We start from the raw sequence: 107,968 nt of genomic DNA on the forward strand, positions 1-107,968 counted from the left end.
ATACACGTTTGACTTCTGCTTGACTACAATGTAGGAAATATTTTCACCCAGCAACCAGAACAAGCCGTCAGCGTGTTCACTCTGACCCTTGGTGGAGGCCATGTTTTCCGACATCTTCACTGTAAAGTTACTTTCTCCATCATGTCACTAATGAGCATTTTGTGGACAGGTTCTTGAGAATGTAAACATCACATCCCTCCTCAGTTTTCCATGTATTAACTTGTGTAAGTACGGACCCCTGGGCCCCAGCTTTGTTCACTGGGTTGTAGTCCAGCACTGTTACTGTTTCCATGACCAGATTGTCCCGCTTCAGCTGGTTGGTGCTCCCTCCACACGGCCTCGTCATTCTCGACATATGTCTTCCTTTCTGACGCTCTCTGACACGGTTCCTGGCTCAGCTTCCCCAGGACTCCAGCTTCCCCCTGGGGGAGAACAGACTTGGAAACCCAGGCCTGGCGCTGGCAATGCCGCTGTGGGGCAGTGCCGCTCCCCGCCCCGTCCCGTCCTGTCCAGGCTGGGGACACACACGCTCATTCACATCTGTACAGTGTATCCTGAAAATGATCCATTCACACAGACACGGTCAGTTCCAATCCTCACTCGGATCTGGTTTTCTCTTTGTCCAAAATCTGTAACTCCCTTTCTTTGACATTAAGAAACTCAGCTTCTGTCATCCTCAATAGACTTACATATGTGATCCGCCCCCTCTTAGGTAACTGGTCTCCTATTTACTGCCTCCCCTGCCCCTCACCCCCAGGACACTCTCTTCGTCTTGCTTGGGCTCTGACAGGTCACCCTGTGTGGACGCCCCTCACCCTGCTTGGGCCAGGCAAGCCCATTTTCTCCACCCCCATCAGCCTACACCTCACCTCTACACCTCAGCCTCCAATTCTAAGTTAAGGGGTCTTCACCTGCAGGGGCAAGGTCACCTGGGACACAGGTAAGTGGGAAGAAAAGGGATCTGGCAAGGGCAAAGGTCTAGGGGCCCCTCTGATGCCCAAGGAGGTGGAGGGGGCTCTGTGAGGTGCACATCCTGTTGCAGATGCTGGGATTTGCAGGTAATATTACTGGGCATGCTTTCCCCATCCCATGGCCGCATTCCAAACAAAGACCAAAACACCTGATAAAGAACCAATTAAACTGCATTTCTTCATCTGCTTTTATTTTATGTGACAGGGAGAACCTAATCCCATGAAGGGACAGGCAGGCCCCTTATCTTCCCAGCATGGGGAAAAGGGCAACCCCTTCCCAGCAAAGACTTTGAACTCCAGGAGGGAGAGAGTCAGCTGCAAGGAAGGCCTGCTGGCCAGAATCAAAGGAAGGAAGGAACTAGCAGCTTATCTGGAGATGGATGACAGGGTCACGGGCTGCCCAGGACAAGGCCAGGCTTACGTTCAGCAAAGGGAAGGCAGTGGGGAGGTTGTGGGCAGAGCAGGCTCAGCTTTGGGACGAGGCAGCCGGAGGGAGGTGGGGCAGTTCCCTGCATTGACAAGGTCACCGCAGGTGGGGAAGCCCACAGTGGATATTTGGAGCCTGTTAGGAGCCTGGCATCCCACACCCAGCATGTGGGCACAAGGGTCTGGCCCATGTGCCTTTGTACTGGTGGCCTGGCTCATGGGCACCGTCCATTCCTGGACACTCATCAGCTGGGGCCAGGGACCAGAGCCCCTGCCCCCTGGAACAGCACTGGGATCCCCGCGGCCAGCTGGGGTCCCTTCCTCAGCACGCTGTGGACCCTCGTGGCCTTTTCCTCTGTCCGGGGTAAGCACACCATTTCGGTGGAGGGTTTGCACTCTTGTTCTTGAAACAAGCCTCCAGAAGCAGGTGCTCTGGTTCCATCAACAGAGTTTTTCTGGTTTTGTTTTGTGATTCCTTGAGCCTTGGAGATATTCTCAAGAGGGCACTCTGCTTCCAGAAAAGCAAACAGCCTCCAAGACCCCTGGTGAGCCGCTGATAAGCACTGGTCACTCAGCGTCCCCCGCCGCGTGCTCTGAGACTCTGACGCGCTCTCACCCCGTACCTGGCCAGTGGGACAAGGAGGGAGGGAGGCCAAGGCCCGGAGTCTGTTGGGCTTTCAAAGGCCCGCGTGTGGTGGAATGGCCCATCTGAGCACCAAAGACACTCTCTTGGTCGGGGCTATCCGCCTGGTGGAGCCCCTCGTGCTGGCGCCCACATGGCTGGCCCTGTGTGTTTGTGCACAAATGTGCACAGAGAGGGTTGTTGTTCTTGGCACAGTGGCTCAATGTCCCCTTGCAACTCTTGGTACATTCATTTTGCTTGTTTCATACTGAGTATGAAAAGATTAACATCAAATGCCCCATGTTTTCACACATTTCAAATTGGCAGAGTCTGAATTTGTGAGTGTTTATTCCTTAGAAAGCATGTAGGCTCTCGGTAAAATTGCACAGAGCGAATAATTCAGCTCTAATGGTAAATTGAATTTTGGGAATATAGTATCAAATTGAATTAAAAACTGACCATCCAGCATGTGATCAGATTAAGAAAGACATAGAGTGTATTCAATTATGTGTGATTCCAATGACCTCTTTACAAAGAAAATTGATTTGGCCAGAAAATTCCTGAGGACACCTCTGTCTGCACTTAGGACTGGCTGGCCACAGGTGTGTGCTGTGTGCGAGGCTCTGGTCCCAGCCCTGCCTGGCCACTGACGACCACGTCTCCTTCCTAAATGGTAGAACTGGCTGACCCTCAGGTAGTGTCCCCCCGAGTGCACGGGCCAGCCAGAAAATGAAGGTTCCAAGCTCACAGGGCCTGTCGACAGACCAAAGGTCATCGCCACCTGGCTTGGGGTGCCGCCAGTTCCCCCGTGACAGACAACCCCCATGTAAGCGTGCACATGAGCAACATCCCTCTGCTGTGGCAGAAGGAACCTGGTCCTTGGGATTTCAGTGAAAGCCTGGAAAGGGCAGGAGTTGTGGGGCCAGGGACTGGGGGAGCCTAGGTTTATGTGCCGAATGCAGACTCAGCGGGGAGCACAGCCCAGGACACCCGGCATCTCCATCCAACACTGGCCACGTGCTCTTGCGTGTGGGGTCATTTCATCCACTTCATCCATTTCATCTTACCGGCCTTTATGAAATCCAGACAGCACTGAATACCCCAAGTTTTTCTCAAGTTTCGTGCAAAATCTGGCTTGAACTCTATCTAGTCTTTATTTCTCACTTACTGTGAGCATCCACCAGTGTGTTTGATTTTGGGGTGCTGTCCAGAGCCCACTGGGGTATCACCTAACATATGGAAAGTATTTGCACCATACTCAATTTCTAAGACCTGAAGAGGTCTGCATCCCAAAGACATCTGCCCCAAGGGCATCACACAAGAAGAGTGCATATGGTTTCATGTTCCGAAGCAGTGAACTCTGAATTAATGGGGTTTCTCAGCATCCTTCAGAAAGATTCATTGGTCGAGCAGCAGAGGGAACTCTCCCTTGTAGTTGAGGAGCTTAATTACTTAAATGCAAATGCAGTTTCATGGGTGGCTCTGGGGCTTTAGAGAAGCAGGAGGCTGTGCGTGAGCTCTGGAGCTCTCCGCAGTGGGCTCCCCAGAATTCCCTAAGGTAGCAAAACTCAGGTTTTGACATCTGAGGATATATTTGGGTGTGGCAGATTTTTCCTCCTCTTGCGGTGTGAACCGGCAAACTCCCAGGAGCTCAGAGAAGCCCGTGAAACAGGCTGGGGGACATCAAAGGGGATGAAGAGGCCCATGGAGGCAGGGGGCCTAGGGAGGTCTAGACAACCAGGCTCCCCACCGCTGCTAGGGGAGCAATGGGGCTGGGGCTCCGGCCCCAGCTGCCCGTGGCTCAGCCTGAGTGGGCTAGTGTTGAGGCATGGCCACCGATGTGGACCTACCCACAGGAGCAGACCAGACAGGAGAGGCACTGCCACCAGTCCGAGGCTCTGGTGGGATCTGTCAGCAGCTGACGGGAGAATGGACTCCAGGCAGGGCACTGTGACCCGGCACAGACCAGGCTGGGGGTCTTCCAGGGACGGCTGAGGGGGGCAGGCCTGGGAAGCTGCCCTGACTCGGTGACACAGGCCAGCCAGGGCACCGACCAACCTCGCCTTCTGTGTGCTGTGGGGGAACCACAAGCCAGGCCTTGGAGGGGGCACAGGGTGTGCCTGGTGTGGGGTCTGGCCAAAGGGAAGGTTTCCTTCTAGGGTAGGAGGGATACAGAGCCGGTCTGTGTGCTGATAGGGATCATCAAGCACAGAGGGAGGAAGGGCGTCAGCCCGGGGCCCAAGCTGGGTGACGCTGTGTGGGCAGGTGCAGCCTGTGGGTGGCAGGAAGAAGGAAGTAGGCAGCACCAGGGCACAGGGTCCATTTACGCACTGCAGTCGTTTGCCAAGGGGGACCAAGTTGATGATGCAGAGAAATGGGAGGAAGCACAGGTGGGCCTGGTACAGAGAGATGAGGTCCAGGCCCGGAGGAGGTGAGGCCCCGAGGGCAGGCAGGGAAGGCAGTGAGTCTGTCGTTCCAGGGGCAGAGCTGGGGTGCAGGGGTGACACCCAGGAATCTCCACGAGGCTTTCCCACCTCCAGGGGCTGCCCCCCGCTGACCACAGCCCCAGGCAGCGTGCAGGCTCAGGGCACACACTGCGCCAACGGAGGGCACGAGCTCAGGCCCTGGTGCACCAGGCATCAGGGCAGCTCGAGTCCCCAGGGGCCCTCCACCTCTTCTGGGAAGCACATGGGTGGCGGGACCCCTGGCTGGCCGAACCAGCCACCTTCTTCGCAAGCCCTGTGCCTTGGGAGCCCCAAGCCTGGAGCCAGTCAGGGGTAGCTTAGTGTACTTTCATTTGCAACCCTCAAAATTGTGGAAAACAATGCTCTCATCTTGAGGTGGGTTCATCTCGTTACTTAGGATGCCCCTGGCCCAACTCTGCCCCAGACTCAAGGGGTGTCTACACAGCAGGAGCTTTGTGTCTTGTCTCTCCCTAATTGTATCAGGGACAGAGAAGACCCTCCCTGTATCACACCATGTCCACCCCTTCGGGAAAAACTGCTCCATCAGAGAGGTGGCACAGTGCTGTTTCCCTGCCTGTAAAATAGCATGATAATGTCACCTACCTCATTGGGTGTGATGAAGATGAGCACATATACCGTGTTTAGAACCATGCCTGGCATGTGATACCCTCCCCATAGTGTTGGCTGTCATTGTTATTTCCCTAAGGGGAAGATGCAGGGACACCCTGAGCAGTATGTATGGTTCGTGCAGTGTGAGAGGTTTGTACAGAGAGGGAGGTCTGTGCAGGGAGGTTGGTCTGTGCAGGGAGGGAGGTCTGTGCAGTGGTGTGAGGTCTGTGCAGGGAGTTTGGTCTGTGCAGGGAGGGAGGTCTGTGCAAGGAGGGAGGTCTGACCAGTGTAGGAGGTCCATGCAGGGGGGCTGGCCCCCAGCAGGGTGGATGGTGCCGGCAATGGGGCCGAGGTGAAGCTGACCATAGAGACTTCAATGTCCCTTTCCTCTGGTGGTTCAGTGGAGCATGGTCTCAATACCTTAGCATCTCAGCCAGGCCCGAAGCACTGTGAATAGTCCAAAACCCACCGCTCCTCCTGCCCGCCTTGACCATGACCAGCTGAGGCTCAGGGAAGCTGTGGTTCTCCAGCAGGTGGCAGGCCAGCCGCTCCCTCGAGGGGCCACCAGCCACAGAGGCCCCTCCTTTGCTTGCTCCTTCTCTGCTCATTTTCAGCTCCACAGCACAGTAGGACCTTGCTGACCTGATCACTTTCGTTTATCTTGGAAATGTATACATTCATTTTGTCTATTCTAAAAGCGTCTTTTTTTCCCCCTTAATCAGAATTAGGGGTACTCTAATCCAGGGAGCAGAGCTGAGAGAACGCCCTAGAGAGGGTGGCCCCTGGGAGCCAGTGGGAACACCGGGGAGGGGACCAGGCTAGGGGAGCCCTGAAGGTCCCTGTGGCATAGCCTGGCAGAGGCACAGGGCCTGGAGCCCCACCACTGAGGTCAGCAGATGCAGGTTGCTCTCCCTGCATGGGCGCGGCCAGGCTGCCCTCCTCAAGGCAGCGGCGGTTCCTAGGGGGCCTCATCTGGGAAGGGTCAGCTGGGGAGTAGGGGCTGTGGTTCTTCTGGGGAGGGGATGTGGGCAGCCGCCCCTGCGTGCAGCACCCACCGGCCCTAGTAGCTCAAACGGGCTCTTCACAGGACAGCCTTGTGAGGAAGGCAGCACTCCCCCAGCTGTGGGAGAAAGCTGAACTTCATACAAGTTCAGCAACCCCCGCCCGGCCACACCAAGAGGAAGCTGTGTAACCTCTGAGCTCAAGTCCGCGCTTATCTGCAGGACCGTCCCAGGCACCCGGCAACCTCAGGCTCGCGCTCTCTGTTTGTTTTCTATTTATGGTAGTTTTATTCCGTGTTCAGCATAATCTTATAAGCTGCCCGAAATTCCTTTGGGAAGCAGATAGGGGTGTAATAATAAATAAATCGGAGTGGTTTGGTGAAAGGTAATGGCTGGTTTATTTCCCTCGCCATAAACATACCATGAGAGTGCTGAGTGCAAACTTGACGAGGGGCAGTTTTGCACAGAGGTGCCCGCTGGGTTCTCCGCACTGACTTCAGGGCTTTCTTGCAAGGAAATGCTGAGCGATCTGCACCCAAGACTCCAGGCTAGGGAAGAAACCACTAGAAATAACAGAACTAGATGTCACTCCCCCATTTGGATGTGTGTGGCCGGTAGGCAGAGCTCCGTCTGTAAAGCAGTGCCTGGTAAAGGGGTTGAGCAAGGAATCCCTCACCAGAAAAAGATGCCTGTTGGGAAAGATGGGGCTGTACACAGGGCTTTCGCTGTTCTCGGGCACCCGTGGTCGGAAGCATTTCTCACACACCCTCCACGTTTCTCCACCTCTGAAGGTAGGGCCTGCTTTCTGGGAGAGTCCAGCGCCTCCCCCACGCCCCACCCAGGCAGCCCTCACCCCCTGCTCACACCTGGGTCCCGGTTCCGCTTGTCACGAGGAAGACCTAAAGATGTCTGCACTTGGCTCCAGACCAGGAGCAATCATGTGCTGTGCTGAGGCAACCAGCTGGAGGCCGCCCAGAACTGAGTATCACCTGAATGTAGAGGTAATTTTTATCAGAACGCAGTAAAATTTCTCACTGATCCACTTTTTATTTAGCAGCTTTATTGAGGTACAACTGACACAGAATAAACGGTACACAGTGTCCCCTTGATGCATTTGACATGTGTCTACACTCGTAACGCCACCACAAACAAGATAAGGAACGCCTTCATTGCCCCAAAGATTCCCCGTGCCCCTTTGTGATCTGTCTCTCCCACACCTCCCTAGCCACATCCCCTGGGCTCCAGGCAGCCTCTGACCTGCCTTCTGTCACCGCTGATTAGTAGGCATTTTCTACAACTTTCCTAGAAATGTACTAATACAGTATTTACTTTTTTTGGTCTGGCTTATTTCACTCCGAATAGTTATGTTGAGATTCACCTATGTTTATGTGTGGCAAGATTTCACTTCCTTTTATATTTGAGGAGTGTCCCTCTGTAGGGATTTACCACAAAGCTGTATCCATTACCGTCCATGCACATCTGAATTGTTTCTACTTTGGTATTAATTTAGTCACTCCAGGCTTCTTTGGTTAGGGTTGGCATTCTGGAACCTTTCCAGTCTTTAATTTTTAGCATACTTGTCTTTATATTTAAAGTGGGCTTCCTGGGGCGCCTGGGTGGCTCAGTCAGTGAAGCATCTGCCTTCAGCTCAGGTCATGATCTCAGGATCCTGAGATCGAGCCCTGCATCAGCCTCCCTGCTTGTGGGGAGTCTGATTTTTCCTCTCCCTCTCCCCCCCATTTGTGCTCTCTCTCTCTCTCTCTCAAATAAATAAATAAAATCTTTATTAAAAAAATAAAGTGGGTTTCCTATAGGGAGCATATAGTTTCTCAGTTTTTCTTTTCTTTTTTTTCCACTCTGACCATGTTTGCTTTTTAATTGGGGTATTTAGACCATTTATATTTAATGTGATTAGTGATAAAGCTTGGTACATCTACCATTTTTCTATTTGTCCCCTCTATTTTTTGTTCCATTTTTCCTGTTTTCTTTAAGATTGTGTTATTTTTTGTTGTTGTTGTTTGCATTTAATGTCCTTTGTAGGGTTTTTGGCTATTGTTCATTGTTGTGTTCCATGGTTGCTTTACGGTTTATGATATACATCTTTATCACACGCTGTCTTCAAGTGATATTATGCCAAGTAAGACTTTACAACAGCATACTGCTATGTGCTACTTCTAAGATACATTTAGTTCAATGCATTATAAATCCTGTGATACATTGTTAATTTGTTTCCCATATCTCATAGATCACTCTTCTATGTTGTCTGATGTCCAGTGTCTTGAAACTCTTTGTTTCTATATTATTTCTGTGCTTGTATTTGTTTTCGGCAGGTGGTAAATCTGGTCCCGGTTAACCCACCTTTGCTGGTAGGGGAAGTCAACCCACTTTTAAAAATAACATTTGTAAGCCTTGTAAGTTAATAAACTAACACCCATCCTGAATCCCACTCGCTGGAGCACTGTTAAGACCTGTGTCCCCCCACCCTGCCCGGTACTTCCTCTGTGCATATCCGTGTGTGACAGTCCCCTCTTTGGTAATTACGAGCACAGTGTAGACACGTGGATCCCAATCTTTTTCCCCTAACATCACATAGTGAACATTTTCTCACATCATTAGAGTTCTTTGACCTTTTAGAGGAAACACAGCACCCATTATGTGAATACACAGTAATTTTTGTAATGAGTCCCTTTGTTCCCGTGATTTCCATGATTTTGTTTGTAAAATGCATTTTAAGGACCCAAGTGAGTCTTGATGATTCATAGTTTCCTCCAGGCCGGTCCCTAAAAGTGACATGCCTAGATTAAAGGAGCACAAGCCTTAACATAAAAAGAAAAGTGTGTGTGAGCGTGTGTATCTGTGTGTGTGCATGTGGCAATCCCACGTCATGATGGTCAGGGTGCAGGAGCCCCAAGTTGTCTCCCGAATGCAGATAGTGGATGGACCACCTCTAGACAAAGTGACGGGTCTCGTAGTTCCCAGGGCTGCTCAAAGTGGCATTAGTGATTCAAGGCTGTTTGCTGGGTCCGGGTAGCCAGATCTGAACTCACTAGAACTGTTAGAGGGAATCCTAACTGTAACACCGTGTCTCGTAGAAACTGTGCCCCGAAGACAAGATTATCCTGTGGCAGCACTAGAGTTGGCATAAAAGGGATATTTATTCTTTGGGAAAATGGAAAACGATTCACTTGCACTCGCTGTTAAGGCCCCTGTGAGTTGGCACAGAATCAGGAGAGGCCACTATGCACAGCGCTCCCGGGGACATGAGGCCTGTTGGGGCAGAGAGCTGGGCTCACCTGCCTGCCTGGGCAGACTTGGTCTAGGCCCATTGAGCACAGTGGCTGAGGGGCTAGTGCCTGGCCCCCAGAGCGGGTGTGAGCAGAGCTAGGGCTTCCTCCACCTGCTGGCTGAGCCTCAGGTGAACAAAGAAAGAACGGTTTCTCCTGAGTCAGCAGCACTGTGCAGGCAGGTGGTCCCGAGGGCAGAGGCAGGCCAGCCGGGCAAGCACCAGCCTGACCGCACTGTGAGCCAGGCTACCCTGGGCCAAGCTGTCTGTGGGAGGGGCAGTGGGGACACTGCTGAGCCCGCCTCACAGCACGGGTACCGCACCGTGGGCACCCCCAGGCATCCCGGGACAACCTGCACCCCGCAGGTTTCCATGAAGGTCTGGAGGCAGGGCGGGCCCAGGGCTGCCCTCGCCTGCCTCGCCGGCCCTTCTCCCAGCCAGGCCCCTTCCACAAGCCACTGACCACCAGTGTTTCTGGATTCAGACCCCTGTGGGCTGCACTTAGCCTCGGGGCTGCAGCGGCTGTTTCAAGGTAGGTCTGACACTCAGGACCACTTGGCTGGACACCCAGCAGCCCAGTGTTGACGCCTTTGCTGATGATGCCAGGTTTGAGCAGCCTTGGCCCTGAGCCCCTGACTGCACCCAGAGTAAGAGCCTGATCCCTTTCCAGACCAACAGCTGTGTGAGATGCTGGACTGGATGGTCTGGCCAGCACCCCTTGACCACCAAGGCCACAAAGAGTACTGATGAGAAAGAGGGGCTCCTGCTTCTGCTATTTTCCATACAGAGGGTCCCTCTCCAGTGGTTCTAATGTCTGACCCATGAGACATTCAAAACTCTACTTGAAGGTGCAGCTTCCCCTCCCCTGGCTTGGCAGGTCCTGGGGGCCTGGGACGGGGTAGGCCCTGGGGAGCAGTGGCTCATGGTACTAACCCCAGTCCATCTCCAGGCTGCTCACTCTTCCAGGACCCGATTCGGCCGGAGGGAGACCCCTCATCTGGTGAGGTTCTCATGGCTCCTTGGAGGCCCCACCCTTAATTCTCCCTCTGCCTGGGGGTCTTAGGCCTTCAGGGGCCCCTTGCCCCTCCAGGATGGGCCCATGAGCTTTCAACCTGAGCGGGCAGGAGGCAGCAGTGGCTGGGAGCTGTGTTCCTGACCACTGGGAGCCCCCAAGGCCAGTGCTGAGCTATGGAGACACCTCTCTTGCCTTGGTTATCAGGAAGCAGGAAGTCAGCATGGCAGGTCTGAGCGGCAGAAATAATCAGATGTCACAAAGTCCAAGCCTGTAACTCTGTGAACTTTATTGGCAGGAGGAGTCATCTCCCTGTCCCACTTCCCCCTATTCTAAAAGCAGTTTTGGCACCAAGCAAGTGGTGTCTCAGCCCAGAGTAAGGCCGTTCAGGGCACAAGACATCCAAGCTCGGCCTCCAGTGAGGCAAAGGGCAGAGGACAGTGGAAGGGGGCCAGGCCCTGAGGGGCAGGGGCTGCTGGTGCTGGGGCCACAGCCTGGGAAGGCTAGCTCATTGCTGGGTAGCCCCATGGCCACACAAAACCCCAGTGTCAGTGTTTTGAGGTCACACAATGACAGGGCTCAACCAAGAGGTGCAATTTCCTCCTGATAAGCCCCTGGCAACTGCTGCAGGTCTTGGTCAGGACAGACAAAGTCACTTTCCTCCACCTCTTTCTAGGTACCTTCCCGAAGCTAAGTGGAGGCTGAGCCTGCTGGGAACCAGCAGGTAAACTACGGGGTTGTGGAAACGTCCTGACCTTGCATATGCTCAGGGTCCAGGCCCACTTCTGCTGGACGGGGATTCTCACAGGCTCGAGAAGGTGGGGAGGCAGCAGCGCCCTAGGGCCCCCTGTCTTCAGGACTGAGACAAGGTGAAGGGTGGGCAGTCATATGCTAGAACAAGGCTGACAGGCCAGCCCCAGTGCTGGGAAGAGGGGATGCAAGAGCACCTTGCAAAGGAGGTCACCAGCACATCTTGAACAGGGTCTGCTGTGGACAACACGTTCTTTTTTTTTCTTTTAAAGATTTTATTTATTTATTTGCTACAGAGAGAGACAGAATGAACACAAGCAGGGGGAGCGGCAGAGGGAGAAGCAGGCTCCCTGCCGAGCAGGAAGCTGATGCAGGACTCCATCCCAGGACCCCAGGATCACGACCTGAGCTGAAGGCAGACGCTTCACCGACGGAGCCACCCAGGCGCCCCCAAGACAGCAGGTTCTCGAGAAGCACCCCAGGTGCAGCTCGTTTGCACACACGTCCGGATGCCTGGCTCCTGGGAGCCCCTCCCCGCTCAAGGAGACAGGGAGGAGACAGAGCTGTTTCAGCAGAAAGCTGACCTCTGCCCCTGCCTGGGCGCAGTGCACAGAGCTGGGTCTGCGGCCACAGCAACCACCCACACCCAGGGTGGCCTGCACGCCCCAGCGGTCACACACCGGGCTCTTACCAGTGGGCCCGGGGGACCCACATCACCCTGAGGTTGCCCACAGCCTGCAATGTATGACCCCCAGGCTCTGTCCACCCACATGTCCAGTCACACAGCGGTCCAGCAGCACCCAGTGGGAAGGGGTTTCTAACTAGGAGGTTTGGGTGGGAAAGTCCAAGTACTAGTTAGTACTCCCCACTAATCCTCGGCAGATCACCTGCTCACACTCTGAACCTAGCAAGACCCCCTTCTGTGGTTGTGCTGGACGATAAGGCGGGCCACCAGGGGCGGAGGCTACCCTTTACAAACACAAGCCCTGTGCATTCCTTGCTGATGGGTTTGGAAAATTTTGACCAGCAGAGAAGCTCGGGGAAATGTGTGGGGAACTTCTTTGCTTGGGAGCAAGGGCAAGAGAAGGGGCCGGGTGGCGAGCACAGCTGTCTGCATCTGGCTCGGCCCTCCAGTGGTGGCCCCTGAGGGATCAGGCCTGCTGGGAGGCTGCACTCCCCAGGCTCACGCCAGGCTAGACGGGCCCCACGAGCACCAGGGAGGAGCCCCTGGGTGGCCACAGCTAGCCCCAGTCTTCCTGAGGAGCGGCCCACATGCCACCCATGGCTCCTGTCTGCAGGGAAAGAGCCACAGTGCACGGCCACTGTTTGCTCACTTTCCAGGGGGTGGGTGTGCCAGGCTCTGCATTCTGGAACCCCAGTATCTGATCGTGGTCGGGCTGGCGCCACCTGCCCCCGATACTGCACTCACACACTTGAGAGCACATAAAACTAAGCCATTAGGGAAGCAGAAGTCACGGAGTCCCGGCCCCGGCTCAGCTCTCCATGCTTACTTCCCCACACCAGCCCTTCGCCTTCCCAAGAGCCAGGCTAGCTGAAGGTGATGTGATCAGAAAGTGGCGTTGGGTCCTAGGGTCTGCGGCAGGAGCCCTGATGGTGAGACTAGAGTCCTGCTTGTCGGCGAGGTCTCACCACGGCCGCTTTTTCTTTGTTCAAATGTCACCACACCCAGTTTCGTTAATTGTTCTTGACACGTTCCTTTCCTTTGCTGATTAGGATGGGGTAAGCCACAGGAGGCCAACTACTGGACCTGCTCTAGGTCCTGGGTGGGGGGCTTTGCTCCCCAGGTCTTGTGCCCTTCTCTGTGGGCATGCACTGGTCCTTGCCACCATCAGACGGCAGGCCGAGGGTGGTCAGCGGTCCTGGTGGGCCGAGGACCTGAGCAGGGCCCTGCCTGTGGGGCGTGTGGGGCCCCTGGAGGATGGGGTGGGGGGCTGGGTTGGTGGTGAATGACTGGCCCCGAGAAGGTGGCCCAGACAGCCTTAGAGAAGCCTTGGATTCTCTGCTCCCATGGAGGGCCCACCTGGCTTCTCTGTCCGCCCTGGGGCCCCTGCCTCCACCTTGCATCCAGCACCCCATCGAGACTGAGACTCCAGAAACCACAAAGACCGTCTCCACCCTGTGTTATCTGAGTGGCTAGTGGAGTGTCTTCCTAATAAACAAAAACTGAAGCATCCCTAAATATTACTTCCATAACTTTATGGCAAAGGAGAACCACAACGCAGACTGATTAGCAGTGTGGGGCCTGGAGCTGGGCCTTCCTGGCACACTGCGGCCCTGGCACCCCGGTCTGCTGGGGACCCCTGGGCACCATTCTTTCTTCCTTGCTTGTTTGTCCTGCAGCATGCAGGGACCCTTCCAGGCACCAGGGGATCAGCACTGAACCACACAGAGAAACCCTGTCACACGGAGCCCCGAGCGAGCAGGGAGACAGAAGTACACAAACAGAAGGGAGAACAGGTACCACCCCCGTGAGGCAGGTGGGGGGGGGCATCTCCATGGGTGGAGGTCGTCAGGATAGGCTTGGAGGGAGGGTGGCTCCCACAGAGGCCAGAATGGAGTCAGAGGTAGGGGTGCAGGACCAGGTCTCCAGGGGGTCAGCAACAGGAGGCTGGTGCCCAGCCACCTTTAAAAGGACCACTTGGCTTCCCAAGGGCACAAAGAGCCTGGACCGGACCAGGGAGGTGGCCCGGAAACAGGGGCAACTAAGTACCATGTTCCTGCCTGTCTTCTTCCAATGGCCACGCTCTTGGACGGCCTAACACCCATAGCCAAGTTCTGCTCCTCCTTGGGGATCAACTAAACTCCATTATCCCATCCAAAGATACTTTTTCTTGTCTTTTCCTATTTTTTTCAAGACTTATTTTTTCTAGAGCAGTTTTAGGTTCACCCAAAATTTCGAGGAAGGTACAAGGATTTCCCATATACCTCCCGTGCCCCTAAAATGCACAGCCATCCCCATTGTCAACATCCCCCGCCAGAGTGGTGCCTTTGTTGTCATTGATGAGCCCTCATGAACACATCATAACCACCCAGAGTCCATAGTGACATTAGGCTCACTCTTGCTGGTGTGCATTCTGTGGGTTTGGACAAATGTACAGTGACATGTATCTGCCGTTAGGTATCAGAGCCCTTCCACTGCCCTAAAGGCCTTCCTGCTCCTCCTGTTCATCTGCCCCAACGCTGCCGCAACCTGGCAACCGCGGGTCTTGCGACCATCTCCATAGTTTTGCCCCTCCAGAGGTAGCCTGTTGAGATAGGTTTCTGTCAGTAACATGCTTCTCGTAGGATTATCTGCCATCTGTACATCTTCTTGGTGAAGTGTCTGCTAAGGTCTTGGGTCCATTTTTTTAATAGTGTTGTGTTCTTATTGTTGAGTCTTAAGAGTTCTTTACATGTTTTGATAATAGTCCTTCATCATATGTGTCTTTTGCAAATATTTTCTCTCAGTCTGTGGCTTGTCCTCTCGTTCTCTTGTCACTGTCTTTCAGAGAGCAGAAGGTTTTATGTTTAGCGAGGTCCATTTCTCTGTTCCTTCTTTCATGGATCGTGCCTTCACTGGAGCATCTAACACGTCACCACCAAACCCGGGTCACCCAGGTCTCCCCTTACTCTATCTTCTAGGAGATTTCTAGCTTTGCATTTTACACTGAGGTCTGTGATGCATGTTGAGTGCGTTATTGTGAAGGCTGTGTGGTCTGTGTCTAGATCCATATTCTGCCTGTGCACGCCCAGCCGTTCCAGCATCCCTTGCGGAAGGAAGGGTCTTTGCTCCTTTGTCAAAGATCAGCGACTGTACTTCTGTGGGTCTGTCTCTGCACACTGTTCTGTCGCACTCCTCTGTTCGTCTGTCCTGTCACCAACACCACGCTGACTCGATCACAAGTCTTGAGGTTGGGAAGTGTGAGTCCTGGACTTTGTTCTCCTTTGATGCTGTGTTGGCTGTTCTGGGTCTTTTGCCTCTCCATATAAACTTTAGAATTAGTTTATCCCAATCCATAAATAGATTGCACATTTGGATGTTAGTACCTATTGCCACCCCCCCACCCCCACCCCCACCCCCACCCCCACCCCCACCCCCGCCCAGGGCAGCAGCACACTTGCCACTCCCCTGCAGAGGGTGGAGTCAGGAAATCAAGTCCATCTGAACATTCCTAGCAGGGATTTCTCAGGGAATGAATACAAATTTTGCTTTGAGGTCAAACATACCTTGGATCCTCCTAACCCCACATGGGGTCAGCGGATGAGCCCGACACTGCAGGGGGAGGTCTTGGCCTGGAGTGGGGCCTGTGTCTGGAACAAGGGTCAGTCTCCCCAGTAGCATCTGCAACACTGTTGCAGGCAGGACTCTTGGGCACAGCCATTCCCTCTGGCCTACCCTAGCCACAGCGTCCTGAGGAGCTGAATGTGCCTTGGGGGGTCTGGAGGCACTCCAGCCTTAGGCCTGAGACCACCAGGTTTCTAACTTCCTTATTGGAAAGCCCGTTACTATCCCCAGGGAAGGTGACCCAGGTCTCAGGTCCACCAGCCACAGCAAACTTCAATGGGACCCTGGCTGGAGCCCGCACCGCCTGGCCCCACCTCCCAGGAGAACCTGCAGCAGGAAGGAGGGCCACTGAGGCGGGAGTGCAGGCCTGCTGGAGGGAGGTGGTGCTCCCAGGGGGGGACCCAAGAGGCCTGTCCATGGTGAGACTAATGTCGACATTTCAAGGATCACAGCCCGGTGGGTGCTGACCTAGCCTGCGCTGCACCTGCTGGGACCTGTCTTCGGGGACCTGGCCTGGGGCATCCAGTCTGGAGAGTGATGGACAGATTTAAGGTTCCCGGGGGTGACGTGCACTAGCAACCCGCCTGCTCCTGGAATCTTGGGGTCAGTCTTGGTCAGCCGCCCCTCCTGCAACCCGAGTGATACCAGGGCTGGTGTCCCAGACCCACACTGAGGTCCCTGCTGCCCCTTTCACTGCGAACCCCAAATAAAACGTGGCCGCATGGACTCCGCCCATGCAGTGAGACAGAACAATGCATCATGACCGCTTGCAATTTACCCCAATGTCTCCGATATGGTGCCTGACAGGCTTGGCCCAGGCTTGGCCCAGACTCTGCCCCCAAAGACCCCAAAGCCACCTAACCCCCGGCCCCGCCCCCAAGGCCTCATTTTCCCTAGCCCCATCCCCAAGGTCCGCACAGGCCCCGCCCTCACTGGCCCTCACAAGCTCCGCCCCAAGGTCGTCACAGGCTCCACCCTCACGCCCCCCCCCCCCCCGGGGCTCTAATGGAGAGGAGGAGTTGGAGGGGGAGCAGGGCGCTGAGACCTGGAGAGAGACCTAGAAACCTGTTCTGGCTCGGCAGAAGGAAGGGCAAAGGGCCAAGAGGCAGTGAAACGTCCCGCTGGGGTCAGACGCTGAATGGGGCGTGCGAGTCAGCGCCTGGCACAGTTTGAGGGCGTTTGTGCACCCCCACCCCGCCAGCCCTGAAACCCACCCTGGACACCCCGCTTGTGATAGCGGTGCTCCAGATGCTCTCTTGTCTCAGACTTGAGATGATTCTCAGTCAGGGACACCCTCCAACCAGACCCTCCTCCAGCCCCCACCTTTCCTCCCCCTCCAACTGCCAATCCCCCATTTGCTCCTGCCCTAACCCCTACAGCCCCCCTCACCGCCGCCCCCTCCCCAGCACCCTAACCCTTCATCCATGGCCCTCCAGCCCCAGCAGGCCTCCTTACCTGACCTCCTCCTGCAACCCCCTCAAGCCCCACCACAAGAGGGTTTCTGCTGAGGCAGGAGGCACACCAGGCTCTGGGTCACCGCTGGGTGCCTTTGCCCTGCTTTTGTTCTGCACAATGTCCCTTACTCCTCAGCTCCTCCCAGGCTCCCAGCACAGCCTCCAGAGCCATCCGTGGGCGCATTCCCCAAGCTCGGGGTGCCCCTGGCCTTGACACTGCTTGGGACAGCCATCTAGGAACAGAGCGCTCCTCTGAGCAGACCCTCCCCGCAGCGAGGCTGGCGCCTCTGCAGAGGCCAGGGTCAACTCTTTTCAGGATGAGATGCTCTTGGGACGCCTCGGCCCACTGCTCACCACCCCTGTCTGGTCACCGTTGTTGTTAGGGTAATTTTTATTACCGTGGATGAAATGACAGTGTGTCTGGGATGGCTTCAAAACAGTTGGGGAGGCAGGGAGGGAGGAGGGGGCTCTGGCAAAGCTGGTTCAGGAGCAGAAGGCCAAGGAGAATTTGGGAAATACAGAAGTCAGGGCTGGGCTCTGGAGACCCTGCATGGAGGGAGGAAGGGAGGGACACAGAGGGAGGACCTAGAGCCCAGACATGGGCTAGAGCTGAGATGGACCTTTGGGGCAGCAAGCAAAGATAGGCCCACAGAGGGCCCCCCAATTGCCCCTGCTGCTTTCAGAAGGGAGGCCCAAGAAGTGTCTGGAACAACTGTCTGACGGGGGGGATGGGGACTCAGATGGGCAGCAGAGCGGAGGGCGCGGCCAGCCTGGGGGCCCAGGGGTTGAGACTGCCCTGGCCAGTCCAGCCCCGGGGCCTGAGTCTGGCATGCCTTGCAGCTGCCTTTGCACATAAGTTGCCACAGCGGCTGGGAAAGGTGGTCCAAGGCACACTCTGCCGTAAACTGCTGCAGAATTAGCAGAGGTTAATATGTAATTCTGCACCCCATGGGGATCTCGCCAGCACCAGAGCTATTGTTTGATAAGGATTTAATGAGAAGAAGGAGGGTAACACCGATAAGAGCCTTCTCTCGTTGTGAATGGTGTCAAGGTCAGGGTGGGAGCCCGCCCCCCAGTGCTGCCCCAGGCCCCGGGGCTCCTCTCATGCCCGCATCCCCCCGGTCCGGCTCTCTGGGGCACTGTCTCAGCACACGGCCTTATTGACAGTTTCGGGGGTGATTTTATTCTTACTATTTTGTATTTGCATCTATCGCAGGCTACAGCCTTGAGGAAGGGCTTGTCCATATAGGTCACCACAGGAGCCCAGGCCTTCCCGTCTTCGTGTGCTTTTCCCTCTGGGCTCACAGACAGCCATCCTGGGAGGCAAGGTCGGGGAGTGAGTGAGTGGGTACAGAAGATTCCCTTCCTGCAAACACGTTAACGTGGCACAAGCATTTGGGGTTTGAGGAGAGAATAGGGTATGTCATAAAGAGGGCTTACCTCCCAGCCTGTCCCAAGTTCGGGGGATGTGGCATGCTGCCCGTTCATGGGCTTGGCTGTCAGCGGGAAGTAGGGGTGGTGACTCAGTGCTGACACCTGCTCTTCCCCAGAATCATTCGGCCAGGGTGGGGTAGGGCATGGCAGGTGGGGCCCCAGCCTTCCAAGTAAGTGGGAGAGGAATCATTCAGGGACCCCTCTCCCCAACCCCGCCCTCCCCCTCTGGTCACTCCATCCGCACAGTGACTCTGAGCCAAAGCCAGGAGTCCTCTGCTGCCTCAAGGCCACAGCTCCACCCTCGTCCCTCCGGGCGACAGGTGGAGCTCCCCCAAGCCTCTGGGCCCAGCCCCCCGCAGATGAGCTGATACAGGAAGGAAAGGTGGAAAGTTACCCGTGAACACACAAGTCTATCAGAGAACAGTTCATGTGGACTACTCCATGGGTGAAGCCCCAGCCAAGGGCCCTGCTCAAAGATGCAGAGGCACAGAGCTCCACGTCCCCAGGCTCGGGGCACACAGATGCACCAGCTTTGTTTCAGACATCTGGTCCCAGTCGCCAGGACAGCTTTCCAGACAAATGTGCTTAGTGAGTCAGTCCCCTACCCTGCCTGCTTTGTCTCTTGGGCTCCGGCAGGTGGAGGGCACTGACTCTGCAGGCAAGTTTGGGGCCTGGCATGGGGGCAGTGTGGGGGTGGTGGGAGCTGGGCATGAGGAAAACCCTGAAGAAAGACCCCAGGAGAAAACCTGCAAGTATGCGCATAGCAGAGCCATCACGCGCGTCAGATTGCGCCTCTGGGACATCGTGGCATTAACAAAAAGCAACTGTTGATGTCAACAGACATGTAAATAATCAGGTGGCCAGCCCACACTTGGTACCAAGTCAGGAAGCCCTCTCCCCCAGTGAAGCCAATCCCCTACCCACGCACCTCTAGGTGAGGCAGGGCGGGGGGAGCTTGGGGCACTCTGTGCCATGGGAGTCGTGGGGCATCTGGAGCTAACCGTCCACAGACAGGGGCAAGGGTAAGGCTGAGCATCGTCCAGCTCTCGTTCTCTGTCTCTGGAAACCTGCCGCGTGATGGGCTTTAGCCGCTGGTCAAGGACCCTTTGGGGTTCCTGCCCCCCCCCCCACTGCTGCCTCCCCAAGCCAGGCCTCTTATGCCTTTGCTTCTCCCCTCAGGGCTCCAGGTTTTGGAAACGAGGATGCCCCTGGTGCAGCAGTGCTGTTGAGTTGGGGCCTGCAGGCATGGTGCCCCAGAGAAGGGGTGAGGCGGTGCATGCTGCCCGCTTGCAGAATGCCCACTACCAGGGCCGTCTGGGCAAGCTAGCCAGCCAGCATACTGTTGGCACCACCACTCTCCTTGGACTAAACCAGCCACCCTAGGCTGCCAACCAGCTGAGCATCCAGTGCGGGGAAATTCACTGTGGCCAAGCTCTGCTCTCACCTCACCCCCGGGCAGTGGCTTCACCGGGACCATCACAGCGGCCTCTGTCCAGACGGACAGTCACCCGCATCTGCACATTCACTCATCCTGGACGCTGGACACTCACATGCAGCCGGCAGGCTGAGTGCCATCACTCTGTCTGACAGATGAGGCCCAGAGAGGTTCAGGAAGCCCCCAGAGACCACACGGCTGGCCGGTGGTAGGGGCAGGATTCCCCCAGGCTCTCTCTCCACACGAGCTGCCTCTGAGGGAGAACATCTGTGTGCAGGGCCACGGAGGGGGCCCTGGCTCTGCAGGCGTCTGATTTGTGGGGGATCGTGGAAGCCTTCAGCTTCCTTGCTCTAAAATGGGATTAGGAGGTGTAGCCGGCGGATGTCAGGCCAGCCTGCGCATGGGGTTCCCATGGGTATCAAATGAAAGCAGGGTGGGGCGAAGGCAGGGGGTGGGCTGCAGCCAGACCTATGGTTATTTTTCTGTGTATTTAATACCCGATCTCCAAATAGGGAAGTGGGGAGCAGAACAATGGGCATATTCACTCACAGATGGAGCTGGCCAAGTCCTAAGTCCGGAGCCCAATGGCCCCCCGCGCTGCCTGAAAGTAGTGAGCCCCGTGTCTCTGCCCAGTGCAGAACCACGCACATTTGAGAGTGGCGTATATCGTTTCTTGGGAGGTTTGTGTGAATATCAAAGGCTGTTAAATAAAAGAAAACTTGGTCCTAACGCAAACAGAAAAACTGGCAGACTCTAATGAACCCCCAGGGCAGCAGTTTGTGCAGGTGACTTGGTGCCGGCCACAAGCAGAGCCTTATGCATTTGATATGGCGTCGGAATCCAGAATTACTGAAATAAAACTCATAGGCATTTTGATGCTAGGGAGGCAATGAGCAAGCCTCCTCTCATCTCATTTCTGGGGCTTGTTACATCTGTAGCCGCAGCCAGGTGAGCCTCTGCCAGGCTGAGCCTGCGGGGCCCCGGGCACGGCTTTCCCGCAGGACTACCCCACGCACATATCCAAGGAAAACACCCTTGTTCCCACAAGCAGACACAGCAAAAGCAGGAGAGATTGATTTTTGAAAATATTATTCCTGAAATCCAAACCTGTGGCTGGCGTTTGCTGGCAGGTGGCTGTGTGGGTATCTTGGGTTTGGGACATCAGCGTCCACCCTGGGGTTTGGGGGAAGCCGGTCAAGGAAGTACATTTGAACCGGGAGGTAAAACCTGAGTTTCTGTATTGTCTTCCACCCCAAATCTGAACAGCCACCGGCAGGGGCCTTCATGCCCTGCCCCGGGGGGGCAGGGCGGCTCCTGTGCCTCTCACCCCTTCCCTACCCTCTCCTGGGCCACGAAACCGCAACTCAGGTGCTGTGGATTCCCAGTTCTTCCTCAGGATTACACTCAATAAAGCCGGCAACTTCTGTCTCTGGAAAGAAGTCCTGGGTCCTATCCAATATTGCTACATCCCCTTTATGGTACAAGTGGCCTCGGCCCAGCCAGGGCCGGCCCAGGACAGCCTGTAGCTGCAGGTGCCCTTGCTGTGTGGCCCTGGCTGTGGGTTTGAGGCCAGGCTGTGGGCTCTGCCCCACAAGGTCCTGGGAGGGGTGTGGAAACACGGGCTCCAGGGGCAGATCCAGGATGGCAGGGCAGAAGTAGAGCCCACAAGGGGGCACAGCTGGACTCCGAAGGGGCCCCTGGGCTCCAGTCTGAGCCTCCTGAACCTGTGGGGGCCAAGAACCCCCCAACCCAGTGCCCCAAATGGTCCTCGGGCTGGTGGACTCAGCATGCCTCTCCCTCACCTCCTCAAGCTGGGCCCTGGCACATGAGAGTCCCAACCCAGCTGGTGTTGGCTCTTAGACACCGGGGACGTCGAGGTCCCCCTTGCACTGGACAGGGCAAGAAAGAGCAATGAGGGCCAGCAGTCACCTGCTATCTCTCTGTGCCTCTGTTTCCCCATCTGCGAAAAGGGAGGTGCAGTTCCTGGTTTCAGCTTCCCTCATTTTACAGACGGGAAGACTAAGGCAGAGAAAAACCACATACCCAAGCGTACCCATGAACCCCCATGAAAGCCTGTGCCACGGTGAGCAGGTGCAGTGAGCACCCAGCACATCTTGGTGCCAGGGACAGAGCAGCTGTGCTTCCAGAGCCGTGGTGATGTCCCTGCAAAGGGCGCAGACTCACACTCACTGCCTTTGGGGATAAGCCCAGGGTTGCTGCTCTCTGGATGTGGGGCCGGCGAGGCCTGCACACATCTCAGCCTGGAGGAGCCGTCCGTGGAGAGACCCTGGCAAGGGCCATGATGGACGGGGTGTTGAAATTGTGTGGGAGTGGCCCCCCCAGGGGACAGGCAGATGTGGAGTATCCATGCCTGCAAGAGGCTGGCTGGGGTCCCCAGCCATGGCCGACTGCACCCTTGCCACCTGTCGGCCCTGGTTCAGAACAGTCCTGTGGGACATGCATTCTGAGCCGCCCCTGGGGACCTGGCTTATTCCCATCCCTGGCTTCCATGTCCTCTGGAATCCAACACATATCCCAAGAGGGTAGGGTCCCTATCAGGGCCAAGGCCGGGGAGTCTGGGGGCCTGGAAATGAGCATTTGGACAACTAAGGTCTGCCCCTCCCTCTGGCTCTGCCTCGACCTCTGACCCTTCCTTAAGGAGGCCAGAGGGTCAGTACATGTTCCCCAACCTCTCCTGGCCCCGTGGCCCTCGGTAAAATGCCTGGGTCTTTAGGGACCAGACAGCCTCTCTTGGGTCCTCTTCTTCCAGTGGGGCTGGGCTTCTCCAGAGTGCTTATTTCTGTTCTGGAGGTGTTTCTCACAAGCCCGGGCAAGTCTGGACCAACACAGGATGGCCCCCTGGATGGGGGTGCCGCACATGTCAGCAGGACCAGGTTACAGGGACCAGTCCGGGAAGGGAGTCCCCCTACCATCCCGAGACAGGGTGAGATGCTCCGGCCCACTCAGGGCCAGGAGGCTCTAAAGGGTCTCAGGGGCCTGGGGGGTCCCAGTGAGTAGCAGTGGAGTAGACTGGTGGGACAGAGGCACGCCCAGGGCTGGGGGCCACCTCCTGCCTGGGCGCCGTCGAGTCGCCCAAGCTGCCCCAGCCCCCGCCTGTGGGCCGGGTTAAGGACTGGACCAGAAACATGTGGGCAGTGGGCGCAGGGCTCTCTCTGTCACTGAGCCCAGCTGAGCTGAGCATAAAAGCAAGTCCTTTTTTCCTAAAAGGCCCAGCAGGAGCGCCAAGCAGAGGAGTACAGGCGCTCGTGCGCAGCCCCCGGCCACCCTCAAGGGAGGGAGCGGGCCGGTCCTCCTCTGCCCTTCTGATGAAGGAGGGCCAGCTTCTCTGGGGTCAGGAGGAGCCGGGCGTGTGTGCTGGGACCTTGACTCCGTGCCCCAGGACACCGAGTACCCCAGAAGCTGTTCTGAGCCAGCCAGGTCTTGCATGAACGGCATTCCCATCTGAAAGGCTAATTTGTGTAAATGCTCTCCTCAGGAATGTGCCTTCCCCACCACACACACCGCACACATTCCTCTCTGTGAAAACTTTCCACTGTCAGGTGAGGGCTGCTGGGCCCAGGGGGCGGAAACCTCATGGTCATTCTCTGGGGGAGCCCTGCTCCCACACTTCTGCTGTCTTTGGGTTGAGGTAACACCCGAGGTCGTCAGAGCCCTTGGTGAGGAGGTCAGGGACAGAACTCCCCGAGCACAGGGCCTGGGGTCACCCAGCCAGAGGGCGCTTGGTCTGATGCTCTAAGGCCTGGCAAAGCAGCCGGGGCGAGGGGGCTGCAGGCTCGTCGTAATCAGTGGGTTTCTGAGCTTAGACTCCGGTCACTGGAGCCTCAGTCCGCACCTGAGTCCCCATGGGGCCCTGACTTGGGCTTACTGTGAACCCCCCAAGGACAGGGCCCCACAGTGGGGGGCCGATGATGCTGGTGACACGCTTCCCATGTGGCGGGTCCCATTGGCCAGTGACAGGTCTCCAGGGGCAGCAGTGACAAACCAGCCACCCTACCCACCCACTTGCCAAGGACGGCTCCCTGGGCTGTTGGCTGACCAGACTCGGGGTCTGCTGTCACTGTTCCGGGCAGTCCACGGTGGAGGCAAATTGGGTGGAAATGAGACATGAGTGGGGCCATGGGACACATGGCCACCTGCGCTGCCCCTCTGCACACCGGCCCCTGCCTGAGCCCTGGACAGGGGCAGCTCGGGGCCCGGCCCTGCTGCCCAGGGCCTGCCTCTCCATGGGCACCCACGCCTCCCACAGCTTTTCCAGCAGGTTCTCCAACAGCAGAGGGGGGCAGTCTCATGATCCCCAGCCCACTGCGAGGACATATCTCCACTTGGCTCCTCTGTCTCCAGGCCCCCCGGGTCCCCCCGGCGCCTTCTGGGGTGCTTGAGCTCACTTGGAGACCTCCAGTTCTTCCTAGATCTGGAGCTTGCCAACCAGACCTTAGCCTTTGCTTGCACTTAAGAATGTGAGTCAAAGGACAAATGCATGAAAATGTTAATGGCCAGTTTTCAGAGCATGCTAGTAGGAATTCTACAGTTATTCCCATCAGCAAAACTGCCCTTCTTTGTAGAAATCTCCCTGGGTTCCTTTTAGAAGAAATGCTATCAGGAGTGAATAAGTTAATACAACTGCGTCCAACCCTGTGAATAGGGGTTCATCCCAAGAGCACCCAGAGCCCTTGGCTCTGCTATAAATGGCAGTCTCTCCAGGAACACAATGTGCATTGTGCTTCTCCTGGGCGGGCAGCACCCAGGCTCAGAGGCCCCGAGAGCCTCCTAAATCCTCAGCACACACTGTATCAGCCCTAAGACAAAGCCCAGCTGCCCCACTCACCCCTGTCTGGCTATTGTCACCAGCCTTTCAGGCTGTGTGTTTGCTCTGGGCCTGGCCTGATACTATTGATTGCCAGGTGAGGTGGGGCTCTGGGCTGGGCAGGGAGGGCATGGCTTTCAGGTTCCCAGGAACCTGGCCCACCTCCAGCAGCCTCAGTGGGAGCTCTGCAGACTTCTCATGCTGACATGTTGGCTGTGTGTTGCCCCTATTTGGCAGGTCTGAGGAGCGGGGAACAGGTTGGCACACCTGCCCCGGGGTTAGTACCAGTTTCAGGGACAGGGGCCCACTGTGGTGCATAGCACAGGGTGCAGATGGGTCCGGCTTGGAGCCCTGCCCACTTCTGGGTGCTCTGGGGGGTGGCTGCCTAGCGGAAACTGAGGCTTGTCGATATAAACAAGATCTCACCCAAGGCAGGCAGGGGTCTGGGCCAGGTGGGGTCCCATATCAGGCTCCTGACCAGAGATACCTGGGGGCTTCCAGGCTCTTCTGGTCCAAGTGGAAAGTGGAGGGTGGGAACATCTGAGCTATAGGAGGCGGTAAGCAATGACCTGATAATCCATTTCCTCCTTCTTCAGTAACATCTACAGAGCCAGAGTGCAGAGGTCTTACAGGGCAGCCCTGATGGTGACAGGGCCCAGGTCCTGCTTCCCGCAGCGCAGGGCGAGAATTCAGGTGGGCGCACAGCAGCAAGAGGAAGGTTGCAGTCAGCCCCGCTGCATGCCTGCTCCGAGCACAGGCCAGCCTTCAGAGCACAGCCCTGCTCAGCCCTAAAACCCTGGATGCATTTTCCTTATCCTACCAGAGGGCCTCCGTGCACAGAGAGAGTGGGCCGCTCCCACACTGCCACCCGTTCCGGCGTCTGCTCCCAGCTGCTCTGCTGGGGTGGGCTCCAAGGTCCTCAGCCAGCTCTCAGCCTCGGACTCTAGCTGGAAGGACTCTGCTGCATGTCTTTAGGGGTGACTTCTCCCTCCCAGAGGGTGGGCTTGCAGGACCAGAAAGGGAGCCAGGAGCAAGTGTCCTAGAAAATGGGCAAATCCACAGATGAGGCAGATCCAAAGGCTCTGTGTTCTGCCAGGACAGAGCCCCAGGGGGCCACTGGGCCTGGGGGCGAAGCCCAAGGAGAAGAGCAACATGATCACCCGAGTGTGAGAAGCTCCAGGGACACCGTCAGCTGGATTCTGTGTGAACAAGGACTTGGAACCAGGTAGTGTGGGGAGGTGGGCCGGCCCGGGGCCCGGGAGGGACCGTGAGATCCACATGGCGACGGCCCCCTCCGGAGCTCCCCGCGTCTGCAGGCTCACAACTCGTCTTCTGACACTTACAGATGGGGGTCCCCTCCCCACATGTGGACTGAGCAGGCGGAGGGCAAGCACCCCAGTCCCAGCAAGTCTTGGCTGGAGGGAAGTGAATCCAAAAGGAACACACGGAGAAACTAACAACACCCAAAAGGCAGAGGAAAACTTTCGAGGACATTGGGACAGAGTGAGCTTGTTTTCCTTTGAGCTCAGGCTGAGTAGGCATGAACACACCGGAGCTGCGTCCCTGGCGGGGCCTTGCACCTGGCCTCCTGTGGGGTCCAGGCCTGCGTGCCGCGGGGCCACTGCGGGTGTGGAGCTAGTTAAGAATGGACGCCCCAGGACCAGCCCTGTCAGGCCTGATGAGAAAACAGAAACTGCACTTTAAACAGAAAGACGAATAGATTGAAGGCAAAAGAATGGGAAACGATACACCTTGCATGTATTAACCAAGAGAAAACCGGGGTAGCCGTATGAATATCAGAGCGGACTTTAGGCAAGCGTCTCCGAGATAGAAGGACATTCCACACGATAACGAGCCAGTTCACCCTGAAGACAGAACAATCCTGTTAACATAGCTTAAATCACAGAGAACAAAAGCTAACAAGCCTAGAATGACACAGCCACCAGCAGAGAATACGATGTTAACGCGTCTCTTTACTACAGAAATTAGTATGAACGTAGAAGATTTGAACAACACAACGAAACAGTTTGACCAAAAGGACAAACATGGAACCCCAGTTCCGACAACTGCAGAACACACATTCCTACCAAGAGCACAGGGAATATTTACCATAATAGCCCAGATGCTAAATCACAAAGCAAGTTGTCACAGATGCAGGAGGCCTGACGTCATCCGCGGCGGAATTCTGTCAGGGACAGGGACAGGGACAGTCCAGAAGGGTCTGGAAGTGAAGCAACGCGCTCCCGAGTGACCCACGTCAAAGAGGAAATCACAATAGAAATCAGAGACTATTTTGACGTGAAGAAGGAAAACCCAGTACATTAAAACCACTGGAAGCACCAAAGTAGTTGTCAAAGGGGACTTTACACCTTCTTGGAAAATTTCATGAATTTAAAAAAGAGAAACACTGAAAGTCAATGACCAGAGCGTCCAGTTCAAGAAGCCAGAAAAACATCAAAATATGAGCAAAGAAGGAAAGGAAGAATAAATAAGTGTGTGAATCAGAGACAGAAATACGATAGAGAAAATCAGCAAAACCAAAATCGGGTTTTGTGAAAAGACTAATGAAGTTGGTGGACCTCCAGAAACACTGATCACTGATGAGAAGAAACAAGAGGGAACCGACGTGAGGAAGAGAAAGAAAAACATCACCGCAGCGCCTTATGGACACAAAAAGAGCATAACAAACTTCACATTGATAAACACGAAATTTTAGTTAAATGGGCAAATCCCTTGAAAATAAAATTTACCAAAATGGATACAAAAGGAAACAGAAAGTCTGAATCATCATGTATCTAATTGAGAAGTTAAATTCATAATTTAAAATCTTTCCAGTGTTCACTGGAGAATTCTCCTGTATCTTCCATATCTTTTGTTAGATTTTTTCCCTACGTATTTTGAATTTTTGATGCTATGTAAATAGTGTTTTTAAATGAACTTTTGTTTTCTGAAAAGTTTGTGGCAGTGTATAGAAATAGAACTGATTTCAGAATATTGATTTTGAAGCCAGCAGCTTTGCGGACCTAACTCTCATTAATTCCAATAATCTGTCTCCAAGTCCCCTGGGTGTTGCACGCGAGCCACAACCCCACATGCCCAGAGGGGTGGCTCTGCTCCTCCCTCCCCCATGTGTACGCCTGTCCTGTCTTTACCTGTGTTCCCTACGGACATCTGCAGGTGCTATTGATCAGCTGAAGGAAATGTGCCTCCATTCTAAGTTCGCTGGGAGTTTTCCTTCTTGTATGTGTTGTCTTGAGTGGATTTTCAATTTTACCAAAGGCTCTCTGCCTCTGTGGGTACATCATTGAGCTTTCTCCTTCAATCTGTTAACTGAGGGACCACAGGAGTGGCTTTTCCAACATAATAAATCCACCTTTCTTCCTTGATATGCTCAGCTTGCTGGGCCCCTGTTACCTTCCCTATATATTTTGGGTTCAGTTGTGAATCCTTGTGTTTGGGATGGTTCCAGTTTTATTCCCGAACAGAGTGAGTTTCTCGGCCTAGCTGGCAGGCCCCTGGGAGCAGACCACTTACCAGGCTCTGGGAGGTCTGAGCCTGTGATCCCATCTGATGGGTTTTTGTGGCACCTCCAAGAGGAGCTCGGGGCCAGTGGTCTGCACTGGAACTCCGGCTGCAGGTGGCACAGGGTTCCAGTTCCGCTTGTGGGGACGCAGTTTCAGGAGAAAGTCACAGCTGATGGACAGTGTGAGGATGTCAGGGGGCGCAGTCCATGGTAGGTCTCCCTCCTGGAATGGGGGTCTTGCTTCCAGAAAGAAGGGGGGAGTCTGAGACTCTGCAGAAGAAGAGGCAGGGCCCAGAGATGGGGCTCCCACGAAGGGGGTCACCTGTGTCCAGGGCTACCAGGATGTGGCCAGGGTCTGTGTGAGGTCAGTGGGCAGAGGGAGTGGGTGGGAGGCCAGGGCATGATCAGATGTGGTTGGGGGGAGGGGCTCCTGCAGGAGCACAGTGGCGTCCCAGGAGCCCCTATCATGGAAGATCCCTGGTGTCCCTAAGAGCCAAGCAGGGTGGTGTGGAGCGGCATGTGGAACAGGGCTGCTGGGTGCAGAGGGGGTCCCCGGCTGGGGAGACAGGAATCGGGGACCCTAGTGGGGGTTGGGGTCCTGGGTGGCACTGTGTGCCATCTCTGCTGGGCCTCCCCACAGGAATGAGAAGGAGACCCAGCCAGCAGTGTCCCCAGACACTCCTTACCTGCGGGCTGGGCAGGAGGTTACACAGGCTCTAGGCTCACCTGGAGTCTCAAAGGAACCAACAGGCCAAGAGTGGTTGCTCCAATTTGTAAGAAATACAATTTTAATGCAGCAATCACATAAGAAATGATAAATATGCCATTATGATGATTTTGGTTGGCTTCCAGACGGGCTACATCTGTCTAAACAGCAACCAAAACACAGTAGGTACTCAGCAAACAGATGAAGAGGGGCCTGTGCAGAATCACTGGCTTGGAGGGTAATAACACGGGTTTCCTTCCCCTCTTCAGGAAGAGCTAGTGTGTGATTCCTTGGGGTATAAAAGTAAGCTTGTGGGGGTGATGAGGTATGTGTAGCCTTAAAGTTACATTAAACGCTTGACGTCCACCTCTTGTGTTGTCAGCAAAAGCATAAACAGACTCAAAACCTTTGTCTCTTTATGCATAAGATGTTTTCCTAAACCATATGAATGAAATTCATAACCAGAAGTTACGATGATGGGCCAGATGTGACATTTTTCACTTCTGATTTCTTACTTTTGAAGTTCAGTTGCTCACAGCAGCTTAGGTAGAGTGCAGGGTTTTTTTGGACGGGTTAGTTGCATTTTTTTAACTGTTTTGAGCATGTCATATTGTCATGGCCCTTCTCTGGGTGCTAGGCACTGAATTTTTGTCCCTCAGAATTCCTAAGTTAGCGTCCTATCCCCCACCCATGATGGTATTTGGAGATAGGATCTCTAGGAGGTAATTAAGGTTCAATGAGGTCATAAGGATGGGGCCTGATCGAATGGGGTGGCCCTATAAGAAGACGATGAGAGAGCTCTCCCTCTCTCCCCGCCTCCTTGCTCTGAGGACAGACCACTGAGGGCACAGCGCCCCCCCCCAGGCCACCAGAACTGGACTCAGTCAGAACCTTGCTCTTGGACTTCCAGCCACAACTGTGAGGAAATAGACTTCTGTTGTGTGAGCTCCCATTTGTGGCACCTGCTCTGGTGGCCCACGCAGACTAAGACAACGTATGTGCTGGCAAACCTACAGGTGACCCAGGCCGCTGGGGAGGTATGGGGAGGGGAGGGGAGGGGAGGGGAGGGGAGGAAGCACCTGATGGCGGGGCTGGGGAAGGTGGTTATCAGATAGTCATACACACACCGGGTCCCAAGGATGCGTCCCCAGACGGCCCACCATACACGTACACACCCAGGCCCCCAGGTTCACGTGGCCTCGCAGCTGTGAGAACTGTGCACAGCACGACTCTGAGGGGCACCATTCACAGTTCTGCTGGATGTGGATGGCAGGCCTCTAGCTCTGTGTGAAGCCACAACTCTGTCAGAGGCAGAGAGGTGTGGGGCCCTGTGGCCCCTGTCCATGGCGGGGCACTGACGGAGAAGTGGGTCAGCCAGGTGTGGGTGTCAGGAGGCAAGGCACTCCACTTCCCCAAGCAGACTTCCGCATGTAAGGGCGGCTCAGACAGAGGCACCATCTGGCCCAAAGTTTTTCAGGAGTGCAGGCACAGTCATCCTTCAAATGCCCACAGATCCTGCCATGTAGCCCCAGAAGTTCGCACCATTTCGGGGGCTTGCTTCTGACTCTCCATTGGACACCCCTCTCCCTTGTCCCTGGGCATCTTCCAGCCAGCTCTGCAGCACAGCGCCTAAGGGCCAATCACCAGCACCAGCATTCAGACCGGACCCATGAGTGCACATGACGATTCTCAGCTCTCCTGCCCTTTGAACCACTCCTTGGGCCTCAGATGCAGCCCCTCCCAGGAGAAATGGCGTGAGCTCTTAGGACAAGCTCCTCATGAAAACCCCAGAGGGTGGAGTGACCAGATGTTCTGGTGGGAACCTGGCCTTCCTGTGGAATGCAAGGACACCATCTTCAAAGAGACACTCTTCCTGAAGGCTTCACTCAAGAACCATGAGGAAAGAACAGAGAAGTGTGTCTGGGCTGGAGGTAACCCAACCTTGTCCCACTGGCACTCTCTCTGGGTCAGGAGGCTGAGAATGGTGCTGGGGAGAGAAACAGAGACACGGCTGAGCTGGAAGCAACCCCACAACCGCCCATGGCCCTCCACACAAGGCTACCCCAGCAGCCAGTCACACCCTCCTATTGTTGGACGCTGTGCCCAGCTCATTCCAGCCCCGCTCTGCTTGAGCCTGGCCCTCCTCCCTCTACCAAGGGTCCCTGCACTACCGCAGAGGCCCTTTCATCAGGACAGTCCTCCAGGGACACCCAGGGAGGACTGGAGCCCCCTCCAGCATCCTCCCATAAGGTCACCCAGACGTTCAGTGCTCAGCCACCCGGCCAGTTCGCCCAGCTGGGCATGATTTCACTGGACTCTCTACTACACAACTGACAACCACCTCCCACCAGCAAGAAACTGGGGACAGAACCCAAGGAATAAAGCCATCCAGCTCAGCTCCGTCCAGCTCCAATCTCCTGGCACCCTGACCTACATTCTGATATTAGAAGATGCATCCATCTGTCCACCCACGCCCCTGCCCCCCACCTGCCCACCTACCCCTCTGTCCTTCCACCCAACCAATTTCCCCTGAGTGTTCCTGGGTGCCAGGTGCCGTTTCGGGAAGGGAGATGCAGCCATGAGCCTTGTGGAGCCCCTCACTCATGGAACAGACGTTCCCACAGACAATCATCAGTCAAACTGAGTGGGTGGCAGGTCAGAAGACATGGAGGAACACAGCCAGGAGGGAGGGGAGCTCAGATGTCACAATTGTGAGCTGAGAGATCAGCTATGAGACAAGGACCTTGGGAAGTAGAGGGGGTGCAAGTGCACGGGTCCCCAGGAGGGCAGCTCGGAGGTCAGAGAGGGACCTGAATCATGGGGAGACTGGGCCTTCCCTCTGAACTGGAGGCTCACCAGGAGAGCCAGACAGGGCAAGTGGAGGGAATGCAGGTGAGAAGTCTTTGCCACAGCCCCATGGTGGCTGGACCTGCTGAGCAGGGGCTGGGCTTCCTTTGTATTTTGAAGGTGGAGCAGACAGCAGGAAGATGGAGCTGCCCGGTGGTGCTGAGGCTGCAGGGTGGGCTGGGGAAGGGAGCAAAGGGGGCATTTGCCTTGTCAAATCTGAGGTGCCCAGGTGAGCCATCATAGGTGACAGGGCAGGCAGGAAGGGTTATGGGCAGACATCCTGCTTGGACTTCACTGGCGGCGAAGCCCTCAGGTAGAAAGTGCATTCTGCTCTGAGCCCTGGCAGCTGGCTCCAAGATCAGGGGTGGAGGGTCCCTCACGAAGGAACAAGGGCCACCACGCATGCGGAAGGGCAGAATGCCCTGGATTCTGCACCGCCCCTGGTTTGGAGGGAGAGAACCTGGTTTCTGACAAGTTGTTTCATCCTGTTACGAAATGCAGGTGTGTGATGAAGACATAGCTCCAGGCTTTGGGGCTGGCCCCCTCCTGGACCCTCCAGCCTCTAGCGGGGTGAGCAAGCCCCGCATCCTGTGTTTATGGATAAGCAGCTGCTTGGGGCAAGCTGTCCCAGGCAACTCGGGAGCCGAGCGAAGGCCACTGAGGGGCGCCCGAGGCACCTGCCGCCCACCATCCCTCAGCCAAGCCAGCAGGGGCCCCGACGCTGCGATCTACCCCCTAGCGAGGCGGTTGCGCATCGCCGCGCGGCTTCGCAGACCGCTCCCCCCGCCACCCCGCCCCGGCCTGCGCCCTCCAGCCCCGGGCTCCAGCACTCGGCGGGCTGGTAGGGGAGGGAGATGGAGGGGACCGAGCGCGGACGTGAGGAGGTGAGGTCAGGACGACCGGTCCGCCCGGGGTGGGCGTGTGCAGGCTGGGCGGGCGTGCCGAGAGCGTGCGGCGGTGTCCGCGCTCGCGTGCGCGCAGCGGGGGCGGGAAGGCCCCGCCCCGGGGCGGGAGGGGGCTGCCGGATTAAAGGCCACCCGGGCGGGCGGGGACCAAGACAGCCGCCCGTACCCCGAGTGCGCTGGGCTCCACGCCGCCCAACGCGAGCCCCGAGGGTCCCGCACGTCCAACAGCTCCGGCGCAGCGCGTCCCGCCGAGCGCAGCAGGACCCACACGCCATGAGCGTCTGCACAGGGCGCTGAGCGGTGGCTGAGATGTTGGGGCGCGGGGCTCGGGGCTCCGGTTGGGGGTTGCTGCTGGCGCTGCTGCTGGCGCTGGGAGTGCTGCCGCGGGTGCGGGGCGTCGAGGAGCCTGGCAGCGCGCACGAAGAGAGCCAGGGTTTCCAGGTGGTCACCTTCAAATGGCCCCATGTCCGGGACCCGTACATCATCGCGCTGTGGATCCTCGTGGCCAGCTTGGCCAAGATCGGTAAGAGGCCCGGGGCTCGATGGGTCTCGAGGTCATGGCCCCGCTGCGACTTCTCCTTCCACTTGCCCCCGCCGGGCTCGCGGGGTCTGCGTGGCCCCGCCTGCGCCCCCGGGTACAGAGCGGCGCGCCCGCGTCTGCCCTCCTCGGGGTCTCCGTTGGGCCCGCGGTCTTCCCCGTCGGGCGCTAGCTGCCCCGCGGCCGGGCCGTGGAGCGCCGCTGCCAGCCCCCGGGAGTCAGGCCTTCGGGTCAGGCAGAGCTAGGTGCGGACTGCGAGCCTGGCCGGGCCCGGAGCGGCCGTGCCGGTCGCCGAGGGTGACGCGATCCTGGCCAAGCGGGCGCAGCCTCCGGAGCCCCGCGCGCTCTGGGCTCCTGGGTTTCGAGTCCGGGGCTCCCTTCGGCTGCATCCAGGCCTGCAGACGTCGCTCCTGCCCTGGGGCGCCCTCAGCCAGGTGTCCTGTCTGCGGGCTTGTGGGGGCTGTTCCATGTCGGGAGAAAGAGCAGGTTCTTGCCATCAGCACGGCAGGGATATTTGGTTCTCAGCGCAGAAAGAAACACCGTGCCACTCAAGATTAAACCCAGTAAAATCCTATTCATAGGAGCAATTTTTCCGTTGACAGTGTTTCTCTTTTAAAAAATCCTGGTCTGTCAGATTTCTCTTAACTTGCTCCAGTGAGCCAGCAAGTGGGAACCGCAGGTAACTCCCGGGCAAGGTGATGGGAAGGTCAGCCTTCTTAAGAGCTTACGAGGACCGGAGTTTCAACATGTCGGTCCACCACGGAGGGTCTTCCGGAGGTGGTGGAGAGATGGTGGCCTGTGTGACTTACCAGGTGGAGCCTGGGGGGAGGGTGAAGGGGGGGTCTGAAGACACCCTCCCCAGGGAAGGGCAGGAGGCAGGGATTTGGGGATGGGGAGGGACACCGCAAATTGGCAAGGACCCCCCCTGGGGCATTAGGCTCTGAGTGTTCAGCGGGACAGGAGGGTCAGGTTCTGGGGAGAACCTACTAGAGAACTTGGGGCCTGGGGTTCGGGGTGCCTGGAGCGCGGGCGGTGCTTGGTTACCTTGTGTCCCGGTCAGCCCGCCCGCTCTGTGCCCTGCCTACCCGGAGGTCCTTCTCATTTCTGGCTCTTGAAGGCACTGGCCATCCCTCTGCCTCCTCCTCTTTCCTCAGACAGCTCTTCATGTCTGTCCCTGGCCCCGGCTGGCTGTCTGGTCTCATGCTCACTCTGTCTGCACTCGGTTTTCTGGGGTTTTGTGATACCAGGGGTAGAACTCCAGCACCCACGTGAAGTCTCATGTTGTGTCTTTTCCGAACACGTCTGCCGTGGGTGAATGGCTGACACTTTTCCCTGGACAGGTCCAGCCCCAACCTGGGTTTCTGAGAGCCCTGTCCCGACACCCACACTGGAGTGACCCATTTCTGTTGGGGGGCGGGGCTCCTGTCCTCTGCCACCTTCTCTCGCCTGTGAAACCACCATAAGAGTGATTGGAGCAGGGTGAACCCGTGACGCTCTGGGGGTCCACACCTGGGACATGGAGCACCCTTGTCTTGTAAAGCAGATGTGTGCTTTCCTTGCGAGCTGGGGCCTCTCCTAGTCCCGCCGCGGCATCCAGAGATGGAGCCTTGCATCTGAAATTCCGGTGACAGCCACCAGTGCTCCCTCTGGTTAGTAGGCCCTAAGGGGAGAGACTGCGGAAAGGCTGGTGCACTGACCTGGGTGTCTGCCTGGCCCCAGAGTTTGCTATTCACCCGGGAAGAGCCATGTCCCTGCAAGTCTCCAACACCTCGGACTTGCCCTGAGGGCACCTTCTCCAGGGTGGCGTGGCCACCCACTCTGCCAGCTGTGTCCTGGTCAGGGCAAGCCCAGAATCCGTTTTCTTACCCACACTCATTTAAAAAGGCTCGCTGTATATCCGCATTCCATTGCTGTCATCTGGGATTACTGACTCCCCTTGAAGGGGCAAGAGTCAAGCCTTGGTGGAGACTTTGGGGGGTGCTCAGGGCAACATGGCAAGGATCCTAAGGGAAGACCCATGGGGCTGACCCAGCTGCACCTGCAGAGCCCTCCTGCTCTGGGCCGAGCCCTGCCCTGACTCTCCTGTATTTGGAGGTTCCCACTATGATGGCATTGTGGTCTCACGAGGGAACAGGCAGCATCTCAGAGACTCAGTCTCCCCATCTGAAAAAGTAAGTCATGACTCTCCCCACGCCCAGCCTACCCCCCCCCGTCCCTCCCTCACGCTCACCACTTTACTCCCAGACAATCTGCTGCACTGACCCTGCCCAGGTCCCCAAGGTTCTCCTGGTGGCTCAGTATGGGTCTCAGGTGACACCCACCTCTGCCCTTTCCTCTGCAGCCCCCCACCCCTTTCCACTCTGGCCCTTTCCCCATTGCCCCTCAGCTGTCCCTCCTCCATCCACCTTGGGACCCCACCCCCTGCCATCTCTCAGCCTTCCAGACCTCAAAAACCAAACCAAACCTTAGCAAACAGGCCAGACACCCCTGCTCCTGTTCAGCCCCACAAACCAAGAGTTGCAACAAAGCACTCATCTCAGTGGTCTACCTGCACTCCTGACCAGACCCAGTGAGCTGGAGCTCCACCCCTCCCCACCCCCAGGATCCATTGTTCTCCACAGGGACAAGCAGAGATCTGACCTGGTCAGGGTTACACCCCAGGGGTTCCCCAATGCCTAGCCCACCGCCCTGCCTGAAGGTAGGAAACCATCTGCCATGTGGCTCCTCCCCCCTTCCTGCCCCACAGACCTGGCTCCCAGACCCCTCCCTGTGCAGTGGACCCTAGCGCCCCTTCTCGCAAACCCCCACAGAGCACTCCCCCACACACCTTCACCTGCATCTGGGTGCAGCCTGGAGGCTGCATGGCGGTGTGTCCGGTCTGCGCATACATGAGGGGAAGGCATGGATCCTGGTGTGCTTCCTTCTTGACCCCACAGTCCAGGGTTCATGCTCCTGAGCCTCTTTGGCCCCTTTCATCATTTAAAATGGTCAGGGTATTTTGGTTTCAAGACACAGAAACAGAAGAAAAGCAGGTTTCTATGCATTTCCAAGCACTTGCCAAATGTCTTACCAGTGGCTTCAAGTGCTCATTTTAGTCCACATCCCACCTTGCGCTGCAGAGGTCAGATTTCTTCCAGCTACGTATAACCTGCCGTGGACCCTGGAACCACGCAATAACTCACACGAATGTGTTGAGGCAGCTTCTCACCTCAAGCAGCTTGGGACAGAGAAAGACCAGAGGGCAGGGTCATGGCCACCAGCGAGTTGGCCCAGGAGTCTGGGTTTACCGCTGGAAGCAGCACCTTTGCACGGGTGAGAAATAGGTGTGGCTGCTGAGCCCATGGACCCCCAGCCCCTAAGACCCCATGTCTGGGGCTCAGCAAAGGGCTTATTGTGAGCATCTGGGACTCCGGGGGCCCCTGCCTGTTACTGTATCTTTAGGAAATTCAGAAGGCCAGGGAGCCCACCCACAGGTGGAGCCTGCTGGACCGGAGAAGTTGAGGGCCCTCCTGCAGTGGGATAATTTCTGTCCCTGAACGGGGGTATAGTTCCTTCCTCTGGGCCCCTGGGGATTCCTGAATCTGCAGCTTCCTGCACCAGGGTCCCTTCGGGCCTTGGGCCAGGCTGGGTTTTCTCCTCTTAATTGTGTTCTCTATCCTCGGGCCTTCCTTGGGGACCAAAGCCTGGGCCGGCAGCAGGCTCAGCGACCCACGTTGGCCGTGCAGAGGTCGCGAGGCTGTGGAGCACTGGTTGAAGGGCCTCCTGGGGGGTAAGGATCCAGGCAGCTTCTGGAGACAGAGCCCCGGGGGCGGCAGGGTTATAGGACAGTACCTCTGGGGGAAGAGAGAGGTTAGAGTGTTGGAGGCCAGAGGAGGCCAAACCAGCACAAGCACAGACCCTGGAGGACCTTGATCTCTACCCAGGGTGGCACAAAGGGGAGGGACTTGAACAGACCTGGGCTCTGAGACTATTACCTTGGTCGTTGGGCAAAGAATGGACAGGAGGGGCACCAGAGGGGATTCTGGGGGAGGGGGTAGTTCTAGGTTGACAGGGTCCCTTTATTCCCAGGCATTAGGTAGGGGATTCCAGGGGACGGACATGGCTGAGCTGTCCAGCTGACATCCCAGTGGGTCCAGGGTGAGAGGTGGACACTGGGTCGCATCGGGGAGGAGCCTCCTGAGAGAGTGGGAGCGGTGAGGGGGTCGAGATCCTGCCTGGGAGGAAGCCGGAGCCATCGGGAGAGCCCTGGGCAGAATGGGCTGCAGTGGCAGAGGCCAGGGTCAGGGGCGGTGTCGGTGTGTGTGGGCTGGTAGGACACCCAGGCTGCGGACATGTCTCGGAAGTGGGCTCATGGCGCTGATGGGCTGGAGGCGAGGGCATCCCTGACGTGGGCCGGCTGGGAAGTGGTGGGTTCCCTCTCTGAGCCTGAACGTCTCTGCTCTCTCCACCACGGCCTCTCTTGGGAAAGGGGGCAGCCCAGGCTCACACCCCACCCACTCAAACCAGGTGGAAACACCCCAGGAGGACCCCAGTGGCTGATGGGCCCTCTGGCTTGGAAGGCTGGGGGCTCAGGGGTGGTGGCGAGGTGGTCTTTCCTGGTCACCTCCGCCAGTGCCCTTGGGGCTTTGCAAGCCCTTGTCACCCCTGGTCTTGGGGGAAGAGCGCCCGGGGGGGGGGCCCCAGGGCCAGGTGTGCAGCATCCAGAGCCTGTGACCCGCGCTGTGCCTCCATGGGAAGTGCCTTCCCCTAGTTATGCTCCAGGCAGGGTGCAGCCCTGGGATCATGTCTTTGACATGCCACTGCCGGCTTATCAATCCAGTCTCTCGAGCCTCCGGGCCCTGTGATCCTGGGCCCCAATTCTTGTTGCTTCCAAAGCCCCTTCCCATCATTGTGACTGTGCCCTTGATGGGGGGGGTGGCGCATGGACCGACGGCCTGGGACATCCCTGGCACTCCATCCACACCCTCTGCTGTGTCACCCAGGGCACCCAGACCCCCACCTAATCCATGTATTTCTCTGAGGTACAGCCAAGGGGGCTGGGCGTCTGGCCCAGGCATGTTCCCAGGCTGCGGGGGGAAGCCATGGGATGGTGTTTACCTCCTGGGGTTAAAACCAGAAGCTTTTGGTTTTGACTTAATGTGCTCTGATCCTAGGACCAGGAGCCCCTGGTGCTGAGCCTCACCCTTGTCCGGCTCTTTCCTGTGGGTTCCTGGGCACTCCCCATCATGCCCTCCTGCCTGCTTCCACTGGATTTCCCTTACTCCCCTCGAAGGAATGCATGAGATCTGGAAAAAAGAGGACCTAGAAGGACAGTGTGAGCAACAGGAGTCCCCAGTAGGCCCCATCCTCCCAAGGGTAGATGATGAGTCAGTGGGCCCTAGTGGACCCCCAGTCCCGGCAGGACAGATGCAATCAGTGGGCCTGGAGTTAAGACCCATCATCCAAAGCCTAGAACCAAGGGCCCTTCCAAGAGCCTCTACCATGCTGAAGGTGTAAAGTCTCCCTTTTCAGGAAGGCCCATGGGGGAATTAGCCACAGGCTGTAAATAATCCATAGGCATTTGGAGCTCAGGTATCACACTGAAATAACCCAAGGAAAGAGGGGCAAAGGTTGGGAAGTACTGATAGCCTCCAGTCCTGCCTGCTCATGGAAGGGACTCCCTGGGGAGGCTCTTCCTGGGCCAACTTCCTGTAAGTGGAGAGAGTCTTGGTGTTATTCCCAAGGCTCCAAGCCCCAGTGTGGGGTCTGGACCCAGGTCAGCCTCTCTGGGGAACGCTCAGTGCTCTGTGACCGCAGTCGCCTGAGACCTGTCTCTGTGCCTTCCTGACCTGGGCCGCATTCAGCCCCACACTTTATTTCTTGGCAGATGTGTCAGGAAACCCCCCTCCCCCGCCGTTCTTGCCCCTTGAGGAAGGGGCTGTGGTTTCCTCTGTGTCCCTATGGGTTGGAGAAAAGATTTCCTGCCACACCTGCCAGGTCCCTGAGCTGGGGTCTGAAGCTTGGGTGTGTCTAAAGTTAGGGTTCCCAACCATGCATTTCCCCAGTGTCCAAAGCCCATCTGGCAGCGAGTTTTACCTAGAGCTGTACACTGGGGGATGGGGGTGGCACTCAGCCAACGAGGGACGGGACTGACCAAGGTCTCTCCGCCACTGTCCGTCTCCTGCCCTGCCTTGGCACGTGCTTGCAGCTTCCCTCAGAGAAGGGCTCCTTGGCTCTGGCTGGCTGGGTCCTGGGACGGGCCTCTTCCCAGGAGCACAGGGCCCCTGGCTCCAAGTCCAGCTGCTGGCCGCTCTCAGGCACTGGGTCTGAGTCTCCAGGTCTTGGGTGCTTGTCTTGAGCAGAGCCTGCTTACCCAACCTGTCTGCCCTGCGGAGCCCCGACTGGGTGGTTTCCTGCTTGGGCCGTGGGGGCACAGCTGGGGTCCCTGTTCTCTGTACCAACGAGAACTTCGGGGCCGCTTGGGTGCCTCGCTGGGCGGCTCTCTGCCCCCACCCTGCACCTTCGCCCCCGCGCTGCCTTCCGGCCTTCCTTCCTGACCTTACTTATCTCCCACCCCTTCCCTATCTCTGCTTCATATCTTCGTCTTCTGTCTCCTCTCTCTGCTCAGGCCGGCGGAGAAGGGGTGAGGAGTGAGCCCAGGTGCTGCCCTGGCCCCTCCCCGCCCCAGCCCTACCTGCAGAGCCTGTGCGACTGGGGGATGGTGAGCTCCAAGGGCCTCTGGGCTGGGGGGCAGGTACACCATTAGTGAGGGGGGAGGCGGCAGAGGGGCTGGTGGGGCAACAGAGGCCCAAGGGCAGTCAGGACAGAGAAGCAGGACAGCCCAGTGGGTGCATGGTGGGCTCCCACCCTCGCTGGTGTGGCCTTACCCTATGTGGCTTTCCCCAGACTCCACCCCGTCATGCAAGCCCAGCCCTACTCCCAAGGACCCGAGGTCAGTGCTGTGAAGGCAGGGGCTGTGTCTGGTTTGTGTCGTGCCCTCCGTGCCTGGCACCTGGCCTGCCCGCGCTGCTCTCGCCGAGCTGCATGGATGGGTGGGTGAGAGCCTGAGCACAGCCCTGAAGGCCCGCTTCTCCATCGGTAAGCTGCATCCAGACCATGTAGGCTCTGGGCCTGGGAAGAGACTCCTTACCTGAATTCTTTCCCCAACTGCCACACAGCCTCCTGGGAGCGCTGCACCGCAGACAACACCCTTAGCAGGGGGCAGACCAGGACAAAGCAGGGCCAGCATCTGCCCAGAGCACCCAGGGTGTGTCGGGCTGAGGGCGGGGAGCGCCTCACCCCACGCGGCGCTCACTTGGACGGCTCCAGGGACTCGGGTGCCTACCCGCATGGCTGCCGGCTCATACACTCCTGTGCTGAGCCTGGAACTTGGGTCCCAGGCAGGTCAATACCATCAGCGCAGGGACCACTGTTGGGGGCATGACTGATTGACTTGATTAATGCAGTCTCCAAGCGCTTGAGTTTTAGCAGCTACCTCTCTGGCTGCTGGGAGAGTGCTCCCCAGTTCAGTGCTCACTTCAAAAACATCAGTGCCACCCAGCGCCGAATGCTGCTCTGGGCCACAGGATGTAGGTGCCACGGGACAAGGGCAGGTGCCACGGGACGCAGGTGCCACAGCCCAAGTGCAGGTGCCATGGGACGCAGGTGCCACGGGACAAGGGCAGGTGCCACGGGACGCAGGTGCCACAGCCCAAGTGCAGGTGCCACGGGACCAGGTGCCACGGGACAAGGGCAGGTGCCACGGGACAAGTGCAGGTTCCTGGGGGGGGCAGACAAATGAGATCATGCCGCAGGATACATGGCATCATGTACTGTAGTGAACAACAAATGAGGGATGGAGGATAGCGCAGGTGAAGGGGCAGGCGAAGGGGAGTGAGCCCTGTGGGTTAGGGGAAAGCATTTTCAGGAGTGGAACAGTCAGTGCAAAGGCCCTGAGGCGGGTGTGTGTGGGTGTGTCTGAGGAGCAGTGTGGGGTTTAGCCAGGGGAGGGGGTAGGTGAGGTCCGAGGGACCAGCACGGCAATCAGTCACACGCGTCACAGGGAAGAGGGGCCACGGAGGCCTCTGGGCGAGGGTGCGCATGTCTCCACTGAGACGGACAAGACTCCAGGGAGGGTGAGGGCAGCTCAGACCTGTCACTCCATGAGCCGAGCCCTCCCCAGGGGCATTGTAATGCTGCTACAATCCCTCTCATTGTATAAGATTCTTCCCTTAAACATGTTCGGAACAAACAAGTCGAAAACCAGTGTGTATGTGCTCTAGGGTCTGATCAGAGGTTAAGGTCACCTCAAAGATTAAAGGCCTTCCCCCTTCCCCTCTGAGCGTCCATGAGACAAGACGTCTGAGCACTGAAGGGCCTTGCCAGGCCACTGTGGTTTGGCCTCCGTGCCTCCAGCGTCCCAGGGGGCAGAGAACCACTAGGCAGGGGAGGGGCCGAGAGGCTGAGTGTGCATGGTGCCGCCCCTGCCTGGAGCCCCCGCCCTGCCGGCCCTGCCCTGCCTGGCACACACCGCCCGCTAGGGTGACCATGGGTGTTGGTGCTGGTCACTCTCTAGGTCACGCAAGATGCCCCAGTCGGGTCAGGGGTCCGGCCTGGGCCTCGGCCTCACGCTGGACTTCCCATGGAGCTGTGTCTCAAGTCCTACCCCTACAACCCAAGTGTTCATTCATCAGTTCTAGAAGGGATTGAGAGCCCCATGGTTTGCTGGACACAGGGGGTCAGAGTCCAGGCTGAGGAGTCAGACTGTGGCTGGGGTGTCGGCTTCCCATCAGGGGCACAGTTGAGATGAGCCACACAGGAAGGGAGGGGGCCAGGCAGAGTGAGAGGGGCTGGGGGGAGGTGGTCCACGGGGAGGCACCAGCCCAGGGGGCCCCCGTGGGGCTCAGGGTCACTGGGCTGCAATGGCAGGTGGTTAGGGCTGACAAGGGAGGCTGGGGGCCTGCTGGCAGGTGTGGACTTTTCAGGTGGGGGGTTGAGCCAAGTCATTTCCCAGGTTCCCCTCACCCAGTGGAACGTTCTGCTCCAGGCACAGGTGTGTCAGCTCTGGGAGGCATCCAGCGAGCCCCTGCCGGGACCACCAGCCTCTGGGGGCAGGGACAACCCAGTGCCCGGGGAGAAAGGGTGCAGGGCTGTGTGGGGGAGGGCTGGGTCCTGTTTCTCCCTTTCCTGGGCGAATCAGGAAGCCTCAGTGAATTCACCACCTGCCGAGCTATCATGCTAAAGTCCAACTGCTTGTGAATTCTCAGCTGGGGAAGGGTTTCTTCTTGCAAAGGCAAAGTGAGAAGTTGGAAATACTTGTTTCTGACAGCTTGTGGAACAACGCAGAAGGTGGAAGACCACCAGCTCCCGGGGGTTCTGTTTCTTCTGGAATTTAACAAGCCCTGGCTGTTGGGGTGCCGTGGACCTGGGTCCCCCTTAGCCCTCACATGCTGGTTGCTCAGTGCAGGTCACCTTCAGCCCACTAGCTAGACATAGACCCGAACAGGACAGCACTGCAGGAGGGGGACCTCAGGTGCACATTGCGCCTCATGTCCACGTGCAGGTGCGCGTGTGTGTCCTGCCCTGTGTGCAGTCTCCATCTGAGGTCTGAGGGTTTTGCAGCCTGTGGCTGAAGATCTGAAATCGATTCCCCACACACCAAAGTCTCAGGGCTGCTTTCTGGGGTCGTGAGGTACCCTGTGAGCCTCCGTAACACCAACACTCCCTATGGAGGTTCAGGGAGGAGTGGACAGACCCGGCAGGTGCTCAGGGGACATTGGGCGAAGGCCAAGTTATCGTCACACCCCCCACACACGGTCCAAGGGAGTCTCCACACTGGCTGTCAAACCCTGGGCACAGAGTCTCAAAGGGAAGCTCCCTGCCCAACCCCCGCGGGAGCAGCTGGGCTCTCAGGGGAGTGGGCTGAGGAAGTGGGTGCAGGAGGGAGCTGAAGCCACCCCCTGGCCATCCCAGTGGAGGGGGCCCACCGAGAGCTGTGTCGTGGGGCCGCAGAGGCCTTTCCAGCTCGAGAAGTCAGCAGGCCCCCCAGAGCAGGCCCGGGAATAGGTGTGCTCAACAGCAGGGCTGGGCGGCCACAGCCCCTCTCTGCACAGAGGCCAATTCCCCAGAAGGTGGCTGGGGTCGTGCCTGTGACAGAGCGTGCCGAGAGTGTGCATGGGGGGCCGCTGCCCTTCCCCACGTCCTGTGGAGCCTTCATGCCTTCCTCCTGCTCCTTCAGCTGAGGATCCAGATGGGGATCCACTGCCTGTGTAGCCTGGAGTGGGAGAGTCTTTGGCCTCAGTTTCTCTCAGGCAGCTGGGGAGCCTGGTGACACCAGCGGTGCTTGGTCCAGCTCAGCCCCCCAGGGCCGGCTCCAGACAACTTGAATCAGAGCCTCTGGGAGTGAGGCTGGGGCCAGGAACCACGCCCGAGGATGTCGGGGTGGGAAGCAGAAGGGAAGCGATGTTCACCATCCCTGAGCAGCCACGGCCCAGCCAGGCTTCTGGAGGCTGGCCACATCACACAGCCGCATGCAACTCCAGGGCCTCCTGCACTGGGGCTCCTGCCTGGTCCGTTGCTGCATCTGAGGGATGTATGGTGGCCTTGCTGTGGGCTAGCTACTCTCCCCTCCAATGCCCTGGCCTCCTCAGCAGGGACGTGGCCTGCATCCACATCTCCCTTGCATGTGGCCACAAGGGTGGACGTAAGCAGGTGCACAAATGCATGAAGGTTGCTTAAAAGGTGCCCAGCGGATGTCCTGTGGACACAGTGATGACCCTGCACGGTGCCCGGTCATAATAACAGGTCAACTAACAATAGTTGTGTAAAAACCACAATGCCCGGATGGTCAGTCAGCTACGGGCACATGTACCCAGCCAGCTCTGGGGTGCCCAGGGAGAGAGGCGTTCGGCACACACACCGGCTACCCGCGGCCTCCGGGTCCTCACCTGTCCTTGGGTGGAATGGTTTTGCGGCCTTGTCCTGGTGGGTGCTGGCTTTTACCCACTGAGTCCTCAGCTAGGGGGGGCGTCTTGTGGACTTGGCCAGGCCTAGGGGGACCACCCTGTGGCTGGCTGTTGGCCCCGCACACGTGTGCCTCAAACCTTGGCCATTAGTTTACCTTTTCTTCCTTGATACCTTGTTCCCTCCTGCGCCAGGGCTGGTGTTTCCAGTTGTCTCCAGCACAGTGATGCTAGGATTGGGGTGGGGGTCATCCGACCACCATTTAAAAAATATAGTGAGCGAACGGAGCAGGGCTCAGGGGTGCGTGTGTCGCCAGGGCTCTGTCACCCTCTGCTGGTGTGTGGCAGGTCTAAGCTCAGCCTTTCCCCATTTACCTTCCCCTGTAGAGCTTACCTTGCTGGGGATCAACTGGAGAAGGAAGGCAGTTTTAAGTTTCTGAGAGGCCCCTGGTGTTGAGAATACAGCCTCTGTTGTCAAAACCCTTTACTCATTAACTCAATAATGCCGAGAACATTCCGATGGCTGAGGTGCCCTCAGCCCTGGGCCAGCATGAGCCTTGCCCTGCACCCGGTATTTGGGTCCCTGAAGCCTGCGAGGAGCATGTCGTGGCCCAACACCTGCCCTGGCTCACCTGAGGTGCCCCCCACGGGAGGCACCGGCAGAGGCAGGGTGGGCACACGCGGCCAGCCGCCCAAGGACGAGGGTGGGCTCTTCTTGCCAGACCAGTGAGGCCGCTGCGACCCCTGACCACCAGTTCGGGGTCGGGAAAGCTGACCCCCAGGCCCGGGCTCTGGGACCCTCTTCCCACCCCCACAGGGGCATCCTCCGGTGGTGCAGGGGGCAGAGACTAAGGGGCTGTGTCTCTGCACCTCCCCCTCCCCCGAGGCTCCCACTTGCCCTCAGGGGCACCTGACCCTGACGTCCCTCCCTCTGGCTTTCTGCTGAGAATCCTGGTTTTCTCATGATCTGAAGGTTAGTTGAAGTGTCAGGGAGCTGGACGTGGCTGGGAAGGTCAGTCCCTCGCTACAGAGCAGAGTGCCAGGTGCTGGCGTGCTGCTGAGCACACCCTGTGTCCTTACAACCCTGAGCCGCACTCCTGTCCTGTGGCCAGCACGGAGCCAAGCACCATCTCAGCTCGGTCGTGTCCGTTCCCAGGAGAGGAGCAGGAGGGAGGCCAGCTGCCCTGGGGGTGGCTGCCGGCGTGGAGCTGGGGCCGTCATGCTGCAGCCCAGCGACCTGCCCCCCCACCCACGGGGCCACAGTTAGCTGTTTTCAGCCTAAATCCACAGAGCCAGGCCCCAATGCCTAAGTGCGGGAAGTTAAGAGAATTGTCTGCTTTTCCAGAAACAAGGTCCTCGTTCCTGGTAATGTGCTCTGTGCCTTCATCAAAGGGAGCTGGGGAGGGTCTGGGCTCCTCAGGCAGCCTGACCTGGAGCCGAGTCTCCTGCCCATCAGAGCCGCAAGGATCGGCCACCCCGGGGCCCGTGCAGGATGTATGCGGTGCCAAGATGGAGGCATGTGTCTGCCCTGCTGAGGGCATGCGGGTCAAGCATCCACGGAGACCTTGTCACCTCCCACAGAGCTCCTGTCCTGGGACGGACACGTGTCAGGCTGTTTCTGGGGGGCCTCCGTCCCAGCGGGGGGACTATGGGGGGGACGGGTGGCGCATTCAGGGTCCTGCAGCGTGCACAGTGTCCAACACCCAGGTCCCGGCAGGGGTGCGTGGTTGTTGTGCTGTAGGCACACTTCTCCCTCGGAGCAGCTCTCACCTGACCCCTCGCAAAGGAGCCTGCAGGTCTCCACCGAGGTGGGCGCCTCCGACTAGCGTGTGCACCTGAAGCACACGACCATGTGTGCCACACATGGCACCGGATAGCCGCTGGTTCCTGAGACGCTGCTGCCCTTGCCCACCCACGTGCACACCCACCCACTCGTGCTGGCTCACACAGCTAACGATCACGCGTGCTCACACTCACACCCACTCTTGCTTGCTCACACAGCTCACAATCACGCGTGCTCACACCCACACTCACAATAACACCCTTTACAGTGAAACTGAACAAACTTTCCCGAAACCTTGCAGCATGTGAGTGCGGTAGAACCATGACAGACCGCAGACCAGTTGGCATAAAACTGCAGGATGTTCACACCTGGTTCTCCCTCAGGGCAAATAGCCAGCGTGTTTCCTGGCCTACCCGCCTCCCACTCCTCATCCTTAAAAGGCTGTCGCCTCTGTCCCTGGCCTGGCCTCCTAAGGCCACATTACGGTGCAAACGCACCCCCCCCAAGAGGCACACTTACCACAGTGTCAGCAATGCTGATTTTCAAAAATTAGTAGACTTAATATTTTTAGTAAAGGTGTAAATTTACAAAATAAGTGAACAGTTCCCCATACCCACCCTCTCCCCCACCTACAGTTTCCCTCTTGTTAACATTGGTATAACACACGTGTTGCAATTGATGAACCAATATCGATACATGATTATTTTACATAGTTTACATGGGGGTTTACTCTTGGTGTTGTGTATCCTACTGGTTTGGACAAATGTATAACATAAACATGTAACATGATAGTATCATCCAGAGTATTTTCCGTGCCCTAAAAACCCTCCCTGCTCTACCCTATCCCTCCCTCACCCCGTTCCCCGGGCAACCACTGATCTTTTTACTGCCTCCATAGTTTGCCTTTTCCAGAATGTCATAGAGTTGGAATCCTACTGTATGAGCATTCCAGAATGTAGCCTTTTCAGATTGACTTCTTTCACTTAGTAACATGCATTGAAGATTCATCCATGTCTTTTCCTGTCTTGATAGCTCATTTCTTTTTGTGCTGGATGATACTGTCTGTGTGTAGCAGAGCCTGTCTATCCATCACCCACTGAAGAATATCTTGGTTGCTCCCAAGTTCTGGCTATGAATAGAGCTGCTATAAGCGTCCATTTGCAGGTTCTTGTGTGGACATAAGGTTTCAATTCCTTCGTGTAAATACCAAGGAGTGTGGTTGTTGGGTCATACGGTAAGGGTGTGTTTAGTTTTGCAGGAAACCACCGAACTGTCCTCCAAAGTGGCTGCACTGTTTTGTATTCTCACCACTCTGGTATTGGTATTGGTGGGTTTTGGGTTCTAATCATTCCAATAGATGTACAGTAGTACCTTGTTGTTTTAATTTGCAATTCCCTGATGATGTATGATATTGAGCATCTTTTCATATGCTAACTTTCCACCTGCATATCTTCTTTGCTGAAGTGTCTGCTTAGATTTTTAGCCCATTTTTCAATTGGGTAGTTTGTTTTCTTACTGAGATTTGAGTTCTTCGTGTATTTGGGATACAGATCCTTTATCAGATACGTCTTTTGCAAATATTTTCTCTCAGTCTGTGGCTTGTCCTCTCGTTCTCTTGTCACTGTCTTTCAGAGAGCAGAAGGTTTTATGTTTAGCGAGGTCCATTTCTCTGTTCCTTCTTTCATGGATCGTGCCTTCGCTGGAGCATCTAACACGTCACCACCAAACCCGGGTCACCCAGGTCTCCCCTTACTCTATCTTCTAGGAGATTTCTAGCTTTGCATTTTACACTGAGGTCTGTGATGCATGTTGAGTGCGTTATTGTGAAGGCTGTGTGGTCTGTGTCTAGATCCATATTCTGCCTGTGCACGCCCAGCCATTCCAGCATCCCTTGCGGAAGGAAGGGTCTTCGCTCCTTTGTCAAAGATCAGCGACTGTGGGATGCCTGGGTGGCTCAGATGGTTGAGCGTCTGCCTTCGGCTCAGGTCATGATCCCAGGGTCCTGGGATCGAGTCCCGCATCGGGCTCCCTGCTCAGCGGGGAGCCTGCTTCTCCCTCTGCTTCTCTCTCTCTCTCTCATGAATAAATAAGTAAAATCTTAAAAAGAAAAAGATCAGCGACTGTACTTCTGTGGATCTGTCTCTGCGCACTCTGTTCTGTCGCGCTCCTCTGTTTGTCCGTTCTGTCACCAACACCACGCTGACTCGATCACAAGTCTTGAGGTCGGGAAGTGTGAGTCTTGGACTTTGTTCTTCTTCGATGCTGTGTTGGCTGTTCTGGGTCTTTTGTTTCTCCATATGATAAAATAACTGGCTGGAATTTTTCATTGGGATTGCATTGCATCCACGGATCATGCCAGGAAGAACTGGCAGCTTGACCATGTCGGGTCTTCCTATCCATGCACGTGGAATATCTGTCCGTTTATACAGATCTTCTTTGAAGTCTTCATCCAGGTTTGGAAATTTTCCTCATATAGGTCCTGTACATATTTTGTTAGATTCATACCAAAGGTGGTTTTTAAAATTTTTTATTTTTTGGTGCTGATATAAATGGCGTTGTGTTTTAAATTTTAAATTCCATACCTTCATTGTCGGTTTATAGGAAAGTGACTTTGTATATCCCACAGCCTTGCTGTCATTGGGATTTTCTGCACAGAGGATCACATCATCTGGGAACGGCCCTGCCCCTGCCCCTCCCCCCCTCCCCACCCAGCATGCTCGCCCTGTACCCCTGGCTTTGCTGACATATGTTGGGCTGTTGTGTCCAGGACCATACATGTGGGTGCACAGGGCGGGCAGGAGTTGTGATGTGAGCTCACCAGCTGTGGGGCTCTGGCCAGAGGAGATAGCCCAGAAAGCCTGCCCCACCCCCACATGCATGCTTTCCAAGTTCTGGCATTTTCCACCCAAATTTCAGTGCTGTTCGTTATGACTACATGAACTGTCTCCACAGCCATGAGAAATGGGACCATTTTCCATTTCCAGTAGAGCCTTTTGTTTTACCTTTGTTTAGTAACTATTTTTGTTGACATAGTTTTCCATGTATTTCAGTGATTCTACCCCAAACTCCCAGCAGGCTGCTGCGCAGGGCAGGTGAGCAAGTTCCCAGGCTCGTGGTGTCTGCGGAGCTCAGCATCAGTCCCCCTCTGCCCCCTCCCCCACACCGGGTACCTCCTCTCCTGAATCCCGGGCCTTCTGTCTTGGGGAACACCTCTGTTTGGCAGATTCATCCCCCACCAAATGTGGGTTTTCCCCTGTTCCTTTTGGGGACTGGCTGTGCAGTGGGCAGATGACAACCAAGCATCGTGAGCAGCCTGACGGCCGCTGGGCGCACCTGGAGGTCACCTCCCTTCCAAGGAGGGAGGCGCCACTCCGGGTCCCTCCGGAGTCGGTGTCGAGGCTGTGATCCGCTGCCCCGTGCTTCGCATGGGCTCTCTTCCCTCTCTTCCCCACTCCTCCTGGCTGCTTCTAATGGTGTGCTTTGGGGCAGATCGAATTCCACCCCGGGAAACACGGAAACACGAGTTGGGGGCTGTGTGCGCCCATGCTGCTGCAGCCGCCACTCCTTCTGAACATCCCTGGGCCCTTGTTCTCCTCCCTTTAGGGGTTCCCTCCTGCGCTTGGTGTCTCGTGTCTTTTTCCTCTATGTTCTGAGAGAGCTCTTTAACTTCATCTTTCAGCTCCTCCACTGAGTACTTCTGCTCTCATGTTTGAAAAGAGGTTTTTAAATCTCTGGACGTACTTTCTCATCGAGGGTGCAACCCTTCTTTCGTGGGTGCAGATGGTAACACTCGAGGCTTGCCCCCCGGCCTGTCCTCACATGCATCTGTGCTTCTGTGCTTCAGCCACGGATTTGTGCCGGAGACACTAACCCTAACCCAGCAGCAGACCCGGGCCCACGTGCGCGGGAGCAGGACTCCATGGCCGCCTGGGGAGTGCGGACCCCAGGGCGCCCGCATCCACTACCCTCATATCCCTCCTTCCTGTTGGCCCGACCAGAAAACTAAAAATACAGAAAATAAGTGACATCTCCCCTTTTAGTTTTCATCGGGCTTGGGGAAGAAGCACTCAATCCATGTTCCTTAGGAGAATCTGATTTTCATTTTACAACATCCCAGAAAGGTCTTGACGATCATCTCACCATGAGGAAACCAAGTCCAGAGGGATAAGATAATAATAGCTTGCTAAGGTCCCTGGGAACAGAAGCCGTGGAGGTGCTGCTCCGCTGGGGGGCCCGGCACGCGGGCGCTGCCCCCAAGGCGCCCCCTCACGCCAGCGCACCCAGCAGGCCGTGCGGTCACCAGCGACCCTCCTGCATCTGGGGCGGGTGATGGGAGGCGGGGGATACAAGACCACGCCCACAAGGGGGGGCGGGTGACGGGAGGCGGGGGTTACAAGACCACGCCCACAAGGGGGGGCGGGTGACGGGAGGCGGGGGGTACAAGACCACGCCCACAAGGGGGCGGGTGACGGGAGGTGGGGGTACAAGACCACGCCCACAAGGGGGCGGGTGACGGGAGGCGGGGGTACAAGACCACGCCCACAAGGGGGCGGGTGACGGGGGGCGGGGGGTGCAAGGCCACGCCCACGAGGGGGGGTCCCGGCTGCGCCCTCTGCCCACGTCCGTCAGTCCGGCTCTCCTCAAGACCTGGTGTCTGTGCCGGGCCCTCGGGCGGGCATCTGTCCTGTGGTCTTCCCACCTTGGGGAGCCCTTTGTCCTGCAGCGCTGCATCAGTATCAAAAGTCGATAGTCCCTGTCCTTCCCTGCTGCTGTGTGTCTGGGCAGCGGCCCATGACAAAGTCCTGGCTTCAGGGCCGGGGCTAGGAATGCCCTGATGTGTGTCCACAGCGCCACGGCAGCCACGGGAGTGGGCACGGGCTCGTTTTACGGCGCCTGGGCACGTCGCCCACACGTTATCTGCACGAAAGGTGTCCTCAGAGAAATGGCTTTACTGGAAGTTTCACGTGAAGGCGTAAAGGGAGCTAAGATCTCGACCTGCTCCCCTACAGAGGATCTGTTCACAAAATCCCTGTAGCCTTTCCAGGGCCCCTCACAGCCCCCGGCCACACCCCAGAGTGAAGTGTCTTTGTATCTTTGCTTCCGTGGATTTTCCGGTGCATTTGCTCCTTAGGGTCGGTCTCCAAAGCTCCAGCCAACCGCCAGGTGGAGATTGAGGTAAACTCGGAAGAAGAAGGCTCTTCTGCTGTCTAGCCTCCTCCGCCCTCCTCCTGTGAAAGCAGAGTCACGAAATCCGTTCTGCGGCCCCTTGCACAGCCTGAGCGGAGGAAGGGCGCTGGGGCCCGTGGGATTCCGGCGTGGACGCCTTCCCTGCGCCTGTGCTCTTTTGGCTCCCGTGCTGTCGCCGCTGGAGCTCGAGGAATTTGCTTTGTTACGTAGGGTCTCCGTGAGCCGAGCACCAGCTTCCTTATGCAGCCGTGCCCGGCGGGCCGCGCACTCAGGACAGTCAGCTCGACCCCGGGGGCTCTGCTCGGGCCTCTGCCCTCCGGCCTTTGAGGTCCTGGCCTGGCCCCAGCCCCTCCCCCGGCTCTCCCCACCTCACCTCTGACCGGCAGCTTCTAGGCCCCTCCCCCACCCCCACTTCTTGCCCTGCACCCTCAGTTCTTCTCAGACCTGTTCCAAGTTCACTTGAAGACTGATCAATAGAAATGGAAATCAAGTAGAAACCCAGCCTGAAGGACTTCTCAAATCTATGAATGTATGTCTTTTGCCAAATTGGGGCATTTGAGGCCATGACTTTCTCAGATTTTTTCCCCCCATCCTCCCTCTCCTCACCTCTGGGACTCCATTTACACACATATTGGACCTTTCAACACTGTCCCACTGGCCACTGACGCTCTGCTCACTTTTTAGCTTTTTATCTTTTGTTTTGTTAGGTGGGACCATTTCCACCAATGTAACTTCGAGTTCATGATCTCTTCTCTCATCTCTGCCTACAGTTAAGCCTATCTATTGAATTTCTTATTTCAGATATTGAACTCTTCAATTCCAGGATTTTCATTTGGTTCTTTTAAATTTCTTCTATTTCGGGGGTCTGCAGACTACAGCCCAAGGGCTGGGCACATGTTTCTTTTTTTTTTTTTTTAAGATTTTATTTATTTCACGGAGAGAGACACAGCGAGAGAGGAAACACAAGCAGGGGGAGTGGGAGAGGGAGAAGCAGGCTTCCTGCTGAGCAGGGAGCCCGAGGCGGGGCTCGATCCCAGGACCCTGCGACCATGACTTGAGCCAAAGGCAGACGCCCAACGACTGAGCCACCCAGGTGCCCCTGGCCACGTGTTTCTGTAGATACAGTTTTCTTGGAACACAGCTGTGTCCATCCGTTACTGTATGTTATGACCGTTCTTTCAATATGGCAGCAAAGCTGAGCTGCTGCTGAGCAGACTGGGTAGCCCCCAAGCCTAAACAATTTGCTATCTGGCTCTTATAGAAAAAATTTGCCAACTCCTGTTCTTTTCTGCTACTGAGATTTGCTATTTTTAAATTCATTACAAGCATATTTTCCTTAACACCCTTGAGCATAGTTACAGTAGCTCTTTTTAAACCCTTGTCTGCTAAACCCAACATGTGGGTCATCTTGAGGTCTCCGTTGATATACGGTCCCGTTTCCCTGGTTCTTCATATTCCCTGGTAATTTGGGGTTGTTCCCAGGACCCTGTGGCTCATGCATTGTAGAGACTCTGTATTCTGCTATGCTCCTCTGGAGAGCATTGATTTTGTGGTGGTTGTTGCTGCATTGCCATTTGACCAGGAATGGACTGGAACTCCCCTGTGGTGACGCGAGGTTGGGACCTGTCTCTTTCCTGTGTAATTCAGGAGTCAGCCAGGAATTTGGGAAGAGTTCATGCACAGAATGTGGGGTCTGGCCTCATGCTGCCCAGCTGCTGCGGCTGCCCCCATCCCTGTCCTCTGCTTTCTCGATCCAGTAAGACTACAGGTTTCTGAGTTTTACTGCTCTGCACAACCCTGGCTGGGGCCTGTCCTCAGGAAAAAGCCATAAAGAACAGGGAAGTCAGAAAAACAAACACAAACAAAAAAGAAAACAGGGCACTGGCCTGTTGCCGACCCTTCCGTCCAGCGCTGGAGCCCTCCAGGGTCTCTTTCCGTCTCTCTACTGTGTTTAGGTTGTTGTTCCCCGGGGATACTTGGTGCAATGTGTCTACTCCCCTCCCCCCCCACCCAGCGTCCGGCCCCAAAGTTATAATTGTCACAGATTCTGCTCTCAAATCTTTATTTAGATTAGTTAGAGCCAAACATGAAATCACAAGAAAGCAAAGCTTAAAGCATGTGATCCTTTATACTCAGAGCACTTTAGAAGCAGCCTGGCACAGGAGGGTTGAGAAGGAGGGGAGGGTGCTCAGGAAGAAGGACACTGATGTGGGGCGGCCTTCTGGCTCTTGCTCAGCTCAGACACACTGTCCACCTGGACGTTCATTCCTGGGTCCACCCAACAACACTTACTGTTCATTACTACGAGTGTCTACAATTTTATGTGAGATTATCAACAACACCTGCCGTGTGGAGTTCTTGCCTTGCCTGCCCTACAAGGGACAGCCTCTGGGGTGGACACCTCTGAACACAGGATGAGGCTTTTGTTTTAAATCAAAATGCTGCTCTGGGTCTCTCTCCAGTGGTTGAAGCTGGCTAGGGTCCAGGCTTCCTTCTGTCCTCACTTCTGTTGTGCACGATGGCTCAGAATTGAAGAATCTGACGCTTCCTAGGAAGCTATTAACACTTTTCATTTTTTAATTAAAAAATTGACAAAGTTTGCTTGAGTTTTATAAGCCTGCAATGTTTAAAGTGTTTTGTGGTTTGTGAACAGAAGCTCTGCTCAGGGTCCCGGAAGCAGGCCGCCCCTGGGGAGAGGCCAGGCTGGCTCATCTATCACTCTGAGCACTCATCCGCAACATCCTTGCAGGCAGGGGGTGTGGGGTCAGCTAGGTAATATTTGAGGACACTATAAATATCTTTACCCCCTGCCCTGCACTTGGCAGCGGACACATTTAGTATAACTCCTACCTTGGTGCCTCGTGAGGTGGCGTGGCGATCAGAGTGAGGGGGTCTGCTCCTCTCCTCATGGATGGTGGGGAGGGGGCTCGGAGGCAGCCCTGTTCTGGGAAAGTGCTGGAGGAACCCCACACTTGTCTGGAGAGTTAGTGCTGGGGACCCACGCGTGTGTGTGTATGTGTGTGTGTGTGTGTGTGTGTGTGCATCCCTGTATGTCTGTGTGTGTCTGTATGTCTGTGGACCTGAGTGTGTGGACATTTCAGGTCCAACCCTGACCTGCTCATCCTACTAAGTGACGTGGGCCCCCTGTGTGTGCCCAAGTGCTTCCCATTGTTTCTCTGGGAAGGTGTCCACTGCTCGGTCTGGTTACTCCATCAGGCAGCGTTTATTCACCAAGGTCCATACATGTTAAAGTAAAACCAAAGGATTTACTGTGCTGTTGCATTTGCGTGGACTCAGCTGAATTTTGTTGAGAGATCCTTGGAGGCGGTGGCCACATAGGGCCTGATCCCGGGTGCCCAGCTGCGTCCCGAGGGGGCGTGACACCCATCAGCAATGGCCTTCCCAAGCCCCCGGCACCCACTACTGCGGGAACGACTGGCTGGCAAGCTGGCAACTCCTGACCTTTCACAGCAGTCTGAGGGTTTGTAATTACAACTAAAGTGTGTGTTCTGTTGTCCTTACCATCCTCAGCCAGGCGTCTGTGCTTAATTAGCTGTAACTCCCCCTGCCTCAGCGATCAGTTACCTGTGGGTTTGGAAGTCGCTTCATTAACGTGTCCTTGTTGGAAGGTCCCGGCCAGCAGGTAGGGGAGCCCGGGAACCCACCTCACCCCCCGCCCACCCCGTGGCCCGCACTTTCTTGGCGCTTGGGCTTCGTCCTCTGCTGTCCTTGTCACTCTGTCCTGGGAGTGTGCACCACGTGCTCTGCATTAGCACCTCAAATATCTGCTGAGCTGGAGTTGACACCGATCAGATGCTGCTCCTCAAGGGTGTGGGAGCCGCTGTCTTTCTGCAGAGCTTTGTCCCCATTGTTGTTCTGCTCCAGCTGGGCCCGGTGTCCACACGACATGGTTGGTGTGTGTGCTGGGCCCCTGGCTACCCTCTCCCTCAGCGAGGCATGCAGGAAAAGCCAGCGGCTCCTCAAAGGCTCAGACATTCTCTGTCCTTCCAGCCTGCAGGGTTTGGCTTCTCCCCAGCAAATGCACAGGAATTTTGCTGTGGAAGGTTGCACCACCTAATTGCTTCCCAAGGTCACGGCCTCCCTGATGGCACGTGGTCTTTCTCTCTGTTTGCGGCTCAGGCTCGGGGACAGGCCCAGATGTGGAGACCCCAGAGGTGTGGGTCCCGAGGAGGTGCTCTGGGCTACTGCTCAGGTTTGCCTTTGCTGGGTCCTTCTGCTTCTGGAGTAAAGCAAACAAGTGTTGGGAGGAACTGGGGTCTTCCCACCCACCGCTGGAGTCTTGGAGGCCAAGCCTACCTGAGCACATGGCCGTGGACCGAGGTACTGGGTGTTCTGGTGATGGCGACTGTGGTGGGCAGCCTGCCTTCCCGCCCTCCCCGCCTCCTAGAAGCCCAGGCTGCCCAGTGGGGCAGGAACAGAGGCTGGGTCTCGGGCTGTGGACGGAGATCTGTGACCTCCAACCCCGTGTCGGTGATTTTCATAGTGACTTGATGATGTACAGCCGCCGCGGGAAGGAAGGGTCTGTCCGCAGTGACTCACCCCAACTGGAAGCCACATCCCTCCCTGTGTCCATCCAGGTTTCTGGCCAGTGACAGAAACCAGACGCCACAGGGCACCTCCAGCAGGAACTCCGCTTACGGGCTCCTAAAATGCCCATTATACCCTTAATGGCTGAACCACCAGCAAATTGCCACTTAGAATCAATCAAGTCTTCCATTTAATTAGATCATTACAATGCAGCTGCAATCTGGAAGGGGTCACGGGTGATGGGGAGGGCCGCCTACAGGCCTGACCAGTCTCTGGCTGGCCGGACTTGCTCTTGAAGAATTCCCATCAACCAGAGACCCCAGCCACTCGAGACTGACACCCTCCCTCCTGACGGGGCTGGGGGGCAGTGATGTGCAAAGCCTGGAAGGGACAGCTCCAGCTGGGGCCAGCTGAGAGCCCAGAACAAGGGTCCCAGGAGGGCTCCCCCCACTGCGCACTGCCAAGCTCTCAGCCCACAGGACAGGGACGGCAACATCCCACCCCAATCTGTAGCTCCAGAGAAGATATGTGGGCCCATGTGAGGCAGAAGCCTGACTCGGAAAATTGCCCTGTATCTGTGAACGCAGAGAAAGTGAGGTCGGGCACCACAGGAAAGAGAAATATCGGGCAGTCGTGCTGATGTCGTAGGAAGGAGAAGGGGGATCCACCTGGCATAAAATGGGACCCAAGAAACAGAAGGGAAGTCCCCACAGAGCTTTACATCCCAGAAAAGGGTAAACGCAAACTCAGACACTCCAGTGAAGACCATGAAACAGGGAAATTGTTGAAGAGGGTTTTCATGGGGGAAACACGCAGTATTAGATCTCAGACCTTCCTGACTGAGATATTTCCACGGGCGCAGCGGGACACAGGACGGGAGGTGGGGCCGGGGTGGACAGTCTGGAGATTCAGCGGCACGGTCCAGGGGCAGCCGAACCCAGAGGGCAGCTTCCCTTGCTGGGCAGGTGCCTGCCATCTTCTGCCCCAGGGTCAAGGACCGTGCAGGACGTCCGCTGCGGATGCACACCCGAGACAAAGAGCCAAGGCAGGGCAAGTGGCCGGCTGGGCGCCGTGCGGGCAGTGAGGAGCCTGCAGGAAGCTGCCCTGCAGACTGAAGGGACATCCCCAGCACTAGAGAAAGAAGACTCAGCGTGAAGATCTATCCTTGCTACAAGGTGTTCTCAAGGAGGAAAAGTTCTCCCCTAACCAGACAGAAAAAACAAGCAAACAAGTGCCCGTCAGGGTGAGGGGAGGAAAAAGCAGTCTGCTCCGTTCCTTCCTCTGTGCTTGCTCAGAGCCCAAAGCAGCGCGTGTGACCCCAGGACACCACCCGCTGTCTGGTCCTGACAGTGGCCGACGCAGGAAGACGCAAGCCAGCCACTCGGAAGCAGAGAGCTGGAAAGGCAGGGGTGAGCACAGAGAAGTAGGGGAATTTGGGAGCAGACTCCTCTCTGCGGATGGGCAAGTCCTTCAGTTTCACAATTATTTTTAAATATTTTCTTTGCTAAATCCAAGTTAAGTGGAATGTTAAAAAGTGTAATAGGAAACAAAGAAGTACAAAGGGCTTATTCTAAGGCACAAAACTCAGAGGCCATAAAACAAAGGCCAGTAAGTTTACCTAAACAGATGTCTGCACAGCGCAAAACAACATAAACAAAACTAAAAGGTGAGCAACGGTACCTGGACGGTGTGAGGACCTGCTCCAGGGTGTGACCAGCCTTGCCCCCCCGCCGCCCCCAGCGAAGGAGCAGTGAATGCTGTGAACAAGCAGTTCACAGAGAAGGAAAGGAATGTCCCCCAGATGTGGGAAGACGCTCACGCCTCACTCAGAATAGGACCGAGTTACACTGAATCTACCAACAGAGTTTCTTAGCCGCCCAGGATGCGGCCTGGTGTGTCCGATCCCGGGTGAGCTCTGGGCTAAAATGCACATGCCTCCCAGCCCTCCAGAAACCCGCCCTGCACAAGGTGTGTCCACCATCAGGAAACACTGGGACTGACACTCCCGACCTCCGCCCTGTGTGGGTGCACTTAGGTTTCTTTCTCAGCGAGTAAAGAGCTCAAGTTGCCTCTTCTGTGGATTTGCAGGGCTTACTTTAGAGCAAGAGCATCAGGTCTGAAGTCAGCTTGTCCCTCATCCACCCGTTTTCCAAATTAACAAGATCTTATGTTGACGGGCTGCCATGCCTGAGGCCTGGCCTGTGGTGTCCACAGTCTCCTCCTGTTAAAGAAAAGCCTGGTCCTTGGCACCGACAGCAAACTGACTAAATCAGGATCCCGTGTGAATCTCTAATTTGGGGAGAGATTGTAGCTAAAGACTAAATACTCAGCAACATGACCTGAGGCCAGCTCTAGGGCTTTCTAGCGTGCCCCCAAGGCTGACCCCGCCTGTGACGCTCAGAGCTCATGAGGACACACCGTGGATTCCGTACTCAGAAGGCCCACACCCCAGCAGTACGTGCTGCTCGGTGGCCGTCCCTGCAGAGGCAATGTCATGACCTTGAAAAGGCAAGAAGAGCATCCAGGAGCTTGTCACAGGCTTGACCCCTCATGCAGCGTGGCCAGCAGCGTGGTGGGCAGGAGAGGGAGCCCCCCTGGCCTGGGGTTTGTGGGGACTCCTGGGGGCAGGAGAGGGCATGGCATCTACCCCAGAGAAAAGCACCCCTGCCAACAGCCCTGCAAGGACAGAGATGCAGGCCAGAGCCAAGGGGACCGGACAGCCGGCTCTGGGCAGGGACCAGGGACTTCGCTGACACAGCTCCTGGGCACCAGACCCACTGGGACAGAGGGAATTATAAAGCCAGCTGTCTCTGGACATTAACAGATGAACAGGGGTCTCCAGTGGGAGGGGACCCATACTGTGTCACGGTGTGACAGCACCTCGCTGGGGGCTGTTAGAATGCAGAACCCGTGAAGCCTGGTGTCTGTGGCAGGGCCCAGACTGATAGAGGCTTCAGGTGCTGCCCCCTCTCTTCCCAAAGCATCAGGGAGCCCAGCACCACAGGCCCAGGGCGCTGGCGGGCACCGCCACGGGCTTGCTGGCTGCCAGCCCCATGAGCCCGCATCTGGGGCACCATGTGCTGCCGAGGACCAGGTTCTCGGGCCCAGCTGTGTGTGAGCAGAGCCAGGCCCAGGGTGCACAGCGCGGGACACCTGCACTCTCCTGCCCTTGGTGCCCCTCCCAGGCTCAGAGAGAGCGCCCTTCAGGCAGACGTGAGCCGGGACACCCCAGTGAGGCCAAAGCCTCTGGCTGTTTTCCTGCTGACCAGCTGGGGCAGCCCTGAGGGTTTCCAGGGAAACTGCCATCCATCATTCTGGGCGGCCACCGCCTCATGCCATTTGTCACACGTGCCCCTGCATGGTTTGGTAATCCTCAGTCATATGACTGTGTCAATCAAGGTGCTGGCTTCCCGGGGCCTCACTCTGTGGCCCCCTGCAACTTTGGGGGAGCAGGGATGCTGCCTTCACCTGAGCAGTGTGAAAATTTTCAGAAGGAAGAACATAGGAATACAGGGAGTTCGACCATGGTTGGGGGTGCAGGAGAGCCGGAGAGCCTTCAGGGCATGTGGGGGGCAGGGACCCCCAGCAGATTCTCAGATCCCAGAAGCATCAACCTGTTCTACCTCCACAAGCTGAGACCTGGTCCTTCCCAGAGCACGGTGACCAAGTGGGTCGGTGACGCTGGGGTGCTCGTAGAAGGTCCCGTGTGTGCACCTGCCACTCTGCTTCTCCACCAGACTTGGGGGACCATGCATGAGGGAAAGAGCAACTCCTCGGGCAGTCTCCTCCAGAGCCAGCCTCTGACCCCCATGATGACCCCATAATTAAGCAGGCCGGGGGGGAGAGTGGAGCTTGGGACAGGCAGCCTGGCGGGAAGGGCGGGTGGGACCAGAACCCCCTGGGCCCAGCGTGCCGGCCATCCCCCCCGGCCCTCCAGCCCCCCAAACGGGACGGGGTCAGCGCCGGCAGCCTCGCGGGATAACACCCACGCTCTGCACGGAGCTGGGGCCTTGGCACCTCAGAAGACAGCTCTGCTTTGAATCTCTAAGAAGGCTTCTCAATAAACAGAACCTCAGTGAATGGAACAGGGAATTATCCCAGACATTGCTGAGGGCTCTCCTGTCAACAGTCCAACTGTTTTGATGTCAGGCTTAACATAGGAATTCTCACTTTTTTCCTGAGTCTTAGAATAGAAGGAGAAATGGGCCCCAATAGGTCTGCGAGGCTGCCTCACTCACCCCTGGGGCCCCTCTGTCCCCCCCACCCCTGCCAGCTCGCATAGACGCAGTGGAGCTAGGGCCTGTGGGGGAGCCCTGGAGACCCTGGTCTCGGAAGGCTCTGTTCCTGGGGGCCTGTGACCTCCAGAGAGCCAGGAAGGGGGGATGGTCCTTCAAGGAAGATTTAAATGCAGCCCGGCGTCAAGCAGGGCATGGGCTCCAGCAGCTTGAGACAAGCCGGATGAGGTTGGGCCGGGCACTGCATTCCCGCTCAGAGGGCCGGAAGGGGCCACGTGGGGCCTGGGGGCTGTGGGGCCCTGGGGTCTCCCCACCCAGCTCCGGCGTCCTGTCCTCAGGACCTGGAGCCGCCCCCTCCAGCCTGACTCCATCATAGGACGCTCTTCCCACCTCCTCACCAGCCTTGTGGGCTGCCCACGGTAAGGGAGGGGCTCTTCCCCCTGAGGGAGACAGGGAGACCCCGAGGCGGGTGTGCCGGGGGCCAGGCCCCGAGGGAACCACACGCGTAGGGCCCGAGGGAAGCGGCCACAGACCCAGACGTCTGTCCTATGAGCCAGAACAGCCCCTCCCAGGCCTCCGGCGTGTGGGTCCGCAGAGCCAGGCAACCCCCAGGGAGGTGAGGGGCTCGGCCCCCGCCCAGGGGTGAGCAGGGAGGCCCGGGAGGCCGGTCAGAGCCCGCCCGCAGAGACTAGCAGCCCCGTGGGCCGGAGCAGCCCCTGTGCTTCCAGAAGGAAACCCGTGGGGGAGGGGCTGCAGTGACCCTGGACCAGCGCACTCCCACCGGGCGGTGGCCCGGCCCCTGACCTCGCCCTCCACCTGCCCCACAGGCTTCCATCTGTCGCACAAGGTCACCAGCGTCGTCCCCGAGAGCGTGCTGCTCATCGTGTTGGGCCTGGTGCTGGGCGGCATCGTCTGGGCAGCTGACCACATTGCCTCCTTCACGCTGACGCCCACCGTCTTCTTCTTCTACCTGCTGCCCCCCATCGTGCTGGACGCCGGCTACTTCATGCCCAACCGGCTCTTCTTCGGAAACCTGGGCACCATCCTGCTGTACGCCGTCATCGGCACCGTGTGGAACGCGGCCACCACCGGGCTGTCCCTCTACGGCGTCTTCCTCAGCGGCCTGATGGGTGAGCGGGCATGGCATCGGCGGGGCGGGGGGGGGGGGGGGGATCCTGGGGGCGGGGCATCCTGGGGGCGGGGCATCCTGGGGGCGGGGTCCGCGGGGCGGGGTCCTCGGGGTGGGGCCCTCGTGGCGGGGTCCTCCGGGTAGAGTTCGGGGACGAGGTCCTGGGGGTTGTTCTTGGGGTGGGCTCTGCAGGAGCAGGGTGTGGGCAGCCTTACTACTTAAGAAAGCTCGGGATACAGAATACAGACCCAGAAAGGGGAGGAGTGATCAGGGTGACAAACCTCACTGGTGGGTACACTTAACCAGCTTGGTATGTTTAAAATGAGGTTTAATTAAGAAACAGCTGTCTGGGCATCCCCAGGCTGAGGCTCAAGAGTCCTGCTTGGGAATCAAATCCTGTCCAACCAGGTTAGCAGGTGGGTGGGGTGGGTGGGACAGCCGAGCCACTGTCCCTCCCCCTCAGCAAGAAGGTGGGGCTGGGCCTCACTTCCCTGCCACCAAGCACCCAGGGGAAGAGAGGGGAAGGCCCCCTCTGGCAGAGGCCAGATGGAGGAGCCCTGGCAGACGCGCACCTGAGCACAAAGACTGGGTCGTCCTACCAGGACGTCCCGCAGGAGAAGCCTGGCCGGTCGCTGCTCGGCCACCACTCATCTGTGTGTCTGCAGCCGCTTCCCCTGCCTGTGTCTCCTGAAGTTTGGGTTACTTAATTCAGCCCTGGCACAGAGCCGAGGTGCACCCCACCCACCTGGGAGTTGGCCATTATCTACCTGGGAAACTGGAGCAGGCAGGGCAAGGGGCTCACCTGAGGCCTTGCAGGGCCCACTCTGGGGTTGCTGCACATCTGCAGCGTGGGTCTGCTGCGCTAGCGCACGGCGTTGGGGGAGTGAAGTGAGAGTCAGCACCATGGGCACCTGTCTGTGCACTCAACCTTGGCCCCAAACACCTCACCTGCAAGAACCAGACTCCTAGGGATGGGCCTGGTCCGCGGTTTCCGTCTGACTCTAGGAAGAGTCTGTGAATCGCTCCCTGTGTGGATCAGGGCCTTGGGGCCTTGGCAACAAAGGACATGCACTGAGAAAGAGAGGCCAAAGGGCCCCTAACGGGAACCATCACCTTGCCTGGCCCATTTGTCATCTCAGGACTTTGTCCTCAGCCCATGGGGAGCATGCATGCTCCTTTGAGCCCCCGCTGCCATCTGGCACCACCCCCAGGCCCAACCCAGAGAAACTCTTCAAGGGTGACACGGGGCCGAATGCACCTGGCCAGGCCTCGCACGCAAGTAAGCCTCAGGTGCGTTTGATTGCATTTACTGGCGATGCCTTTAGATATATAGCTGGGACGCAGCTAAGATGACAGGACCGCCTCCGGCCACTGGCCCCAGGGCAAAGTCTTGGGGTTTGGACCAGGATCCCTGCGGGGGCCTGTGCTCAGCCCTCAGGATGCAGCTGGTCAAGGGTGCACATCAGCCAAAGTCACGGAGTAGAACGGCACCCGGGGGCCAGTGAGTCTGTCCTGTCCCCAGACGCCTGGAGCCGGGAGCCTGATGGGGCTGGGGGGGTGGGGGTCAGTTTCTGCAGACCAGTGGCCAGGCTCTGAGGTGCAGGTCAAGGCGGGGGAGCAGCCCTCTGAGGAAAGGTCAGCCTAGGCCAGGCCACCTGTGGGGTGGGCATCTGGACGAGCCAGCTAGGGGTGGGCCCAGCAGAGGCTCCAGGCCATCAGTCAGAGAGGCCCCCTCAGATGGATGTAATCTCAGGTCCTCTTGGCCGTGGTGGAGACAGGGTCCTGGTGCGCACAGCTGGTCGAAGGGAGCCCACAGTCCAGTCCGGTCCCAGGAATCTTGCTGGCAGGGCCGGTGGGTGGCAGATGGTCCCACCAGGGAGGAGAGCAGGCTGCGCCTGGACCCAGGGCACTTGCTGCCTGGTTGGCTGGCTTCCAGGAGGTACCACCAGGTCTGTCAGGGTCTGTGGACAGTGAGAGGCCATTGAGCCAGGAGGCGTTTACAGATGGAACACCTCAAAGGGTATGTGGGTCTGGCAGCTGCTGACGTCTGAAGCCAGGAAGGACTGCCTTCCCACCTCCACCTCACCCACAGCATCTGGAGGTGGGAGAGCAAACCCTATGATTCCCGTTCCAAAAGAGACATCTTAAAGTCATTGGAAGCTGGTTCTAACACCTGTCACCCCTTCAGCACCCAGACTGTGGCACCAGGCTGTGGGGTTTTCAGAGCTCACAGGAAACCCCCTCCAAGGCCCTGCCTCCCCCCAGACACAACCTTCTTCCAGGGGCCCTGCCTGGCCCTGAGGGAGAGCCGGGCTCCTGTGGAAGCCCCCCATCCTGGGCCTGGAGGGGGCCCTCGGCTCTGAACCGGCAGGCGTCCAGCCCACATGGTTTCCACCTACCCCACCCCGGCTGGCCTCTCCCATGGCCTCAAGGCCTGACTGGCCCCTGGGGTCTGTTTAAGTCCACTCAGCCTGGGGAGGAGGCTCCATACCAAGAAGGCCCCTGGACAAGGTCCCCCTCCCACCACAGCCCTCTGAGAGCAGGTGTGTGTCCCGAACACAGCTGGGACAGGCAACCATATGCAGGGGTCCTGAGCTTTTGTCCAGGGAAGACCGCTGCGGGGGGTTTGCATGCAACCTGGGGTGGCTCTGGAGACTGAGATGGATCTGGAAGGACAGAGAAGTTGGAAAATGCATCTCAGCATGACCCCCGCCCCCGAGGGCGCCAGGAACTTGCTGGGCAGAGGTCACTCCAAGATGCAGGCTAGGCTGAGCTCTGAGGACCTGCACCTCCAAGGTCCCTTCCTCCCCTCCCTCCTCTCTGAGCCCCCAGCTCCCTTCTTGTCCCTCAGACCTCCCCAGCGGCTTCTACTGTTGGAGCCCCCCGGTTTCCCCGGGGCCTGTGAGGCCTGTCCCTCCCCTGCCCCGTCCATCACCTCCCCTCAGGCTGGTCCTGGTGGCTCTGATCTAGGCTGAGGTATCGCTTCCCAGGGAGGCCTTTCCCCCAGGCCTGTCGAGCCCCCGACCACCTCCCTTGCGAATACACCATCTGCATCCCCGGACTGCAGACCGCCCAGGGCCGGGGTCTGATTCCATGCTGTGCCTGGTCGGGCACCAGGGGCCCCTCATCTGCTGGCAGATGGCCTCGGTAAGCTGGCCAGAAGGAAGCAGCCAGGCACAGGGGCTGTCAGTCCCCACTGGGGGGTGAGATAAGCCGTTCCTGAAGGTTGTGGGGGCCCATGGGAGGGAGGCAGGCAATCTGACCCCAGTTCCCACAACTGACCAGCCCCAGACCCAAGAGCATCAGAGTCCCCATCCTGAGGGGCGTCCAACTCAGTCATCAGCAGGACAACAGCCTGGGGCAGCCCCCCAGAAGGCCAAGGGGAGGAAGTGTGCCTGACTCTGAGGTCCTCCTTCTACCTGGGCCCTGAAGGGCTCTCCTTGATAGCCCTGCCTGTCTTGCAGGAGACCTGAAAGTTGGGCTGCTGGATTTCCTCCTGTTCGGCAGCCTGATCGCCGCCGTGGACCCGGTGGCCGTCCTGGCCGTGTTCGAGGAGGTGCACGTCAACGAGGTCCTGTTCATCATCGTCTTTGGGGAGTCACTGCTGAACGACGCCGTCACTGTGGTGAGCGGGTGCGGGGCGGGCCCTGGGACTTGGCACAGGGCATCTCAGAGCCACTGGGAGGGAGAAACACGGTCACTCTGTGGCTGCAGTGCCCCTCAGTGCAGAGGGCAGAGGAGCGGACACACAAAGGCCGAGTCTGCATGAGGGGGCTCTTCCTCTGCTCGCAGCTCCGACCGCAGGAGGCTTCCCCATGCCCCTGTCGCGTGGCCCCCCTTCCCTCACCACCTCCTAACTCAGAATGACTGCCTGTCTGGGTCAGTTCTTCGTCCATTCTCCCTCCTTCGTGGTAACCATCTGTCAGCCCCACAACCACGGTTCCCAGAACAGGACCCCTCTAGCTTTGGGTCCAGACTTGGTGCTACCCGTTCGTGAGTCCCCTAAGAGAGCCGATGAAGAAACAAACAGCAAGATCTCACCAGAATTAAGGAAGGAAGATGAGCAAGCATGGGCCGTGTGCCCCCGAAGGCAGCTTTCTCTCCAGAAGGGAGCGTGGCAGAGTCCCCGTGGGCGGGCAGGGGCTTGTGGACCCTCTGTTAGGGTGTGAGGCCACAGCGACTCCACAAAGTGAACAGAAGGCTCATGACATGTGGGGACACTGTCTAGCATCACAGTGGCCGGCATGGATTTTTCAAAGCCCATCCCCAAACTGGGCCACTACCTCTGCGAGAGTGAGTTATGGGTAACACTGAGGCACACACAGAGTGCCTTCCCCACGCAGATCCGCCGGGCGCTGTGTCTCCAGGCACCTGCTCTGGGCCCGAGGGTCTGGCCCCACCAGCCCCACACCGCGGGATAGGAAGATGTCTTAGCTCTGAAAGTACTGGTGGTCTGTCTAAGAAACCCCCTTCTCATGTCCCTTCAGGATTCAGGAGACTGAAAAGTCCTAAGGTTGTGCTGCACCAGATTTCTTCTGTAGCAGAGATGTTCTCGGGGGAATTTGAGAATTAATTTGGAATTTAATCAGAAATGTAATACACAGCTCCTTTGAGATTGGGCTGCCCTGTGCCGTGGCTTCGCCTCTCTGCGGAGGCACGAACTTCTGCCTGAGCCACGGAGCTCACCACAGAGCTCTCCACACACAATCCTGCCAGAGGCTCCATCCCCCCTCCCACCTGCGTTTCCATGGAGATAGCGGAACTGTGGTCCAGCCCCCAATGCCCTTGGAGGCCCAGGCCCTGCCCACCACCAGTACGTCATCAAGCCATGCCCAACCTCCTGCTATAGAGACAGCAGCACACCCTGCCTTTTGGGGTCCTGTGTCCCCTCCAGCCGACCTGGAGAGGCGGACCCATGGCCCAGAGACAAGTGGCCTCCCTAGGAGCCGGCATCCTGCCCATGGCAGCCCCTCGGCCCGGCGGTGTGGAGCGGCACGTCCTCAGGAGGCCCGGGAAACACAACACTGTCCCCACAGCTGAGCCTAGCATATAGTTCTCGAGCTTTTCACCTCAAATATCTTGGTGGGATACAGTTTAAAAGTCAACATGCAAAGACATCAAGGGGTGTGATCCCACAAGCAGGAGTCAATGCAATAGTGAGGTCACTAAAAATGAAACTCTGGCTTCATCTTGGAAAACAAAACAGAGTTAAATGCAGTAGGTAGCTTTGTGCTTTGCTGAGAGTAGGAAAGGGCCAGGTTTGCTCCTGAAGGTTCTAGTTCCTTCTAGAATGTTCTTCTGCCTCTCCTAGCCCACCTGCTGACTCATCTTGGGCCTTTGTCTTATTGAATATTATTGCCCCGTAATGATTTCCTCCCAGTGATTTCTGGTGGCTTCCACAGGCTGCTCCATCCAGCCCAAGTCTCTGAAGCCTGGGGCCCGAGTCACGGGGGTGAGTGCTGGCCGAGGGCTGACCCGATGTCATGCTTGCCTCTCTGTCCCCCCCAGGTCCTCTACAACGTGTTTGAATCTTTCGTGACACTGGGTGGTGACAAGGTGACTGGAGTGGATTGCGTGAAAGGCATAGGTGTGTGGCTGGCAGGTCCACCCACCTGGGGAGTGTGAGGGCCACGTCTCCTCTCCAGCATGGGGACCACCTCCAGGCTTCGGCCCCAGGTCTGCCCCTGGAACCCACAGCCTGTGTAGGAGAAGGCATTTCCGCTTTGAAGTCTGGGCGGCGGTTTCCTCGCGTCCCCAGCGTGTTTCATGGACGCAACTTCATTGGGTCCGGGCACCCTTGGGGGAGCAGGGTGCTGCCCCGTGAGGCCCACCAGCACGTCGAGTTGGAGGACGGGGGTCCTGGGTGGTCCCGAGTAAACATTTCTCTGGGAAGGGACAGTGACAGCCTCGCTGTCCTGGGGGCCCGGGGACAACCCTGCGCAAGGCCTCCTTCATGGCCTTTGTCCACAATGGGGGAGGGGAGTCGGGCCTCCCTGCACTCCACGTGGGAGAACTGGCCTCTTGTTGGCCGCGCTGTTGGTGCCTCTGGGGGGGTTACCGGGCGACCCACATGAGGAATGTTCTGGAAGGAGGCCGGTCAGCGGCGCCCACACAGGGGCCAGCCACGCCGGCCACAAAGGGCCTTTCAGGTGGTTCAGCCAACGTCCTCGGCCCACAGTGTCCTTCTTCGTGGTGAGCCTGGGGGGCACGCTGGTGGGGGTGCTTTTCGCCTTCCTGCTCTCGCTGGTGACCCGCTTCACCAAGCACGTGCGCATCATCGAGCCGGGCTTCGTGTTCGTCATCTCCTATTTGTCCTACCTCACGTCCGAGATGCTGTCGCTGTCAGCCATCCTGGCGTGAGTCCCTCACCCCCATGCCCCAGGGTGCCCGGGCCGCACGGTGTCCCGGCCATGTGCTGTGCAGGGGTGGGGTGGGGTCACCCCACAGCACAGCCAAGCAGCTGTGCCCAGGAGGGGAGGGGGAGGGGGAAGGGGGGAGGGGGGAGGGAGGAGAGGGGGGAGGGGGGAAGGCCCCTCCCTTCCTGGGCACAACCTTCCTGGCCCACCTCCCTGTGAGGGGTGAGAAGCCACTGTGGGGGTGAAGAATCTGGTCTATTCAGGTTTTAAATCATGAGTTGGCGTTTTCACAGAATTGTCCTTGAGCTCTGCCTACACGCAGCCTCTTCTGGGTGCCCTGGGTGGGCGGCTGGCTAGCAACCCGTGACCCAAATCTGCCCCAGCACGCCTCCAAGAGCCAGCTGCCGCTGGACTGGGGACAGACACCGAGGCAGCCCACTGGGTGGCTCAGGGTTCAGGTCTTGGGGTGTAGGGAGGCCCAGCTCCAAGAGAAGACCCGATCAGTGGGGTGGGTGCGTGCCCAGGACACAGGCCCACAGGCCCACAGGCCATGCAGGTGGAGTCTCGGCCCCCAGTCTGACAGCAAGCCCATCCCGCCCCCAGCATCACCTTCTGTGGCATCTGCTGTCAGAAGTACGTGAAGGCGAACATCTCTGAGCAGTCAGCCACCACCGTGCGCTACACCATGAAGATGCTGGCCAGTGGGGCGGAGACCATAATCTTCATGTTCCTGGGCATCTCAGCCGTGAACCCCCTCATCTGGAAGTGGAACACAGCCTTTGTGCTCCTGACACTGGTCTTCATCTCTGTGTACCGGGCCATTGGTGAGGGTGCCGGGGGTTGTGGGGACGAAGGAGTGTGGGGTGGGGGTGCGGCTGACGGGGAGGAGGGGAGTCGATGGGGGTGGCGGGGGGGGGACAATGACAGGGATGCCTGGGGGATGGGGCTGTTGGGGAAGGTGGGGAATGGCGGGGGGCAGTGGGGATGACTGAGGGATGCTGGGGACAGTGGAAGGTGGACAGAGGGGACCCGCTGTGGGCAGGCTGTGGGAACCGAGGACGTGGTGTTTGAGACCAGCCCTCGGAGTGAGCCCCCTGGCCCAGTGAACGGCAGGTTCCAGAGCCCCTGGGGAGCCTCAGCATGGCCAGGCCGTCAGTTATGTGCAGTGAAGGTTCAGGCTTTCTTCACGGCCTTGTCACCTTGAGTCAGAGAGAGCATAGCTGGGGGGCAGGGTGGAAGGTTCTAGAACCTAGGGGAACCCATTTGGTTTCCCCTTGGCTCACTCTGGATGCTGTCACTGAGGAAGCAGATGGAGGCTCCTGTGAGGCTGGAGCCCTGCTGCCTGCTGTGACCCTTGTGGCCCATCCTCGGGGTGCTGGCCAGGGCGGGACCACCACCCACTCTGCCTGTGCTCAGCGGGGACTGGGGGCTCCAGGGAGCGGCTTCCGGAGTGAGGCAGAGTCAGTGGTCCTAGGACACAAGGCTTCCATTGCCTCCTGGGTCACAGGGCAGGTTTGGCTCTCGGCCAAGAGGGAGCACAGGTTGGACCGGAGGGTGTGGGGAGAGCAGGGCCCCAGGGTGGCATTTTCGTGACTTTTGCTCAGAACAGAACCCGTCACCCTCGCCGTCAGTGCCCAAGGAGGGAATTCCCAAATGTTGCTCCCCCGGTGCGGTGGCTGCCAAGGAGGGGGGGCCGCTCCTGGAGCGTGGGAGCTCAGCGCGGGCCCGACCCGCAGGTGTCGTCCTGCAGACCTGGGTCTTGAACCGGTACCGGATGGTGCAGCTGGAGATCATAGACCAGGTGGTCATGTCCTATGGTGGCCTGCGCGGAGCCGTGGCCTTCGCTCTGGTTGTCCTTCTGGACGAGAAGAAGGTGAAGGAGAGGAACCTGTTCGTCAGCACGACCATCATCGTGGTCTTTTTCACGGTCATCTTCCAGGTAGGGTCGAGCGCATGCCCCTGCCTGTCCTCCCGGCCTCACCATGCCGGGCCGGGGTGCTGTGACAAGCCTCTCCAGCCTCCAGGCCCTAATTGGTTTTTACTATTTTAGTAACTAGGAGCCGTTTTGTAGGTTTTCATGTGGCCCCACAGGGGACGCAGCACGATTTGGCCTAAAAATGTCCTTCCTGGGTTGCTGCTGGCTAACAAAGCCCCAGTTAATATTTCATTGACCAGACACGCCCAGGAAAGTGTCCCACTTCCCCCTTGCTTTTGGACAATCTAAAGAGCTGACCGGGGGGCCCTCAGAGCAGGGTCGGGTGACGGTGGATTCACACACTGGGGGCTCAGTGGGCCGGGGTGGGCCCTGGGGTGGAACCTGCCTGCCACCAGGGTCAACACCTGTCTTCCAGGGCCTGACCATCAAGCCCCTGGTGCAGTGGCTGAAGGTGAAAAGGAGTGAGCATCGAGAGCCCAAACTCAACGAGAAGCTACACGGCCGGGTAGGGGACCTCCCCAGTGGCTGGGGGGGGGGGGGGCGGGGCAGGGCTGGCAGTTGCGTCCCTCCAAGTGATGCTAATCCCCTTCTCTTTCCTGCGAAGGCTTTCGACCACATCCTTTCAGCCATTGAGGACATATCAGGGCAAATTGGACACAATTATCTCAGAGATAAGTAAGTAGCCGCAGGTGCCCCTGGCTGGGTTGAAATGGGAATATTTGGAGGCATCTTTAGTCTCGTCAGCTTCCTGCCCTCTGCCTTTAACGGGAGACCCACAGGGTAGAAAGAGCCACTGATATTCCCCATAAACCAACCTCACAAAGTGCTAGCTAACTGAAGAACACTGCCTTTAAAGGGGTCAGGTTGCTTGACTAACTGTCTGAGACCCCCACCCCCTGGGACTCCTGGTCCCCCTGAACCCCCTCCTTCCCCTGGGGCTCCCCCTCTCCCTGAGACCCCCCCCGGAGTCCCTCCGCCTCTGGGACCCCTCTCCCCCAGGAGCCCCTCCCCCAGGAGCCCCTCCTTCCCCTGGGACTCCCCCGCCTCCTCCCCCACCACGTCCGTCCAGCTCGTGGCCCGCTGGGCTTCGGCTAGATACTCCCCTTATCCTCACCTGGCCACCTGCTCTTCTGACCCACAATGCTGGCCAGTACCCTAACTGTGTTGGGTTGACAGCCTCCTTCTGGCCAGCCTTGTTCTGTCCTGGTGTGGGAGCTCAGGGCCTCCTCTTCCCCCAGCCAATCCCTCTGCAGGTAAAATGTGCCCCCTTCACTGTAGGCAGGGCTCCAGGGCCCCAGGGCCCTGCCCTCCCCCAGCCTTACCCTTTCTAGAGGGTTAGGTAGTCACTTGGGAAACTTTGCAATATCGTATTAAGAAAACAAAATACAGAATTCGGCATACATTCTAATGACACGTACCTTCAGGTAGGAAGGTAGGAACAGAGCGCAGATGAGGAAATAGCACCCCTGAGGTTTATTCCTTTTATTTTAAAACTTATCTTTGTGCTTGTTACAGTAAATAAAAATCAGGGTTGGGGGTAGGGAGGGCGTCTCCTGTGTCTCAGTTCCTGGGAGACCATGTCCATTACAAGTCTGGGCAGTGAGAGGGGTCCCCGTCCACCCTGGGGCCTTGCCCACGGCCCATCCAAGTGTTGATGTCATGTTCGTTTGACCCCCCAGGTGGTCCAATTTTGATAGGAAATTCCTCAGCAAAATCCTTATGAGAAGGTCGGCTCAGAAGTCACGAGATCGGATTCTGAATGTTTTCCATGAACTCAACTTGAAAGATGCCATTAGCTATGTGGCTGAGGTACCAGAACATTCCATCTGTTCTCTTGTTGGAGTTGGGGGCTGAAACAACACCCAGCCAAAGGATGTGGCCAACAGCCACGGGGTCTAGGGCAGCGGGTCAGGGAGGGAGGCCCCTGGTGGGAAGGCCCAGGTGGCACCGCGCTGGGGCTGCGGACAAGTTCATGACGTGAAGCTCCTGGGTCCTCCAACACCCCAAGAATGGCTGTGGGAGCTGAGGCACAGCACCCTCCCCCACGGCCCTCTGTGGGATGCTCTGTGGTCTGGTGAGTCTGAGATCGAAGACCAGCTAGGGCATTACAGAGTCATGCCCCCCAACATACATATGTGCACACACACACATTCATGCATGTCTGCATATGCACACAGAGGGGAAAGCAGCAAGGGTATCTCGCATCCTGTGGGGTCAACAGGGGACACACCTGGGAACAGGCTGTGATTCTAAGGTCCTTGCAGGTGAGCAGGACTCCTCTGCATCCACAGAACACCCGCTTCTGTAGGTGAATGACTCCTCCCCCATGTCTTTGGGGCTGATGGGCCATAGAAGACCCCCACCAACTAGTGGCTGGTGCATCCGGTGTGGGGTCAGTGAGTGGGCTCGGGGAGCCTGTGGAAGGATGAGGGACTAGCCTACCACGTGGGCTGCATGGTGACTCTCCGGATCTTGCTGTTTCTGATGCCACATGCCCTGCGCCAACCCATAGCCACTCAGTCAGGACTCGGGGTGTGTCAAAGTGACCCAGGCATAGCAGGTCCCTGGTCAAACCCCACTCCCCTGGACACACAGTCTGGCTGGCCCCTCCCCAGGGGCCACACGCCTCCAGGCAGTGCACGCGTGTGACAGTCACTTGGCCTTTGCCCCGTGTGTATCCCCTGGGCCCCGAGGTCACCTGACGCCTCACCAGCTCAGGCCTACACAGAGCCTGGTGAGCTAGGGATCTGCACTCCCATCTCAGCAAATCCCATGGACCTCAGCGAGAAGGCGTAGCCAGAGCCCTGGAAGCGTCTGTTCCTTCCGAGGGGAAAGTGATTCCTGTCTCGAGTGGGCTTGTCCACACCAAATGTACAGCCTGATGCCCTAACACAGCCGGGGGTCACTCCAGGACAGACGGATGCAGGGGCCACTGGGAGAGCAGTAAAGAGGAGGGCCCTACACCGTCTACTGAGCTAATGCCACACCAATGCTGCTCCCCCTGAAACCCCAACCCACAAGCTCCAGGCACTAGGAGGGACAAGGTCACCTGCTGTCTGCACCTCTGGCCCTGGGCTGGGAAAGTTCACTGCTCAAATCTCTGCCCTCTGGGACTACAGAGGCCTTCGTGTCCTTCGAGCCTGGATGGGTGGGCAGGAGGGACTGTCCTGACTGACCAGCCCTTCTGCTGGCCCAGTCCTGTCTCCCTCGGACACTCTGACGCCCCTAGCCCCCACGTGGGAGATGCAGCCTGCTTGCAGGGCCCCCACTGCCCACCACACTGAGCGCCTGGTGCCCGTGACATGGGCTCCTGCATGGTCAGGACTGGCTCTGCCCACTCAGACCGCAGTGGGGGGTGGTGCGTCCTCCTGGGCTGTGCCTCTGGGCCTCCTGCCCTGCCACGCCGGCCCCTGTCCCTGGTGCCCTCGCAGCCCCATGCCCTCCCCTGAGGAATCCCTGCTTCTCCTCCAGTGGCCCCCTTGGCACTCGGCCCCACGCTCCCACCCAAGGAGAGTGGCTGTTTCCAACTCTCATTCATGTCAGGCTTGGCTCTACGTGATCTCAATCTGGTTCAGTTCCGGACAGAGGCCATGAGCCCCCACTGGGGGTTTCCTTCTCAGGGTCACTGAGGGCAGGTGCTTGGGAGTCTCCAGTGGGGACAGGGGACACCTCCCCAGTCCTGTGGGGAGCTGCAATGTTTCCTGATGCCCCGTGCCCACTGAGGGTCTGGGTTGAAGGACCCATGGTTCTGTCTTCACTTTCCTCTTCAAACCACCAGCCCCGACCCCTCAGCGAGGCCTTACCTGTGGCCTCAGCTCTCCAGGGGCTGGTGGTCACCTGGCTTCAAGGCACTCCACGGTGTGGGCTGGCACAGGCTTCCTCTTCCCCACAGGGAGAGCGCCGTGGGTCCCTGGCCTTCATCCGCTCCCCCAGCACCGACAACATGGTCAATGTGGACTTCAGCACACCACGGCCCTCAACCGTGGAGGCCTCTGTCTCCTACCTCCTGTAGGTGCTCGCGTTCACACGGGCTTCCACCAGAAGAGGCCACCCCTGGCCTGGGCCCCTCCCCCCCTGCCCCTGGAGGCTGCCCGCCTGGTCATAGGCAGCAGGGCCCCTCTGGACAGACACTGGCCAGTGGGCACCTGGGGGCAACTGCGAGTCATAAATGGGTGGAGCAGAGGCCCCTGCATCGGACCCCAGGGAGGGCGTGCACACAGGCGCCGGTGTCCCCCGCTCCAATGCATCTGTAGTAAATGTTAGCGCCTGCCGGATGGAGACCAAGAGAGGAGGGTGCCAGACAGAGACCTGGGGCTGAGGCCTCATCCCTGGTCACCCCTACCTACACCGGTCCCGGGGTTTGGGCCTCCTGCTCTGTAGTGCTGTGCGGCTGGGGCTTGGCCAACCGGCGTGCAGGTGCCGGGCTTGAGGGGGTGAGTGAGGAGGGCACGGAGCACGGTGTCCGGGGAGGCCTCATGGGAAGTCACGCCCAGGACAAGCCGCCCAGGGGGCCGGCGGTGAGGGCAGGAAGGGCAGGCGGTCACCATGGCCCCCACACAGGAGGGAGAACGTCAGCGCGGTGTGCCTGGACATGCAGTCCCTGGAACAGAGGAGGAGGAGCATCCGTGACACAGAGGACATGGTCACTCACCACACCCTGCAGCAGTACCTGTACAAGCCTCGGCAGGAGGTGGGCGCGCGGAGCCCGGGTGGGGTGCAGCTCCCTGGTCCCCTCCTCGCCCCGGGACGGTTTCCGTGCAGAGGGTGCTCAGGCCGAGAAGGGCTGGCAGGAGGCGCGGGGCTCAGCCTCCCAGCCAGGTCCCTGGGCCCTCTCGCCCCTGGGTGTGCTGGCTGGGGGTGCTGGGGGGGCCGTGAGGCCCGGGGCAGCCATGCAGGGTGCCCCCACCGTGACCTCTCCCCAGTACAAGCATCTCTACAGTCGGCATGAGCTGACCCCGAGCGAGGACGAGAAGCAGGACAAGGAGATCTTCCACAGGACCATGCGGAAGCGCTTGGAGTCCTTCAAGTCCGCCAAGCTGGGGATCAACCAGAACAAGAAGGCGGCAAAACTCTACAAGAGGGAACGCGCCCAGAAACGGGTGAGGGCAGTGGGCACGTGGTTGTCGGCAGAGGGGCCGTGGGGTTCCCGGGGGCTGGGGTCCCACCAGGGCACCCCCAGGGACAGGCCTGGGCAGGCGCTCTGCTCCTGTAACCCCTCACAGAGCAGGAGGGGCCCCGGAGGGCTCCCAGCAGCACCAGCAGGGGCTCCCCTGGAACAGTCTCCCCTGGGAACAGTTGGGGCAGTCAGGGTCCAGGTGTGGCTGTGCCCACACCTGCTGACGGTTTCCTTTTGTTTCTCAGAGGAACAGCAGTGTCCCCAACGGGAAACTGCCCACGGAGAGCCCCATGGACAACTTCACCATTAAGGAGAAAGGTACTGGGGGGGGCAGAGCAGGACCCAGAGACACATGCGATGGGGCAGGAGGGGTGCAGAGCACTGTCCTGCCAGAGGGACCCTTCCCCTTGGCAGTCAGGACCCACCTTGGGCAGGGGGCTGCTGCCAAGGCCCCCGCCGCTCTGGTGGGCAGCGCCCTGGAGGTGGGCTCCACATCCCCTGTCCCAGTCCCCACTTGTGGTTTAGCTACAAGAAGAGTGCCCTCTCTGAGCAGAGCCTGCTCTGCAGCGCGCTCCTGCCTCCAGAAGGCCAGGCTGGCTGGGGAGGAGGAGCAGGGGCAGGAGGGCTGGACACTCCCCGTGGCTCCCGTGTAGAAGGGAAAACCTCTTGGTGTGGTTTTGCTTTGCCCAGCCCTGTGCTGGCCGTCCAGGCACTGCTGCCCAGCAAGCTGCCCAGATGGGGTGGTGTGATGACAGCCCTCGGGGTGCTCTGCAAGCGGTCAAGGGTGTCAGTCAAGGGCACTACACGGGGGTGTCTGTGCGCCCAGCCCGCTCCCTTCATGCTGCCCTCTCTTGCCACCAGATTTGGAACTTTCAGAACCAGAGGAGGCCCCGGACTACGGTGCTGAAATGGGTGGGGGGATCGAGTTCCTGGCAAACATCACGCAAGATGCCACGGCAACAGACTCCCCCTCAGGTGAGGGGTGGGGCCGGCCCTCCTTGGGCCCCACACGTGAGCATGGTCATTGGTCATTGATGGGGGCTACAGGGCCCGGGTCCACATGGGGTGTGAGTTGCGGGGGGGGTCTCTGCTCCAGAGAAGGGAGCATGTGCCCTGCCTGCTGCGTGTGGAGAGACAGAATGGGGTGCAAGGCATGGAACCCCAAAGACCTTCCAGGTGACCTTCCAGGTGTCGGCTACAGGAAGAGCTGGTGTCTGACCCCCAGGGCAGCACCCTCCCTCGCTGCTGTCTGAGGTTCACCTGGGAATCTCATCAGCCCCTGCCCTTTCTCCTAGGGATTGACAACCCCGTGTTCTCCCCGGATGAGGACCTGAGCATCCTCTCCAGGGTGCCACCCTGGCTGTCCCCTGGGGAGACGGTGGTGCCCTCCCAGAGGGCCCGTGTGCAGATCCCCTGCTCTCCGGGCAACTTCCGCCGCCTGGCGCCCTTCCGCCTCAGCAACAAGTCCGTGGACTCCTTTCTGCAGGCCGATGGCCCCAGTGGCCCCGATGGCTCCGAGGAGCAGCCCCACAAGACCCTCCCTGAGTCCACGCACATGTAACTCCTGACCCCGCCCACTGGCCTGACACCTGCTCTCTCAGCTTCTCTCCTCTAGCCAGCCGCCTCTCTGGCTCTGGACCTGAACTTCCGCAGACTTTCTCCAGCAACTCTTCTCCCTCCTTCTAAACCTCTTTTCCAGCTGCACATTTCTTAGGAGACCTGTCTGAGTCTCTGCTTCTCCAGCTGAGATGTCAGGATCCAGAGCTGTTTGAGGATCTCTGTAACCCATGTGCTCAGCCCATGAATCTAAGTCTTGAGCTCAGAGGGAACTGAGCCCAGGGCTGGGTGGGGGTTGCGTGGGAAGAGGCCTGTTTTCCTCCCCAAAGGCCCCCGGGGGTTTGGGAAAAGTCCATGTGACAGAAGTGAGTCCAGAAGAGCAACGGGTCCCTTTCAGCCTCATACAGAGAGGAGCTTGGGGAAAGGGAACAGGGAAGTGGAGGGGCAGGCCACCAGCCAGCCAAGGGGACCAGCACCTCTCTCAGGAGAGGAGGCCAGAGAAGGCAGGGGTGGGGGGGTGGAGTTAGGGGACAAGGCAAGGGCGGGGGGGGGGAGCGAGGGGGCAAGGCAAGTGTGGGAGGCTGGAGGGGCGCAAGGGGCAAGGCAAGGGAGTCAGAGTGGGGGAGTGAGGGGGCAAGGCAAGGGTGGAAGGTGGGGGGCGTTAGGGGGCAAGGCAAGGGCGGGAGGCAGGGGTGAGGCACCTGTTCTGCTTCAGGGACTTCTTGCTGGGTCCCCACTTTACCTTCCATAGGGAAGAGGGTTCACCCCTTTGTGCAAGGTTTTGGGTTCATTTCACGTTTCCTTTGGGTGTTTGGTGGGCACTTGGGGGGAAACAGGAGGCGAACCTTTCCCCCAGCACAGAAGGGGCTCTCATGCAGAAGCTTTCCCATTCATTTCAACTGAAGCAGGACCTCCTTGTTTTTCTCTCCTGTGGACACTTGGAGAGGGCGTGCATCAGTCCAGCTGGGGCGAGGCCTTCATGGTGGGGTGTTCTAGCAAGGCTGGCTGGCGCTCCCCGGTGCAGCATTTTCTTTATGCATAACGCTGGGCTTTCTCGGGAGTTCCTGGGGACTAGAAGTGAGCTTGTGGGGAACACCACGTGGGCAGGGCCTCTGTCTGGTCCTTCCGCTGCTCTTCTGCTTCTTCCTGGCTTCTGCCTCTGAACCCATAACCTTCCCCTCTCTCTTCCTTGAACCCTGCTTGTCCTAGAGCAAGGGCACCGTGTCCAGGGAGGCCATGTGGCCAGGACCATTCCTGGACAGGGTGGTTGTATGGGGCGGGCATGGCCTGTAGCGGAGGTGCCCGTCAGGGGGCTGCAGAGGCAGGTCCTTAGAAGGCCCTGTAACTGCACCGTGTTGGCCACACGGCCCGGGCATGGCCTCAGAGTGTCCCACAACATTCCAGGTAGTGGGGGCGGGGCGCAGGCCGGGTGTGTTGGGGACCCTCCAGGCTGCTCGGCCATCCTGGAAGATTAGAGGGAAGGTCCCACGGCCTGGAGTGTCCCTGTGATTCCCGGACCCGCAGAGGGGCGGTGGCAGCCTCCAGAGGTGGGAGCGCCCGCAGTCAACTGGGAAGGTTGCCCATGCCCCCTGCCCGCAGGCATGCTCCGGGTTTTGGCCAACCCAGCAAGTCTTGACTTCCGTGCAGTTTGCGCGGCATGGGGCCGGGAACCTGACCAGCGCCGCCTCCCGGGTCTCCCCTGCACCCCTTCCCCCTCCCCCCCCACGAGGGCCCCCGCCAGGTGCCCTCTGCGCTCACACCCTCTTCTCCCGCAGGTGACACGGGCTCCGACGTGCCGCTGACCGGACGCTCGTCCCCTCCCGCCGCCGAGAAGCCCCCGCTTCCCGCGCGGTCCCCGCGCCAGCGCGCCCTGAGCCCGGCCCCGCCCGCCGAGGGCCCGCCCGCCGAGGCCCCGCCCACCGCCCCGTCCGACCGCGAGCCCGGCGCGGGGCCGGAGCGCCGCGGACTCCCGGGCGCGCATGCGCGGTCGGCGGCGGCGCGCCGCGTGCACAGCCGGCGCTCTTTCCAGCGGCCCCGCGCGCGCCGCCGCCCCGCGCTGCTCAAGCTCGCGTCCCTGCCGCCGTCGTGCCACGCGCCGCCGCACGCGCTGGAGCAGGAGGAGACGCCGCTGTGACGGCCAGGCCCCGGGGTCTCCCCCAGCCGGAGTCTAGGTGCTGGCATAGGGCAGCAAGCCGGACTCGCCGGTTCAGAATCCGTCCCAGGGGACCGAGTGTGCCACGAGGCCTGACCCTTGGAATTCCTTGGAGCCACCTGCAGAGAGGCCCCTGCAGAGAGGCCCCTGTGGGCTAGGAAGTGGAGCGTGGCAGAGCCTCTAACAGCTGCCGGGCGGTCTGGGCCCGTGCCCTTGCCCCGAGACTCTGCTGTGGGCCCTTCTGTGCACCTGCCGTGGTTCTGAAGCCTGCCGGCACTTGGGTGTCATTGCCACCCCGACTTAGAGTCAGGAAGGGCCCTGGGTATCCAGAAGTGGGCTCTGGGTTCGAGTTCTTGCCACTTCGTGTCCACTATCTCATCAACACTGCCAGGGACACTGAGACCAGATGTCAGCCCACCTTCCGGGCCCCGCAGGGCTCTCACCCCCAGGGAGGCAGGAGCCCTGATTCCAGGAGCAGTTTGCAGGCGGAGGGGTTGGCCCTGCGTGATGTCTTAACATACACTTAGCAGTTCTTTGATCTACCTGTCACCTTAGGGACACCTTAGGTACAATTGCAGAAACATCTTTTGTTTATCCTTTTTGTGTTGTGACTTCTGGAGCCCAGCACTGGTCTGGCTCTGGCCCAGGCGTCAATGTGGCGGCCCCTGGTTTGCGGGTGTTGCCCCATGCCCAACACCTGGTCTCTGGCCTTAGCCGTCCCACCTGACACTGGGAGAGGTTGCACTGGCCGTGTGGGCAGGTCTACACAGCTCCCACTGAGTAGAGTGGGCCTTCACTTAGCAAGCAGCTCAACAGGGCCCGGGCCAGGTGGGGTGGGAAGCTGCTCTTTCCTGGAGAGCCAAGGGACTTGGAGCAGGGCTCAGACCCTCACAGGACCCTCTGGGCCTGCCCTGAGAATGTTGTAGCCCAGACTGCTTCTCACCCCCTCCAGGGTCTCAGGGACATGGCTTTGGACAGAGCTGCACCCTCTGCCCCCCATCCTCTGGAGGGAGACCACTGTCTGGCTCTCCTATGGGGGCAGCAGACAGGAGGCTGGGGTGAGGAGGCTGCCACAGTAGTCCAGGGAAGAGGCCCTCATCTGCCCTCGCCTGTTCCTCAGAAAGAGGTAGTAAAGATCAGAGGAATGTGGGCCTTAGGATGGACACTACTAGAAGCTTTTCTGAAGAGGCCCAGCTCAGCTCTGCTCAGGAAAGTATTTGTGCTGTGCTGTGACCGACTTCTGATGGTGGAAATTCTCACAGCCGTCACTGGCGAGGCCTGATAGCACTTCGTAGTGTTCACTGAGACCCTGGTGGAAAGTCGGTACAACCTACTGTCCCTTTGCTGTTGAGAAAAACAGGGACTAGTCACTGTGGCATCTGCTCAGCAACACAAAGCTCTTGACCCTGAGGCAGCAGATCTGCTCATTACCTAAATCACACACACGGGGGTGGTGTTTGGTTTTCTTTCTGTAGGTATTCCCCACACTGTGCAACCATTTTGACCAACTCTGTGAGCACAAAATCCAGCCATTATCGGGGCAACAAAACCTGCCGGTTAGTGAGCCCGACTGAGCTGCAGCAACCACGCACACCTCCAGGAAGGCACACGCTCTGCCCACTCCCTGCAGAGTGGTTCGTCCAGATCAAGCCAAGCCCTGCCGCACTGAGCTCCCCAGGGTCCACAGCCCAGCTGGTCCGGCATCTCCAGCTGCCTTAACAACTCACCTGGACCTCTGGACCCGGATCCAATTCCCAGCTGCGGAGCTAGAGGCTGAGCTGGGGAAAGCGGCTCGGAGGTCCCTCCATCAACACCAGACATAGTAAACCGGCGGGTGATGCCTCTGTTTGACAAATGTCTCACGGCTCAGGTGGAACTGAAGTTCTAGGTGGGAAACCTCCTTTGCAGAATCCCACATTTCAATGCTCACGAGAGAAGTTTGGTGTTTCCTCTGTGGACAGTCTTATGCTCCGTAGTGCTGTGGATACATTTCATAAATGAGAATCCTAGCTGTTCTTGTCATTGTAAAACAGAAAGTAAACAAAGTCTTATGGATGTATTTCCTTAGGAAAACTGTTGTAAAATTTTTTATTATAAAAGAATTCCTATTTATTTAATACTGAATTTTGGCCTACTTTATGGTAGACTATAAAGAACACAAATGTAGGAGTTGCTATTTCTCACCTATTTTCTTGAAAATACTTTTGTTACAGTGCTTATATACTGTGTACTAGTGATCTTCTATTGTGAAAGGAGATTTAAAGAATTTCATTGAAATTCGAAATGTACGTTAAGTTAGGAGTGGTGAAAATTGTGTGTTAATTTTGTGAATGTAATTTTAGTCAAATTTTGTGTAACCCTGACCACAGAACAATGTGCCTTACAGGGCCCCCTGGATGTGCTGGGCAGGGGCCCTGTCACAGACCCTGTCACACCTGCATGATCAAGTCTATTAAAAATGTTTCAAGGCACTGTGGGTGGAAACTTTGTGAGAAATCATATCAAGGAGAATTTAAGGGGCAGTTTGCTGCAGGCAAACATTGCTCTGGTACTAAAATTAACATCGACATGTGCGTGTGCATGCGCGTGTGTGCATGCGTCAGAGGCAGCCCCTTCTGGCTGGTGCAAGGAGGTCGTTGGGACGCGACTGCTGGCACGCCCTGGGCTCTGAGACCTGGTTCTTCCCAGGCACAGACAGGTGGGCACCACCACTTGCTCACTTACTCAGACTCGTCACTGCACACGGGGCAGGCGCCCGGAAAGGGCAGAGCAGCGCCCACCCAGCCAGAATGGGAGGAGGAAGTGCCTGAGACACCAAAGGGGGTGGGCCCAGGGCCGGAAGGAGGTGGGTAAGGGTGGTCTCTGGAGGCCAAGATGAAGCTGATGGGGGAGGCAGAACTGCACCTGCCCCTAAATGTCTGGGTGAATCTTGTCCCCCCGAGGTGGATCCCACCCCCCCAGGTGGATCCTGCCCCCCCCCGAGGTGGATCCCACCCTCAGGTGGATCCCACCCCCCCAGGTGGATCCCGCCCCCCCCGAGGTGGATCCCACCCCCAGGTGGATCCCACCCCCAGGTGACTCTCACCCCCCCAGGTGGATCTTGCCCCCCAGGTGAATCTCACCCCCCCAGGTGGATCCCACCCCCAGGTGGATCCCACCCCCCAGGTGGATCCCGCCCCCCCAGGTGGATCCCACCCCCCCAGGTGGATCCCTCAGGTGGATCCCACCCCCCAGGTGGATCCTGCCCCCCCAGGTGGATCCCGCCCCCCCCCAGGTGGATCCCTCAGGTGGATCCCACCCCCCAGGTGGATCCCGCCCCCCCCAGGTGAATCCCACCCCCAGGTGAATCCCACCCCCCAAGTGGATCCCGCCCCCCCCAGGTGGATCCCACCCCGCCAGGTGGATCCCGCCCCCCCCAGGTGAATCCCACCCCCCCAGGTGGATCCCACCCCCAGGTGAATCCCACCCCCCCAGGTGGATCCTGCCCCCCCCAGGTGGATCCCACCCCCAGGTTCCTTGAGGTCTGTGTCACAGACACATCTTTTTTTTTAGAAAACAAGGGCACAAGCAGGGGCAGGGGGTAGGGGAGAGAAGGGGTGGAGAGAGAGAGTCCTAAGCAGACTCCCTGCTGAACACAGAGCCTGGACTCAATCTCACCACCCTGAGATCATGACCTGAGCTGAAACCAAGAGTCAGACACTTAACCCACAGAGCCACCCAGGTGCCCCACAGACACATCTTTCAATAGCTAAAATTTTTGAGGTTTATTATAGAAAGAAAATGCACATCAATGCCGAGTCTATAAATACTTTTTATAAGAGAAGTCTAACCAGCAAATTTATAGCCATTTCAAAGTTGATAGGAGTGTGGTTCTAGGACTGCTGTAAGTACCACAGACCGGTTGGCTTAGAACAACACATTCATTGCCAAGTAATCCAGGTGTGGGCAGGGGCTCACTCCCGACCTTGCAGGAGAGTCCTCCGACCTTGTCAGTGTCTGGTGCCCCTGGGCTTGGAGGAGCATCACCTCAACCCCCCACGCCTGTCACGGCCCCACCTGCTCGCTCCCAGGCCAGCTGTCCAGGAAGCCCGTCTCCGGGCTTCTCCCCGCTGCGTTCCATGTCTCCTCCCAGGTGGCACTGGTGTCCCGGTCACATCCCTCGCTGCGGTGTGCCACGGACAGGCAGGAGGGCCGAGCAGCCAGAAGCCCCCATGTGGCCCACCTTCCCTGGAAGACTTCCTCTGGACACAAAGAAGTGTCCATGCCTCCCAGCTCCGTGTTTTGGGGTCACAGCAGTTTGGACGGTACATTGGCAGAGCACCCCAGGTAAGCATCAGCTCATGCGCCCACACCAGTTAAATGTGGTCAGGAGCCCCTTCCCCGCCGTGCTCTGAAAACCCTATGAATAAAACTTGAGAGTCAAAGAAATCTCCTACCTTGAAAGATGTTCTTTCCACTGAACAGCAAGTGTTCTTACAAAGAACCACCCAAAGACTCAGTGAGTCTGCAGTGGCCTGACAGGAACCTGTTTCTGGTACCAGCTGCAGGCTGCCTGTCCTGTTAAACCCATTTTCTCCGATGGACACCTGGCACCAAGCGGCCTAGAGACGAGCCCCCCCTGGCTGTCACCGACCCACCAGGATGTGGGCCTCTACTCTGCCCCCACCCCCCACCACATCCTGGCCACTGTGCTGCCCTCAAAATCACGTGTCCCTGTTATTTGGAACGTGCTGACCTCTGGCTTTCACCATTACCACAGGCATCCCTGAAGCAAGTGTGACCAATGGCCAAGGGCACTGGGGCGACCATCACATAATCACAGCAAGAACTGACAAGGACAATGTGCGCCACTTGGGTCTGTTGTCATCATTTGAATATTCACCCTGGATATTTGTTCCTGAAGTAACGTGGAGTGAAAATTCAGTCGCTGGGAAAATAAATGCATTTTTATGATTATAAGGGACAATAAAACTCTTAATTTTATTATTTCAAAAAACACTTGGAATTACTACATGCTCAACATTAAGACACATACTTAATATGTATATGAAAAGACAGGACATTTGCTCCATATTTATAGAAAAGTCACTCCTCTTCTGAACCAGGAACTTTCTCTAAGAACTGCATCTAGTTTTTAGTCACTTAATTCCATTTAGGTTTTGATTCCTTGAACAAAAAGCCCTTCATGTGAATTTTTTACATGGCTGGACATGGCTGGAGATGAGCAGAGACTTGAGCTCGGGGGTTCAGGGCAGCCCACACCGCACTCACGCGGGGCCCTCGGGGGGAGAAGCAGAGCACAGCACAGCCACCACGGGGGCTGGCGGCACAGTGGGGAAGGGGCTGCATGCCCCCCCACCTGAGCCAGCCGGTCCCCGGGGTCCCTGAAGCAAGGCCGGGGGGAACAGGGCCCCTCTCCATTCCTGATTTTGGACAGCACCGCATGGTGAACCAGAGCGCAGGTGCTTCCGAGAACTCCCACTCACTGACAGCAGTGGGGAAGGGTCAGGACCCACACACAGGCCTCCCCATGTATTCAGGTACAGCCTCTTAGTTAATGCATTGTGAGACTCAAGACTCATGCAAAACGAGGCCACCACTGAAGCAGCTGCCACATAGACGGCTACACGACAGAGGGGCTAAGGGATCTGGTGTCAGGAAGGAGCACAGATCCTGTATCGTGCACCAGATAAATGTTCGCATTCACCTTCGAATCCGCTTTGTCAGACCTGATGCTCATCCCTCGTCTGCCAGGTCCGCTCCTGGGGGAGGGTGTGGAGTGGCCAGAGGGACACCTGCCTGACCTCAGTGGGGTTGCGGGGAGGATGGGGCTGGGGCCCAGCACCTAAGAGCCTGCGGCACGTGTCAGGACACACACAGCACGAGGGGCTCCATGCAGAGCTGCAGGACCCAGGCCCCCAGTCCAGGCGGAGGTACATCTCTGAGCTACACATCAGACAACCTGAGAGCAGCCTCCAGGCATTGGACGCACACTACATCATCCCTAGTAAGAAAACCTTCACACCCGGGAAGTCTTCATTTCCCTGCAGGAGGTTAGACTCTTTTATTGAAGAGCAGAGTTTTGGGTGTTTACACTGTGCAGAAATGAGGGAAGACCCAGGGGTTAAGGGGGATAGGCACCATGAGGCCCCTCACACCAGAGCCTGCCTCACAAAGGACATTACAAAAAGATGAGAAAGCCAGCAGAACCATGGCCCCCAGAGTGCTTGTTCTTCAAGAAGCCCTGAGCACAACACCGGGATAGGAGGGCACGCGAGTCCTGGGCATCTCATGTTGCTCTGGCTGCCACACATTTCCAAGGGGGGGGTGATGGGCACAGCATCGCAACAAGGCTGCGGCCCAACAGGCTACTTGAGGAGCTTTGCCACGTTCAGACTGGGAACCACAATCTCCTTGAAGAGGGGCACATAGTTTGGGTTTGCCTGCGTCGGGCCCTGCTCCAGCGTCTCAATGATGGTCTGCTTCATGTCCCGGCTGGTGTCCCCTCGCATGGCCAGGAGTGCACCAATGTGCTCATCCCTGCAGGTGTGGGGAACACCACGGGTGTGTCAGCGGGTGCGCTTACAGCTGCTCACCCCCCACGCCTGCCTCAAACTCCCCCCAGTCTCCCCCCGCCTAGCTTGGGTCAACAGCTGTGCACGAGAAGGCATGCCCCATATCATGACAGGAGAGAAACCGGAGTTCTCCACTCATGGTGACCTTTTCTTCAACCTATAATCACGAAGTTTTTTAAACTCTGTTCTCCTAAATCTTTAACAGACTGCCGAACTAGAGTGAGAGGACCCTGGAGAGCCCCGGACCACCAGTTCCTCTGGCTTCAAGCAAACCCACAGCACTGGCAGAGAGAGAAAAAGCTGGCTGAGGCAGGAGGGTGGTGGGGGGCATGCTGGTTGCATGTGACAGGCACATGTCCCTTCTCTGAATCCACGAGCATAAGACGAGCTTCCTGAAACCACTCTGCTCTGCTGCCGTCCCCCCAGTGCACAGAGCGTGGTGATGCCCCACCTGCACTCAGGCCACCTGCTCCCCAGCCGTGCTGACACCTGGGAGGTGCATGACCCGAGGCTGGGGTCCCATGGGCTCCAGGTCCAACAGCAGGGCTAGGGGACACAGAGGCATGCTGATATGCCCACTCTGCTCCCGGCCATAATCCACACAGCTTGTCCTCCCGGGAGCCAGGACACCCAACAGTGCTCACACCTGCTCGTCAGGCCCCTCCATCTTGTCAGCGACCCTAGGAATGAGCTTACTGCTGTTCCATGATTTCTAGCTAAAACACATGGCACATGGGCCCTTACCTGATGTCTGGATATTTGCTGACCAGAGTGGAGACTTCCAGGTAGAGCAGAGACGGGTCCGTCAGCTTAATAACTTCCGCGATGGCCACAATGGTATCACAGTGTCCATCTGCATCCTCCCCAAACCCCTGGAAGATAGTGTGCATGCAACTGCCAAGCACCACGAGGGGAAACATGCCGAATGTCTGTGGAACTCTGTGGCCCAGGCAGACACCAACGGCTCAGGATCGGCCCACAGTGGAGCTGTCCTGGGCGCCCTCAGCAGGGATGCTGCAGGGCAGGGGGCGGGCAGCCCACAGGGGCGAGACCAGTCTGGCTAGCACTGCTCCCATGGGGCTAGGAGTAACGCCCCAGAAGCTACCCTCAGCCACAAGGTCCAACAGACTTTCCTGGGCACACAAGAAGGATCAACTGGTCACTTGGTTCCTGACGTGACTGGCCCTGATCAGCGGGGGCCGAAACGGCCCAAGGGGTGGGGGGGACAGAAACAAGCAGGCACTCACAGAGGCCAGCTTCCGGAACAGGAGGCGGAGCTGCGCGGCCTCCCGGACCATCCTCTCGGCACCTTCCTTGCGCTCCTCTGCACTGCGGAAGGAGATGCGCTTCTGCATGACAGCCCGCAGGTACTCCAGCACCACTCGCCTCTGCGCCTCCGCGGTCATCCTCTGCCGGCACACACAGGGTCAGCGAGGCAGGCTGGAGGCTCCCACTGAGACACTGCCCTGCTGAGACCTCCCCGCACCTCCCCACTGAGACACCCCCACCCCCGCTGAGAACCCCTAGGCTCCCCACTGAGACCCCCCTCCGAGAACCCCTAGGCTCCCCACTGAGACACCCCCACCCCCGCTGAAAACACCTAGGCTCCCCACTGAGACACCCCCCCGTCCCCCGCTGAGAACCCCTAGGCTCCCCACTGAGACCCCCCCCCAACCCCGTCCCCCGCTGAGACCCACGCCCCAGGCGCCTGCTGAGACCCAGGCTGGCCAGGCAGCTGTGCAGGGCACACGCCCTCCTGCCTGTCAACAGATGGCAGAACCTGAAGGAGCACACGTGCGGGTTCACAACAGTATTCACTAGGTTTCTTTCAAGTAAGTGGGGAAGGGAAACTTGTGCCCAATCGCACCAGCAGATGAGCCCTCCAGACAAGCCCCCACAGGGAGGGCTGCATGCATGCACGGGCTCCTCAGGCACCAACTACTGAACCAACCCAGCCAATGTTTAAGGAAATAAACGGTGGCACCAACAGCCGAGGGAGCAGCACAGGACTGCGGGCCAGCCGCCCCCAACAACACAGGTGAGGGAAGCCGTCAGTCGGGGTTCCAATCCCTGGGTCTCCCCACAGGTAGCACTCTTACTGGCAGAGTCACAAGAATTTCCTTTAAAATGAGGACTTTGACAAGGGTTCTACTGGGTCCCAGTCATCACAGAACAAGAAGACATGAAAGGTGTGAGGACCAGAATGAAAAGTGTCACTGTTCACACGACACAACCGTCTACACAGAGATCTAAAAGGGTCCCAAGACAAATCCCAGAAACAATCAGAAAGTTTTACAAAATGCCTGAACATGAGGTCAGTATATCAAAACCACTTCGTATAAGCCAGGAAAAAAACACTTGGAAAGCCTGACTTTTTAAAATGTATCAAACACTGCCTAAGGCCCTGAGAACCCATGAGAGGGGCCCAGGCGCTGCAGGAGGAAATAGGCTACTTCGGGGAAGCCCCAAGGACATGCACGTGGCTGAGGTGCACAGGGGCTCCGTGCGTCTGTGGCAGGGCTCCTGGGTCCCCCAGAGCCCGGCCACACAGAGAAGAGCCCCGGGGCCTCTGTGGAAGCAGAGAAAGGCCAGGAGCCTGCCTGTGCCCTGGATAGGGATCCCGGAGAGGAAACTGACCCACAGCCGCTGCCCCCACCCTCCCTTCTAGGGGATTCCGGGGCCGCTGAGGAAGTCCCTATCACAAGTGCGGCCTGCGTCTGTGGCCACGTGTCAAAGAGGGCTTGGGGGGGTGTCAGAAGGCAATAAGGTTAAAGGATCAGAAACGCCATCACCTCCAACTGGCTTATCTCCAGACACTGATGTCTCCTGCCTGCCTTCAATAAAACCGCCTGCGAATGTCCATTCACAGAAGAACCAACTGGACACGGAGTTCCACACAAGACAGGAGGTGGGCTCCAGCTGGCAGGTGGGCTCACACCAAGTCACTGTGTCCACACTCTTACCTTTTTATACGGCTTTTTAATTTTGGCAAAATCATTGAAATAGTCTTCCACGGTAGCACAAATAATGTCCACAGCATTTGATCCTAACAGCCACTTCCTTGTCATCAGCTCACTGAGATGTTGCTGAAAAGAACACAGAAAACGTCACCTGGACACAGTCCCTGAGTCACGTGTATCAGGAGGAAGGTGCTGCAGAGCCTCAGTGATGTTTTGTGACAGCAATACACACATAACAACCCCACTGGCACGTAGTCCGCCAACACGTACCGTAACTCTGTGAGACGCTCATTACATATGACTTCAGTGACTGTGGATCTGTCCGTACACACACAGCCTTTATTGTTTATATATATCACATGGATATTCTGCATTTACCCAATCCTGATGGACATTTAAAACTGCTCACATTTTGCAATTAGAAAGAACAGTGCAGTGAACCTGTGCATTTCTGCAGGTGAAAGCCCAAAAGTAGAACTGCTCAGCCCACAAGTGTGCAAACTAAAACCCCGGAAACTTTCCACACTGCCCTCCAAAAACTACAGCACTGGTTCTACAGAGGACACACGAGAGCATCCCCTTTCCCATGCCTGCAACACCACTTGCCATCCCATGAAGCAAGAGAATACTCAGTTTGAGTCTGTGCATCTCTGAAGATCAGGAAGACCAGGCATTTTGTTTTTACATTTAGGACATTTGTAATCCCTTTTCTGTGAAAGGGCTTACTCATGTCCTTTATCCAATTTTGTCATAGTTTTTTTATTTTGAAATAATTTCAAATGTATCCATTTCATCTGTTTTCTAAACCATTTTCAAGAAAGTTGCAGACATCACAAAATGATCCCACCAATCACCCCAGAAGCTCCTCTCCAGCTACTTCCTTCCAAGGAGGACCCAAGATGATCACGGTTTTATTTTTTTAATATATTCTGGTCTCTGCCTATACATCTATATAATGCTAAACCATCTTTGTATTTTTGAAATAAACCCTACTTGTTCTTGGTGTATTATGCCTTTGATATGATGCTAAATGCATTTTGTTAATGACTTTGTTTTGTATGTTTATTCAAAGGGTCCATGTGATGTGTGTTGCACACATGCACGAGTTCTCAATTTGGTTCTGGTATCAAGAATTTGCTAATGAACACAGTCCATCTTCCTTCTATGTACTTGTTTCCATTTTGTAATTCACCAAGCTGATTAATCTCTTTAGTATTTCATGGGAGTCTGTTCATTTGTACATCAGAGGACTCCAATCTGGGACTGTATCATATAAGGCACACCTCACAGAAAAGCAAAGGCCCTTTCACAGTGAGAGGTGAACTGAAGTGTCAGCTCTGCTCGGGTATACGGTCACAGGGTACATTGCAGACCCACATACACAGTGGATGGAAACACTACTGTCAGCCTGGAAATTAAAGCAGCAAAGAACCAGCTCCCACCTCCAGGTCCAGGAAGACCTCCTCCAGCAGGCTGCTGCAGCCCTCCTTTGCAATGGTGTCCAGAATCCCATCCATGCTTGGCTGGCTCAGAGACATGCCTTCTTCCATTTCATTTTTCAAATACTTCTTTTTTAAACTGACTATGGATTCTCTGTAAGGAAACAGTTAAGGCCCCATAAAGCAGCTGAGTATCCTTACCTTCTGCTCTTTTGTTCCTGGGTCACCCTGTCCACGATGGTCACTTACTTGAAGGTCTGGCAGTTGTTGATGATGGCGATCATATACTGGACATAGCAGTGGGGGTGCTGCCGATTCCTCAGGTGCTCTTCTTTATACGACTGAGCTTCCTCTTTGTATCTGAGGACACACAGCCCCCCAGCAAAACTATCAGTAAGGGGAGCCTGAGGGTGTGCCAAACACCACAAACAAATCACGCCTGATAAATACATTTGGCATCGTTAACATCTGACCAGGTAAACTTTAAAAATAAAGTAAAATTTTGGATGATCTATACTAATGAAAAATCAGGGAAGCTGATCATTTTATATGGATTATTGAAAATAAATTTTGTATCAGACTTTGAAATATGATTCAGTATTCTGAGTATACAAATATTTTGAAATATTTGTAGGTTGAAAATTATTATTTTATCTGACATATAATTTGCCTAGAAATTCATACAATAGTCTTGGGAACATTATGAAATATTAGATAAAATGTCACTTTCTGAAACTTTCCCTGAAAAAATCAAATTAAGAAATTACTCAAAAATAAATAACTTGCTCATCTGAGGTCAAGAAAACAAGCACCTGAGATCACTACATACTTTATTTCTGAATTTATTAGAGACTCACAAACAAGAGCAGAACACTACAACACACTATACCTATGTTTAAAAGACCTTACGAAAGGAGCCAAGTTGGCAATTAAAGGGAAATAATTATGCACTTATTCCACCTTTCTGTCCAACGTGTGGTTCAGGTAATCAAACTTCTGGGGCTGATGAGGAAAATTTCCTCTTTCTGCCAACAAAATGACTAAGGCCATGATCCCCAGGGGCATGACTGGCGGGGACTCTCAGCCACCAGGGCAGGACAGAGGGACATGCATCTTGTGATGCACTGCCGTGTGGAGCACTCTGCTTACGCCAGGTTCTTGCAAAACAGCAAGAAAATAAAGAGGAATCTCACAAGCCTTTAGAGCCAACATGTGGCTCAGAGGGGGACAGCAGTTAGGGCTAGACAAGAAGGTGCTGGGCACTATGACATAATCTGCACGTGTCCACAAGCCAGTGGCTCAAAGAGGGGAAAGGCCACACTACTGCACCTGGGACCTGGGAGCGCAGACCTGCTGCTAACCCAGTCTCAACACACAAGTAGAAGAAGGCATGTCTGAAACCACTGGGGAAACCCAAACACAAACTTGGTGTCAGACAGCCCTACAGCCAGAGTAAGGACACAGGGAATGAAATGCCAGAATGTCTGGGATCTGCTTTAAAGTACTTGGGGTGGGGGGGGGGTGTGCAGGTGAGGTGAGGGGGGGCTTTAAAGGGACAGCTTTTGAAGGTGGACGATGGGTCAAGTTTTTTTTACACCATTCTTTCTGCTTCTGTATAGATTTGAAAATCTTCGCGAACAAGTCAAAGGGAGGGAGGCATCCAGCAGACACACTCCTCAGCCTTGTCGGACGGCCGACTCCCATCAGCGGGAACGGGGAGCCACCACCTGATGGAGCCCCTCCCAGGTCCTGGGTAGCGCAGACAACAGAAAGGAAGTGTCTGGAGGAGAATCTAACTCCGGCCCAGCAGGCCCATCTGGGCTCTCAGGAAACCAGTGTAATCCATTCCAAAGGCTTGTTTCAAAATAACAAAGATCACAACAACAAATTCAGGCTTAAAGTATTTTTTAATATCAGGCATATTAGGATCAAAGTTTTGCTTTTAAATTTTAAAAACATACACTTTCTAAATGAGCGCCCTGGCAAAAATACATACCTACTCAGGAAAGAGTTCATTTGCTGAAGACACAAAACAAGTACCTTTGTTTTCAAATCTTCACTTATCTGAGCAGCAACTTGAAGATTCTGTTCGAACATCTAAAAATTGGAGAATTTATGAATTCTAATATGAACTCACAAGGGTGCAAGTTTCCCATTAAAACCCCTATCTGCCAACTGGTAGTTATAGTCCGAATTCAGAAAAAAAAAAAAAAAAAAGGAAAGAAACCACTCAAAATATAACAAGTCAGTTAAATGAACAACTTTCTCAACAAATGAAAAGAAACAAGTGAATCGCTTCCTAATTACCTGCAAACAGGCTGGTCTCCACAAAGAGGGAAATGTGTATTCTCAGCAAGCTGACAGGGAGATGGGGGGCCCAGAGAGGTCGGGTGCGGCTGGGGTCACAGGGGTGCCAGGGGGTGGGCTGTGATTTGTGACGTGGATTCCTCATGAAGAATTGGGAAGATACACACTGGAGCTCAGGGGAGCTACACATGGAGAGGTGGAGAAGGGCTGGAAGGCCAAGCTCACCCCAGGCCTGTGGTACATGCAGTCTGTCATGACACCAGTTTCCAAAATAAAGGAAAGGATGAGGCCCCCTCTACAGCTCACGGTGTCACCCAGAGACAGATGCCCACAGTGCTCACTTGTGCCCGGCTAGTGTCCAAGCACATGCCAGTGACGTGGTCTCATACAAGGATTAGACCATGACTCAGCCCTCCTCCTGCCAGAAAACCTTCCTCCAGGAAGAAAAGCCAACGGGCCAGAAGAAAAGGACAGTAAGGAAGCTGGAGGACATCAGCAGGAGCTGGGCATCAAAAAGTAAATGAACTGGGGCGCCTGGGTGGCTCAGCCGTTAAGCGTCTGCCTTCGGCTCAGGTCATGATCCCAGGGTCCAGAGATCGAGCCCCACATCGGGCTCCCTGCTCGGCGGGAAGCCTGCTTCTCCCTCTCCCACTCCCCCTGCTTGTGTTCCTGCTCTCGCTGATTCTCTGTCAAATAAATAAATAAAATCTTGAAAAAAAAAAAAAAGTAAATGAACCATAAGAAGGCACAATTATGGTTAAAATATAAAGGACTCTTCCCCAAATCCATCAGGTTATACTCAGTCAGGTGGTATTTTAGAAGACAAATCTCAGCCATTTCCAACATCAGAAAACACCAAACAAGCAAACTCAAATCTGAGTGTCCCATGCAAATAACATGTAATTCGGTTCTACTTCAAATCCAAACACTTAAGGGAAACTAGAGTAACTCTGGGCAAAACTGCTTGGACAGGTGACCCTTGGTATTTTCTGCTCCAGACAGAAAGAGAGGCCTGAGGCACCGGAAAGGTCTCCCTCTGTCTTTATTTATTTTTTTATTTTTTTTATTTTTTTAAAGATTTTATTTATTTATTCATGAAAGACAGAGAGAGAGAGAGAGAGAGAGAGAGAGAGAGAGAGAGAGGCAGAGGGAGAAGCAGGCTCCCGCTGAGCAGGGAGCCCGATGCGGGACTCGACCCCAGGACCCTGGGATCATGACCTGAGCCGAAGGCAGACGCTTAACCATCTGAGCCACCCAGGCGCCCTCCCTCTGTCTTTAGGAAGGGAGGCACTTTATGTTCATTTGTCAAACCCACAGATCCCAGGAATGATCCAGCAATGCACCCCAGAAGCACACGATGGTACCTGGAAGACAATGGCAGGGAGTGTCGTCTGGAAGAACCCATCCTGGTCGGCTTCGGGCTCTGTCTCTTTGATCCAGTCTTTCTTGTCTGTTTCTAGTGCTTTCCGCAGCCAGGCAATGATGTTTGACTAAAGAAGTTTGGCATCACAGAAAAAGGAATAGAACAGGCCACTCTGAGGCAATGCACACAGCCTCTCCTCAGCAGTGCAGTGGCAGAAACCAAACTCAGGGCCCTGGGAGTCGCTATTCCCAAACAAGGGGATGCCAGAGAAGCCACCCCACAAGCCGCCTCCATGGCAGGTGCTGCCTCCACTGACCACCTTTTGGATGAGCACCACACTACAGGAGAGGCCAGGCTGGTCAGTCATACACGGAAGCACGAGGCAGACATGCTCCCAGCAGGTTTGTCCGTGGAAGACCACACACCAGCACCATCACCTCGGGAGCACAGACCCCTCCCTGCTTCCCAGTGTGGGGGCTCAGCATCTCAGTCAGAATGCTGTCTGCTGCTTGTGCTCACCTTGTCCAAGGAAGCAGACCCTGACCTCCTCATGTTACTCGCAGACCACCTGGGGGTCATGGGGGGTGGGGGGATGGGCACTTGGTCCCCAAATGCCACCCTTCCACTCCTGTGCTCAGCTCTAAGAGGCTGGCAGGCACCACTGCCCATCTGGCTACCAGGGGCTGGACAGACTCACTAGTCCAGCCAGAGGAGGTTTCTGTACCTGTAGAACACACGCTTCAACCTCCAGATCCAGGGCCAGAGAATGAGCCACCTTCCTCAACTAACTGGCCAACGCATATTTCAAGATCCAATTTCCCAGAAGCAAAGCCCACACATCCTTAGGAAGCCAACATCAAAACCGGTTTCTCCCCCGCCTTCTTTTGCCCACCGGCCTCGGTTACGGCATGACTTAGGGAGCCAACACAGCCTGGTTTGGGACCACACATTGCTCTACTCACAGTGAGAGTTGACATGTACGTGTCAAGCAGCTCAGAGACCACATCTGGAGAAAGCAAAGGCTCCAAGATGCTGACATCCACTTCTGGGGCCAGCTCCGTGTTCCCCATCATCTCTGCACTATGGCAAAACCAGGTATGAGAAAGAATAATTACCAGGAAGACAGAAAACGCTCAGCTAAGTGTTGCTATTTCTTTTGACACACAAATACCCAACCACCCTCAAGACTGTGTCAGGGAGGAGAGGCGGAGCCCTGGGGAGAGCACTGGGTGAGAAGTGGCCACGTAAGGCACCTCTGTCCCTGGCCTCAGCCCGCTGCACCCACATCACTCAGGAAAGAAACCCCGTGATGGAGGAGATATGTTTGGTCTATGCCCAGCACCTCCCCCTGGGGAAGGCCAGGGCCTGGCAAACCGGAAGTGCTGAGTAGACAGGTCCTATCGAACAAGGGAATGACAAACAAGTACAGTAATTCAGAAACATAAGTGCTGAAGTTAACATTGCTGATCCCTGCACTTCATAATGAAACATAAGTCAGCAAAAGTATCAATGCATTCGGACAAGTGTGCTTAAGAAGGCAGGGATGTGGGCTGAATTTCAGAAAAAAGTTTCCATAAAAAAGTTAGTATCTTTGTGTGGTTGGGTTTTTAAAAGTCCAAAGTTTGAACGTTCAGAAAAAATACACATGCTTTTTGCCATATTCCCTAAATACGTATTTACGAGGAAAACACTGAGTACTCACAGTTAGTCCATTATCTACAAGAAATACAAGGTCTTCCTAGGTGAAAAGGCACTTCACAAAATTCTGCAAGTATTAAAAGACTATTCACTCAACACAGATTTTCACCAAAGAATCTTAATTCAGCGTGAAATGTTTTTAGTATAAAGCAATCCAATTTTTCCCACTAGAAAGTCCAAATGCTAAAAAGGTGGCCAGTATGCAGCTGTCCACACACAGAAAAAGACACAAAACCAAGACACAAAACTGTGCACACCAACAAATGCACACCCGGTCTGGTGGCTAGAACAGGAACAAGGGCCCAGGGCCGATTCTACTCCTGCTCTCCACTCGCTGTCCATGTAAATGCTGGGCATGTGACTCCCTGTGCCTCAGTTTTCTCATACAAACAAATATGACCCTAACAGTGCTTTCCTCATGGGGTAACATGAAATCGAGCACTGTACAGAGAAGGCCACAGGATGGGGAGATGGTGATCACTCCGGGCTTATGGGCTGGGCGAGGGCAGTGCTCAGGGGGCAGGACCAAGGCCTGGCAGAGTGAAGCTGCAGACACACCAGAGTGACCATCACTATCATGGGTGAGAGAGTTTCTCCCATTTTATGTTAAGATGTACATATTCTCTACTATAACCAGTTACCAAAATACAAACAAAAATCCAAAACCTTATTGCTAAAGCAAGAGGTTTAACAAATCTCTGCACATAAGCGACAGGCTAAAAATAATTCCAGTACAGTACTTTATACTGTTCTCTATTCACAAAACCCTGCAAAATCAAGATGCATCTTCTCCTCAGCTAGCTAACCTTAAAGAATGTATCTTTGAATATATTCTACAAAGAATACCCCGCCATTGCCTCAATTTTCAAACCCTACGTCAAACGAATACAAGCACAAAATGGCCCACGTCCCTTTTGTGAAGTGACAAAACCTCAAGGTTGAAATGTAAAAAGAATGGATTTTTCCAGGATACTGGTGAGAAGAAACCAAAATGGGTGGGGGGGGGAGGACTGGAAGCCAGGAGGAGTGAGCTGGTGGCCCCTGTGACTCTGTGCAGGTCCCGGGAAATCCTGCGCCCATGTGTCCTTACCTGTCCCCCGGGGTAAAACCACACACTCAGGGTGTCACCGCAAGGAGGAAATGGGTTAGTGCACAGTGGGCACTCAGTATCATGGAAGAGCCCAATGCTGAACTGCTTCCTAGGGACTGGACATCAAGGGCAGGAGCACCAACCAAACACAAGAGCATTCACACAACCAGAGGCCGGGCCCTGATCTCAAGGTTAAGCCCACACATGGGCCAGAGGGGAGGCTTTCATCAGCAGGAAAACAAAGTCTGAGGGTGCTGAGCACATGCTGGAGCAAAACAACTCAACTCTACATAAAATAAAATACAAAAGTAACTTTGGAGTTACCTTGTGTAGGTATTTAAGACCCATGTCAACAGGCTCACGATCTCATTGGCTTCTAGGTCTTCGGACGCAAGCTCCTGCATCCGCGTGCTCAGGGCCTGGTGGTACATGCTCAGGAGGTTTCTGAAGATCTCATAATGGGGAGGGAAACACTGAACCATCAGGTTTTTGGCAACGATGAGGTCATCTAGGACGTACTTCCTTATGATTTCCAGGTGGCGGACGAGCCACATCTTGTCGGACTCCCTGGTGTCTGCCTGTGTGCCCTCAATTCTAGTCGTCACGGTTCTGTCCAAGATGGCAAACATTTTCTCCTTCCAATTCTTGGGCCTCCCAGGAGGAACAAAACTAGTTTGTTTTTTTCGGTCAAGTATGCGCCTATCGATTTTTTCTTCCCTTTCAATAATTCTAACAACTGAGACCAGCAAGGTGGGGTCACGGCGAACAGTGACCAGTGACCTCTGCAGCACCATCCACAGCTGCTTGGCCAGCTCGTCCGAGAGCCCCTGCGTGCTCCCAAAGTAGCTGTGGATGAGGGTCATGTCTCGAGTGTTTCCACTGTCCATGCGGTACTGCTCATACATCAGCCCGTCCCGGGAGCACTCCAGGTCCATCAGCTTTCGGTGGGCCTGTAGGAGCGCCCCTTGTTCTATGAGGTCCTGGGTCTCCCTCACAATTTCGGGCACTAGGGAAAAAGGCACAAGATGGCACCGTGAAAAACCACACAAATGGCTGGGTAGGACCCTGGGAAGATGGCAGAGAGAGCACCAGGAATCTGTCTCCGCACCCAGACAGCAACTGCACTGGCAGAATCTGTCTGAGTAACTATTTTGGAACTGTGGAGTCTGCAGAAGGCTGGCAAATTCTAGGAGATGGCTTGGGAGTAAATTGTGGTTAATTCTGGTCAATTTCAGCTCTTAGCACAGGAGCACCTTCCCAGCACCAGCCCCAGCCTGGCCTGCCCGCCATGCATTCCCAAAGCAGCCTATACACAGCTTGAGGGAACCTGGGTGAGCAAAAAGGACCATGTCTTCCAAACACTGGGGATCTGTGCTCCAACTGCTGGTTGCTGCCTCCTATCAGGGAGATGCAGACACAGTGGTGGAACCCATTGTTACTGCACTCAGGCCACCATTGTTGCAAACCCCTCGCCCTAGAGCCAGGTGACTTCAGGATGATTTAAAGAGCCAGTGCCTCTTTACCCCCTCCATTTTTATTCCTTCCCCCTCCAGACATTAAAGACAATGACATTCAAAAGCAACCTCATATATGGGGGAATTAAAAAGCGCCTGCACATGCTCAGGGAAGGGTCAGGCTCAGAAAAGACCTGAGAACACCTTCAGTTTACATCTCAGTCTTATCCTCAGCACAGAGACAGCCTACAATAACCAAAACAAGAACAATAAACAAAAATCAGCATGCCTGGCAGAAGAGGAGAATCTGATTTTCACAGTTACTATGTTATTAGATTCAAATGTCCAACGTTCAACAACAAAAAAATCACAAGACATAAAAAGATTCAGGAAAGTATGGAGATTCAAAGGAAAAAGATAACCCAACAGAAACCATCCCTAAGAAACACTAGGTTGTTGATCTACTGGATGAAGACTTTATTTTTTTTAAAAGACTTTATTTACTTATTTGTCAGAGAACAAGAATGAGCGGGCACAAGGAGGGGGAGTGGCAGAGGGAGAAGCAGGCTCCTCGATGAGCAAGGAGCCCGACACAGGACTCGATCCCAAGACCCTGGGGTCATGACCTGAACCAAAGGCAGACGCTTAACAGGCGCCCCTCTACTGAAGACTTTAAAACAAGTTTTAAAAGTTTTAAAATGTCAAGTGGACCAACATGCACACTGTGGACATCCCAGAAGATAAAAAGAGAGGAAAGGAGACAAAGAAATTATCTGAATAATGATCAAACTTACTTAACTTGATGAAAGACAACAATATAAACATCTAAAGGTTCAATAAACTCCAAGTAGGAAGAACTCAGAGACCCAGAATGAGACACGTTACAAATTGTTGAAAATCAAAGACAGAGAACCTGGAAAGCAGTGAGGGGAAGCAGCTGGTTGCCTACGAGGGAGCCTCAGTAAGACCACAAGCAGATTTTTCATCAGAAACTTTGGAGGCCCAAGGGCAGTTGGCTGCGAGAGTTGAAGTCTAAAAGAAAACAACAGTCACCCAGAGTCCTACATCTGGCAAAACTGTCCTTCAAAAGTGAAGGAGACACAAAGATACTCCCAGACAAGCACAAGCTGAGCACTCCTCGGCCTGGAGAGCTGCCCCAGCGTGTCCTGCGGGTGAGATGAAAGGGCGCTGGATGGTAGCGCAGAGAGTGGTGGAGGAATAAGGATGGCAATAAAGGTAGATACGTGGGTAGCTGTAAAAGCTAGTGTTATGGTAACTTCGGTTTGTCGCTTTACTTTTTGTTCTACATAATTTAAAAGACTTATATATTTAGGGAAAAAAATTATTTGTCTAGTATTACTGTAACTGGTTTATAATTCCACATTGTGTTTTCCACATAATTTGAGAGACTAATGCATAAAAAACAATTAGTCTATGTTTTTGGACAATGTATAAAGATGTAATTTTGTGACACCAATAACTGAAAGGGGGTGAGACAGCATTGTGTAGGAGTAGAGTTTTTATCTGTTACTGAAGTTAAAGTGGTATAAATTCAGAGTACTTTAATTTTAGATGTTAAATGTAATCCCCACAGTAACTACAAACAAAATAGCTTTCAAATACATAAAAAAAGAAATGAGAAAGGAATTAAAACATTTCACCACAAAAAATCAACTAAACACAAAGAAGACAGGAATGCAGGAAATGAGGGACAAAAAGGCTGTAAAGCACACAGAAATCAAATAGCAAAATGACAGAAATAAGTCACAAATTTTCAGTAACTGCTTTAAATGTGAATGGATTAAATTCTCTAATTAAAAGACAGAGACTGGTAGAAAGGATAAAAACACAAGATCCAGCCATATGCTATCTATAAGAGACCCACTTGTGATCCAAAGACACAGACAGGTTGAGATGAAAGGGTTGGAGAAGACATTCCATGCAAACAGTGACCCAAATAGAGCAGGTGGCCCCAATACCAGACAAAATCGACTTGAAATCAAGTTTGCAAGAGACAAAGAAGGCGCATTATATGTTAATAAAAGCCTCTCTACAGCGAGAAGATACAATTATAAACAATTACACACCTAATGAGAGACCATCAGAAAACACAAAGCAGAAATTCATAAAACTGGAAAACAGTTCTCTAGTAATAACTGGGAAACCTCGATGTCACTCACAGTAGTGGATAGGACAACCAGTCAGGAGAGAAGGAAGGAGGCAGAGGACCTAAACAACACAATCAACCAAGTACATCTAACAGACACATACAGAACACTCCACCCAGCAGCCACACACATGTTCTTTCCAAGAGCACATTTTCCAGGACAGACCTTATGTTAGACCACAAATTAAATCTCAACAGATTTGAAAAGGTAGATATTATACAAAGTATCTTCTCCAACCAGGATGGGATGAAGTTAGAAATCTGTAACAAATGAACAATTCACAATTAGTGGAAATTAACACATTCAATCACTGGGTCAAAGAAGAAATCACAAGAGAAATTAGAAAATACTTAGACAAACAAAAGTAAGAACACACCGCACCAGAACTTAAGGATCCAAGAGAGCAAATGTTTAAGGACAAGTGTATACCTGTCACTGCTTGTGTAAAAAAAAAACTATCAAATCAACAACCTGACTTTATAATTTAGGGAAGCAGAAAAAGAACAAGCTAAACCCAAAGCTACCAGCAGGAAGGAAACAATAAAGAGAAAAGCAGAAAGAAACACAATTGAGAAGTGGAAAACAATAGAGAAAATTGACAAAACCAAAAGGTGGTTCTTTGAAAAGATCAACAATTGACAAATCTTTAGCTAATGAACTTAAAAAAAAAAAAAAAGAGAGAGAGAGAAAAGACTCAAATACTACAATCAGAAATGAAAGTAGGGACATTACTGTTGATTCTACAGAAATAGAAAGGATCACGAGAGTACTATGAACAATTGTACACCAACCTATTTTTGCACTAGACATAGTGAAAAAAACCTACAGAGACTAACTCCTGAAGAAACAGAAAATCTAAATAGACCCACAACTAGTAAGGGGAGGGGAAATGGGGAGCTATCATTTAATGGGTGCAAAGTTTGGTCTTCTTTTAGTTTTACTATCATGTCACTGACACACAGCACTGTAGTTTGTTTTACAAGATGGAAGAGTTGTGGGGGTGGATGGTGGTGACAGCTGCACAACGTGAAAGTGCATAACACCAAAGAACTGTACACTCAAAAACAATCAAGATGTTAAATTTTATATTAAATCTCATGTTAAAACAAAGTGGGGGGAAAAAGGCTGTGTGCACAGTACTACCAAATTACAGGCAATGAGAAAAGTCTAAAGAGGGTCAAACCAGCACAACATCTTCCCAATAAAGTCTAGTCCTAACACAAATGCATATATAACATAGCCTCATTCGTTCTTCAAGGTAAGAAAATTATTTTCAACTCCTGTGGATGAACTTCTTCCAGTAAAGTAACTTTTGATCATTTGACATTAGCTTTACAAAACTGGAAGGAAATGTTGCCAGTCAACAGGAAATCATAAGGGGGGGGAATTAACTAGCAACGTGCTGGCTCAGTGTCATGAAGGACATTCAGGCTTGGGGACGACGTTCCAATTCCAGGCAGCCAACGGTCACCAAGACGAGCTGCTTCCTTAGCACCCACTGTGGAGTTGGCAATGCTGTGCCATTCGTTGGGGGGGGGGGGCATGTGAGAAGCAACTTGGAACATGGCCATAAGTATCAGGGAAGATGAGCAAGGGGGCCAGGTACTCAACAACACTGCCGTCAGACACGAGTGTGAGAGGAGTCCAAGGAAAAGGAGCTGAATAGGACACAAATTACCAAGGTACAATGCGGCTGGAGCAGGGCCACCATGATGTGGCTTTATAGTGGTGTGAAGAACTGTGGCACATTACGCTCAGGGGTTGAGCAGAGTTTAGGGAAGGACAGAAAGGGTTCACTGAGACCAGATACGGGATAAAGGAAGGGAAGGGGTCAGACCATCCCAAGGTCTCTTGCTGGGATGCTGGTGACCCTGCTAGAGGTGAGGGGGTGAGGGGTGAGACAATCTCGGGACTGTGCTGAGCAGACACGGAGCCCCACCCACATGACAAATGACACTGTTCCCGGATAGGCTGCAGAGCCTCTTACTGGTGAGGTATTAGGACATGGCTCTGAAAGGGACACCTCCACACCTCCTGCCACCACCCCACCCCACCCAGCCGCAAGGCCTCCACCAGATCCCGCCCAATGCTGACCAAGGCTGCAGAGTGTTTCCCTCCTGTGCCCTACCCCCCCGCCCCCGGCCTGTGCACACTTCTCCACCTGGGAACTGCCACTCGCCTGTATCACCTCTCCAGCTGGGAACTGGCCCGTCTGTCCTGTTCACGGGGATGCTTCTCTCTTTTTCACCTGTCAGAGTGCCATCTGGTCTACTGATCTGACAGCCACACTGCAACCCAGGGAATGAAGCTCACAAGCACTTATTCTGTTAACCCATTGCTGTGCCTCTATCCAAACGGAACTATAAGCATTTTACTGGTCTTGGCTTGTTCAAATGGTCCCTTCCACCCTTAGTGCAAACAAGAAGTTAACTATACAGGTGGGAATCAAACACTGCCCACACCGAGGGAGGTCTACAAAATACGCCGCACAAAAGCTGGATCTACCTCTTCATCACCTGTACAGCGAGGAAAAACGAGTCACAGGAAAGGGAATAGACAGCACTTTGCCCCTTGACGCCCAAAGCACCGGCCATCCCCAGCTGTCCTCCCCAACCCCCCAACCACCTGAGAAGATGTTCTTGAGGTTTTCCACAGCTGCGGCAAGCTGGCTGTGCCGCACGACAGCATCCTTCACATCCTTGAGGCTCTCAATGGTGTTGATGCTCTGCCTCCAGTCTTTGCTGACGTCGGCCAGGGACCGCTGGATGTCTTTGACATCGTTCAGTGCATTGTGTAGCTGACTCAGGCCTGTGCGCACACCGTCCAACTGGGACTGGATCGCAGCCTAGGGGAGACACCCGGGGGCGAGGGGATGGTGAGCAGAGCTAGGACAGCCACAAACAAGTCTTCCTCGGGAGGTTCAAGTTCACAGAAGACAAATTTCAGTAGCTGGGAATAGTCAATACTCAGAGAAAAGAGGGTAAAATTCAACAAGAACTTAACTGATTCACAAAATAGCTTTTCCTTTTTTTCACTGCTGCCTTAGAACAGAACAGTGTCTTTTAAAGCTCTGTTGAGAAAACCTCCTAAACTCCTCATGTGGGCCCTCAGCCTGAAGATAGTGGATACCACGATGGGCATGCCTCAGGTCCCGTGGCTGCCCCAGGAGGACTCCACACATGGTCTCCCCAGGCATCCCTCAGTTCCCTCAGGCCTCATCTCAGACTGTCAGGACTTGCTCATCAGCTCTGAGGTAGAGGGCCTCCTGCCACTCAGCCGGGACCAGACTTGGCTCAAGGATGGCTGGCCCCACTGCGGAGAGCTGGTACATCTGGGATTCAGACTCACTCGACTGGCATGCCGAAATGCCATCAGCAAGTGGTACACGGCCAAAAGGGAGGGGACATGAAGGAGGGGCAGCCAGTGGAGGGGAAAGAAGGGAAGGCCAGTTGGCATAACCAAAGCCAGGTACACATCCGACCCAGGAGCCATTGAAGCTGCACATAGAAATTATTAATGATGGTGGTAACGGACCACAGAAGGTCTCTAGGCCACTACTGATGATCATCAGCTAATCCCACAAGTTTCTGGAACAGATTAAAATGCTGACTAAAAATGTGGCAAGTCCAAACTGTTTTTTAAATTAAAGTAAAACTAGTGTTTTAAATAGGCCAACCAGTCTTTGGATGCTTCATTTTGGTACAAATGATCCTCATCCTGTCTTATTAAGCCTGCCATTATCCAAATGCTAACAGTGTTTTCAAGTGCCACATGACTGTGAAAATGAACTTTCCTCAAGGGCATTCTCTTCACCCCCAAGACCGCTCTGCTGCCTGTCAATCACAGCAGGCCATGGTCTTAACATTTTTGTAAGTACACTGAACGTCTGTATTTTAACAAAACCTTATCTCTTCATACAAATTAAGTTGAAAGCCAAACCAATCACAAAATACCTTGAAAAAGAATAATTTTCTTTCTTGTCCCACTCTCACATGCTTAATAACTGTGCCGCACTCTCCTCGCTCCTTCCTGCCCAGGGCCAGCAGAGTGCCTGGCACACAGCCAGCCAGCTACAGCGTATGCTGAAAAGTTCTAAACAAAATGCTCTCTAGTGGCACTCTGTAGAAGACCTTTTAACAAATAAGGATAGCTGCTATTCTTCTAGTATTGTTTAAAATTTAAAAGGACACTTCTGGGTGCTTAAAAGATTGTTCCTTTGGTGTTTCCAATATTCCCACAAACTTCTCTATAATCTACTGCTTGGTAATACAGTTTTGGAAAGAACGTGTTAAGTAAAGGTTATGGTCTGTTCTGCCTCTTTCCAGACCATCACAAAATCTAATTTAGCAAAACTACAATGATGATGTTATGCAGGAACCCAGAACTCAAGATAAATGGATCTATCCTGACTGGGAGTAAAGTGGATGCCTGTGGCCTCTGGTCTCATACCTTCAGTCTGGCCTCCACTGAGGCCTTTTTCCGGGCCTCCCTCCTTCGGTACTGCTCCACTTTGTCCAGCTGGTCCGGGCGCTGAAGCATCCCAGCAACCCTCTGAACAGCTGTTGCTACAGCCTCCCGGTCTGTCTCCTTCATCGTTAAAAAGCAGGTGGAATCTCAGCACATGTCATACTAGAGGTACCCTGTGTGAACAGGGAGAGAGCGAGCACGAAGGGAAGATGTGTTAGGAAGGTAGAAAAGGTTAGGTACAAAACTCATGCCCCCTAACAGTCTCAGCTGTTCACAATGGAGCTATAAGGAGAACACCTGAGATCCAGTAAACCTGAAAGCTGAACCAGGATTATGAACTCCTTAATAATAGATATAAGCCTTCAGAACTCAGATATGAAGACACTTTCACCTTTGAGTAAAGCAGAGGCATTTACAGGTAAAAGCTATAAACAAATGGAGAATGTCTCTATGTGGACTTTAGATCCCTCATCCTATCAGATGTCAGTCTCCAAGGTACTTCTCTCCCACAGACAAGAGCCAATTTCTGGAACCTTCATAGCACCCTTTGGCCACAGTGGTGGGGCAGCTGTTCCAGGAGGCCTCAGTGAGGACACGGAAGCACCCAGACAGCATATGCCTCAACATGCCTCACTCACCCCCAGCTCAAGTCCCAGCACATGCCCCTCAAAAAAATCACTACTGGGGCATGTGGGTGGCTCTGTCGGTTAAGCACCCGACTCTTGACTTCAGCTCAGGTCGTGATCTCAGGGTCGTGAGGTCAAGCCCTGTGTCAGGGCTCGGGGCTCTGAGTTTGAGATTCTCTCTCTTCCTCCCCCCGCCTTGGCCCCCCCTTCCCCGCTGGCATGGGTGTTTGCACATGCGCGTGCTCTCTCAAATAAATAAATCTTTAAAAAAGGGACATATTTTAAAAAAATCATTACTGGCTGTAATATCTGAAATTCTACTTTGTACATTTAACAACCCCAATAAACAAAGATGACAAGGCAAAAGGCACCTTCGCTCAAACAAACCTACCTTCCATCCCAGCTCCAATGCCCCAGCCCTGGCGCCAAAGCGGTATCCGGGAGCGTCTGGCAAATGAGAGGATTTAATAAACATGTGTTCCCCTGACCTCAGACATTACACTATTTCCATGCATGTTTTCTGTATGTAACTTCTTGACGAGATGAAAAAGAGCCGTCCTCTCCCTAAATTCCTTACCCGCCCCCCCGCCCCACCCGCTTACAGCAAAACCCTCAACTCCCCGGACGATTTCCACGGACGGCTCTGTACTAATTAACCACTATCTGCGCAGGACCTGCCTTCTGACTCCTCTTCGCAACAGCACTGCGCGGCCGGCACGGCCTCTCCTTCCACCTGACCGACCGGGCACTACCCGGTGCACAGTCTCAGCGGGACGGAGAAACGCACAAGACGCCCAGGCGAGAGCCGCGAAGCCCAGCACCGGGGGGCCAGCCGACGGCCGCTCCACCACCAACTCCGTACCTGCACACTTCCGTTCTCCTCCGCTGCCACACCTCACCGGCACTGCTGCCGACCCGACGAGCCGCGCACCCCCCGGCCGCCCGCTCGGGGCCCGCGCCGGCCCCAGCGCGCTGCCCCCGCAGTTCTGCAGCGCGCGGCTCTCTCGGAGCCCACGCGCACCCCCTCCAGCCGGCAGGACGCGGCCCCGGGAGGACGGCAACGCCCCCGCCCCCGCCCCGCCTTTCCGGCCGCGGAGCGCCCCGGCCGCGTCAGTGGAGCGCGGGCCCGGTCTGGAGCGGCCGGCTGTGCCGCCCGCCTCCCGGGGCCGCGCGTACCCGCCCCCCCGTCCCGGGACCTTGGCGACCACCGCCCCGGAGCCCGCCCACCGCCACTGCCGCCACCACCCACTCACCTCCCACTGCCGCCGCCCGCAGCCCGACCGGAAGTGAGCGGCGCCCGCGGGCACTTCCGCTTCCGCCGCACGCCGGAAGGGCGGGGCTTGAGCTGTGGGACCAACAGGGTGGCGGTTCTATATGGGGTCCCCGCCGGGGATTGCTCTCATTGTGGGGGGGGATGTGCGACCGTCAGGACGGGGTCCCCGCCCCCCGCCCGGGGGCGCTCTCCCTGTGGGGGGATGTGCGACCGTCAGGACCGCCCCCCTGCTCCCCCCCCCCGGGGGCGCTCTCCCTGTGGGGGGATGTGCGACCGTCAGGACGGGGTCCCCGCCCGGGGGCGCTCTCACTGTGGGGGGGGGGATGTGCGACCGTCAGGACCGCCCCCCGCTCCCCCGGGGGCGCTCTCCCTGTTGGGGGGGATGTGCGACCGTCAGGACGGGGTCCCCGCCCGGGGGCGCTCTCCCTGTGGGGGGATGTGCGACCGTCAGGACCGCCCCCCGCCCCCCCCCCCGGGGGCGCTCTCACTGTGGGGGGATGTGCGACCGTCAGGACGGGGTACCCCCCGGGGGCGCTCTCCCTGTGGGGGGATGTGCGACCGTCAGGACCGCCCCCCTGCTCCCCCCCCCCCGGGGGCGCTCTCACTGTGGGGGGATGTGCGACCGTCAGGACGGGGTCCCCGCCCCCCTGCTCCCCCCCCCGGGGGCGCTCTCACTGTGGGGGGATGTGCGACCGTCAGGACCGCCCCCCTGCTCCCCCCCCCCGGGGGCGCTCTCCCTGTGGGGGGATGTGCGACCGTCAGGACGGGGTCCCCCCCGGGGGCGCTCTCCCTGTGGGGGGATGTGCGACCGTCAGGACCGCCCCCCCCGGGGGCGCTCTCACTGTGGGGGGATGTGCGACCGTCAGGACGGGGTCCCCCCCGGGGGCGCTCTCCCTGTGGGGGGATGTGCGACCGTCAGGACCGCCCCCCGCCCCCCCCGGGGGCGCTCTCACTGCGGGGGGATGTGCGACCGTCAGGACCGCCCCCCACTGTGGGGGGATGTGCGACCGTCAGGACCGCCCCCCCCCGGGGGCGCTCTCCCTGTGGGGGGATGTGCGACCGTCAGGACCGCCCCCCCCGGGGGCGCTCTCACTGTGGGGGGATGTGCGACCGTCAGGACGGGGTCCCCCCCGGGGGCGCTCTCCCTGTGGGGGGATGTGCGACCGTCAGGACCGCCCCCCGCCCCCCCCGGGGGCGCTCTCACTGCGGGGGGATGTGCGACCGTCAGGACCGCCCCCCACTGTGGGGGGATGTGCGACCGTCAGGACCGCCCCCCCCCGGGGGCGCTCTCACTGTGGGGGGATGTGCGACCGTCAGGACGGGGTCCCCGCCCGGGGGCGCTCTCACTGTGGGGGGATGTGCGACCGTCAGGACCGCCCCCCGCCCCCCCCGGGGGCGCTCTCACTGTGGGGGGATGTGCGACCGTCAGGACCGCCCCCCGCCCCCCCCGGGGGCGCTCTCCCTGTGGGGGGATGTGCGACCGTCAGGACCGCACCCCGCCCCCCCCCCCGGGGGGAGGGACCGTCAGGCCGGGATGCCTGCCTGGCCGCTACCAGGGTGTGAGGGCGGCGTCAGGACGGCCCCGCACCGAGGACCGCTTCCCTGGAGCGGGCCCCGTCTCACTCAGCCCCTCGTACTCCAGCCCTTTCTGCCGTCTCCCCTCAGGGTCCCCAGGCTGACCTCGTCCTGGGCGCTGGGGACTCACCTTCCCTCTGGCCTCCGCTCGTGCGTCCTCTGTAACCCTCCGTGGCCTGCTTCTGTGAGGGAGCCACCCTGCCGCCCTCCGCCTGACGCTGTGCGCGCCCCGTGGTCTCCCCCACCGCGTTCTGTCTACCAGCTCGTGCCGGTCCTCCCGCGGCGGCGCGGCGCGAGCTGTGTCTCCTTCGCGTCGCCGCAGCTCCCGCCAGACCAGTGACCGGCATGGGGCCGGCTCGGCGCGCTAACGAACGAGGCAGGGCGCGGAGGGTGGCCGGGCACTTCCGTCCGTCCGGCGCCCCCACGCCGCCGGGCAGCTCCCCAGGGAGCTGCTCTTGTCACGCCCTGGAGTCCGGATGAGCCCGGGCCCTCAGGACCAGCACGTCCCGGGGTCAGCACCCCGATGAGCACAGGCACAAGCGCACAGGAGCGCCCCCCGGCTGACGCCGGGCTCGGCTCCAGGACGCCGCGTGTGGGGGGGCAGAGCCGCAGGGAGGGGAGGAAGCCGGCCCCGGGTTGCCGTGTGGAGAAGAGGCCCCCTGGTCCCAACTCCCAGAGTGAGAAGATTTCAGGGTGGCCCGCTGTGAGCAGCCCTGCCTGCCGTCACCCGACAAGGAGCCCTGTTGCTGTTACAGAGACCAGCCTGTGGGGATAAGCACCTCCTGAAAGCCAGCCAAGGCCCTGCCAACAGGAAGGGGACTGGAGCACGGCGGGACCGGCAGCCGGCCGGGAGGACGGTGCAGTGGGGTGCACAAGTGTGCGCACACGGCGGGGTCGGGGAGGGAGACGCAGGGGCGTGAGCCCCCCGCCGCCCGCCGTCCGC

The 107,968-nt window shown here is 56.5% G+C and overlaps 2 protein-coding genes across 5 annotated transcripts; one reads left to right on the forward strand and one right to left on the reverse strand.

Annotated features, from left to right (window-relative positions):
• The first annotated feature begins 32,693 nt into the window (after nt 1–32,693).
• Nucleotides 32,694–80,501, forward strand: SLC9A3 (solute carrier family 9 member A3). 3 transcript variants are annotated; one of them, XM_028089993.2, is made up of 17 exons: nt 32,694–33,076; nt 60,612–60,914; nt 64,378–64,538; nt 66,422–66,500; nt 67,092–67,269; nt 67,873–68,093; nt 69,006–69,208; nt 69,621–69,710; nt 69,810–69,880; nt 70,885–71,014; nt 73,098–73,213; nt 73,766–73,895; nt 74,128–74,304; nt 74,567–74,639; nt 75,183–75,296; nt 75,617–75,878; nt 77,654–77,743. In XM_028089993.2, the coding sequence occupies exons 1-17, from the start codon at nt 32,863–32,865 to the stop codon at nt 77,655–77,657; spliced, it is 2,526 nt and encodes an 841-aa protein (XP_027945794.1). In that variant the 5' UTR covers nt 32,694–32,862; the 3' UTR covers nt 77,658–77,743. The 3 variants fall into 3 exon arrangements, with proteins under 3 accessions (XP_027945794.1, XP_087879674.1, XP_027945795.1); XM_088023548.1 differs by lacking the exon at nt 75,617–75,878 and having other exon boundaries at nt 77,654–80,501; XM_028089994.2 differs by lacking the exon at nt 77,654–77,743 and having other exon boundaries at nt 75,617–75,882.
• A 3,564-nt stretch (nt 80,502–84,065) lies between these two features.
• EXOC3 (exocyst complex component 3) lies at nt 84,066–105,501 on the reverse strand. 2 transcript variants are annotated; one of them, XM_028089996.2, is made up of 14 exons: nt 105,431–105,501; nt 104,569–104,624; nt 103,534–103,724; nt 101,710–101,929; nt 95,787–96,468; nt 93,637–93,754; nt 92,676–92,801; nt 91,001–91,101; nt 89,254–89,364; nt 89,008–89,158; nt 87,569–87,691; nt 85,853–86,014; nt 85,350–85,477; nt 84,066–84,570 (listed from the first exon to the last, which is right to left on the reverse strand). In XM_028089996.2, the coding sequence occupies exons 3-14, from the start codon at nt 103,675–103,677 to the stop codon at nt 84,399–84,401; spliced, it is 2,238 nt and encodes a 745-aa protein (XP_027945797.1). In that variant the 5' UTR covers nt 103,678–103,724; nt 104,569–104,624; nt 105,431–105,501; the 3' UTR covers nt 84,066–84,398. The 2 variants fall into 2 exon arrangements, with proteins under 2 accessions (XP_027945797.1, XP_027945798.1); XM_028089997.2 differs by lacking the exon at nt 105,431–105,501 and adding an exon at nt 105,040–105,153.
• Nucleotides 105,502–107,968: the final 2,467 nt, after the last annotated feature.

Source organism: Eumetopias jubatus, unplaced genomic scaffold, assembly GCF_037043125.1.
Source record: "Eumetopias jubatus isolate StellerSeaLion01/CBP00866 unplaced genomic scaffold, mEumJub1_p1.0 scaffold_5, whole genome shotgun sequence".
NCBI lineage: Eukaryota > Metazoa > Chordata > Mammalia > Carnivora > Otariidae > Eumetopias > Eumetopias jubatus.

What these genes read in the sequence shown, in the direction of transcription:
- SLC9A3 (XM_088023548.1), top strand. Translation starts at nt 32,863, where the DNA reads ATGTTGGGGCGCGGGGCTCGGGGCTCCGGTTGGGGGTTGCTGCTGGCG. An exon ending in GGCCAGCTTGGCCAAGATCG is followed by an intron (nt 33,077 to 60,611) that starts GTAAGAGGCCCG and finishes CCTGCCCCACAG; the next exon opens with GCTTCCATCTGTCGCACAAG. An exon ending in TTTTCACGGTCATCTTCCAG is followed by an intron (nt 69,209 to 69,620) that starts GTAGGGTCGAGC and finishes CCTGTCTTCCAG; the next exon opens with GGCCTGACCATCAAGCCCCT.
- EXOC3 (XM_028089996.2), bottom strand. Translation starts at nt 103,677, where the DNA reads ATGAAGGAGACAGACCGGGAGGCTGTAGCAACAGCTGTTCAGAGGGTT. An exon ending in ATGAACTCTTTCCTGAGTAG is followed by an intron (nt 89,365 to 91,000) that starts GTATGTATTTTT and finishes GTGTGTCCTCAG; the next exon opens with ATACAAAGAGGAAGCTCAGT. An exon ending in AACAACTGCCAGACCTTCAA is followed by an intron (nt 89,159 to 89,253) that starts GTAAGTGACCAT and finishes GTTTCCTTACAG; the next exon opens with AGAATCCATAGTCAGTTTAA.